Here is a 133,557-nt window from a genome sequence, read left to right as displayed (position 1 = left end):
CTTCCTCAGTGAGTCTGCTGGATCCATACTGGTCGTGTCGTTCTGTCCTGAATCGCTGTGTGGCAGGCAAGCAGGAGTGGTGGACCCAAAATGCAGAACTCAGACACGGAAGTGAAACTTAAGGCGCAGCTTTATTGCTGGGAAAAACCTCGTACAAACTAAACTCACCAAAAGAAAACCAAAAGTCAGAACAGAGGAACCAAGGACTGAAACACTGGAAAGAAACACTAAACTGGAGCAGGAGACCAAACACTAGGAACATAGAAGCAGAACACACAGCTAGTTGAGGGTACGACACAACACTGACACAGAGAAACACAGGGCTTAAATACACAGATGGCAGTAATCAAGGGATGAGAGACAGGAGGGGAACACACCTGGGAGAAATCACAGCTGACGAGACAGGGGAAACGTAAACTGAGCACACTCACATACGACACAGACCTTCACAATAAAACAGGAAACTCAGACACATGGAACCAGACAAGACATTGAACTAAACAGACAGATTCACAAACAGATGGGGTGACACCATAGACAGAGACACAGACTCAAAGGCAGACCAAATATAACACACAGAACTCAAACAATAATAATCATCATCATAAACTAGAAAATGATAACTAAAAGCGCTGGGTCACCGACCCAGGACCATGACAGCTTATCCAATTCAGTGGAAGGAGGAGCTGGAGTCAGCTCTCATGAGTACACCCCTGACAGTTCACCGGTATATCGAAGGGCTAACACAGAGACCTATGGCCAATTTAGTTAACCTAACCCAACTAACTGCTTGTATTTGGACAGTTGGAGGAAACCGGAGTACACAGAGGGAACCCTTGCACACACACAAACTTCATGAAGAAGATCCTCAGTTGGCTGGTGGATTCGAACCCAGGATCTTCTTGGTGTGAGGTGACAATGCAGACCACTGCACAACTCACTAATGTTAGTTTTTATTAAGGCTTAAAGTTACATATTATTAGGGACAAGGTTGCATTGCTTGCCAACCGGGCTAATTAAAATGGATTAACTGTACAAAGAGCCTGTCCAAAAATCTGTGCAAAAGATTTGGTGAGTTCATTATTAGAATTCTGTATTTGTATTTTTGCAATCCCCCCACAAAGTCTATGAAAGCACCTTGCTAATCAAACTTGCTAGCTTTAGTGGATAACTTAGCCTTTTGCCTCATCATCCAAATATAGCACTTACAAGATGACATAATAATTGCGCAAATCTTAAAATGGAGACTTCACAAATGGCTAATGGCATAGAGCCTGCTTAATCTTTAACTGCATTACGATGGTGGTAGATTCACTAGTAGTTCTGATTTGATAAGTGTTGTCCTGCCACAGACTTCACTGAGCCTTTTAGTTTTCAATTGAGAAAATACAGGTCCATCAAATACCGCGATGTACAGATTCAAAGGTCTGAACCAAGGTAAGCCTACACCATCTATTAGGGGTCTAACGATACACAAAATTCACGGTTCGGTTCGACATTTTGGTGTCACGGTTCGATATTTTTTTGATACAAAAAATGTTCATGCCTTTTTAATTTGTCATTTATTAAAATTATAAATATATATTTTAACTCAAAAGTACAGTTTTAAAATTTAATGTTGCTGAAACAACAAAATAATAATAATTAAAAAAAATCTATCTGATCGAGGAATCGCTCATCTTTGGAAAAGAGAGTTTATTACAGAGAAATGGCTCTTTCCAAAATAAAAGCTATACTATACGCTTCTTCTGGGCTATATTCTCAGCAGCACATTAAACATATCAGGTCCCCATAAGGAGAATCATGTGCTAACGGCTGTCTAAATGACTCGGGTAAAGTTTGTAGCATGCATGCTTGTTGTTTTTGTCTGCTTCCACTTGTCTTTGCACTAGGATGATGTTGGTGTAAATGTGTAGTCATATTCGTTGTGTTCCCACAAGTGCTGTCAGCGTTAATCTCGTTAAAATGACATTAACCCCATAACGCGGCAAATCTCCGTTAACGAGTTACCGTAGATCGCCCTGTGCGCGGGGCTGGACGGCATCAACACGTTATCAAGCTAACTGCGCTAACGCACTAGTTCCCACCAATTGAGCATTGCGTGGCACATCCGACATACTGTTTTACTTTTGTCCATGACCATCAGGGTCATGCTTCACAAGAAAACCAAGATAGTTCCAAACGCCAGATCTGAATGAGGGTGGGGGAGGTTCAATTTCGGGTAGCGTTGAGGCAGTTGCCATGTTGCAACGAGCTTAGCTTCTGTCTCGCTAGCTTGCGCTGCGCTCAGTGGATCTGCAGTCAACAGTGCAGCCTAGGCGGAGTAGTCAAACTCAGATTCACTGAGCGCTCAACACAGACAGCATCGTCAGAAGAAAAGTTGATAAAATAAATAAATGTATTGTTCGATACATATGCGTACCGAACCGAAAGCACTGTATCGAACGGTTCAATATCGATACGAGTATTGTTGCACCCCTACCATCTATATCGAAACAGTATTGTGTATCATTGCAGTTTCACTGCCAAGATTCAGTAACACAGATGTTCAAAGCACTTCTAATAGCTTTTCATCTGAGAATGTACTGCAACTTAAAAAGCATGCAAAGACAATGTCCTTCAAATACAACACAAGTAAACAGTCAAAAACTTTGCTAAATACACACATTGAAATCAGTTACTAGGATTTGCTGCTAGTGACAACAGAAATAAGTTTACCTATATTGGTAGCGCATCTTCTAAGTCACCAAACACACCATATCCCAGCTGGGGTTTCTTTCACATGTAAATGTTTCCATTACCGTCTAGTAAAAGTTGTAGTACTAGATGTTGTAGTAGTAGATCCATTTTTAAAAAAATGTGTTACTCTTTCTGCTTGTGTGCTTGTTTCGTTAAATTGATGAAGGTGTTTTCATAATTTCTTAATGTTATATCTATTTGCACGAAGAAATGTCACACAATTCACTATTTTTGGTCAGGTGCTGTCCTGGCTTGTGTAGATGGTTGCTAGTTTTGTAGGAAAAGAGATGTGTAAATCAGGTGGAATGTTCGCATCAAAAATGGGACAGCTTACTCCACTCAGACTTGGCCTGATTCCCAGGAATGCAGTTAGCTAGCACACAGTCACCGCCTATTCATGGTGGCACAGCTGCTGTGGACATATGTTTCCCACCAAAGAGGAGGACATCAACCAAGCACACCTTGAACAGGTGAGCAGATGAATGGCTTTCGATCCTTTGACAGTCTGCCCTCGTCTTGTTGTTTTTTCCCTTGCTCAACAAATAAGTTCCTCCTCGGTGTGGCCTAAACTTTTCTGTTCATCCATCCGTGACAAACCGAGTGCATAAAATGTGACAGTAACAATATTGATTTTTATTTAGTTGGATAACGTAGATCAGTAATTTTAATCATGTTTGACTATTTTCATTTAAACAGGGTTTTTCAGCAGGACAATGAATGTAAAGGAATGGCAATAAGGAATATTATTAGCCAAAGAGCGCACAAAGGCTTTTTTCCAACCTCTCAGCAAATGACCAAATGTGAGAGAAAAGATTACATTTATTCATAGCTGTCTTTCATCAAGAAGCTTAAAACCTAAACTTCAAATGTAACCCCAAATTATATGCATATTGAGCTGACCTCTTTCACCCTTTTTCTTAAAGCCATAGAGGAGGTGTGATATGCAAAAACCCACAGATCCTTCAGCTCATCATTTAGACGATTTCAGCACTTTTGGTTTTTCAGCCGTCCAAGGGTGATCACGTTAGTCACTAATAGATAAAGAAGAAGCTCCTCCATTAGCATGGAGGTCATATGTGTAATGTCAAAACTCCCAAACCTTGCTGTCATTGCAGTCAGAGGAAAAAACAACGTGACTTACACTTAAAGCTCGCTCGATGCAATGTAAAACACTGAATTGTGAAACAGAGAAAAGCGCCAGATAAATGCAATCCATTCTCACATTATCCGTTGTTAACTCTCATGCTTTTGTCACCCATCTCTACAGCTATGACCTATTAGCTTTAGTGAAGTGCTCTGAGGCCACGGAACCATGTGAAGGTTGTTCACCCATCCTACAGAGCCATTTACAGGAGAGAGACCCCAGAGCCGAGCTGCAGCAGCTCTCTAATGACTCTATCAGCTACACTGATGGGAGCAAATGGCACCCAGAGATTTAAACACATTCCCTGAGCATGCATTACATTTTCTCTATGTATTTTCATTATTGTATTGTAATGGTAATGCATAAGTATGCATGTTAGGACAATGTAAAACAGTTAACTCTGCACTACAACAATATCGGTTATATTTTTCCAGAATCCATCACATTTCGACACACAGAGCGAGCAGGTGCAGGTTTCATACAGAAGAAAATGTAGTGTCATTCCACTGCTATCTTAAGTCTCTCGCATGTTTTTAAAGGATCAATTAGCTCTTTAACCTAAGATATGACCTCAGTGTAATTATTGTTATTTCCAAGGGAAGCGGGGTTGATCTAGCACCTCAATCCAACAATTACAGGAAACTTTGTATAAGATAAAAACAGCATACAGTATGTGTGTCCCTTTGTGAAAGACACTGTGAAGTCACAGGAGTATTCATTAAGGCCTTTGTGTCCTGTTTGAAATAGTGCCGTTAAAGGCTTTAGCTGTGGGCATCTCTCTGGAAGAGATATAATGATCCTCCAATTAGAGACAGAATCGTGAGACCTGTTTATTAGTCTTAATTCATCTCTTCTTTGTGCTGAGCATATCAAATACCACAGAGGAAAAAAATAATCAACAATTTACCAACCGTAATTACAAATCTATTAATAGTTTCCCAACAATGACGTGCAACTGTATTCACATCATTTTCGACTGTCATGAACAATACTGCGGCAGCGTCGATGTATCCATTAAAAACTGCATTTCTCTCAGCTCGGTGACATCTTGCATTTCAAAGATGACTCGGAGCCTCTTCAGATAAATTACAGTTTTTCATTAACAAGAATGGTTTGGGTATTATTAAATCTAAATGGAGTTTCAGACACCACTCTACATTTTCAGCTTATCAAACAATAGCAGGCTTTTGTGGCTGTAAAGGTTTTTTCCATTAAGAAGAAGAAGATTGAAGAAAAAAAACAAAAAAACAACCTGCAATGCATATTTCAGCGTTTTATTTAAGGAAGTAGAAACATGACAAATTACGTTTATTTCTCCTCATGCATAGAATCATTAGTAAATGAGCCCATCTGCTAACTGGCCAGCTTGACCCTCTTTTTTACTTTTCATGTTAGCACCACAGTACTACAGCTAAACGTAGCCCAGGGGGACACACTGCAGTGGTGCAGTAGAAGCTTAGCACCAACAACTTATAAAGATGATGATTTTATTGATCAGGGAAAACCCACTGAATACACAATTCTAATAACTAAAATTTTAAATAATTTTAAAAAATCACAAAAAAAAAATCACTAAAATATTAAAACGCTGCAAAGTAATCTATTACAGTAGATGTTACTGAAGTAAAAAAAAACAACTCACTACAGGAGAATGGTCACAGATTATTTAAATTACTATTACTCATTAAATATAACTATATAAAGATTATTTTACTGTTGTAAATGATCTGTTTGGAGCTCAGTTGTTACTTATTAGACTTGATCTAAATATCATTTCCACTGTAGTCACCAGGAGGAAAGCACAAAGAGAACAAGGATCGGGGTGGGCAGCCTTTTTGGTGGTGAGGGGAAGAGAACACAGGAAAAAACCTTGAACCTCGACAGAACAAAACATACATTTTGGGAAAATAAGTCAAGTTAAAGACATGCAGCAGTAGCAACAAACAAATCTGTAGTGAAAAGTGGGGCGACGAGGAGAAGTGCTCAGTACATCATGCAAGCTCCCCCTGGCAGCCTAAACCTTCAGCAGAATACCTGTGGGATGGTTTGGGTTCTCTTCATCCAGCCCTACACTGAAAAAAAGGGACTGGCCATCTCTTGGATTTATGTAAGCATCTTGCATGTATTTAACACAATTGCCTCATGTTTTAAAGATAAATGTAACTATATAGTGTAAAAACTACATGATATGCAGAAAGGGTGTATTAAATTGTTTATATCATGTTCAGGTGAAGTAAGTCAATAAGATAGCAACGTTAAATCTCGTGAAACCACGCGTGATTTCATCTCGCGGGCTTTGGATCGTGGTTTAAAAAATGCATCCATCTCAGTCAAGTCGAGCAGCCAACTCTACGTTTTTTGGTATGTCTTGATTTTTTGAATTAATATTTACCATATTTCAGCCAAATGTAGTTAAACGTCTAAAGTGCCGCCATGTAACATGCTAAAAAAGAGCCGTTAGCTTATTTGCTGTTTTATCTGTTATCAAAGAATTGGCGCTTTTTCATTTGAATTTGTCTTTGGCACAAGAGCCGTAATATCACATTAAACCTAATTACGAGGCACTCATAACATAATTTGGTTTTCTGTGTGAATAGATTTGTCAACTGACTCTTCAGTTACATTGTGTATTTACTGCACCGTGGTGTTAGTGAGATTTTGGACATTGAACAGCTTTAGCTAATATCATCAGCGGCATTATGCTAGCTTACATCCCTACCCCTCCTGCCCTCACCTGCTGTCCTTTTGTTTTTGTTTTTGTTTTTGTTGATGCACATTGAGAGACCACATCTATTCTGCATTTCACCAGGAGTCAGCTGATGGATTGTGGGTTCAAGGTGTTATGGTAAGAAAGTATATTCTATTTTCGCTTAAGGTTTCTGTAACTTAATTATAATAGGTTTTTTATAATTATTAGGTGCATGCATACTCAAATAGACCACCCTATTAATACAACTGAGAAATCCAAAATCTGCCATAGGTTTAACTTATACCTGTATGTATTGTCAGAAAGGTGATTACTGGACTCACATTAATGCACACTTGAACTAAAATGAGGTTGTAACTTGTGGGTTCTTGGGTTGCAAATCAGAAATAAACATTTTTTTAATCCCATAAGATCTGGAAACACAGTTTTTATTCAACAAAACATTACTGATTATTAACCAAGCACAGTGCCTGCTGTTATTTCAAAATAATTTTATGTCATTTCAGATAAAATGCAGCATTCCAGTGCATCCCAACCATGCCTTTACAGTCAAGGTTTCTGACGGAGCTGAGTTTCTCTCTGACAGTCTGCTGAAAGTGTTTGCAAAGTGATCGGGGGAACAGGGCACAAAGCTAAAGGATGTAGCTGCCATGATGACAGTAAGAACTTTAAAATTCTTTAACTACAAAGTGTATATGTATTGCATTAGGTCAGTAAAAGATTTTTATGCTGCATCCATTGAAACAGTCAACTATTACCTGTGAGTACTGATTCCACCGAAAGGATGCCATAATTTTCGTCATGCATTTACTGGCCCACTGAGAAAAATTGATCTTTTTAAAAAAATAAATGTTCTGGAAACTATATATCCATAAAGTTGATGTCAAACAGGAACTTTTGGTCTGGGATCATTTTCTTCTGTGCTACTGAAAAGTTCACAAATCTCTGTTTTCTTTGTTATAATACTTTAGGATGACATTAATGCTCAAAGGGAGTCTCATCAAAGTGCTCCGCATCTGTGTGAAAGACAATTGCAACATCTTGGTGCAGGAGTTCATGGTGAGTGTTTTATGAGTAGATTGTGGCTTTGCAACATTTAAAAATGCATTTAGTTATCCACTTGATCCTCATTGGACCAGTTAGGACCAGTAGTCCTCTTTAATAATTTGAAGTTCACATGAGGCCTGGTAGTGAACTCAGCCGCCGGCCCTTGAGGCCCCACCCCTGTATTAGGGGTCACATCAGTGTGAAAAAACTTTAAATTTGTCATTCTAGTGAACAAAGGAAAATCCCACCAATATTTACATTAGCTTTTGTTTGAAAAAAAAAAAGACCAACAGCTAACCAAATTGTGGGGCTGAAAGTCTAAATTCTAACATCTTCTGAGTGACAAAACCTGGATTTCTGATGGGCCGGTGTCTTTCTAAGAAAAACTAATGTAAAGCATTTGAAATTATGTTTTTCACCCTCTCTTAGAAACTCTGTTAGACCATGAATGGCAGCATGGCAGGCCACTCTTTGGCTATAGCTATTTACTATGTTGCTTGCATTGGTTTAAATTACTCTAACATTAGAACTGGTAGATTCAAAAGAGATGAGTTTAAAAAGGAATCTTAAAGAAATGTTTTGTTTTTAACCAGGACTTGACTGAGGCCACTGCACAGATTGAGAAAACCACAATGAACATCTGTCTCCAGAGGATGCACCAGGCAATGACTTTTCTGACGTTGGCATCATCATCGAGGGTATAGTAGTTCTTCAAGATCTGGATAACGTGACCTTTGCAGTAGCCATGCTGTTTGGACCTTTTTTATTCCTTCAATATGAGTTACCCATCACAACTCTGCTACACTTTTGAGGTGATTCAAAGGGTGGTAATGGAGTTGGAAGCAACTCAGCTCTCAAGAAAAGCTCACAACTAAGACAAAACTGCTCCTGCAACGAAGCTCACTGTTATGCATGTGAGGTGACCAGCTCTAGGTGAGAAGACATTTAAATCTCACACTTGTTCTGCTGCATTTTTGAAACTCAATTCCAGGAACAGATCGCAGGGTTCATTTTTATATACACTGCAACTGCCATGAGGACGAGCCGTTTTTTTGTTGTTGTTGTTGTTTGTTTTTCCTTTTGCTCTGTACAAGTTCTCTGTTTGGCAGCATTTTTTAAATTTCTCTTTGTATTTTTTCTTTCTTTTACTAGTGAAGAGATGTAGCATGAACAGTTATGCAGTCTAAATATCCCATATGGGCCGTGTGAAATGGTATTTTCAGTTTCATTCAGTTGAAGTAAGGAACGTTGAATATTTCTAAGCTTGCTGTTTTGAACCAAGATGTCACAGTATGATCAGTGCCGTAATTTTTGACAGTCACTGTATCAATGTTATTTTTGCATCTCTTGAATAAAGGTTTTGACCTGCAAGTGCTAATTTCTTTAGTTATTGGGGTAAAATGGGTAATGTTAATAGGAAGGTGTTTGCCAATTCAGTAACCTAATTTAATGTTAATGGAAACTAACATTACCTCAAATTGTTTAGTTATAATTGTTGTTTAACTGAATCTTGACGTCAGAGGCCTTAAATAGAATGTTTTGTATTGTTCTTTCCCAACATTTTTCAAAAGAAAGAGTCTAATTTCTTTGCTGTGATTGATTCCAGAGAACACGGAAGAACTGACATTATTTAACTGTTGGTTTATATAGATTCAGTAGTGGAGTAATGTCAGTTTAATTCTTTACCTACTGTCAATGCAGTGAAATTAGACATTTTGTTTTGAAAGGTTACTGGTGGATGCCAGCAACCATCTTGGAAGAGAACAATATAATCTGTTATAAGGCCTCCATTTGAAAATTGTGTATTTGATACTAGAATATAATAGCAAAATGTAATTTGAAGATAACATAGTATTTAAGTGACCAAGTAGTATTGGGTAAAAGTTATTGAATGGTGTTGGGATAAAGTGAGAAAATTGTGAAGGATTAAAATATTTCAAGAGCTCAAATTACTTCATCAAAACATGTTTAAGTCACATTTTATCAACACAAATTGCACAGGTTTATTGAACATGAATAAATTGTGTTAATTTAACTCAATGGTTTAAGTTGCTGCCAAAGCAAAACATCTGTGTGCAACAAATGTCCACCATTGAATTAAGTAAATCCAACAACATATTTTTTTCAGTGTACCCATATGCTTTATCAAAAACCTCAACTTAAAAGTAAAGTAGGAGCATCTATTGGAGGATGAGATGAAGGCGCTGCCTCTCATAGTATATTGTATAAAACTCAGGAAACTGAAAGCAATAATGCAAATACAAATGCAAATATTTAGGTGTTACTTAAACTAGTCTTTTAATCCTTTCTGGTGGCAAATACAGTTTATATGTTCTATATGGTCAAATATGATTTCTTGAATAAATTCTGTTCATTTGGAAAAGTTTAATTAAATGGCATGAGCCTTCGACTGGTAAGGGATTAAACATCCTTGCTAGGTAGCCAGGTTAACTATTAATACGTCAGCACAGGCTAATTCAAATATGAGCACCTGCTGCACCAACAAACAAATGACTTAAGGTTTTTTACCACCACACTTCCAAGTTTCAAAAACATGTTACTTCGCAATAGAAAGGACCAAGTGAGTTCCACGTTCATTCATTTAAGGCATATTTGCACTACAGTTTCAATAACGTTACGGTGCCAGTTGCTCAGTTTTTGGCATCTGATATAGTTGCTGGTACTAATGTGACCAACCAACATAAAGAATTGGAAAATTTGGCGTGGGGTGCTCTTTATTTACTCTGGATTTTACTCAACCATTAAAAGTGATTAGCTGAAATCACTGATGTTGCCTTTAACCCAACCACATATAACGGTTGAGGAGAGCTTTAGAAATACCCAGCCCTGTTTTGCAGTGACCACTCCTTGTTGGAAAACAGTGCAGACAAAAAACGTCCTTTGTCTACCGTGTTGCACGTATACTAGATAAAAGTGAAGCTTATGACCACATTCACTAATCTGAAGATTTGGAACACTGACTGCCAAACTTGATCCTAGCTACTGGATATTATAAATCTAAAATGATTAAAGTTTTAGGCAGGGTCACCCATGATGTAGGTTCTTTCTGTCACTGGGTTTACCAAGCATTGGATTGTTCACTCACTGATAGTTGACTTGAGCTGGGTTTGACCATCATGAGATACGTTCGTTTGACTTTTCTGTCAAAGTGACCTTGATAAGGGCAAAAAGCTGAAACATCATTCTAACAATAAAGTTGTTATATATACTCTAAGAGTTGCTAAAATATATAACACTTTTGTTGAGACTGTGTCAAAGTTCTGTTAATCCATCCTTGTAACTCATCATGCTTTATTGGATGTTTCTTTTTCCACTGCCAGCAGTGACACTATCAGCTCCTTCAGAACATCAGAATTTGGGGCTGAGGGAAGGTTTCTGAACATTAAAGTTATAGACGGTGATAACAGCCAAAATGATTGTTGAGCAGTTAATGGTAGTTTTTTCATTGCACTTGCATGATAAAGGGACAACTACGGTAGATTATTACGGTATTGGTAAATTTACTATAGAATTGTAATTATGACAGAAACCAAATTATCGTGTCACGTTCTTACTACCGTAATGATTTACAACCTAAGGACTTCCAGCTCTTTAATCATAGTGGCTACTGATTTGGTCTGAATGTAAATGTAGATTGGATCATGGACAATCTTTGCATGTGTTAACGGAAAGTCATTCATTTATATGCAGCCATTCCATTTTCCCTGCTGTTTTTCTTCTTTTTGTCTTTACCGTTTCCTAGGATGGACATGCTTGTGATTGTTATCTGAATATGTAAAAAAAAAATCTACATATATTAGTGTAAAAATACAGCGAATGCAAAGCTTACAGCATATACAATTAAATTTATGTGTAAAAGGGAGAGCATGCTTTGATTTTGTAGGGTTTAGGATTTTTTGAGATGTCAAAATACAGCACTTCTATCAGATAAAACAAAATCATACTTTAAGACTTCACCTATAGTAAGCAACACTGTAAGTACCACATTAAACACACTTTACGTGTTCGCAAGTTAAGGTGTTAAAATGTGCATCTTTTCCTGAAGCTTTGAAGAAAGGTTAATATATCTGTTGTCTTCCGGTTAATTTTTATGGCTTATAATACTGTAATACCCAGAATCTTTAATGGAAAAAATGTAGATAATATAAAATATTCAGCTGACAGCCATCCATTTGTAAAGGTGCAGACTGGTTAAGATGCAGTTTTTGTTAAGGGCAGTAAATGTGAATAACTGTCTTCATAGACGATGTATTTAATACAGTAAATACAGAAAAATAAGATTAGCTGTTTTTACTTTTACAATGATTTTTAGTATAGGGAATTAAAAATAAACAAATGCATGTGCTTGCTGGGCATCTAAGTGAGACGCACTGAGGCCCTGCTGTCTTTTGGGACAGGGCAGCTCTACTTTGGACAAATTAATCTCCAGTAAAGATGACTTAGATCAACTTTGAAAAACACTAAGATGAAAACCCATAAAATGATTACGAACGGCGGCCAGAATGACAAGTATTATCAACAAAAATTAATCAGGTGCATCTTTTCATGAACTCAATTAATAATGTGCAACAACGGGGTCTTTTTTCCCTGGAATGAAAATTAATTAGCAGGGGAAGGTCACTCGGAGATGCTGACATCACTCATCAGGCCGCTGTGGCAGTTCTAATTATTTGTCTTCCAGGCTTGGCTGATCAAAAATTATTGCCATACCTGAGCAACATTTAGAAAAAAAGCTTTGTTTAAAGCGCTTTTAATTAGACCTGCTATTTGATTAATGCAGTGTAAGCGCTCAGGATCGGCCCTCTTATCAGCATTTCTGACAAGTTTGCTGGGTATTGTTGTGTGAAAGACGTTTTACTGACGCTAAGCGACTGTTTAGTATCTAATTCGTTCACTTTAGTTGCAATTAAAAAGCTATTTACTGCGAGAACACTTGTTGATGTTAATATAGATGTTGTAAACTTTGACAAAGCACTGTGTATCAATACTTGAAATATGGCATTAAGCGATAATATTAATAAACTACAATAATATGGATTAGATCAAAGAGTAGCTTCTGAAAAACTTGCAGCGTTACACTCAGTCATTTTGTTTTGCTGTGAATTGCGCAATGATTGCCCAGGTCGCTCTCTGCAGATCCTTCGAGAGAGCAAGTGTAGCTGCAAGGTCCTGCAATTTATTGTGTTTCAGTCAGACATAATTAATACGAGAAGACAAAGGTCACACACAGCCAGCACGATTACCTAACCCCCGCCTGATAACATATCTAGTCACCGCTGGCTCCCTCGGTCACGTACGGAGAGGACTAGAGTTGGGAAAAAGGCTTTATCGAGTTCTTGCGTTTTTTTCCGCAGACGAGTTTTCCCCTTACGTTGTTATCGTGTTGACTCGTCGTCTGAACTATCTTCAAGCCTTACTACATCAATTCACATTACCTGCAAATTAGCAAAGTTCTACTTTCAAGCTCTCAGTACATTTGATCCAAATAGACTCTAAATGCCATTTCTGTTCCTATTAACCTACGGATCGGTGTGGCAGATATTTTCATGAGGTTGCTGGGGAAAAAACATGAGGCTAATGGCTTGGTTGTGACAGCGCTATTCATGATGATTTATGATTCTGTGTTTAAGTTGATTACTCCACTGCTGACTCGGAATACTATTTCAATTAGTGCACTGAAGGTCACTCCACGAAATCCCTCCATAATCTATTCCTATTAACACTAATGCGCCGAGTATCCATATCTGTTCACCCTTGTTGATTCAAATCATCCCCACTCCTAACGGCCAGCTTGTTTACCAGTTTACTGGTTTGGACGTATCCTAGATGGTAATTTTCTCTCCTCCGTGTATCATTAATGTCTTCAGTCTTGACACATGGCTAGGAGGGACATCTCAATAGAGCTTGGGTGCATTTTTATGGCTTTTATTATTTCTAATTTGTTTTACAGATCAAGTGATATTTATGCTGAATGAAATTGATCCTGAAAGCCCTATAGGCAAACATGGTAATATTGTGAGGTTAGAAAGCAACAACGTCCTATTACTTGTCATCATGAGAACCAAAATAGCCGCGGTGTGATCAAAATTTTAGAGGTCTAAATTAATTTTACATCACTTTCATTCATACTCCCACTCACCCATGCAGAGGAGGAAATTAGCTACCTGTATTTAATCTAATATGTTCCCACTGTAAGCGCTGGTGGACATGTTAGACTTAATCATTTCGCACTGAATCAAAATGCTCACCAGACAGTGCTTAGCGATGAACAATGTATTAACTTTTAAAGACAAGGTCTCTGAGTTTACCTCCTGAAACAGCGGCCTACTTCATATAACACAGGATACATTACAAATAGAGTGATGTAGCTGGTCTGATTGCTCGTCTTTGTTTTAAAGCTACGTCTTTAATAAACGGATGAAGACCTATGATTAAAACGGTGAAAACTTTAAGGGTTCTTATCAGCCACAGCATGCCCGTAGGCCCGAGGACAGGAAACATCCTTTTTTTTTTTTTGTGCGAGAAAGGTGAAAGTGCTGACATTGTCACCACTTGATGGGACTCTATCTAAGGGATAGGTGAAAACACTTGGGCACAGTGACATCAATTTTCAAGATGATTTAACTCCATGCTCCTGTGTTGGAGGAAAGAAACTTCAGAACCCTGATTTACCTCCGATGACAGCCACGCGGTCCCCGAAACAATGTTTCCAAGGCTACTAGCGAATGACGAGTGGTCACGTCTGTACAGCCGTCCCCATTGGTTTGATTTATGTGACCAGGATCCAATAAAAATGGCAATCAAATCAACCCAGCCACTTTACAGGTAGAGGGCTGTCTGATTGAGTTGTCGAAGGCATGGCTGAGGCTCAGAATGATTATGCTAGGAAACGGAGAGGGGTCCATCTCTTCGCGCCCAACAAGGACACCATACATCTCCCCATGCAGCTTTCCTACTCCACTGTGAAATGTATCCAAAATAACTGCACACCTACTGCTTGCCTGCCTCCTCTCTCTGAAGGTTATTTGTCGTCTGAAGGACTCTCCCTGTCAGAGTATGATGAATACCATGTACACAGACAAGAGCAGCGTCAGGTCCAGGATTAGCCGGAAAACTCACTGATCTGTGAATAACCTAAAAAAGAGGAGCTGAAGATTAGCAATGATGCTTTTAGGAATGATCCATCAAACTCAACTACCTCAGTCACTCAAATGAATCATCGCACTTGATTCTTTAACCCAGGCGAAGTACGAGTGACTGCCGCACTCCCTGCAGGTCACAGAGATCATTTTGAGGATGTTTATTAAATCAGTGCTATCAATTTTCTTACTGATCATCTTTTATCTGTCCTGTCCTTGGGGATGATTCAAGCACACAATGATGTTAAAGGTTGCGGTATTCAGCTTATGGCTTTCCCATTCAACCTCCAGAGTTCCGCCGGCAGTATTGAATTAGAGGCAATGCTGCAAGATAAAAACCGATACCTGAAATATCCCCCATATTTAGAGGGCTCACGTTAGCTCACTTCTGTTAACAGAGTTACTGTACAAAGGAGAGCAAAAAAGAGCAAACAATAATCATGTGAACTATTTACCTTGGCTTTGAACTAATGACAACTTAGGCAGGCCTGTTTACTGTGCATGAGGAAGCACACATTCAGGAAGTAAATTGGATCAAAGTACAAGCAGCTGCTTAAGTACTTACTCGCTTCGATAAGCAGAGTGAAATCACCATCATTGTTGCATTAGAGTGACTTGCCTCAGTCACCGGCAGGAAAGCAGGCAGGAAGAGGAGAGGGGAGCTGATAGTACCAGCTCCATGTGTCATGAAGGAGCTGCTGGCTAACAGCCAGCCCCAAAGAGAACAATTGAACATCACTGTAGAGTCTTTTTGTGTTGGAAACACAATCACCTTGTTGGAGAACAGAAAGCATTGTGCAACAGGTACAAACACATCCTCTAGAACAATAGGTAAACATGTGGAATTTAAAAAAAAGAAAAAAGAGCCCACACATTTCAAGATTTTTATTATGTTTTTCCTTTGTGGTCGTGATGGCAACATGAGTGTTATTTAACTCTTTAAAAACCAAAAACTCTGTCTACCTTGAACTTTAAAAGATACGATAAGCTTTCGATATTTTCTCTTTAGGGCGGCTGTAGAGAGGTAAAAACAAAAAACCCTCCAATCCAAGGCCAATTTGAAATGACATCATCTTATGTTTCCACTGAACTCTGAAGACCTTTCCTCTCCCGCGATGAGGACACAAGGAAAGTTCAAGGATTGAGCAAGTCAGTTGGACTAACATGCCACGGAACAGGAAATAGCCATTCATTGATTTTGTGTGTGTCCAGAAAGATCAATTTTATTCTTCCTTTGTTTTCAGACTACAATGCACTAAAGCTCCTGCAGCAGCAGGATGTTTTTCGTACAAGCACGGCCCAAATGAAGCTATAAATCAAGTGTTGGAGCAGAAACACATAATGTCATCCCCCATAGACCCCGCTATAGTACCACACCTCGAACTCCTTCTCCCTGCTTTCAATCCGTCTGTACAAACAGTCAGAGATCGTCCAACAGCTGCATTAATACGACTGCTGGATTAAAGAAAAGGTAGCGCGGTGGAGTTCTATTTCGAGAAGTTCATGTTAAGACCGCGTTGTTACATTCACTCCTTTATGAGGGTTCGACAGGCGGTTAGCTGATTAAGTGTGTGTGAATGTGCGCACAAGTGTGTGTGCCTAAACTGACACTTTAATTGTATTGCACTCCTGCTATCTGGTGCCGGAGTTAACTCGTAAAAGTGAAGTCTCAAGCAGATTCCCAGCATCTGCCTATTTAAGATTCATAGAAAAGACCATCCACCCCAATCAATATCTACTTGAGATTTAAGTTGCATTATGTGTCCCTTTCATAGGCATGATTTAAAACATCAGCACAAAGTATTCTTAATTTTATTGCCTGTCGTAAATTAAAATTAATGACGCTGACATCCACAATTAACAATGAAAAATGCAGATTCTTATAATTACTTTAGCAGTAATATTGTTTTCTAGCTCGGGCTCAAGGTGCTCCTCACACGCTCCTCAACATTCAGTAAAACACAAAAAGACAGCTTCATTACATTTTATTTGCTATAGGAAACCAAAAAAAGGGTCTAACAAAAATCCACAGCTCATTTGGGAATATCTCGCCATGCATAATTAAGCAAATTTGATTGGAATTAAGCATGACTTCTTTTGGTTGGGTTTTAATGAATGCAAATCAGGCATCTACATCCCTAAGATTAATTTCAGCCAATTAAAAAACAAAGCTTGTTGGAAAGTGTAAAAGTGTTCAAAGCAGGGCAGCAAAGCAGTTTCTCTCTCCCTCTCCCTTTCCCCCTCTCTCTCCTCATCTCATCTTCATAACTTGCACTCAGGAGAATCCCACCCCCCCACCCCCAACTTTGATCATTAGCATGAAGTTACAGGCAAACATTATGAATTCAAATGTGGCAGAAACGCACTGCCAAGATCTTCGTGCCTTTTTTAATCTCAAAGTTGCACCCCTTAATAGTTTTTTTCCCCTCCACAGTGATTGTTTGAGGACCGAGGCTTTAACGGTGACAGGACATTTAGGATTAGCATTTTTGAGAAAGTATACAAACACATGAACCTGAGCATACTCAAATCTGAATTCATTTCTCGCCTGTGACGCGAAGGCACACTTTAGAGCATTAAATATGTCGTCGTCCTGGCTTTTGACAGCAAAAAATATGATAATTATTCTGCATTAGTGTGCCCACAATAATGTTGGCAGAACCTAAAATCAACCTTTATCAGCGCTCAAGAGCATTCAATCCATCTGACTTAAGCACTCAGGAGATCTCATTGTGGCATTTTCCATGTGAAAGCACCATTGCACACCAGACCAGTGACAAATAACACAGCTCACACCAATAATAAATGCCAGTGTCAAGCAGAGTCTGTGGCTTAGGTAGGTGTCATTATGACAGCCTCACACTACCCTTCATCTCAAATGTCTTCAAATGTTTTCTTCTCTTTCTATTTTTGCACCTACAACGTCACTGAGTACATCCTGATTATTTAGAGAGTTGCACGTAAACGCTAATGATTGAGTGTAAGCAAGCACCTTCGGGCTAATGCTAATCTGCCTGCACATTGCTCGGAGACAGGCGTGTACATTGATTTGATCTCTCACATCAAAAGACAAACAGCGGTGCAAGTCAGCACTTCCCCAGTCAATGTCATTCCTTGAAGTGATTCCCCCACACGTGCATCTTTATGGGCCTGGGGAGGAAGGGAGGGAATAGTGAATTAGGCAATCAGATCTATTGGCATTTCTTTAAAGGAGATTCATGGTGAGAGGAAAGGGGGAAAGTGAGGAAAAGTGTTTCCTCGTTCACCTGCTAGCCAGAGCCAGTTCTGAGAGGCTTGCTGTGTTTAGATTGCATTAATCCCTCTGTCTCTACCTGTTACAGAGCTTTCATTAATGTTGTCTTTTAACATCAAGTCTCCTGCAGAGTGGGGAATAAGTTGCGAGTGCTCAGAACTCTGCAGAAAGTTCAAAGCGCCACAAGAAACCCTTTATGTGTTCCCTTAATCATTCAAAAGCCCATCCTAGTATGCTACTTGTGTAGCTCCTCCATATGACGAGAAGAATTAATATTTGGCCTCTGATGCATTCTTTTTGAAAGAATAAAGGAATGTGAAGGAAAGCATTATCTATTCAAGGAGCGCAGGGAATACTCTGGCTGCGTCTCAGTTCTGTTGTAGCTGCTGCGTCTCATTTTGTCTGTGGCAGATCACAGGGCTGCAGACTGCTACATTTCTGAGGGAGAGTGGAGAGTGGGAAATTGTACTGTTTTATTAGAACCCTGTGGGAGAGTTTTGTAGAGGCAAGCATGTCATTGAGCCTATTTGCATCATGCCAGCAGTGAATAGATATCACAATATTGTGATACTTAGAATGTGATAGAAACACTCCCACTAAAGTGTGATGATTTTATTCTCGGAGTAAAAGCCCCTGGCGCAACTGCTCGTGATATTCTTCCACGCCGAGGCTCCAGATTCACCAACTTATATTTGGATCATCGCTTGAGTGCGGAAAATATAGGCCATAATAAGCATTATTTCACTTCCACGCTAATCAGTCGTCCTTTCACTTCTTTGTATTTCTTGTCTGTTCGTCGTCCCCTTCGTTAATGTATTAACTCTGACGCCTCTGGCTTCCCCCCCCCTCTTTTTTTTCATTCAGTAAAGCCTCATTGCTATAGAGCTGGCCTTATGCTTACTTTATGCACCAAGGACCACACATTCAAGTTCACTAGAGCAGACCTACGTGCCTTTTGAAACATTTGGACCGCGTTATTATGAAAGTTTAGTGTTCATACATTTGTAACTGCAATTGCAACTCAGCCATCAGTGTAAAATTTGCCATTCTAAGTTTCCTGAATGCAGCGAGACACAGAGAGAGGGAAAATGTGTGTACCCTTTGTTTTCACACATGATAACACAACCGAGATTATTATTCAGGGGTTAAACCCAGTGAAAGGCTGATTCAGAGCTCTTGTTTCTGACTGTCCTACTAATAAAGAAAGAAGGAAAAAAACTAGAATAATTTGTATTAAGTATTTAAAAATGCCTTTTTTTTAAAGGCATTTTGATTAATTTTCCTTAAATTGCATTGAACTATTTAAAAAGAGGGTACTGTGAAAAAAAGTCTGTCTGATAGATGTAGGGATAAATTGTAAGGAGTGAAGAGATGTTACTAAGAGATGGGAAGCCCAAGGGACAAACAGGAGGACAATGCTGTCTCTTGGGAGAATTTTATGCTGCTGAAGTGAATTTGAATACATAAAGGAGAACTCGGGTAAGAAGAAAAGGGGGGTACAACATAGCCTGTGTTCTCCCGGTCCCTTGTGTGGGAAAAGAGGCAGATTAGCCTATGTGTTTCTTTTTTCCATTCTCTGCCTGGTCTCAACTACTAATTTAGCATTTTTTAGGTCTCCAATTGTGCCATGAGTACTTTAGCTCAAGAGCTGCATATTTAACCCCCACGGACCGTTTTTTTTTTTCTCAGATGTGTTGTTCCTTAGTGATAGTTCATTTCTTTCTAATCAGAGTATGCGCTTCTGCTAAGCAACTCTGCAAAAGGAATTATTGCACTAAAAGAGCTTCTACTAAATAAGTTACATATTTCTGCTAAGTTAGAGTTAGAGGGTTGCACTTTTGTCATATAATGACGCCTTATTATACCGTTTACACCCTGGTGATACATGCTAAATTGGAATATTTCCAGTCATTACTGCAGTAAACCCCCCCAAAAAACACTAGATTATACAATACACCAAGAATCAAAAAAGGAATGCCATGTATTCATATCAACACATTTCCCTGCACAGGCAGGCAACGCCCCGCACATTCTCCCGTCTTAGTTTTCCTGTTTGGTCTGCCCTCTTTACTTTGCCCCTTATCTGAGCATCATTCATTCCTCCTCTGTGATCCTGCACTTGGCTGAGGTCTGTGTGGCTTGGCACCCACCCGTTCTTCCTCTACGCTACCAAAGACACTGATCGGCACCGTTCTTTGTTTTGGGCTAAAAGAAGAGGGATTGGAATTCGGGAGGCCATTAATTGTTAATATGCAGTAAACTCACCTGTTTGCGTTACACCTTTACTCTTACTTGCCTTGGTCCTGGCTCATCCACAGGGATCCAGTGGCCAATAAGCAACAATAATCTAACTTCTTAGTTGTGCCATAAATGCAAATTTCTAGAAACTACTATTGCTCTTAGTTGTTGGTATTTGTAATAAAACAAATATAATTCTGTACTCTATTAGAAACAAAGATTGTGCTTTTGTAGAACACAATCAGGTGAGTGCAATGTTTAATGTGATCATTTTGGGGCTAATGTTACAGTAGTACAAGTAAGCATGAACTGGAATTCACTTGATTTCTTCTATTCCTGTAGAGGTCACTGTTGTGTGGTGTCTTTGTGTCAGACTGGGATACTACCAGCAGTAGTAGCACCTTCCTTCATGAAGCCTCCACTAAGTACTGTGACATTGAAAGAGATCAAGAGAGCATAAGTAAGAGAAGGATTACAAAGTCAATTCTGTTTTCCAAGCCATAATGTCTACTACAAACAACATGATTTTAAAAGGGAAAAACTTATTCGATGCTTAATCTGTGCAGCGTTGAACAGTAATTATTTTTGGTGCCAGTATTAATCACGCTGTACCCGCAGTAAGTTAATTTGGACCAAATAAAGAATCTTATGTACATATGTCTGAAGGCATCTTAGAGTTGTAGGATTATTTCCTCTATGGAAGAAACACATTATGCTAATCACAAAATCCCAATATTTGTGTATCTGGGAGATGATTGTACCAAGCAATTATGTGCAGGATTTATTAGAGAGAACACAAATTAGATACTATGAATGAGTTCATCCCGAGCATTTGTATGTGCCATTTAACTCCCAAATCCATGTTTATTAAACTCCAATTGCACATATGAATCAACTCTTTGGCATTAATCATGAAGTACAAGGGCCCAGATGGTACAGTCTTAGCCAAGCTTGAATTAATACGAAAGGTTGAATCGCTGCTGCATCAAGCTTCTCTCAAGGACCTTTGAAGAATGACATGAATAATCATTGTTGTTGGATGCATAGTTTAAGTCGGCAGAACACGGTGACCTAATGCAAACTGAGAGATATTAAAGAACGTGGCGGTGCCATGCCAAGAGTTTCTGATGTATTGCATTTTGGATACTAAAAAGAGAAACGACTTCTCGTATTTACTCACAAAATACATTCTAATTATTATATCGCACACTGTAGAAGCACTGACCTACTGTGAAGCAAACACGTGGACAAAGAAGCACACTTACTGCTACAAATTGCCGATTATTTCCATGACTGATGGCTGTTGATGCTGCTGGACTGGCAAGCAGCTTCTATTTGGCTTGGCCTGCTCAGTGTAAGATGTATTGGTGTTCATGTTAATGACACAATGATTCAGTGTGAATACCGCCCTTAACTTATTGGGCATTAGCCAAACATGATTCCATTAAAAATGGTTTCTTCTCTATTACTACAAATGTTCAGCTGTGTAGTTTTAGCTTTATGAAGCTGTGGGAAATTAGGTAATTTTACACAAACCTAACCAAACCTCATCTTGCATTACACACAAAATAAGTGTAAGTTATATAATGTTTCCTCTCAAACTGCCTGCAGTTGTCTGTTACTTAAAAGACAATTGTATAATTTAACGTTTCTGTCCTATTGTTCATACTTTAAACATTGCACTGATAAGCTGGTTAGTATTTAATATACACTGCTTCATACTAGGACGTTACGCTGTAAGTTTGGAAAAATTACATATTAAATATAATATGTTTAATAAATCTTGGCCTGTATAAGAAGACTCTTCTGCACACTGAGGAGCACACTTCAAAGTTTGACAGTTTCTTAATGTAAGATACAACTTAAAGTGCTGTAATTTAATAAATAATGAGTGTTTGCTTTGATGCAACTGCACACAACAGCTTCAACATGACATTAGTAATAGTTTTAATCTCAGTTAATGCACAGCATTCATACATTTATAGTCCGTCTCTTATATAAGTTTCTGCTCAACTGCTCATTACAGCAAATATCTGTTCTTATAAACATGGTTAATAGGATTTGCTGAAGTTCAGTCAATGTATCTGAATGGGGAAGAAAGGTAATGTAAGTGACTCTGAGTGTGGCGCGGTTGTTGGTGTGCAAGAAGCAGGTTGAATATTTCCAAAAACTGATGATCGCCTGGAATTTTCGTGTATGATCATCTCAGTGCGTGGTCCGAAAGAGAAGAAGGAAAAACACGCAGTCAGTGCTGGTTCTTTGGATAGAAACTCTTTGATGACAGCAGAGGTCAAAGAAGAATGGGTAGACGGCTTAGAGCTGATAGAAAGGCAAGAATAAAAAGGTATGCAGAGAGGCTTCTCTGAATGCACAACACGTCAAAGCTTGAAGCAGATGGGCCACAGCAGCACAAGACCACACTGTGTGCCACTAATGTCAGCTAAGAAAAGGTAAATGAGGCTATGGTGGGCATGGTTTCAGCAAAATTGAATTAGACCGGACTGTAAAAGTGTTGCTGGTCTGATGAGCTGCACTTTCTCTGTGGAGCCATTCCACCTTGTACCATCAATTCAGGTTGGTGGTGATGTAGTAGTTTGTTTGTTTTTTGGCACACTTTGAGCCTGTTAGTACCAACCGAGCATCAATTATTTGCCACAGCCTGTCTGAGAACTGTTCCTGACCATGTCGAGCCCTTTGTGACCACAATGTGCCCATCGTCTGATGGTTATTTTCAGCAGCTGAGTCACGAGGGTCATTCATGTCATACTGTGTTCTTCAACATGACAATGAGTTCACTGTACTTAAATGGCCTCATTAGATCTCAATCTAGCAGAGCACCTTTGGGATTTGGTGGAACAGGAGAATCACATCACGAAGGTGCCGCCCACAAATCTGCAGCAGGAATGTTTCTGGGACTGTTTTTGAATCTATGCCACAAAGAATTAAGGAAGTTCTGGAGGTAGAAGTGGGATCCAAACCTGCAATAGTAAGCTATAAGGATTAGCCAATGAGGGTAAGCTTCTCCATGTATATCAAGTAAAGAAGAAGTAGCAGGAAAGTGGGGAGAATCAGTACAAAACAGAGCAACAAAGGGTCACGTGAAACAGGTGTTTAAATGCTTAAATGGCATATCTGTATAATGATAATATATGTAATGTCATTCTCTTTTTTTTCCACTATATGAACATTCCTCCTCCGGTTTGCTTTGGTGTCTCCCTTAATGTATTCCCGCTTAGCTGATTCCCTGATTCCTGATTCCAAAGGACATTGCATCTCATTTCTTGTCACTTGTCTCCTAAATTCCTAAAGGTACAATTAGCATTTTGTTTGACGAAATGTTGAAAGGTTCATAGATTGATATTTGCAAAAATGTAGCGGGGTGTTTTTTTCCAAATGCAAATTATGACATTTATTAACGTTTATTACGGATGCTCTGTTTATGGATTGTAAAACTCTGCATAGATTTAATGGGAATAAAGTAAAATTACAACGTTTAAATACAATCAGTGTGGCAAACCAGCAAGTGTGTAATTTAGTGTTGTGTGGCAATGAAATGTTTTACGGGCCTTGATTTATGTCCTGTGCATGGCATTTCTAATGAGAGAGACTAACATTGCAGTACGCCTGTGTTCCAGGAAACTACATTTACAGCAGATCTTTTTTCTCAAGAGTGTTTTTCCCCTGTGAAATAATGTCAGCACTTTCCCACCTTCAAAGTCCTTTTGTTTCCAGATCTATTAACAATTCTAATTGTACAGGAACACTTGTTAAGTAAGGCTGGTAAATAAAGCAGGAAACGCATTATTTCCTTTTAGTGCAGATTAAAGGTACAGCTATGCTGGGTTGAAGCACATTAATGAGGTTTTAAATAAAAATGCTGGCAGGGAATTTACACCGCTGACTGGTTTAACTGCAGTAAGCAGTTGATTTTCCTTGATGTTAAAGGGGAACATTATTTTACCCACTAATGAAAAATACATCTTTCCACTTTCCTATCTGTTAATTAACATGTTTGCGTTAAGGGAATTTCAAAAAGGGATACAATTGCTTTCGATCTGATTAAAGTAAGTGATACATAATAGAGAGGTTGTTTTCCTTGGGTCCTTCTGTTAATTGAATAGCTTTGTATGACTTGGAATGTTTTTCCTAGTCACAACAATTTGCTGGGACCTAGCTGCTCGGGATGCCCCTATCTTAATTACGGATCGCTTTCCAAATGTGGTTCAATTTCCTCAGCAGGACAGTTTCTGTTAACTGCTATTTTTAAGGCCAATAACAACGTCAAAGCTAGGGATGATTAAAGCAATTAAAGTTTCCCTTTGTTTTCCAAGCGCAGCGAGATAGGCCTGCCTGTTTGTACAACATTTATTAAACATTTACTAAATGGAATTGAATCTGTCATCGATGAAGTTTTCCGGGACAATTACCTTTTAGCATGGCAAACACTGTTTCACTCAGCTAACGTCTCTCAGCTTATGGCTGTGATTAGCCATTTGATTTCATCAAGCCAAACTAAAAATCCTCCAGCAGGAAGAGAGCGAGAGAGCGCGGGGTTTAAATATAATTTTACCATCGGAATTTCTCAATTAGCATACCACATTTTCTCCATTAGATAAACTGCCTTTAGAGAGCTGGCTGGTTTAATCTGTTTAATGTCCGTGTAAACTATAATCTCCTGATTCTAAAACGAAATCCCTTAAGGACATAATTCGCATACACTCTTCATAAGGCAGTTTTTGAAAGACATGATCGAGTGCGGCTTTTAAAGGGGGATTGAACGGCATGGGTTGTTATGCCTATCATGCTTTTCTTTTTCTCAGGCACACAGATTGTTCAAGTTGTAGTTTCATTTGCACGAATTTGGCTAATCGTTAGTTATTGTGCTTATACAAGCTTGTCCTTGCTCGATTCTCACTTACACACTGTATAGCTTCATGTGAGATTGTTCCAAGAGCGTAACGGTTTAGGTTATTCCTCAGCCGTCAGCTGAGTAACTCTTCTAGTATTGTGTAGTCTGGAGTCAGATGTTGCATTAAGTCACTTCTTGGCATTTCCTGCTCTGTGAAAGACAATTTGGAAGGGATACCTCAGTATGACTGCGGTGCAAACTGTAACCTCAGATTGAATTAAAGTGCAGGCATGTACACCACTGCCAACCACAGTGATGTAGAGCATGTAGATATAGAAATCAGAATTTGTTGTTATCCCGCTGAATGATGAGCAGAGAGAAATCTGAGTGTTTACATGCATATCATTGCTTTCCATCATACACTGCAGGCTGTATGAATTAGGGCCCGCAAACACAGCCTCATTCTCCTTGCATCACGCCAAGAGTCACTCCATTGATTACCCTTCTCCGCTCCCAGGAAATGGCTCATGCATCTCGTGTACATTATAACAAATGTTCTCTTTGCATTACAATTGAATTGTGATTGTTATGTTCAATCAATGGGGAAAGGTCACGGGATCGCTCCTGCCAGCGCTTTAATGGAGAAGTCGATGAGGATTCATTTTAATCACTGCGACTGTGGCAGAATGAGCACAACACTGAGAGACTGTCAATGGGCCGGTAATTACCGCTGTTTATACAGGTTTCTGCTTTAGCAATTTAGATATCCACAAATCTCTCTGTTTCTTGCACCCCAGTTATATTGGAAGCTGCGTGGCATCAAATGAAGCACTAGAGGATGTGGGCCGTGACTACTCTAATTGTGGTACTATTGGTGGGGCTGGTGCTTTGAAAATGAATTGAGCTCCATTTGCTCCTTTGAGCAGTTACATTACCAGAAAGCTGTTATTGCGCGAAGGAGCATTTCTATTAGCTCGGCTGAGTCCAAACAATTGGGTGAAGAGGTCGAAGACCGCGCATCTACAATACCCAAACTCTCAGCGCACGTCTGTCAAGGTTAAGTGTACACACAGCTTCTTGCACCGAATTACTTTGTTTCATATTGGCAGTGTTGTTGAAGAAAATTGCTGCAGGATAAAGAGACGAATTCAGTTCACCAAATCCTGGCCGATTGTGACGTTTTATCTTTCTTTTATGACTTTCAGAACTTTTCCGTTTATTTCTTTTATATTTCACCACTTTGGTTAACAATACTGACTTTACCTTCGCTTTATAATTCAATTCAATTCAATTTTATTTATATAGCGCCAAATCACAACAAAAGTCGCCTCAAGGCGCTTCATAGATACAGAGAAAAACCCAACAATCATATGACCCCCTATGAGCAAGCACTTTGGCGACAGTGGGAAGGAAAAACTCCCTTTTAACAGGAAGAAACCTCCGGCAGAACCAGGCTCAGGGAGGGGCGGCCATCTGCTGCGACCGGTTGGGGTGAGAGAAGGAAGACGGGATAAAGGACATGCTGTGGAAGAGAGACAGAGGTTAATAACAGATATGATTCAATGCAGAGAGGTCTATTAACACATAGTGATTGAGAAAGGTGACTGGAAAGGAAAAACTCAATGCATCATGGCTTTATACATAAAAGAGAGGTCAAAATAAAATTCTTTAAGGAAATCGTGAAAAAAAGTTTAAAGAGTTTCTATGTCTGATATCTGAACGAGAGCAAAAAAGTTTCAATTTGCTCTCATATAAAACAGACAAAAAGTAACAAATGCACAGATGAGAGGAGCTGAGAAAGAGTTGTGCGTGAAAAATGTAGTAAGTAATACCTCATTTGCACTCCACTGACTGGTTAATGAATGAGCCATTGTAGGTCAAAGGATCATATTTTGCTCTGTAAATGAAAAGTAAGGGCTTCTGAACAAACACTCTCTGATAACTCAACAACTCGACAGCAGGTGTGAAAGTCCACTCTTTCTACATGGAAAGACACTGATGCAGACTGTGCCGAAAATTATCACTCATCCTCCACCATCAGAAAGTGCTCTCTGACATCCCCCTGTTCACCCCAAGTGGCATGTTTGTGTTGGCCGATGTCTATGGATAGATGGGGTCAAGGCAGTATAACCTTGGAGAAAACAAATATTCATGATCAATAAGAGCTTTATTCCAAGCATCTAAATGATTCTTATGTCTGAAGCTGCTTTTCCTCTTCTTATTTGCCCATGCGGAAAAGCACTTTGAAGATTTATGCAGACTGGGTAAAAGGACAGTTTAAAAGACTACACAGTATCACTGCTTTCAAATGTCATGTAATCATAGGTTAGGGGAGAGTGCTGGGCACAGAGAGCTAAGTGATGTTACAGATAATGAATTGCCTCTGAAATATAATACATCGTAAGTATGATTCTTTGTTCCCAGCTCTGTACACCAACTCTGTACAATTAAAGTTATTTATCTTTCTCGTTTTTTTTAAGTTCATCAATTATATTGTGATACACTTAATGTCCATAAGAGGATGATGTATGATTGGTCTAATTATTTCTTATTCACCATGCTTTCTAAAGCATATCAATTTTGTTAATACCATGTAATTAAAACACGTCAGCGCGCTACAAGTTGCTGGCTGTATTAATGACTATGAAAATTATTTTAATTAAATAGCCAATTATAGAAAAATCCTAACCATGAGAATTGACATTTAAATGAATTCAATTTAAATTGCTTTTCAACATTGTTTTATCAAAGCTTTATGGGGTGAATAAATTATTACATCAAACAATATACTGTGTCATTGATCATACACAAGTCCTGTCCCATATCCATACATTTTCAAACACTTTCCTGATGCCATTCATCATACGGGGGGGTGATTACATTTTGACATAGTCATTTGTTTACCGCAATCTCATCCACATGTACTCTACTTCTGTGTACTTTTAGGAAAACTGTGTTAACTGTTTATGTTACTTAGTTAACCAAATATTAGGCCACAGAGAACTCCTTTCATGGGGCTAATTTGAAAGTGTTTCTCCAAGCTGCCAATACTTAGGTCACCAACACCTGAGGAAAAAGTCGAGACACTTCTTTTTTTTTTTTTCGAGACACAAGTAAACTTTCTAAAAACCATTTCTCAGCTTCTGAGAAATGGTTTCCTTTGAGATTGTGTTAAAATACATGATTTCACATCAGGTAAGGATTTCACTTTTCACCACTTCACGGATATGTTTTTGTGCTATGTGGCTGTTTTCGTAACTGGATACAGACACATCCAGTCTGTTTAAAGGGCCTTTGTATCTAAAACATCATACACATCCGGTGGTGCCTTTTAATACCTATTAGACCACTCAAGCTCATATAGTTTCCCTATTTTTTTCTGCATACTCTTAATGAAAGTCATTTTTCAGACATTACAAGCGCCATGATTTGCAGTTAACCCATGCAAACAAGAGAAATAGTGGGCAAACTGTTGTGACATTCATTGTATATAATGAAATCTTAATATGGTGCATATTTAAGTGAAAGGTTAGCAACATAAAGGGCAAATGGATTGCCTGGCAATGAATTTTAAGCAGCTATTGATTTTACACTACAAGCTACCTCTTCCCTGAATGATAATTTTGAAATGGCACACTGCTTATCTTAAAGCTGATCTAACAGGACACAAGAAATACACAAAATATTAAGGCAAATGCAGACAGATAAGCAACAATCTTTAAGATGTGCAATACATAATAAGTGCTGATGTGCTCACCAGAATGAAACTAACTGAAATCCAACTAATGGGAAATACATTTGTCTCAAAAAGTTTGCGCAAACAAAATAATAAAGCCGTGACATATATGTATAGTATACTTTATATAATTTATCTTACAACCAGTTTGATATTTAGAAATCTCGGGTAGTTGGGAAATGGATTACAAAGAATTTTATAGTGATGTACGCAGTATCCAAATGTCCCAGGAAATCAATAATGGCCTGCCATCTTTTAAATAAAATAACGTCTGATTTAAAATAATCCGTACATGATTTAGTGCCCTGCATAAACTGATTGATTTGTTAGGAAAGGCAGGAAGTCAGGTTTTCCACCTCATGATGTACCTTAGTGGTTGGAAATAAATGTGCAGTTAAGTGTATATGAGCTGCAGCAAGACACTTGCACATGGACTTGACCCTGCACATTTCTGCAGTGCTGTTATTTTCCTCCTCTCTCTTATCTTTCTTTCCTGCACTTCCTGGAGTTTATGGCTTTGTGTTCTTACCGGGTTAACTTCAATAGTTCAGTTCTAAAATATTATAATATTGTTTAATATTTTAAATCTTTCATTTCTGAGGTTTTACCTTTAAGTGCACTTTTTAACCCCTAACCTACATGACATTTTTTTTAATATTCACCTGACTCCTGTGAAAATTATCATGGGCTTTGAGATGGACAGTACATAAAACTGAGTGGATGCACTTAAAGTGAAAGATGATATAAAGCTGTTGGAAATCAATCTTTACTGTCTGACTTCAATTTGCAAAATTACCAGAAAATATGCTACCTTTATGTAATCTATACATTAACTTTTTAACCCCTAACTCACATGACAGGGTTTATATATATATATATGAAAGCTTTATATGCAATTAACTGCACATATTTCTTACAAAAAAATATTTCACAAGACAAAAAGTTACAGCCACTTTGGATGTGCACATAAAAAGACCAAACATCCTTCCTCACAGATGGAGTCGGCTGAACAGTGATTCATATTGGCGTGCATTCTTGGTAAATATGACAAAAATTACCAAAAATAACGTGCGAATTAAAAGGGTTTTTTAAGCATTTGAGGGTGTTTTTTTTAATAAAAAAAATTTGTTTTAGTATTTGCACGAAAATGAAAGCAAAAGTTAAAAAAAAAACATTACCCCAATCTTGATCGCCATAGGTGAAGTGAGCTTTGCATTAATGTTGGCAAAAAGTGATTTAAAAACTATTTGTTTTAAACATACGCTTTTCTTTACAACTTATGATCCAGCATAAACGTATTTACTTTGGGCAATGAAATCATTTAACAGACGTGAAACGTGCGAGCAGTGGCCGGAGCCCAGTTATCTGCTCTTCAAAGGCTCCCACTGTCCCCTAGCTCCTCCCTCTCTGTACCGTGTGACAACAACAACTCATCCACAGAGCGGAGCTGCACTTTTCAGCTCATTTTCCTCCTGTCATTCCTCCTCCTATCTTTGATCATTGTCCCGCCGCTCGCCCCCCTCCCCAAAAGAAAAAACCCTCACTCAGCACGCCTTTTTTTCGGTAGCTCTTTTTACTTTCCAACTTATCTGAGGAGCTAAACTCTCGTGGATTCTTTCATTTAGGGGTATCTCGGCAGGCTGGGTTTTCTACTTTGAACTTCGGCTACTCTCTTCCCCTCTTGTAGGTGACCATGGCCGTACCGGCTGCTCTGATCCCACCAAACCCTCTGGTCCCACCGCCTCCAATCTCGACTCCTTCCGCGACGACGTCCCCGCCGTCGACAACTTCATCACCATCTCCATCCCTGGCCCCCCCATCGGGACCCGGACAGAACCTGTTCAGATCAGAGCTCCTCGCAACCAGCAGCCCGGGCATCCCGACCCCAACCGCGGCTCTCCCCCCGAGCAAACCCGTGTACTCGACCCCGTCGCCTGTTGAAAACATACCGCAAAACAACGAGTGCAAGATGGTCGAGTTGCGCGGTGCCAAAGTCGCCTCTTTCACCGTGGACGGCTGCGAGCTCATCTGCCTTCCTCAGGCTTTCGACCTGTTCCTGAAGCACCTGGTCGGCGGACTGCATACGGTCTACACCAAGCTGAAGCGGCTCGAGATCACGCCGGTGGTGTGCAATGTTGAGCAGGTCCGCATCCTCAGAGGGCTCGGCGCCATCCAGCCCGGCGTGAACCGCTGTAAACTCATCTCCAGAAAAGATTTCGAGACCCTGTACAACGACTGCACCAATGCGAGGTTAGTGGCGAGCTCTGTTGTGGATTTTCCTTTTTCTTTTTGGGGGGTTTAAATGTCCGCACACACGGCCGTGCGTAAAGGCGCAGGAGGTAGTAAGGGGGAGACATTTTGCCTTTGCAAAACAAGCGGTCAGAGTCGTACGATTGTCTTAGCCGAATTTAATAATTGATTCCTACACGGAGTGTGTGAAAATGCGCGCGTGTGTGTGTCAAACTCCATCCCAAACACCGAGGCTGGTGTGTTTGGGCAGGAAGAGACCGGCGCACTTCACCAGTGGTAAAGAGAGAGGGGAAAAGTTAAGTGAAAGTTTTTTAACACGTGCAAGGCAAAGCTGTGCCGTGATGGATAGCCTGTCTCCCTCTGAACAAATGAATCGATAATGTAGGCTACACCCTGGTTGAGTTTCACAGTGCTGTTGAATAAACTTTCGCTATACAGCTGCCACTACAAAGATACAACTACAAATAAGAGCCTTTTCTTTTTTTTTAAAACTCCAATTTCTGTTTAATTTTAGACAGCTTTTAGCTCAATTTTATTTTTTTAATGACTGAAATAAAACTAGGCTATGCCTCATTATTTGTCCTTGCCACAGGGGGTAGCATGATTTCAATTAGAACTTGAGTTTTCAGACAGTAAACAAGAAGGAACCAGAGTATTAAAAAAAAATAAAAGGGCCAGCTTTTTTCTTGTATGATTTTTTTTCACCCCCCTTTAGTATTGATGACATTTCTCAGGGAGGTTACAGTGCACTAATGGAGGAGCTTTCTTTTCTTTTTGCACACTGTAAGTGCTAAGGATAATTCATGAGAGCACTCAGTTATCTGTCTTAATTAAACATACTTGATTTCACTAAATCAAATGAGGCAAAGGACTACGAGTGTTTAAATAAATACATTAAACCATTTTGACCCATTCAGTTATTTTTGGAGTTTTTTAAAAAAATATCTTAAAATCAGTGTGATTTAAAGCGAAGATCAATATTTGATTAAAAGCCTTTAAAAAAATATTATTGTCCTGTTGCTCCTAGCTTTGATGTATCGCTCAGTCTCACAGGATGGTTCAGCCTGGTCAAATTTACCATCTTACCTGTCAGTATGATTGATTCCATATTGATCTCCTGGCTCTAGAAATGAGCTGGAAATGCAAATATGATGGAAAGGCTCACATCAGTTGGGGAGGGGAGGAGGGGTAGCAATAAACACTTTTGAGTCTCAGTTTTTAAAGCATGCATCCTCTTTTTTTCCCCTATTTTTTGTCCCCTCCAGAAAAAACCCCAACCGTGTGAGGTCGAACTTAATTCAGAGTTTCGGATGCAGCGTGCAAATATTCACACAGACGCGTACACACAAGTTGCTGCGCAAGCATGTTTTTTCTTCTTCTTCTTCTTTATTGCCAGTTTGTGTCATTAAGAAATCCACGAGTGTTAACATTTAGTATATTTGAAGCCTCAAAGTGTTGCTGTAACTAAAAAGGTACATGTGGGCAAAAAAACAGCAGAAAAACAAACAAACGAAAGAAAAAAAAAAAAAATCAAATAGCACGCACCGCACAGGGAGGAAGTCTGAGAGTGATGTTATTACAGTGACGAGGCTGCTTGTCGTGCACTTCAGATGTTTAAATTTATGTTACAGCATTGTGTTGCAGTCTATGCTATCAGTAAACACCCCCCTTTTATTCTCCCGTATAAATATGCTGCAGTCTTATGTTTCCATCCCACTTGCAGTCGTCTCAAAAATCTCACCTGTGCACTTTGGCGCTTAAGCTTCATTTACATAAAGCGTCAAGAGAGCAGAGCCCCCCCCCCAAAACACACACACACACACACACACTCCAGACACGCACACACACTCCGCAGAGAGAAGCATACAGTGCGGTGATCCTCCTCTCAAGCCTGGCGTGGGGCTTCAGGTGACAAAGTACGTGGTTGAACTCTCCGGGTTGTCAATGGGGGGATGGCCAGCGATGGGGTTAAAGGATAATGCAGTGCCTCGCGTCGCTTTAATGACGCTAAAGTGCTGGGCTATTACAGGCACATGGACAGGACTGTAATTGTCTCTGAAAGCAGCCAGGTTCTCCCTGTGCTGGGCTGAAATCAATCACTCAGACCCGGCCTGCCTGCCTGCCTGCCCCATTTGGAGAATTACATCATGGAAGAGCGAGGCATCCGCTGGATAAAAGGCTTCTGTTACTTAGAAAGAGTTTGATTTTATTTGCGGGGATGTGTGCTTTGCTCTCCTTGTCGTTGAATAGCTAGTGACAAAATGATCGGCCCGAGTCACGGGGACGCGGGTTGCCCCGTAGGTGAGAACAGGTCCCCTCTCCGAAGTATTTGCTCTCGTTTTATTTCTTTATTTGCTGTTTGTGCTCTCTCCAGATAAAAAGACGAGTTCACCGGTTAACCCGCTCAGGTTACACAACAACAGCCCGCTGCCCGAGATAGTTTAGCTTTTCATCTCTCCCCATTACCACGATGTCACTACTCTTTTTATACAGTGGCAGAGTGATAACAATGAAGTGAATAATACTCCTATACAATGGGCCCTACTTTTTCACATGCTGTTTTTCCCCCCTCCCACAGTCTATTGTGCTAAAACAACACTCGTCTCATTTTGTACACAGTGTGAATGTGAATAGCATCACAGAGCACCACTGCATCCCGCTGTTTTAGTTTTGATGTGGACACAAACAAGCTCCAACCAAATTGTTCCCCACCATGCTTACTTTAGCACAACTCAAAAAAAAAATAAAAATAAAAGCAGAGCTGTTCACAAAGGCCGTGTTGGATTCCCCCCCCCCCCTTTTCCTGTGTTTTATAAAAAGATTTAAATAATTAGAATTCATTTTCATTTAAAGTTCTTAGTTTTACAGTGAGTGTTTAAACTGTGTCTGCTTACCCTGTAGTGATTATTGCTCATCTTTAAAGACACTCGGCATATAGCGATTCTCGGCCCCTTCATTTTCTTAAGGACTCTCGTGCCAGATTAGCCATGTTCGCTCTTGCGCTCTTGCTCCCATACTGATGCAGGTTCTGCCATCTCATTCCCCCCCCCACACACACCCCCACCTCCTAACCCACCCCAACATTATGACTCTGGCCTCTCCAGGAGCCCTCTGTTTCAGCTACTTGTTTTCCTTTTCATTTTCCCCGCGGTGGGATGAAAAAGGTTCTTATTGCTGTGTGACACTTGAACTCTCTGAAAGGTTATTATAACACGGAGGGTGGGGCGGGAGCGGGACTTTGGGGGGGGGGGGGGGGGGGGGGTGTTGATATCTCATATCTCTCATTGGTGTGCTTTGTGGAGGCAAGGCTATCCGATGCTGGGGCGCAAGAAATACAGCAGTTAATTGACAATCATTGTCTACCTCTGAAGGTTAACCACACGCCCCAGACGATGTCCCACCGCTGGGAATGCGATGGCTTTTTCACTTACATGCTCCCCTTAAATAGATTTTTACCTGTCTTGTTTCAGTCGAGCAGATCCTCCTCCGAAGTGTCGCGAGTGACAGGTCACGGCGAAAGCCCCTTTTTCCTTTAACAAATGCGTCTAATTGATACTGATATGACAGCGAGTGCTACGAGAGCTATCACCTCTCTTGTTCCTATTTCAAGAGTGTTTATGCCTAAACACACATATTTGCAAATGACGGTAATTGTTTTGTTTAGCGCTCAGTGTGAGCTGCCACTGAGGGTGCCAGCTTGTCTCTCTCCCGCCTCTCTTCTGCTGAGCTCTCTTATAATATATTTGTTTTCTACAAGGCACGGATGTGTTTACAGGTACTCAGGGGAGATTTCTGGATTCCATTCAAATCATTCCCAGTCAGAGTGGGTGCCGAGATACCCGTCACCCAGCAACCACATCCAAGAGGGAGCCTGGGCGATAATAACTTCAAAAACAGAGTGACAGATGCCTGATTAGAGAGAGAGAGTGAGAGAAAGAGAGGGAGAGGAAGAGAAAGAGAGAGAGATAGAGAGAGATAATGGTATACAAAGCTGTTTAAAATACAAATCTATTGAACTGCTTTCTTGAAAGCCAAATTGGCCCTCATATTGTGCTTTGCTACTTTATTGAAGTAAAAAAAAAAGAAAAGAAGAAGAAGCATTTAAGGTTCTTTCTCGTTCTTTCTCTGCTTTTTTTTTTTGCATTTTAATCCTTCAGTGGGGCTCTGCTAAATTTGATTAGGTACAGTACATGTGCTCAAGTCAACTGTGCAGTTGGCAGATGGTGGCAAGGTGTTTTGTTTTTTTTCTTTTCCCGCAAAACAAATAATCTCCTTGAAAATCAGAATTGCTTTATTGACTTGACATTCACTCAGTTGGAACAAGAGCAAATTAAAACATTTTTTTTTTGTTTTTTTGGGGAGAAGGGGGTCCACGGAGAAGCTCAGTTAACAAAAAAGTTACATTACATCAAGTCTTCACTGCTTTCCGGGATCGTATTTCTATAGCTTTAAATGAAGTGGGAGGCAAGATTGTTGAAACCACAGATTTCACTTGTTAGAGAGGCTTTGTTTGACACTGTCTAATGTCATTTGTGGATTTAGAGGCTATTTGCATGGCAAAGAGGCCTGTATTGTTAATTTGCCTGTTGGACGCATTAGTTGTCCATGCTCCTGCCTTATTTGCATGCCTTTACTGGAACAGCAACAGCAGTTTGAATTACCAATTAATTCCTTTGCGAAATGAAGTGGCTTAAAATCTCAACGCCGACGTCCGTCAGGTCTTTCTGCATTGATCAGCGCGTGAAAATGATTTATTTGCTACGTTCCTCAACCATAGACATGCATTAGCTTAGATTTTTTTTCCCCCTAGACTTAAGCTGTTTAAAATCTCTCCATCTATCCACGAGTAATCTTGCACATTAAGCTCGGTTTGATTTTTTCCTGATGATTTCTTTCACCTGTGAGTGATTGTCTAACACGCCAGCAATAGATTTTGGGTCATGCTCATTTCCATTCTCCTCCGTCCTCGGTCACAGCTCCCCAGCTCGTCTTTACTTACGAGCTCTTTCGCATTACAGCGCATTTAGGGAGCACAGCGGAAGTCACAGACGCTCGTACCAGGATGTTAAATGCTACTGACAGAAGTTAGAGGGAGCAGATGAGATTTCCTGATTGGAGGAGGAATGCAGGGCCGTGCCTGGCTCTGTCTAATATGGTCACATAGAGAAATTGATTTTCCTCAGAAATTAATTAATTTTTCATATAGCCCAAAGCTGGAGTTTAAAAAAGAGTGCACACTTGCTGGTTTCCCATTTTCCCTCTTTTTTAAAGAATTATTGCCTAATCATATTAATACTTTTGCCCCAAGGATGAAAAGATAATTGTACAAATGCATTTGGAAATATGTATCACTGAGTATTTATGATTAAATTATGCAAATAACTCCGCTCTCATCCTTCGTGGGCCCAGATTGTCTAATTAGGATTGATATGGCGAATAGATGTTGGGGAATCTGAATACAAGCATGTCCAAAGAGCAGAAAATTGAAAATGACAAGGCTGGAATCCTTAAAAAGTCTGTTGGTTTTTTTTTCTTCTTCCCCCCTCCTCTCTGTCTAATTCAGCGTAGCTGTATCAGGAGTTAATTTTCCCCGGCTTCATTTCTCGTCTGAGCTGACAGGAAAAGGAATCCATCAGGGAAGCAATCTCAGATGGGATTCCACAAATTTCCTCTCCTTGTTTTTTTCTCCCCCTCTTCATTTTCGTGGAGGCTATCGGGGATGAATCTTCTCCTGAGTAAACATGCAGATGTTATTCCTCCAGTGTCAATGTTTTTAGAGCTCTTTTGCTCAATGCAGTACTCCTCCTTAATAATTGGAGGATATTAAGAGAAGAAAGTCCTCCAACAAAAAGCCCTTTGTACTTTTTTTTTTTTTTTGGAATTTCAAGTAATGCTCATCATATTATACAGCAGTTTTTTTCATTACAGTGGGAGTAAGGGCTAAGAATCTGCACAAGCCGTCTTTTGTCCGGCATAGAGCAATTTAAATTAAATTTTCTTTTTTTCGTCTCTTTTGTTTTTTCACGTTTGATCTAGAATTGTGAGGAGCTGGTCAACTAATCATAAATGAATTTCATAACAAAGTTAAATTTCTCAAATTCATGTCTAAATATGTTCAACATCTCTTTAAAAAAATAGGCACACAAAAGAATTGTGCCTCTAAAAAAAAAATCCTAGCAGGAATGCTTAACCGCAGACAGACAGCCACTCTGCAATGACTCTGCTATGAGCCAACAGTTACATGTAATTTAACAACAGCCGTGTTCCTTGCTGGGCTCAGCGGTACATCACAGAGAAGAAACCGGGGAGGAAATGACATCGCTTTCCACTCTTTTTCTTCATCTGAAGCTAACAACAGAAGAACAGCAAAGCACAGGAACGGCTCCAGTGCCTCCAACAGTATCTATTAAAGGGCTGATTGTTATCTAATCTTTACCTGGCGCTAGCTGGAAAAGCCCTGAAGCTAATGACACTTGAGACTAGCAGCACATTCTACGGTGGTTCAAAGCATCTGCTCAGTCAATACCTTGCGATTAAAAAAAAAAAAAAAAAAAAAAAAACATCCCCACAGCTATTTGTGTGAATTTGAATTCACTTAGACACCAGAAACACTTTATGCAGTCAATTTGTTGCATTGAATTATAGCGAACAGTGTGCATAAAATAAGCTCCCTGTTGAGCCAGCAGGCTAGATGCTAAGCTTCTCTCATGGCTCTGGTTTTTGGAGTTTCAGAAACTCTTGGGGATCAGAGTCTGCAAAGAGGGAATGAAGAGTTGTGTTATTTTTACATTTTTAAAAACACTTTTGTCTCACTTGCTGCGATTATTTGCGAGACTACCTTAATATATTAATAGGTCATATCTAGACGAGACATCTAACAACAGAGATTGATGTGAGGCGCTGCTCGACAGATTGCTCCAGATCTGTCTTTCAAAAGATGAGAGAGAAAGAAGAAAAAAATCACCATAAGCTCGCTAATAAATCTGCCCAATCAAAAAGTGGTTGTTTTTTTTCTATTTACTTAGGGTACCTCTATTCTCAGTTTCAGTTCTCGCCAGTTCAAAGTGAACCGTGCACAGCTCAGTGTGCTGTGAAACAATGAGGTCTGCAACTCTGGCTTTTATCCACAGAGAGAGCCACACCCAGAGCTGCTTCCTGACGCACACCTGTAGAGGTTATGAACGGGGGTATCAATATCTCCAGGTCAACACATTTTCATCTAACACTGACATCTCTCTCTGCCTCGCGCCCCCTCACTCTCTGCCTCTGTGTCTCTCCCCTGTAAGCCTAGTGAGAATATCGGTGGGAGTCTTTATTGGTTGCGGCGCTTGGGTTTCTCTCCTCGCAGACTCAAATGTCACCGTCTCCCTGATGTTTCTTTAAAATCGCCTGTGCCACCACTTGCTGTGGCGCCTGGCTATTATTACCCGCCTCTTAAAGAGTGACAGTCGGGTCCTAAGAGACGTGACACAAACCTCTGTGGATGGAGCTGTAGTGCTGCGTCAAGCCAATGCTCCCGGCCAATCAGATAGCAGGAAACAGAACCACTGTACACCTGGTAATGCTTGTGAGTTTAGTTTAATACTTCATAATAAAAGATTTTTTAAAAAAAGCAAGTTGTTCATCGTTATTGGAAACAAATACAGCTTGCACGTGATTGTGATAACTTCGACCTTCTGAAGCTGTCAAACTGCCCGTACGTGTGCTAATCCCTTGAAAGTGATGCGCTGCAACAGTCGCTTGTGTACGTTGCGAGTAATTCCACAGTAGTGCAGAAAATACAGTGAGACACGTTCTCTATGGAAACAAACATGGTTATGATAATAAAGCGGCCCTTGGCTGAAATGGTCTGTCCACATATATTAACCCTGTGTGTCTTTCACATTAGGAGCGTGTGAGCGTGTTCGCCTGCGCGCGAGTGCGTGCTGGGCGCTCCGTTAGAGAGTGTATGTGTATGCGTGTGTGTGTGTGAGAGAGAAGGAGAGTTAGAGTGTGAACGTGAGAGACAGAGGGAGAGAGAGAGAGAGAGAGACACCCTCGCACAACTTCACATATGAATGGTCTTGTGTGAAAAGGAGGATGAATTGAGTCAAGCTGACATAGCATGCCAATAAGCTTTGTCTCATTTCCAATGCTGTATTCATTTGTGCCACAGAGAGATTTATTGCATGATTGACAATTATGAGAGGGTGACCTAGTTCTTTGTGACGGAACAAAAATGGTTTTCATCAGTTGCCTTTGCTGTCTTTTGCATTGTGTGTGTGTGTGTGTGTGTGCATGCGATGCTTCTTGGTAAAGAATAGGGATAGCCTCCGTGCACTCAGATACTTTCTCCACCCCCCACCCCCCCCCAACTATTGAAACTCATGCATTTTTCTAGTAATGGCTTCATATATTTTGCATAGAATCACATCATCCACTATGTCTGTCCCACAGCAGAAAAAAAATGAATTTCCTACCCCATTAAGCAATGTGAGCTGTCCAAATGGATCACGTTAAAGTGACATTTTTACGAATGCTCTTCAATCTCTAACTTTTTTGGGGTGAAAATGAAAAAAGAAAAGGAAGTAAAATTGTTGTAGCTGTGCTTCAACCTCCCTGGGCTGTGTTGTTTTTTTGTTACTTGATCACCCAAATCACAAATATACTCGTCCTCTTTTTTTCTTTTTTACTGTTGTGACTGTCAGTAAAAGGCCTTTATTTGTGCCACACGTTTACCGATTCCTTCCCTCCTTTATGGTTGATTCTACCTGTCTATTAGTTGTGTGTTTGTCTGTGTGTGTAGCTGCGTGCGAGTGTGTGTGTGCCCAGTCAAGCTTAGATTACTACGACTGTGAGGAGGAAGTCTCTGCTCCTCCTGGGACTCCTGCTTGACTGGCCCCACAAATGATACAAGCCAGGGTTTAGTTGGGAGTTAATATCCTGCAAAATTGTCCTGCACAGCCTCGGCAGAATGTGGATGATTAAATGACACAAGCATATCAAAAACATTTTTCTCAGACTAGTGGCTGTTAAGTGTCGCGCCGGTGCGGCCCGTCTCCCAAGGTTACCATTAAAAAGAAAGGAATATTCAGAGGGAAGTGGATGTCATTGAGCTTGTGCGTGTGTGTTTGCGCGTGTGCACCGAGTGGTTGCGTGCATCCTTTAGATGTTTCGTGTAATGCCCTATTTGAGTGGTAATAATATCTCAATAGGATTTCAGGGTCTCATTGAGAGGTTTGGTAGAAGGTTGAGAGGACATATGCTAATTGTGCCTGAGAAGACTCGTCGCTCTCAGAAACATATCCCACTAGAGTTTTCCTTGTACACTGCACGCCAGACTTCCCCTAGTGACAAAAAAAAAAGAGGCTTGAGGCTCCAAAGCGATCCATTTTATCCTTTCTTTTTCAAGGGATGCAATGCTTTGTTTTAACCTCCGCAGGAAAGGAGATGAAAGGCAGCGTAATAAATCCGAAAGGTCTTTCTGTAGTTATCAAATGGCCTTTCACTCCTGACCTTTAAGATGCCACAGTAGGAACTGGAGACAATGCTAGAAATACAGATCGGATTTCAAAGATCAAACACCTCTTTGTATAGTTTTACTTGCGCGGAGAAGAAAGAACAACCTTTCGCAGCACATCATTTGAACTTGGGGAGGGGGGCGAAAAAAATAAAAACAAGAAAATATTTGGGGAAAAGAATGAACAGCCTTGTCAGCACCTGCACAGATCAAACACTTAAGAAGTTTAAGTAGCGCAGCGCTGAATTGAGTTTTGAGGCATTTCTTTACTTTTTTCTTTCTTTATCAGATGCATTTTGTCACAGAAATGGGCTTTGGATGACGAGATTTAGAATCACTCGAGGCTAATCTCTTGAGTGGGTCCGGATCTGTGAGTGTATAAACACGTATTTACAATACTCTTTGACGTGTAATGCTTTTTCCACAGCATAGCCATTTATTTTTCCTAGCAATAAACATTAATGACTAATATTATCTGAACCGATGCCTTCCTACAACAATTGTAGAGGCCAAATCAAAAGGCAAGCTTTTAATGCATATTTTTTCCAGAGTTGTACTTACTGAACTCGAAACTTTAAGCGCATACGCAATAATATAATCATCTGCCATTATCACGGACGCGCTACGGCGTTGTGGACATGTGATGCTGGAGGTTTGGGATCAGGTTATTTGAAATGACAAGCTGCTGCACTGCAGTGACAAGCCAACAATATCCACCAGCCCATTTTTTTTAAAATAACAACTATAGATGGGCTGACTACAGAGACTGCTAATCATGCTCTTAGATGTACGGCGTTATCAGGATTCGTGATGGCACCCAGCATTCCTGTCATTCTCGACATTCTGCGTAGGGGCACTCACAGTCTGAGCGCAGAGTGTCAGTGCCTGCGGACCCCAGAGGGCTCTGTGTGAGCGTCCCAGCCGAGACCCCGCTGGGCCGGGCCTGTTGACAGTTCTTTGGCACTGTTGTCTCAGCAGGAAGACATCAGTTGGAGCAACAGAGAGGCTGTGGATGAAGGCTGTCTGGTCAGCAGAGAGAATGGAGTTGGAGAAGATTAGGCTTCACCCACGGGTCATTGTGTTCCCATAGCAGGCCCGAGCCCGACGGCCCCGGTATTGTTAAAGGGAAAGGTCAGGTCCAACGACCAGGCTAAGCCTATTAAGCAACCCGCTCGCCTTCTTCCTGGAAACCTGACTGTGCTTTCTCTTAACTACTGAGCAGGGGGAAAAAATCAGCTTTGAACAGCTGAGGTCGGCCATATCCTGATGTGAACTGGAGACCGCTGCTAATTGAAAAGAATATTACGGTACACTGTTATGGAGACATTGCAATCAGGCTTCTAACACCAGGCAGCAATTTCATACTGGATGTTTCATTTTCTTTTTTTCAAAGTGCCACTAATTGTCTCACAGAGTCCTCCAGTTGGTATGCTGCGAGGCACACGTGTTAGTCGGCTGGAGGTTTGCTGACAGATCCTACCAGTGTCGAACAAATCCTCACATTTATATCCTCTCAGTACTAAATGCTTATGTACCGCATTCATAAGGTCGTCTGAGCCCTAACACACTCCCATAAGTCTCCTTTAGCTGTAGTGATGGCTGGTGTCAGGGATGTCTGCTGAATGAAAGGAAACACGGGCAGATAGCGTTTGATCCGTGATGGAGATGAGTCCACATAGGAGAAGAGCTGGTGATTAATAATGGTGCATCTGGGTAAAAAGGATGTCATCCCCTGGACGTCTAATGAAAGCTCTTGAACATATCTGGGAGAGGCGATATGTTGACAGTGGATGATGCAAATGAGGCTAAATGTGAGAGGAAACCTGAAATGAATCACCCCGCCATCTCGGTGTCGTTTGTGTGTGCGTGCACGCGCCCCGACTAGCAGCCAGCCGTTTACGTCGTACAAAGCTCGGTTTGACACTCTCCCTCCTTTGTCTCAAACTGCTAACTGTATTTAATTTCACATCTTATCGGGCCGGGCTTTGTCTGTCTGTGAGTCTCTGCACAGTGGAGGCGACCCCCAGAGATAAACTCTGTCAGGCTCTGGGGTGATTTATTAAATTCTGATTTCTGTGAAGGACTTTAATGTCGAGGGGGTGGGAAGAGCGAGGAGGGTGGTGGATGGGGGTGGGTGGGTGGGTGAGTGGGAGTGGGGGAGAAAATATGTCGCAGGTGTCTCTGCCAGCTCCGGGCACTGTTCTCTCTCCATTACCAGCATTGTTAGGTATAGAGGGGCCGGAGAAAAGAGAGAAGTAGGAATCTATGCTGAATTTCCTGTCTTTGTTGTGGCACTGGGCTTGTTTTTCCCCTCTGTTCCAGGCCTGAACAGCAGTATCAAATCTTACATGTTTGGACTGGAGATGGCAAACACCGTGTGGAACGTGGGTCAGATTCTCCGAGGGCTCGACCCAGCTCCGTTTAACAGTTAGAGTTACACACTGATCTTCCCTTGGACACTTCAAATGGGGCTCTCACCAGCTATACAAATCTATTAGGGTAAATCCTCTGCCCCCGTCGGTCTCCTTATCTCCTCATATATTCGAATAAAGCCCGATGTCAAGACTTGTGCCACATTTTTTTGACGAGTTCAGCAGATTTTATGGACAGCTCTCACGGCCTATCTGGACCCAGAGCTTGGAAATTATAATATTTTCTTCTTAAGCACACTTCACAGGTCAAATGTGACTGTGCTCATGCTCAATGTGTTAATTTTAATATCATTTTATTCATCTCGAATGCATCAGCTCCTCCCTCTTGAAGCCTATTTTACATTTCTCTTTCATATCACCTTAATCTAAATTGATGCGTTATCATACATGGATCTCAGAGGAGGGGATCAAATAATGGCTGTCAGTGGGGCATGGTGAACTGTTTTTGAACATAATTTGGTCCTCTACATTATGGAACATGCTTTCAAGCGAAGTCACAAAGGTGCTTTTCACATGACCCTTCCTTTGTGAGAATTGTTTTTAAACAGAGCTCTAAAAGTGATGTGTTTCTTCCTCTGATATCTCTGAAGCAGTCTGATCAAAAGGTAATATCGGTGAGGGTGCTGCTGGTTCTCGTCGTCGTCTTCTTTCTTTTTTTTGTCTGCGTGACACCTCGGTTCTCAAAAGTGATGGCTGCATGGTAAAGAGTTGTGGATTCTATATATTTATTTATTGCTCGTATTGAAGAAGTTAATAGAAGAATGTGGGCTGTGATGCGTGAAGGGCTGCATGGGACAGGACTTCTCGTCTTAGATGCAGAACTATAGAAAGCCCGGCTGAACACATATATCAAGCCGCACAGACGTGCGGCTGCACAACTACCCACACATACCAGCGCTTTATATCAAATAGTTTACCCCCTCTCTTTCTTTCTCTTCCCATTTTTCTTTTCAAACCGGGACATCTCCCATTCTCAGGGTAGCTATTAAATCAAAACTAGAAGATGAGTTTGCAAAAGCCAGAAACTCAATTCTCAGTTCTACTTGTGCTTCTGCAAAACTAAACCATCAGACCACAGCAGCCCCTTCCTTCTTGAAAAAAACCCCATCTTTGTAAGATGAGTTTAAATACACTTTTTCCTCTCACAGAAGCAGAGTTTGTTTGACCTAGTGTGCAAACCCTGGTTAGCAGGTTTGATTGAGCGGTGCCGGGGATCTTAGGGCCGACTCCTCTGATACCTACATCTCCCTGTCTCCATTGTTCTCTGCGAGTCAGCATCTTTTGTCTTTGCCACTGATTTGTCTTTTGATCTGTGCGAGTGATTTATCTGCATGGAATCGTTTTTCTCTCTGTTCCCCCTCAGGAAATTTGGAATGAGGCTGGCCTAACCTTGCCAGGGCCAAACAAAGCCCGAGAGCTGATCTCATGTATTTTGATGCTGTTTGTGAAAACGACACACACACACACACACACACACACACACACACACACACACACACACACACACACACACACACACATGCAGACACAGTGCTCAGACTTTGAGAGGGGTGGAAAAAAAAGAGGGAAGAGTGAAAAAAAACCCGCCCCAATGGTGTCCGTTGTTTTGTGTTATTCTCCAACAGATGTAAGTACCTTCAGCACAATTTCCATTTGGAAGTGACATGTTTTTCAAACTCGAAATGATTAAATGGTAGTAAGTGGATTTAAGTGGACACTTCTCATGCAGGCTACTAGACAGCTTTTATACAGAGACCCTCTGGGAGCGCAAACTCCTGCTCGCTGAGGCTGAGATCACCAGGTAGGGCTAAAAAAACGAGCCCCCACTTCAGCCACCCGATGTCTTCCAACTGCAACAGTTTTCCCCTCTGTTTGCCTGGTTAAGAAACGCCAGAGGTTGAGGTGGGGTTTGGGGGTGTGTGTTTGTGGGGGGGGGGATTGGAGTTGACAACCCTGAGGGGGTTTGAGCTGTTTTCCTTGTGTGCTTCTTTTTTCTTTTTTTTTCCACCCGCCCTCATGTGCAGCTGTTATAGCCTTCTCCCTCCTCCTACCAGCTGCCAGTGAGAGAGAAAGAGAGAGAGAGCGAAAGAGAGACCAGGAGAAAGACAGGGAGAGAGAGTGAGAGGGTATGGTGGTGGTGGTGGTGGGAGTAAACATAACCACTCAACACCTGCTGCCCGGTGAAGAGAAAAGGTGTGTGCAGAAGAGAAGGGGGGGGGGGGGGGGGGATAGAGATAGGTGGTTAGGGAGAGGCGACATGAGTACAAAAGCAGAGAATGTGTTAATGTGGGAGTGAGGATTGTGAAAAAACAAAGATTAGAGGAGAGGCAGGTGGTGTTGGTGGTGGTGGGGGGTGTATATGCAGGTAGGCTACAGTATCACAGTCTAAACATTTTCTAAGTGCTCCCTTATGCGTGAAATACGGTTATCTTTAGCGGTTATCTTGGAAAGAACGAAAAAGAAAGAGAGAGAAATATATAAATAGATATCTTTGTTCCAGAGGCATTGCTCCAGATGTTTACGTGCTTTGATCAGCACTGTTTGTGTGAGGCCGGCGGTCCGAGCCCCGTTTTCTCCGAGATCTCACAGAGAGGGGAAACTTTTTTTCCTCCGCAGCCCTTAATTGCTTTTCCATCGCCGCCCCGTCACCGGCGTGAACGCTTCCACGTCCGGGACGGCGGTCGGAGAGCACGTAACGGCGTGGAGAGCGCGGGGTTTGTTGCGAGCGTGTTTACACAGTTAATGTTTCGGAGATAGCTTTCTTCTCTGCGACGGTTTACCTGTAAATTTAACAAATACTATCGGGGAGAGGGGGGAGAGGGCATATCGCTCGGGCGCCGGAGATAACGATCAGCGGCAAAAGTTTGTGCATGCAAAGGTATTTGATTTCTGTCCAGAAAATGCAAATACAGTTAAAACAAATGAAATAAGCAATCTGTTTAATCAGCCATTTTCTTTCTCAGTATCAGACAAGTGCACAGTCCCCCCCCCCAACCTTCCCATCCCTCACACCCCCCTTGCCCCGTTTCTTTTGGGACCGAATTGTCAATTGGCTGACATTATCTAAACAAGAAATATTAAAACTAATTAAAGAAATGTCTCTGGAAAATCTTGATAAGGCTGAGGTTATTTTTTTCCCCCTCTCTCTCTCTCAGTCTGTGACTGCTGCTCTGTGCTCTGTTAGGAGACTTGCCACAGGCTTGTCTGCGCAGAGGAAGTTATGAAACTCCTACTGCCATATCATTTGCACAAGGAAGTTTCAGCCTGTTCCTCTGGCTCTGTTGACTGGAGTCCATAAAACAGCTTTATTAAAAATGACACCATTCCACTCTGTATTTGCTCAGTGGCTGCTCATCTAGATTAGGTCACATGTTGCTGTGTAGTGTGGACAACAATAGGCAGAGTTTATGACAGATAGCAGCTGTCTGGGCCGACTACGCTGCGATAACATATTGCATACTGTACATCTCTAAATCTGCTGGCCTCTCGTCGAGATAATCTGCTTCTGTTTTCAACAGAAAACTGTCTCGACCACAATTCAAAAGCAAGTCAGCACTGTTCCAATTTCCTGTAACCAACTGCACAGTGATAGTAAATCATGAAGCCGAAGTGACACGGCAAATGCTGTACCAACTCGGCAGCGTTTGAGGCTACTTCTGAAGAATTGATGTAACACCCTTACTTTGGATTGCACAAGTTGAATGCTCGAGTTTGAGAGTGAGGAAACACATCGAGGTTTCTCAACCAAAGCATAGTTTCATCTTGATAAAAAGCCCCAAAAATCTGCACGGTCGAGAAAGCCTTAAGTGCCTGCGACATACGTGCCTGCTCGCAGCACACAGTGACGCTTGCGTGCCCGTGGATGTATATCACAACAGCACAGAGGGAACGCAGAAAGGGAGGGGCGGGCATTCGGAATTATGTTATATCTGCCTCCTGTTTAGCTTTTTCCCAGAGCCCCAGGCAACTGGAAGGCATCAAGGACACCTGGGTGCAACTTTATTAAAGTATGAAATGAGAGGTCAGTGACGCGACGGTCCCACACATGACATCCTGCTGCTGGCCCTTTCTTCCCTGCCTCCTCCCCTCAGCCCAGGGCTCTGATGACTCCGCTATGAAAGTCTGTTTCATTAATCCCCCTGAGGGACCCCTCAACTGCTCTTTCTGCCGCTGATACAAATTTAATTCCTGATAGGTCTGTTAGATGGAAGCCACGTCTATCAAGGCTTTTAATTAATGTGGCACTACTCTCTGTGTATCGCAGTGTTTATCTGAAATTCATGACCAGGGCGAGGACGGACGGGATTGTTCAAAGATGGCTTGTTTTCCCTTTTTGGTTGAAATGTGAATTTTAATTAGACACGGTTGTTACTCTAAGGGGTTGTAAAAGGAGGCTCTGTGCTTGTTACAAGGAGGCATGTGTGCGCATTGTGTGCGTGCGTGCGGCTATGTGTGAGTGAGTGTGGTGTAGCTGCGTGCTTTATGTATTCACTTACTGTCGCACCTTTCCAGCATGTTTATTTTTCTTTATTAATGCTCAAGTATTTTGAAGGAAAACAATGTTTTGAATAGGTTCTCAGGAAACTACCTACGAAAGTGCAGTCGACTAAATTCTTTGGGCTTCACTGTAAATCCACAGCCTGACAATGGGCTGGCCTGACAACTGTTTGTATTGGCAGGCTATTTCCAGCCTAATAGCCGTACAGTATCATTGTCAGCCTCTTATCATGGCAGCCGCAGCCCTTTCTGACACGCCGACACCTCAATGGTATGTGCGCGCGTGCACGTGTGCGTTAGTATGTACTTGTTTGTTTACGGACAGTGCATATCTGTTCTCCCCCCCCCCCCGTCCAAAATGGGTTTGTCTAAGAAAAAGCAGCGAGGCCCGATAAGTTTTTTTAACCCCCCACACCTCCTGCCTCATGCTTAGCAGGCTTGCCCCTCTCTGTGGAAAAACAAAAACAAACAAAAAAAGAGTCCAGCTCTGTCCTCGTTCTCTAAAAGCATGGGCAGAGATGAGGATTTTGATGGGAGATTATCATTTCTGCTCGTCTTATTACCATTTTCTGTTCCTCCCGAGCCTCTTTCGTGTTAAGGCTAATTTGTATGGTGTCCTTAATGGTTGTGTTTGGGTTAGATCCGACTACCACAAAGCCTTTAATTGTGAGGTTTAACATTTTGCAATTAAAATCTCCCCCGTTATTGCTCTGAGGAACGAATGAGCCCTCTTTGATGTGCTTTAATCAGCCGAGATGTATTGTAGTTTAAGAAGCATAAAGATGGCAGATACATTTCTGATTTTAAATTGACACACTCTTCCACCTTTGAAGATGATAGTTGTGTCTTTTTTTCTTCTTCTTCCTTCTTTTTCTTCTTGCTGGCATAAAGCAGAGAAAGCTCAGTCCCTTGAACCCCACTCTCAGATTCTGGGGCACAGATCTTTATCTGCCGTTCTAAAGTGGCCAAACAGGATTAGGAAGAGGAGCGCCTCTGTTTCACCAGGACCAAGGAAGCGTACACGATTCACAATTCACCAGAGCCTGACTAAAGATCTTAGATGCACACTGTGACTGTATCAGCTGTTGTTTTCTCACCTGTTAGAGGAGCTTTCAGGCATTCCCTGCAAGACATGCAGATGCGATCAAAAGAGCACACTCCAGGAGAAAATTTTCCTCTAGATGTTTTCACTTTCTTTCTATTTTTTCTTTTTTTACTGCTAATTTTCTGTTGCACGTTACAGCAAAAGCTGGAGAATGTAGATTATGGTAGCTCTCTCCTGAGGTATCCTTGTTTTGCTGTATTGTTGTTGAACAAAAAAGCTCATTAGGATGGGGGGGCACACAAAAAAAAAAATTCTTATTCGGGAGGGGCGGGTGGTGGTGGGGAAGAGGTGACAGTTGGATGAAGGCTGATTGGGAGCATCTGGAGGCTGTTTTTCAGAGGATGTAGCCCTGAGTGAGCAACCCTGGCATTTAAGTACGACTCGCTCCTAGAAACTAAAAATCTCCCAGCAAGCAAATTAACGGGAGCAGGGATTTGGTAATAATGGAGGTTCTCGGCTTTTGTTTCACCGTGACAGATGGACAGTGTGTGCTCAAATTGAATTCGGCTTTAATTGCATTGTGGCGTTTATAATTTATCTGCTCCACAGATTTTGTTTACAGGTTTATGGGGTCTTGAAATGCATGTTTGCTCTCTTTTTCTCCTCTCTTCCACTTTCCCCCCTCGTCCCGTGTGCGTGTGCGAGCCCGTGCGCGTGTCCCCGCCTGTGTGTACGTGTCGGCCAGATCCTTTTTCATCCTCCACTACAGCGGGATAAAGGACACTGTAATTCTCTGAGAGTGTGGTGTTCATTACCGTAGCAGTTTGCCCTCCAGGGTGAATGTGTTCAATAAGCGAGATTGTCTTTTTTCCAATATACACTTAAACGGTATAAGATTGCAAATGTAAGCTCTGTAGTGGCCGTCTGCTCCAGTGCTCAGTGTTCAGATTATTTGGATCACTTGGATAGGTGAGCATATTATAATTGTTCACACGGACACCGGAACATACATGTTAGCGGGAAAGAGGGTCACACAGGTGCATATATGTGTATATATCTATATATATATATGTTGAAGTGCATCCGTGTCCAGGTGGGATAAGTGGCTGTTTCTGTCCCTTCTATGCAAATACAGAGACACATTTGTAATTTCTCAGAGACACACCAGCGCTGCAGCTACACATAATATATCAAGTCCGACACGCTAACCTAGACGAGCCCTGGACGTGAATATAAAGCCGCTGCTTTGTCTCATTAATTTGTGCAATCTTTTAGCTTTCTTTCTTTCTGTAGACGACCTGCAGCGTCCTGCAGTGGCGATAAAGATTATATGCTTGTCTCCTGCTCCATCTAGCTCTTCTCTCCTCTCCTTATCCTAGCCTCTGCCACCCTCTAATTGATGCACCCCTGCCAATTTACACTTCAGCCCTGGCTCTGACCCCTATTAACTACCTGGCCTCACTCTCCCAGGAAAAGCACAGTGTTCAGGGAGAATCCTCCTCCCCCAATCAACTCCTCTTAAAGACTGGCGCTAAACACATTTTCATAACCAGCCGGAGAGAGCGCGAGTGAGGGCTCGGTGCTCTCTCGACAACTTTTATCTGGATGAGTGAAAAGGATAAGCCCGAGCTGTGCCGTTTGAAACGGGCTCTCGTCCCCGCGACACAGCATTTTATCACCGCCAAGCCTCACGGCCATTTGACAGAGGTTATTTATTTATTTATTTTTTCCCTCCTGTCCCACTGTCCTAGTAACACCGCACCAGCAACTTGTCACTGTCTTTTTTTCCAGTTGTCCTAGATCGGGAGTATTTTGAGGAATGTCCGCTCTGCTCCCTGTACCTGTCCCAGAAGTCGGCCCATCTGGCTTGTGGGAAAGACAGAGGAAGTGCTCTGTGCGCTTCAGCAGCAATCCAGCTGCATCTCTCTCCCTCTCTCTCTATCAGCTCAAGCTTATTTATGGCGGACTTTGCCTGGCTTTCCTGTTCCAGGTTTCACTCGACCTGGTGTTATGTCATCGTGAATATCTATCTATCAAGAGTCCAGACTCTGTGCTGATTAAAGGGCCACAGATGATTGTGTGTGTGTGTGCTTGTGTGGGTGGGAACGTCTGATTTTTCCATGCTTATATTTAGATAATATGGCCATTTCAAGCAGAGGTATATTTGGAGAGGTGTACGCTGTGATGTGGACACCTATGAGGGGTTAGTCACGTAGTTATGGTTGGGGTTTTTTTTTGCTGCAGACATGGTATGTGTACAGGGTAATGAAGTAGGGAATCATTCTGTGTTCTCGATTAACAGTAATCACAAAGCAACTGAAGCGTGAAAAATGAATTTGTTTTTTCCAATGCAAAACAGTTTCAGAACATACAGAGCAAACTTATTAATTATACACTGCTGTGGAGCTAGCGCGGTATTAGCACACAGCCTCGTTGTAGGGTATAGCACATTTCTTCCCACGAAAGTTGAAGCGTTTTCTCTCCCCCCCACCCTGCACAAGCTTCACTGAGTAGGATTGTGGCTGTTTAGCCACTTTTCTCTGGGCAAATTGTTTTTGTGACCCATGGAATGTTAGAGGAAATGCTTCTTTCTCATTGGCGGTCCCCCGGGTGGGGAGGCCATGGCCCCTGTCATCGGCCCTGCTGCACGCACTCACACACAGACGCACACACGCAAACACAGGATCACTCTTTGCTGGAGGAAAGCAATCTGCCACAAAGCAGGGACCTCCAGGCCTTTTTATAGCACCAGTACTTCCACGCCAGACTCCCAGACGTGACATCACAACAAGCAGAGATAATTTCCAGTGGCATCATCATAATCGCACGAAACACTTGGAAAGACGGCGGCATTCTTTCGCTTGATTTCCCGCCGTATATTTACTCGCCGTCTCCCTTTCTTTTGTGTTTTCATTTCATTTTATGTACAGACTTATCATTAATTAAACCTCTCTTGGTGGAAATAAACAGACTCCAGACAGTGTTATTTTTTTTTTCCGAGATCCCTGAAAGAGAAGTTAAAAAGTAATCATGAACAGTCCCAATTCAAAAAGGATTTCCCTAGAACGCGCAGTGAAATATGCTCCTCAGATCAATTAAGTGTTTACAGCCTGTAAGAATCAGCAGCACAATAGAGAAGCTGTCTCTTCTGGACCCTGGAGGCTACCGTAGCAATGTTTCATTAAGTGCACTCACTCCTGTGGCCCCCTATAAACACACATTAATTAAGGCACACAGAAACACAGTCTCTGAGCTTGCACTATGGTAATGATGATATGACCCCAAAAGGAGAGGTGCACCAGGGGTCAGGGAATAAAAGCAGGGAGCGTTTAATGCCAGAGCTTGGCTGATGTGCAGAAACACGGTCTTAACTGGTCCAATTCAAATTAGGCCAAGATTTGCTTAACTGGCTAATTTAGATGTGCATGAATGTAGATTCATTTCCAGCCGTGAGTATGGCTAGGGTGTGTTTTCTCCTCCCATAAAATTAATGATGAGGGTCAAGATGACAATTTTCTTTATGTCAGCAGTCAACTCCCAATATAATAATTTATACACACAGACAAAATGACTTAATAATAACCATGTGATACTCTGTGTTGTATTCTCATATAAAGGTCCAAAAGTTTATTAAATAGCACTGCCAGTCATAGAATGAATAATCATATAACCATCAAACGGGGCTCTCATAAATTTAATAAAGAGAGAAGCCGAATAAATGTTTTACAAATGTTCCTGCTTTGTGAAATTGATTTATTAAAGCAGGACCTGTATTTAAACCCCAATTCCAACTCGCCCCGTAGTCATGCTGCAGCCAGCCTAAGATCAGTTCTTCCTCGTTCCTTAAATCATTTTAGCCGCAATAGCAGCGCCTCCCACAGACAATTCACGTAGATCTGACAGTGGCAAATGGGTGTCATCAATACGAACCCAAACACTGATATTTTCTATGTTGGGCTAAGTGGTGAGTCCCATCCCATCCTCTCAAGATCTGCAGCTAGAGGCCAGGGGGCTGGTATCCATCTTCGTAACAGCGACTGTGTTGGAGGAGTAGGTGAAGGAAGAGGAGGCGAAGAGATGGAGGGGAGGGAGGCAGCATGTCAATGAGCCTGCCCAGTGTCACTGAGCACCACACAGAACAGCCATCTGGAGAATCAAAGACTCCTACCATCTGGCTGCCTCACCCACTCTCTACCCCCACAGAATAAGAATCAACCAGATACTACATTGCCATAACGCTCATTGGCCTATTGGTTAAAAAAAAAAAAAAGAAGAAGAAGAAAAAAAAAAGAAAAAGTCGGGTAAAAGTGCATTTAAGTAAAAAAAAGAAAAAGAAGAAGAAAAAGCTAGACCTAACCTTCCTTCTTCAAGCCTTCGTGTCTTAATATCTGACCTGAAAATGAACACAAGCTCATCCTCCTGCCAAACCTGATGTTCACTAATTCCAGCTTTGTCTCACGTGTCCTCTCAGGCTCATTTTCTGGAATGTGCATAGAAAAGTTTTAGAGCTGTTTAAGATCACCATAGTGCTTTTGCAACGAAGAACCAAAGCAGGATAAAACTCGAACCATGCGTCAGTCTTGATACAACCTAGCATCTCAGTTAGCATCTTATGCTAAGCCTGCCTCAGCAATCCCTTAATGTTGCACGAGGAGACGGAAATGTCTGCCCGAGTCTTCGGTGACTCCTCTCAAGTTCTGCTTAAGAAATTCTCGAAACTGTGACGCGGCGAACACTCAAAGCGAGGTCTTGCTGAGTGGGCCTTCAAAGTCGCGATTTAAATTATGTATGCTCTGTAAGTATGTATTTGGCAGCAATGAGTGAGAGGAGAGGAGGAGGAGGAGGAGGGATGAACACTGAAAAGTCGTCAGCCATATTCCAAAATGCCATTTCCGTGTTGCTGAGGTACCATTGTTTACAGGGCTTTGATGGAGAGGTGCCCTGATCGCCACTAGCTGTTTCTCTACCTCTCTCTTTTTTTTTCCTTCCCCCCTCTTAGTTTGAGAGAAATCTCCTGACGCTGAAAAAATGGGCAATGATGACATATGTGGATGCAGGCCTGTTCATATCTTTGTGGGGCCTTTAGGGAAATAAATATCTGAGAACATTCAGTGAAATGAAGCTCACTCAATAAATCACCATGACACAATAAACACTTCTGGCACATGAGCACCCCCCCTACCCACCATCCCCTGGTGCCTAGCCCCCTCGCACACGCACACACAAGGCGCGCGCACACTCACACACTCGTACGCTCTCCTCTCAGACACCACCTACCTCTCCCCGCCTCTTCTTGTGCTACCAAATGGTGCCTCCCCACAGGCCACTAAATCAAATCCCAGCACAAATACAGTGGGAATTTATTTGGAATGGGCTTTTGTTCTCTTTAACGCCTGATTGTTAGGCCGACTAGGTCGCATGATAAATTTTGAGCAGGTTGTTTCTGTGCAATAGCTGTGTGTTTGCTGCCCCCTGTACCTAACGCCGATCATGCTGCCTGTTAAATGCAACTCTTTTGATCATTTACACGCACTGAACATAATTATTTCACTGAAAAGCTGTAAAGGAAATTACTTCACAAAACCCACTTCTTTAAAATCAATACTGAGACACTGTCCATCTCTGGAAACGATGATGGTGCTTGCTGTCGATCAGCCAAGTATGTATCTGCTTCATAAAAGAATGCCTGGAAATGGTGAAAAATGGATACAAGTGTTTAAAAGAAAGAGACCCGTGACAAAGAGCAATGAGACGAGCCTTCAGTTTTTAGCTAATCATAACACAGAAGAACCGTGTGACTTAATCATACACTGACACTTCCACTACACAGAAGAGACAGAAAATTGTGGATTGTGGACCGATAAGAAGACTCAAACGCTTCCCAAGTTATTACAGTGCAAGCTGACACGTTCCATGTTGTTTTCCACAGTTTGTGTTTCATTCGAGGTTTGATTGAGACTCTGAACCACTTCAGTATGTGTTGCCATCTTCTTCTGCATGAGTAAAACCACTTGACTGGAGAATTAGCACCCACAGGTGTTTAGTTGATACAAGGCTGCTAGATTAATTTCAAAACTTTGGGGACCCAAAAATGCAACCCCCTCCCTACCAAAAAAAGATTTGGAGAGGCCAGGCCCACTATATGAACTGTATCTTCAAACATATGCTGTACTACATATGGTAAAGCACAGGTTTTCCGGCCAGTGTTGGTATGTTAATGGGACTATTTTAGGGGGAAAAATGTAAGAAAAAAGACAAGCAAACAAAATTCAATTCAACAGTAGGATTTAGATACTTGTAAATATTGTATATTTTAAGGTAGAGACCCTACAGCAATCAGATGACCCTCTATGAGGATGCACTCTCATCCGCATGGTGAAAAAAAAAATCCTATTTAAAGTCATTTTTGGAAAAAATAAAGCAAGCAGAATTAAAATGTAAATATTGTCCCATTTTAATGTTAATGTGCCTGCTTTATTTAATCGAATTGCCACTTCCGGTGCTGCTGATTCAGTGCATCCATCCAACAGAAAGCTGCATGAACCAGAATTTTCCCTGGTTGATTCTCATGAAGTGTGCACACTATATTTGGATGGATCTTTGGCTGCAGGCGCAAGAAAACTTTGGGTTAAAGAGGACAGCGCAGTACATTTAACGCGATTAGCTTTTTTTTCACCCCTCCTTCAAATCAAATGATTTATTAAATGGAAATAGAAACCATGGTTCAGGTCTTGGCAGTGCTAACTGCGTGTCTGAACACTTTGTGAGTGACACTGTTAGGAAGACGGAGGGCTCAGCTTTTCCTTTGACTCACACACATCCAGTCGGTCTCCTGTGGCAGCTGCCGTTTATGCAGAGGTAAAATAAGCAGTAACACAACAGACCCTAATTGGTTTATCAGTGTTTGCTATGGCAACCCCCATGGAAACAGGCCCTTAAACAATTATATTTTTAAACTGCTGGCCAGGATATATTTTGCTTTTATCTATGGGTACGGTGGATATGATTGCTCACTGTTATAAATGGCACATAGTTAGTGCGCGGAGAGAAAGACATTGTTTACGCTAGGCCTCATGTGGTGAATCTGTCCAGTGTAAGGTAATCTGCAGTAATAAGCTCCATTTGTTTTGTTTAGCTTTTAAGCTGAGGGAGAGAGGAAGGGAGAGGGGAGAGTAAAGAAAAATCTAATTTCAAATCCTACCCACCTTCTTATCTCTATTTGTTCAGTTGTTTTTAATGCCACATACTGAAAGAATTTCAATGGCTGTTTTGCCATGAAGTCATTTGTTATCCTTCAGCGGGCTTTCGTCTCCCTATTGTGTGACAGCCCCCGAGTGCTCGAATCCTCCAGATGGAGCAGGTCAGACACACACAGACTCGCTTACATACACAAGGATGTACACACATACGCGCAGGCGCGTGCTCGCGGGCAGGTTCACACACTTTCCTTTTTTTTTTCTTCGGTGGTTGACATAGATCTCCTTGGCTTGTGACATATACGGAGATGATGATGCCATTTCTTTTCTGTCTTTCCTGTACTTTTCTGTTAGTTGGTAACGTGGTGGTTAAGAGCTGTCTGGCAGTCACGCGGCTCGTGGCGTGTTTGCAAACATTCCAAAATGAAAATATTTCGCAACAGTATTCTGAATTTTTCCGCATATTGTCCGTTTGGCTCGGAGTTCGTGGAACGCGTCGCAGAACAGATGCGTCAGACTCATCTTATTTTGCTATTGCACTGATCTGGTGAGGACTGGGCCAACAAAAGCAGAACACAATGTGAAAGTCTTTATGGCGGAGATAAAACACGTTGGGGTTCCTTTCATTGATTTGCTAAATAGAGTTATTAAGTTACAGCCCTGACAGAAAAATCTGTTTCTGACTTTGTTTCCCTCCCTTTTCTCTCTTTTCACATGTGGTGACCTTGCTCGCTTCCTGTTTGGATCTTCTCATGTACAGGTTGGTAATTTTTATATTACCAAAAATGCAAAAAGCGAATCTAACCCAAACTATCTCCTATTGTAATACCATTTGGTCTTTGTATATTTTAAAAGAACTTAAAAATTATTTTGTCTTTTTTATTTTATTTTTTTAAAGCTACCTTTCCCATACGTTCTACTTTATCTCAAGCTACTCCCTTAATGATTGTTGTAATTTAAAAAAAACAAGATCACTTTGTAATGCAATACTTGTATTCTCTGAAATGTCTCGTTTATACAGATGGGTGACAAATTAAAGGAAAAACCTGAGAGCATTGGGTGGCCTGGTTATCCTTTGTCTGGGAAAAGGGGGCGGGGGCTGTATTTTGCTTCCATGCTTAAGGTCCACTTGTCCACTTCACTGTAAATCACTTAATAAAGTTATGATCACCTTCATGCTTTGATGAAATGTTTCTGTCCCGATTGGTCTCTTCCTGGATGACCATGTAGAGCAATTGGGAAAATGATTCTGCCCTTCACAGTCACCAGATCTCAACCTAATTAAACACCTATGGGGGAGATATTGGACTGACTTGTCAGAGCTCTCCATTGCAATCCTCAAAACACAAAATGGAGGAATATTTTTTGAAGAATTACGTCCCATCCATTCAACAGATGCCCAAGAAAGTGTAGAGTCGAAACCGAGACGCACTATAGCTGTCCCGGTTTTCCAACATCCAATCAAGACACTTTTAGTCTTCTTTTTTTTTTTGGATTTTCCTTTAATTTATCACCTGTCTGTAGCTTGATAGTATGCACTTTTAGTTTCTGCATGATGGTCACCGTAAAGCAGGATGCCAGGAAAATTTACTGTAACATGTAATGTGAAAACAACAGGTGCATTTCAGCGATCGTTCACTTTCTCCTCCGCCAGCGATGGTAATAAAGGTAAGAGCAGGTTCCATAACAAGGAGAACGTAATAACTGTAACAGCCATCCTTAAATGATTTGATTGACTCACGCTAGACCTCATCGCTCTATTTTAAACCTAATGGAGTCTGGGTATAATTTGACCAAGCCTTGATTGACAGCCCCTTTCTCTATCTCAACAGTAACCCCTGATGATGTACATTAGAGTCGGATTAAAGCAAGGTGCTAACGCATATTAAAAAATTAAGCCAAGCCAGTGGACTGGCAAAGCTCCCCCCTTTTTTTTCTTCATTGTCCCTCCTTTTGGTTGGCCTGGCATTAAAATTCAATGGCATCAAGTAGTGATAGGGACTTGTTAATACAGCTGCAACTTGCCCTTGTGCAGGAAATCAAATGACACAGTGCAGCAGGCCACGGAGGAAAGACTGAGAGGACATTATACAGCTTTTACACACAGCCGCAGAGCCTTGCAGTCGAGAAGCAAGGCTACAACATCAAATATAGCAATGCAGCCTTCATAACTAGGTGCTTAATTTGTCAAAATGCCTCACTTTTTTTGTGCGGGGCGTATTTTAGTGCGCCTCGAGCCCTTGGCATATTTAAGAGGACCCTGGTAGTTTTTCCTGCGGCAGGATACCAGCCTTATTGTACTGCTTCAGCTGCTGTAAATAGTAGTAAATCCTCAGTGTTGCAGTTATTCTAGCATGACACCAAAGCCTCCCACTCAAAATGATTGAATGTAACTTATTTGATTCTGCTTCCCCTTCATTTGGGGATTTTGTGAAGAGTCTGGTTTGAAGACAATGAACTAACAAAAGATTGTTTTAACAGCTGCATGTCTTTGATTACACGCTTCTTTGAAGTATCACTTTAACTTAGCCTTTGAACTTGGATAGAGATCAGAAATGAATCGAGATTCTTTTTGATGTAAGAGGAGGGGATTTTATTGTTGAAATGTTCATAAACTGCTTCCAACCGTTTAGCGAACAAGTTCAGTGTTGATTTTTAAATTGCGGCAGGAGGGGAGGGGAGGGGAGGCACGGGGGGTTTTTTTTGGAGAGAGGAAAGGGAGGGAGGGTGCCGGTTTCGTGTTTACGTGCACCCGATGGCAAGGATAGAAAAACAACTGCTTTTATTCCCCTTTAACGCAATGTGGAGTTCTTAGAGGCGGTCTTCGAGCAGCTCCAAATTCTCAAGCTCTGCCTTTGCTTGTGTGGCTCATTAGGACAATATGCCATCCATATGTTTCTCTAAATGATCATTATATCAGTTCTCCCACTTGTGAAAGAGTTGCACGTGCGCTGAATTTGAAGTCTTAAACCTTCCTGTAGCAGTTATACTTAATCTTCTTGTCGCTTTTGACAGCAATAATAATGCGCATTTGAGGTACTTTGTTGTTTTGGACAAAACTCAAATTCTATTAAAGGATTAAGTAATTGAACACTAATCTAAAGGACTCGAGGTTTCTGTTCTTTGGTAATGCCTTTAATCTTGGCACAGTTTAGGGAAGGCAGTGAAGTAGTGAGTCACTTAGGGAAAAGCAGATTAGTTCAATTTCATGTGTTTTAGGGGAGAACGACACTAGCTTAGATGGATTATTGTTAAATCAGTGAAATGAAATGTAATGACGCAAGAACGCACCTATTTGCATAGATGCGTTTGCACAACAGAAATTAGCAGCGTAAAAAAAAACAAGTCGTGCGGGTCCGCTTCCAAAAAAATGAAGCTTTGTGAAGCTTTGTGAAGCTTGACCCCACCCCCCAAAAGAAATACACATTTTTAAAAAACAAACTATCACCTGTTCAGCCATTCTTCGTCATTTACAAATTAACCATGCTCCAGATCCTCTACTATTGTTCGATTTTACTGTTACCAGTAACAATAAAAAAACAAAAGTTGAAGAAAATTCCTTGCCCTACATCTGTCATTGTCACTGAGAGACTGGCCATAATGCTTTATTTATACTCTGCTCCAGAGATACTGTTGTAAATGTTCATTGATTCAAGGGCAGACAAATATAACCCCAATCCCCTACATGACCCACATAGAGCAATATGTGGAATTATTTGAATAACACTACAGGCACAAATAAACCGTATTACACATTTTCTTACCCTTGCAGCTAACTCAAATTACATTTTGAATGTCGTCCACTCAATCTCCCCTCGTCTTTTGTGCTTTCTTTGATATAAATAGGCAGACATTCAGGGGTCTAAAGAGTGGAAGTTAGAAGAATTAAAAAAAAAAAAAGAGAAGAGGAAATTTAGATATTTTTAAATGATGTCCTACATTTTGTCAGCTAAAATCAGGATATTGCCTGAGCGGGGGAGAAGCCATGTTCTTCAGTTGTCAAAAGGCAGTAAGTAATGATTAAAATAGCAGTGTGAAACGCGGGGAGATTAAAGTGATGCTAATGATAAGTGAGAGAAGAAAAGGGCAAGCTATATTTTAATTCCTGGGAGAATGGTTAATGACTTCTATTGCCTGAGATTAAACTAAACCTGTCTCATCAGCTTTTTCTGCTCGCTGAGGAAAAAAAAAAAGAAAAAAGAAAAAAAAAGCCCCCTGCACTTTAATTTATTAAACTCTTTTAAGGAAGCACATTGATCTACATAGGTTAAACTTTCAAAATTTGGGTAAAAAGACGCCCCATAAAGCTGTCACACAGGGCAAAGCTGTTGAGTTGCTCAAGGCACACTATAAAGAATTCATTATCTCCAAACTGCCACATTTAATCAGAAAATATCAATTATTTAAAAGGGGAGGTTTGCTCCTGTTTAGAGCATCAGGTTTTACTGACACACTGAATTACACTGACACGGTGAATATATTTTTCTGCTGTCACTCTGATGGTGCTGTGAACTTTTCCATTTACAAAACCCCTTGTTAATATATATATATATATATGTATATATATATATATATATATATATACTATAATCCAACAAGTAAAATATTTATCTCTTGTTTTCAGCTTGCTGAAAGGGCTGAGACTTGTGCAGTGTACATTTTTCGCATGGCATTAACACCGGCGCACTGGTGACCTCTGTAATGAAATGTATGGTACTGTTGATATGGCATTACAGCGATTCAACGCTGTTCATTAATCTTTGTTTTGCTAGAGTCCGTCTGGCATGTCCTTCGCCAAGGTGCGGAGCAGTGCCAGAAATTGTAAGGCTCGCCACATATTTCTGATGGCAATTAGCATGCATTCCGATCCACTGAGCCCCTCGCATAACAGCCCAATCCTTACAGCGGCCAGAGTCTTTATCAGCAGCCGGGTGATAGGAGTCATTGAACATTCTGCTGACAGCAGATTATTTTTTGTTTTTATACAGATGTCAGGCTTGAGTAGGTGATGTTTTCCACTCTTACTGTTGGTCTATGGGCCCCGCTTAGACTCTCATTTTATTCATAGATGACAGAGCAGTCCGGAGTTTTTACCTTTTCTCACTCTTTCCCTCACTCCGCCTTGTTTGGCCCGCCTTGTATGTTTACTTATCTCAACCTCTGTCATTCCAGGTCTGGAAATAGGCCTGATATTTAAAGCACTGACACTGACTGTCATCCCTTGGAGGACAAATAGCAACACTCCAACAGCACTAAATCCCGTGTCCCCTTGAATTCTCACTGGATCTTTCAGCAGGAAGCAGGCCTGCAATTAATAAGCCGTTTAGGTCTAAAATCACTGATCTTCCCAAAAAAAGAGGGGGGGGGGGGGGGGGGGGGGCTATTCATACAGATAAAGAGAATTTTCTACAAAAGCCAGGAAGGAGAGGAAGTCCATTTTTTAAAAGTGCCAGCTGATGGCTCATGTATAATCGTAGTAGCCACGATTCTGATCGATATCATCAATGGCTACTGCTGCAGTGCAGAATTTGATCCAGGAGTCTAATGCTAATGTTCACGCCTGTGTCAGACACAATGTAATCTCTTCTTTTGGGATCAATGGCATTTTTTTTTTATGGTGTCATCGCTTTCCTTGTGTAGGTAGTAACACTATTCTTGAACCACATTATCTGTGGCGCGCAAAAGGCTCTGAATACGCTGACAGTTTTTTATCAGCATTTCAACTGTGAGGACTCAATAGAGGCCAGCTTCTTTTTTTTTTTTTCCTGGAGTCTTCAGAGTTCATTACACTTACAGAAGTTATCCTTTTTTTTCCCTTTTGAATGTTAACAATTTAAATCTGATTTGCCTGGAGTCAGATTAAAGCATCCCTGTATTATTTTGTTGACATATTCAGGATGAGCTGAGCCCCCCCCCCCCAACTCTTAAACCCGTGTTGCGTAAAGTAATATCTACATTTCTGGGGACGCATTACAATAATGCATTAAGAAGTCACATTAATAATGCACATATTTTGTCACATATTTATAACTATCCCCCAGACATCAACATGTCACAGTTGTTGTTAGATCCCCTTTGGTTTCAATTAAAATCTCGCTGAGGCAATAAAAATAGCCAATTAAATTGGAGCAGCCTCTTCAGAGGTACAATTGGTCTGATTAGATTAACCTTGAACATCAATTAGGGTTAAAAATAAGCTTAAATGCATATTAATAACTGTCCACCATATCCAGTGATAAACTATACTGCACTTGCATCACTCATCTCCCCTGTATTGATTCAGTAAGTGGCGTTGTTTTCACTTGATTAGCTATCATTCTCATTCATTTCCTCTCGTGCTTATTTGTAGCTTAATTATTTAGACCGGAATCTTTATTTATTTATTTTAATTTTTTTATAGTGCTCTTGTTGCGAAACATTGTGACTTCATTATCTAATTACAGGAGTGTGTTTCCAAGTTACAACAGACAATGGAGATGTAATGATGTATAACAGGCATCATCCTACGAATCAATCAGCGCTCCAAGTCTCCAAAGCGGGGCCACAATCACGACTTCTATCGCTCACTCTCCTCTCTTTTCACACGCATATTCTCACATATACAAGCACTTCTCTGCAATAGCTGGAGTGTGTCAAGCTTTTCTCACCACCTCCACCACCACCGCTGCCTGGCTGCCTTCAGTCATCCCACCTGGTAAACCGAGAGCGGAGCATCCGCACGCTAAAAATACGCCTGACGCTAATGTCACACCCTCTTGCCACTTCCAGCACCCAGTTCCCAAAGCCCACACTGGTGTGAGGGGAGGGAGCCGAGCAGACGTCTTTGTAATTCTTTTAATAACATGTGTAAATGGGAAAGGGGGCCTATCGGTCTCTATCAGGCCCGGTGAGTGGAGCAGAGCAGCTGATACCTCCTAGGGGCTGGGAAATGCCTGATTCATCTAACGGTTGGCGAAGCTGATTAATTTCACTCTTCCTTAAGAATGCATCTCGTCTGGACTCGACACGGCAGAATCTCGCGGTCATATTTTTGATTCTTCTCCAACCCTTTCTCCCCCCCCACCCCCCCACCGTCTATCCCTTTGCTCTCCTCTCTTCAGCCTCTTTCCTGGGCAGCGTTAGCAGCCGCGGCCACCCTCCTCCTCCTCTCTTAGCGCCCTTGGCAAATGAAAGGTCAAAGACGCTGCAGTGATTAATGAGCAGTAGACTCTGGGATCTCTCTGTCAACCCCCCGCCAGTCCCCCCCCCCCCCCCCACTCCCGCCCTGCCCTCCCCGTTCCTTGCATTATTTCATCTGCTAATCTCACACAACACTACTTAGTACATTGCAGAGAAAACAACATTGTGTGTCTCTGCTGAGCCGCGTAGACACCGGCCGATGAACAGAGAACGAGGAAAGGGGGAGGCAAGGGCAGCGCTCCCAGGATGATTTTTCGGGCCGAAGAAAAGGTGCTGTAGTGTAAATGCTGGGGCTCTCCACTCAGCTTTTCATCTCAAGATGTTGCCACCGAGTCTTAATGATTTTGGTAGTGTGCTCTCAGCACAAAAAGTCTACTTCAGAAGCTTTGGCAGCTTTTTATGGTGTAATTGAATGTGAACGTCACAGCTCCTTTCACAGAATAGATGACACTCCATGAGCTCAGACCAACTGTTTATTTGAAAAAGTAATGAAATATTTACTCTCCATTGCAGTACAGATTAGCAGCAGTAATTGACTGTGACAGAGGTCTATGCACAAGTATGTGCACATTTTATAGCGACAGGGAGAGGGAGCGGGAGAAAGAGAGGGAGAAAGAGTTGGAGGGCCCCTCGTGTTTGAATGCAGATCTTGAGGGCACAATAGGCCTGTTAGTGAGGCTGAATTTCTGCCTGTCACTTTCTCTCCACATGTTGCTTTTTCTTTCAGAGATAAGTGGGCCTAATGCTGAACAAATAGTGGAAATCAGAAGCCACTGAGAATCATTTGCCTCTCCTTTTCCCATGGCTCCCAAACAGACACCCAGACGCACAGACGGAGGGAGTGACGATGGGAGAAGGGAGAGAAAGATGGAAAGGCGGGGGTGGGACAGAAAAAGAAAAGAAGAAGAAGAGGAGAAAAAAACCTCAATGAGCAAAAACAATTTTGTCACCGCGAGCAGATCCAATTGAAAAGTCTCCTGGATGGGGAAGAGCTGGAGTTGTCAGATCAGGCCACGGCATTGAATAGATCCGAGCAGGCTAAATTGGCATCAGGTGTGGGCTTCCCCTGGCCGGTGATAGGCTCCCACATTGTGTTGGCTAGACATTTAGCCATTTTCAAATATAATGGGAGAAATGAATGCAAATGAGTGAGTGGACTGAAATGTATTTAAATGCAGATTGAATGGGGGGCTCTGTGTAGCGCCTGATAACAAGTTGCTTTAGGAGAAGGGCCACATTGTGTTGGATGATCCCTCCAACCCCCACCGCTCAGATCCCCCACACCAGCAGTCCTGTTCTCTCTCCCTCTGTCGCACTTGTGTCTCATAAGGGGCCATTGTTCACTGGGTAAACTCTCTCAAAACTATTTACATTACTCATTTATTTGCATTTCAAATATTTTGGGTTCTTTCTCTTTCTCATATATAGCCGACGCACATGCCGCCCGCCGCCTTGGGCTGCCCAGTGAAACAGTAATAAAAGGACAGGGGGGCTGTGGCAAGAAAAGAAGCAAAAGAAGAAGAAAAAAACACACATGAAGAAAAAGCCGGAAAAAGGAGGGGTTCATTCATTAATGATAATGTTCCTTATGTCCATAGCCTCATTAGAAGAAGCAGAGCAGCTAGTAGTATGCGTTTCACAAACAAGTTCCCCCTGCCCACTGCCGGCCGACCACTAGCCCACGGCGATCCATCTTCTCAAACGTCTCCTTCCCATATTTAAGGAGCTCTCGTTACAGCCTTTCCCAGACCTGTAAATTTATGGTGCACTCCGAGCGGTTAGCATAATTGCCGGGAATGCAGTCATTTCAGCGGGAATGTGGGAATTAGGGCAGGAGAGAAAAGGAAAGCTGTTGGTGTGTTAATTGAATTTCATAAGAATCCTTTCACAGCAGCAGCTTTGCCTTGTTCGTGGGGCAGCGTGGACACACAGGACTCAAATTGAATTTTCACGCTAAACATTTTTACCCCCAATACAAAAAAACCCCCAAAACAAAACAAAAAAATCAAGTGTTTGTCTAAATAAACCTTAACACTAGGAATTAGAGACGTAGCTTTGCTTTAGCAAACAGTTCATTTTTCATCTCTCTGATCTCACAAATAGAATAAGTGAAGAATAACAGGGGGGGGGGGGGTGTTCTCTGACGGAAAAAATAAAAACAGCTTTTCTTCCTCATCTGCATTTAAAGTACAATTTACATGCAATTAAATTTGATTAATTAGACACACTAACCTCTGCCTGTCCTGTGTGCTCATAATGTATCATGCATTTCAATGTCAACCACCTCATGTTTGCTTCAAAACTTCTTCTTTTTTTTTTTTTTTAATCGAGAGCCGTAGTTATGTTTCCTTTTACACAAGGGCATTAAAATATTATCCCGGTATTTAACATATTTAACTCTTTGAAGTAATGCAGTCTTGGCTTAAGGGTGCCTACTTGAAGAAACAAGTGCAAGCGTACGCTCTGCACTCTGTTTTTTATTTTGGTTTTTTTATATCCAGAATGGCATTTATGTAAAGTTTGCCCTGTTAGCGTAGAGGGGCAGCTGGGGCAGCGACTGCAGAGATGCTTCAGTGTCCAGAAGTTTCCATGCAGTGATTAATAGGAGAGGTAATGTAGTGGGGAAATGAGTAAACACTCCCTTGCTCCTGGCTTTGTGCTTCAACGGCTTGATGACAAGGGCAGAGCAAGGTGAGAATTAAACAGACCTGCAGAAGAAGAGAAAAAGAAGAAAAAAAAATGGGAAAGAGCAACGGGCTGGAGGGGAGGAGTGAAGCATGACAGACCTGGGCAGTGAGTAGGAGTGTGGAAAAAAAAAAAGGGGGGGGGGGAGAAGAAGGCCGCCTTGACAAAAAGTAGAAGTGGAAGTTTCTCCTGAAGAAGAATAATTAAAAGCGCTCAAGGGAGGGCAGTTTTAATTTCACATGTAAGGGGCTAAAGATTTCATTTAAAGGCGCGGCGAGCGGAGAGGAGGTTAATAAGATGAACAAAGCAGGGAATGTGAGAACATACAGTGTGAGGAAGCGCGTTGGACTTTCACCTGACACGTTTTTAATTATTGAACCTCTGATATTTCTCTGTTGAAGAGAGAGGGTGTAAAAAAAAAAAAAGAAAAGGAGAAGATTAACTGATTAATAGTCATAGTGACCAATTACTCACTCGCGAGGAAATAGATTTAACTTCACCGGAGCAACACTTGTCTTCGGTGGCAAACGTCAGAGTGAAGCGCTGCTTCCAACACCAAAGCTAAAAGCGTACTCTGGGTTGCTCTGGAAGTTTCAGTGGCTGCCCACTGGGAACACAACCGGAGCGTTGCATAATGCCTCCTTCTAAAAAAGTGAACTTGCTTCTACAGTCGAATACGCACTCTTGATCACTGAAATCTCACTCCATTAGTGCTATCTGAAGTTGATGTATCCCAATTATCATAATAAGATCGGCTTGGTCCCGTACTCCACGGGACTCCAAACTCTCTTACTGCCACAAAATGATCAAAAGGACTTTGTGAACTAGACCCAGAGTCCCAGCTGTGGGCTGCTTTGTTTCAGTAGTGGTGAAAAAAAGAACTTTAATTGAATACGATGTATTTCTTTTGCTTGTACTTTTGGGCCTAAGCAGTAAGAAGAGATGTGCCAGCTCATCTTCACCAGTTACGCACGTGCAAAAAGGCGCTCCTCTTTTCTCAGATAACCATTGAAGAATATAATACAGTTCGGTGTTTGCCGAAGCGGCACCGCCGGCTGTGGACTTCCTCTCCGTAAAGCCAAACAGTTTGCTCAACAGGTCCCGGGGTGTGTCCACTGCGCTCCTCCCTCTTTATGAAATCCCAAATATTGTCAGTGCAGAGCATGGGAATGACTGTAACACTCCAATCCCAAAATCCCTTTCGCCTCCCGCCACCACGTCACACTGCGCGCACACTGTGTTTGACACTTATGTATTATATGTTTATCAGTCTCTAATGAAACACTGACAAGTTCCCTACACAAGGGATACTGTGTTCCATTAATAGCCCTTAACGAACCTTGGGCACTCACGAAAAGACTGGTCCTATTGCAGCTGACAGCAGTGGGGCCCTCAGCCCCGGCCCCCTGGAGAGAGAAGATATTAAGCGTTAGCAGCGTCTGCGCTCCCTCCTTCAGTCTCCTTCTCATTTCTCTCCCTCTCTCTCCCTCTCTCCTATATGCATCTGTCTCCCTTGGAAGTAAAAGGTGTCTCATTCCATTTCTTCAGGCACACGTTACTTGACCACGGTGTTTAGCGGCGAGCTTGACAAAGAGAACAGTGTCAGTTAATTTGTCAGAGAGCATTTGTGATTGATTTATTCATCTAGGGCTCAACAAATGTTTGTACTGTGATGAATTCCCCGAACCATAATTTACTCTTAGCGCAAATTAAAGTCAGACCTGTGATCGCACACATGCCTACAAACACGTATGCGCCATTTAATTAGAAAGGAATAGTTTATTCGGACTTATTGATTTCAGTTGAAAAAAACAAAACAAAAAAAAAACGTGTTGAAGAGATTTTTTTTTTAATAATTTCAGCTTATTGGCAAACAAACTTTAGAGTTTTGTCGCCTAATTGCGAGGTTCTCGTGCTTCTTTTCAAACGTGACAAAGCCTCTTTCTTTTGCCTCGGCTTTGCTCTAAAAAGCTGCGCACATGATGCCTGTGATCTCTCTATTAGAATGTGACAAAACATTTGTTCTCGCTAGAAATAATGGCCTGTAACATCCTCTAATGTGATTCACAGTTTATTTGCAAGTCCATCGCCGTGTTGAACAAGGGGGTTAGAGGCGCGTCACACATATGGATAATTTTAAGCAGATGCATCTGGTGTGGCTACCACGCTATGATTAGTTTCCAGAGCGTCTGTGAGTGTGTAAACCATTGCCGACGTGGATGAAATATAGCCCAGGTTCACTGGGAGTGCAGAGAGAAGAAATGTACCCCATCTGTAATACACTGTGTAGACTAATATCAGCTCCTTTTCTGTGATATTGCAGTGAGATATCGATCTGGTAAAATTGTCCCATATTGGAGCTGTCTGTTGTGATATTCATCATGCTGTCACCTCTCCCCAGCACCTACGCGTTATTAGAAACCCGGGTTTGAAGAGGTTGAAGGGTTTTAGTCTCCGAGATGTAGCAAACAATTCATCATGAGAGAGGGAGAGAAGGAGAGCGGGAAAAGAATTCAGGTGAGGTGGTTCTCGGGTAAGATTTATGTCTCGTCAAGCTGTACATTAAGAATTATATTATCAAGCGAGAGCACACCGGCAGCAGCAGCAGCAGCAGCAGCAGCTTCACTGCTATTTGCTGAGTAGGCCTATTTGCTGTCCTGCCAGGCTTAAATGGAGTTTTAGCTTTCAAGAGAAACCCCCAAAGTCTCGAGGAATGTAGCGTCTCGCCCAAACAGAGTTATTTGTGAGGTGCGCGGCACCTTGTCGAAAGCAGTTGTCATGTGTGTGTGGGAATTTCAGCGAGCCTGACGTTTTATTTTGTGCTCCGTGCCAATCACTCGTCAGAAACGACGCCTGTAACTTGGAACGTGCCACCTTCAGCTTGGCCCACACGTCAGGTTGGGACTCCGGGTTTGAGTTCTTGTTATTTCCTCTCTCTTCGCTCGCAGTCAGTGATTCTTCCGGAAGGATCACAGAGATGTATACAGACGGAATCCAATTCTTCCGTGTCTTGCAGAGGAGTCAGGCTTTGATTCGTCTTTAACTCAGTACAAATGCTCGTCTGGGGATGTGCAGGCTGGGGGTTCGCTCTGAAGTTGCTTCTCTCTCTCTCTCTCCCTCTGTCTGTCTGTCTCTCACTGGTAAGAATGTGTGTGCGTGTGTGTGTGCGTGCAGGCTAGGCTGTGCTCTGTTAGCCACAATGTTATTGCTGTAAACAGCATTTAAAGCACAGCTGGCCAAATTGATCAGGACCTGCGTTGGAGTGAACTTGAGCAGCCAAGAGTGGGGCTGCATAAACAGGGCTGCTTGTATCTAAATATGCAAACACTCTCCCAGCAGTCGGCACTCAGGGGAACAGACACTGTTACTTCTAATGGAGAAACACTGAGGAACAGTGAGAACCAGGCCTGAGCCCTAACCTTTCCATGTGTGCACACACACACACGCACACAGAGGAAAAAGAGTACAGGAACATTTTTCCTGATTATGTAAACATTTCTTTTCCTCGCCAGATCATTTTTGGACTCCTCCAAAGTATTTACTTTTCATTAATTATTGAAAAAAAGAATGAGGGGAAAAAAACAGAATAAACAGTAGATAATTTTTGTTTAATGTTTCACACAGGATTCCAATCCTCAGTGCAATTAATGCTAATCACCACGGTCTTCCTGTTTAGCTTGAACGTGGAATGTGTTTGTGAGCCGCCGCTGTCTCTTGTGCTCCGTCTCTCGTTTTCTCTGCGCCTTTTTTCCTCCTCCATCTCTGCCGTTAGCCACCGTGTCTCCTCGTGTTATGATTACATCACCCTTTCTGTCTATTGTGTCCATTTGGACCCGTAATTAATCACATCCGACAATCCGACGGTCCTATTCCCAAAGCTTAAAAGCCCTATATATATATATGTATGTATATGTAGAGATAGAGTGAGAGAGTTAGATGGAGTGCATCAAGTATGTTGGAGGTGCTTACCATTTGTAGAGTACAGTATATTAATTGCTTATCGGTTTTTGATTTCAGAGTCATTTAGAGTCAATCGAACGTATAATTTTCACAGCTATTGTTCTTTGGGGTTTGTTAATTGTCACCCCACTGGCAGAATTAAAAGCAAATTAAAAGCCTTAACTATTGACTCTATCTGAAGTCACTCTCCACAACAATTTCACAAAACAATGGGGAGGATTAATGAAAATGCAGCTTGATTTCTGTTCTCCAAAGCTTTTGCTATGGGGAACCAATTAACTACCCTTCAGGATGACTTTCACTTCTAACTGCTGGTCTGTTCCACTGCCAGAAACTGGGATTAATTCTCAATTAATCCCTCCACCAGAACAACTCTGCCTTTGTCTGCTGGGGAGGACATGAGCATACAACAACGAGGTTACCCCAAGCCTGTTTGGTGGAGGAACTCCACCCCTCCTAAGATTGATACACCCTGTAGACTAGCTCTTCTCAAGCTGAAAATAAGAGCCATTAAAAGGGAATGGTTGACAATGATTTTTGTTTTAGGATTTTGAGCTTTATTAGCCATGCATATTAATGAGTCAATTAATTCCATTCGTCCTCGTGAGTGGCCTGTTTGTGTTTGCCTGACCTTTTATCTTAGATGCGTTCACGCTCCGCTTGGTTTAAGCACTTACTCCATACTGCGTTTCCCATAGCCTCATGTCCAAAAAGGGAGTTTTTATGTGTTTAGCACTAAGATCCCCCCCCCCCCCTTTTGTTTTCTCACTGCAACTCTCTTTCTCATTGGTCCACCCTCCCCCTCTATCTTTTTTTGTTTTTTCTTGAGCTTTCTCCCTCTGTCAGAATGCCTGCTGGATGTATTCTTCTCTAAATGTGACAGGAAATATGCTATTATAGCATGCAGAATATTTGCCTGATGGGATTTGCAATAAAATTACTACATTTCCTTTCCATTAGGATCTTTAAAACCCCTCTCTCTAATTTATGATTACCATGGCAAAAAGACATGTTATATACATAAAGACCAAAGTAGCCTCCAGTCCACATTTAGCCCATCCTGCTTTCAAAGTTAGTTGAGAGGACAGGAGAAATAATTGAAAAGTGCAGCTGGACTGTGTACAATCTTGTAAGGGATGCCTAGAAAATGAGATTAATCAGTGCACAGACATTGTGGGGAAAAGTTTGCAGTGAATGCCTGACAGTCGTGCTCTTTCTCTCATTTCAAATGTTGGCAGGCTAGCAGGCAGCTCCAAGGGAAATGCGCTCCTTTCATACTTGAGTAATTGATGAATTGTATGCAATATGCAAATGAGAATCCATAAATCTTATGAATGACAGCTTAATTTATGTGAGCCTTAATGAATGCAGGATTAGATTTTAATTAAATATCCTCAAAGGCACCCTGACTGGGTAAGTTTTAAAAGCCTTGTTTTGAAGACTTGTTTCATATGCATCGCAGTTCATGAAAAAGAGAGATCAGTGAGAGTGGTTAGATGAAATTTCCTAGCAGTTTGAAGATAAGACCTGTTCTGTTTTGCTAACCAAAGGCACTTGCAATTAATAAATATTGGAGCCAAATCATATCTACCAATCTCATTTAGGCTTTCCTGGAACTGCTCATTCTCATACATTTGATTAACTGCATTTACTTTAAGCGCTATCTGATTTCTAACATTTGGTACAGTATCTTTTTAATTAAGAGAATCATCCATTAGGCATGGAAAAGTCAACCAATTAGGCTTTCCTCATCAGTTCCCGTGATGTAGGAAGTCTGCTTACTCATTATCAGAGTCTGTTCATGTGGTGCTAAGCAATCTTAGACTCTGTAGTTATGGGACGTACAATTATGAAATCAGCTTTTAACATTAATGATGCATGGGAATAATCAGCAGTTTATCGCATTTCAGATCTTTTTTTAGATTCGGTTTCACAACCGAAAGGCTTCAAACGGCTCTAATAGAGAGCGATTACAGGACTAAGCTCTTTATAGCTGCTGTAACATCGGTCTTCTCTCAAAGTCTGCTTGTTTCATTGCACGGGCTCGAGGACAGCGGAAGGAGCAAAACCGGCTCAGAGTTCCCCCGTACCGTCAGACTCTGCGATCGTCTCACCCAGCGTGGTCCTAATCAGGCCTGAGCCCAGACAAAGGCATCAGGAAGGCACCCACTCTCCCAACTACCACTGATCTCAACCCCGCACATTAGTCCACACAGGGATCAGAGCACAGACAGCACTTTAAAAGGGGTTTTAGTGGGATTGATGCTAACTCTCTCCCGCCTTTGATTTCACACCATTTGATCTGTGATATATTGTTCCGTAACAAAGGTTCACAGTTTGCAGGCGGATGCAGCTGTTCCTAACCCTAATAAATAAAAGTCTGTTTTTCTTTCCTTTTTTTTTCTCTTTCCTCTTCTCTCTGCTCGCACTCAAACTCGCTGTAATCCAGCTATCTAGATCAGATAAGTGCCGTGTGGCTACCTGTGCGAGGCGTTGTTTGACAGGTGCAAGGGGGAAGCTGATTGAGATAATCCAAGAATAGGTTCAATGCAAATACAGATACAAGATGAGGGTAAGGATAGATGGATGCATGAAAAAGATGGATGAGCGAATGCATTCCCATGTATCACACGGTGACTCTGAGATTATGATCATCACAACGAATAGACTGCCAAGGTCAGCAAGAAATATAAATCATCTTTTTTTTTTTCCTTCTTTTTCCCCGTTTTGTTGAAAGCAACATATAGCCCTGTCATTCTCGCTGGTTTTCATTTTGTCAAGTTGCTACGCTTTCTTTGATACACGCACGCTCGATTCTCAGCTAATTTGATTGTAGATTTTGAGAAAATCTCGAGAAATGCTACGCTGCTTATTCACCCAGAGATACTCGGTTTGAGAGAACGGTCGACACTTTTGCTCAAACAGTGATTTCGATGAGCAAATGTAAAATTCTTTATTACTCTTAAAGTTTAATCAACAAACAAATGTAAAATTAAAGAGCACAACTTCCTGTTCCTTCTGCGTTTGCTAGCATTACACTTCTCTTGTCCAGCAGACCAAGTTTTTTTTAACACAACTCATTTCTCAAATTAAAGTTAAGCATCGCACTATTTTTTTCCCAGACAACAATGTTATCTGACCTGTGGGGATTTTAAATTGGCAGTAAGACAGCACAGACATGTTATTCCTATCTTTTTTTAAAAACATAGTTAACCTCTCAGGGGAGTTGTGCGCATATTTTTAAACCATTTGATGAACTGAATTAAAACAAAACAAAACAAACCTCCAAAAAAACCAATGCACTCAGCATATTCAGGCCCCTGATGGGTTCAGGGCGTCTGAATTTCTGCCTGACCTGGCACTTAAAAGGTAAGAAACTGCTTTGTTTTATCAATAAGACCTTGTTTTCATGGCTGGTCACCACCCCAGCAAACCAATCAATGGGGCATGCTCTGCTATCGCTGTGAGAGAAATGAAAAATAAACCCCAGATAATCCTTCAGTTAAAAGGTTACTCAGGGCGATAAAAGCTATTTTGTTAATTTATTTACTCTCTGCACTGGAGAGATAAAGAAAAGGAACAATTAGGGAATTCTAGGTGAGAGATTTTAAAAGGGCAATGACATTGGGTTAATATTTTATAAGACCTGATTGGCAGAGACCTGGAGAGGCCTTTTGTTTACACAAGCCCCAGACGAATGATTCACTCGCTTGTTTTGGCCAACCGGGCGGAAATGGAATAAATATCTTCATCCTTAGCTTTTAGAAACGTCAAACAAAAGACTGCGATAAAAGGTTAATGGCTCAATCATAACCACCAGGAAATAATATTATGCTCTTTCTCTGCAAACTCGAGCCACTATTGACATAATCAGGTTGAATTCCTAAAGATATCCGAAGATGGGAGGAGCGGATGACTTCTGTGTGTAACTGAATCCACTAAGGGAGTGTGCTCACTTGGGCTAAACATTACATTTGTGGTTTCAATTGATTTATAACAGATCGTAATCACTGCATTAACAGCGTTCTGGGTAATAAGATCTCAGTCACTGCTTCCGTTATCAGAAACGAGACTGATGGCGAGATGTCAGAATTTTGCCGTGAGATCAAAAAGCATCCTGATATCTCATTCGATATTATGCCTCTTATTATACCTATCACCCCGTGTTGGCTTCCTGTAAACGGGGTGAGAACGTGAATTTAATTATTGTGCTTTTATTGCATTGTAGTGCTGAAATTGGACTCGTGTGGAGTGTATTGTTGGGCCCCGTGTAATCTGATTGCCTGCGCAGCGTAGTGTGTTGGATAGTATCAGGTTCCAGCCGACTCTGCTGGGTCAACACACGGCCGGGCCATTAAAGGAAGTCTGGTTCAGGGAAAGTTCACCAGTATTTTCTTTTCACCATAGCAGCAAAACAAGAAAAAGGGAGAGAATAGATGTGTAACATATTTGTGGCCCCAGCCCAAAGCTGGTGGGGCCTATTTTGCTTCCTTAATTGAAGCCAGAGAGATATAAGGGGGTCTGAATATCTTAACCATAAATATAAATAAAGCATGAAATAAAATTCTTTCATGATTGACCTCTAGAACAGAAATAAAGTTGTCCAAACAAGCCCCAATTTGGAACTCAGAGGCTCTTATTTCCTGAAACGTTTCGATTTTTTTAAGCAGAGAGAGAGAGAGAAAATTTAAAAATAAAAGATTAGAAAAGACAACAGCGGATAAGAAATGTAGCAAAGGTACACAAATTCCAATCATAAATCCAGTTGTGCTATCTTTTTTTCTGCAATAATGGCCTAGTTTGGAGCTGTTTCTGTGCCAGGCTATTTAGGGAATCAGCATCTGCTGCTTGATAAATAGCCTGGCTCTTTTGTTTGAGGCCAGGTTGAGTTCCTCCCTGGACCCGGCTTATTAGCCTGGATGGTTCTGACCATCACAGATCCGTATGCCTGGGAAAATGTGGCGCAAATCGTTCGGGAACATTATACACGTGCAGTCTTTGGAAACGTTGAGCAGAGGAGCCACTTCACCCCCTCTTTAATAAAGTGTTTGCCATTTCTGCAAATGTAGACGTCTACTAAGCCATAAGGAAAGGAGACAGTAGCATTAATTTTCTGAGAGGCTTTCCTGTTGCTCGGAGGTTCCTCAGTTCAAAGCTCCATTTTCAGCTGGTGTATTGCTTTCATGGCTCGCTGGTGTTATTTGTGTGCAGGCTGTAGATGAAATGCTATCCCTTTAAACACACGGGACAGAATCTCTCGCAGCCTATCCAAACATTACCTTTACTTAACTGGGCCTTTGTACCCGAGTTCACATCCTTTGACATGATCTAAGGTTGATGTGACATTTTTTTTGTCCATTTGAGGGTCCTTTTGCTTTTAGTATTGTTAGTAAAAAGCCTTTTACCCATCACATACCCTCTATTGAGGTCTTTCATAAATAATTCAGCCAGAGTACAAGTGAAAGTGATGACAGCAAAACTGTCTGCGATCTCTCCCTCTCATAAGATCAAAGAGGTTCTTCTATAGAAATAGGAATTACGTTTCCAGACGTTCCTAGGTTGAGCGGGCACTCGTTTCTCTTTCCACCTCCCTCTTTTCTCCCGTTCCCTCCTCTCGCTTTCTGCCGCTCGCTCTCCCTCTTGTTACTTCTTTCTATCACTCTCGTACTTCCCCTCCAAAGGGACACAGTTGGGTGAAGGTCTGCTTTTAGTCCTAAAACCTCCAGCGCCACTATATGAGAGAGTCAGCACATTCAGACAGATAGAGTGAGTGCACTCTATTAGCAGGAGTGAGGTAAATAAACCTCGCAAGATATGGCTGAATAAATTTCGACTGGCGTCTGAACTAAAACACACTGCGTCATTCTACAGATACCGCCTTTGGGAAATACAGTGAAATGTACTGTAACACAAACAGCCTAGTGCTTGATAAAGTCTAGAGAAAGACATTATTGTTACATTGATTGAATCTAGATTGTTCTTGCAAACACCTTTTTTTTTCTTTTTAAAAAAAATGGTGTAATTCAGTCTTCATATTAATTATGACTGTTTAAGTGTGAACTAACTTTACCTGCAGGAGATGAATGAACAAAGAAATGTCTCGTACCTCAAAAGAAAAAAAAAAATGTATATAAAACTGATATATACATATCACTATCCATCCAGCTTTTCTCCTGTAGTTTCAGAACACTCTGGAAACCTTTTGGTGTTTTAAAAACGAGTCAAACTCACTTCTTGATAGAGAGCGCTCGGTATCCCGGTAAAGCTTGAAATGGACTATTGTATGTGAAATAATGTATGAGGCCAATATGTCACCTGTGTCACGTCACCATAATTCATCTTCAGCTGAGACATCCAGCCCCTTGTTCATAAAGAATATACCTCTATAGAATCTCGGCCCATTACATGCTCATTGTGTTGTTGTTTTTTTCAGCCTGTAGGCTTTTCTTTGTAACTATAAGCCAGCAAAGTAGGTATTGATTGAAACTCGAAGCTGTATTAATAAGTGAATGAGTAAGATGTGTGGAAAGTCAGGGGTGTATCTGCTTTGAAGGCCTTTTCTCCTCCACAGTAAGGTGGCACAGTCATTTATCACGGCTGGATCTGTGCCCCTCGTTTGGTGTAATAAAACTCCCCCATCAGAACCGTCCAACAGGTCTGAATCACTCTGTCACACCACCTTCCAGCTAAGGCACGCATTAAATCAAGCAAGCAGAACATTTCCTAAGGCAGCCATTGCCTTTTAATTTCCTGAAGAACCTTAAAATATCATTCATTACCAGAACTACACATATTTGGTTTTTAAAAGTCTCATAAATCAATAGTGGCCTGACTGCAATAATTATAACAAGTTAACATGTAATTTCCAGGCCGAGGGCCGCGCGCTGGATTTTAGCATATGCAAACGAGGCAATTCAAATAGTGTGGGGATATTAATATGGAGGAACAGGTAACGAGGTACGGGTTATGAATTATGCATCAAAAAGTGGTTGATCTTCAATAAAGGAAATGAATTCACCGTGTAATCTAATTAGTTATGGAAGTCTATTATGTTGAGCTGCAGAAAGCAACTGTCCTTGAAAAGAAATTTATTTACAGTACATGTTAGCCCTTTGGAATGGAATTGCATTCTGGAGTGCTCCAAATGTTAACACTCCCCCACCACCGCCACCACCACAAAGCACCAGACCAGCACTACCCACACGGCCCCTCCTCCTCATTTCTCACCCGACTTCTTCCCTCTTTCTGCCCGGTGTTTCAGCTCCAGACCCGGCCGGCCTCCGAAGAGAACCCAGAGTGTGACATCACCGGAGAACCCCCACATCATGCCCCACTCAGTCCCCGGCCTCATGTCCCCCGGCATGATCCCGCCCACAGGTATGGTTTGGTCTGTATCTCTCTGTCACTGTTGCTAAGGCTCTGATTCCCTCTGTCTAGGTCTCTTCCACACACACAAGCGCACGCATGCACATGCACGCTCAGCCTCCCCACGAGTGGCCTCCCCGCAGCTTGTCCTCGAAATGGCAACCAGTCCAAAGTGACACATGCATCCAACCACCAGACACCAGCCGCTCACTCGTTTACCAAAAACAGATCCTCTGCTGTCCACCCCCCCCCCCCCCCTCCCCCCCTCGCCGGAAACAAAGAGGAGGAGAATAGATTGGAGTGGAGATCTTTTCTCTCAGATTATTCCAGTAGATGTTGCATTTTGCCTTGAGTGCATTCTAATTAGTGCGATTAAATCCACTCCACTGGTATATGTACATAGGCAGTGGTGATGCTAAAGCAAGCTTATCGCCACAAGAATCAACAACAACCGTTTGTGCCCTAACTTACCCCCGGGCCAAGTCTTATTGCAACTAATGCTTTTGTTCTATTTGTGGCTGGCTTCATTGTGACTGCTTTGATGTTGGTGGCTGTAAGTGCTCTGCTTTGCATATTCTGCTCTCCTTAGTGATACGTCTTTAATGATATTACGCTGTCGAAAGGAGCTTTGTGCATTCTATTTAACCGACTATTCATTTTTTTTTTGCACTTTTGCAAAGAGATAAAGCACCGCAGCAGATTTTCCATAGTGAACTTGAACACTTTTAATGATCCCACTGAACACATTTTAATTCTGTTTGTTTTCGTATTCGTTTAAGAGCCACCCACTTTGAAATTCACTACTAAACGCGGGTGCCGGTTCAGTGCAGGCCAGTGCCTTGAACTGTGGGAACAGGATGAGGTCACTGGCTATCTGCGCAGCAGTATAGAAGGCAAACTTAAAGGCTGAAGTGAACACAGAGAGGGACAATGATGAGAAAGACCCATGTTATTTAGTGGAACATAAAGCAACAGAAAAGCCTTTTGATATCATCCCCTTTAAGCCCAGAGGGACTCTATGATCTTGACATTTAGTCAGGGTATTCAGGGGGCAGCGATAAAGTAATTGAGGTTTTCTTTTTTTTGGTCTTCTCATAACTGCCTTAAGCTTCCTAACTGTGGCGAGATGGAACTTTTTGCACCAGTTTCTGTGTCGTAATTAAACCATTTATTGTTTTGATGATAGTATTAAGCATTAAACGTCAAGGAAGTTACAGACTTTGACAGATTAGTAATTAAGTATAATTGACCACACATAAGTTAGCATCTAAGTAGGCGACTAATTGATCTCCCTGTCATGTCCAAATGTTCTGATTGATGATAAAAAACGACATTGAGAGACTGTCTTAAATAGTTACACCATCGTGTCATGTCACATTAGTTCATTTTTCAGATGAGTTAGCGCCTGCACAGAAAGACAGAATACGGGCCGACAGCTCTTCCCGAGGCTTCACCAATTCTTCGAGCCGCCCACAAAATAGCTGCGCCCTTTTTCATTTGGGCTGCGGATGAAGAGCGCACAGTGTTTGGTTCACAGTAACATGTCATCCCTCTGCTGATGTTCCAAGGAGATAAGCAGCATTAACAAATATGGTAATAGTGGTTAACTATTGCTCAAACTGGCAAAAAAGTTTCATCTTGAGATCGAAGCAGGAAGTTGTTCAATTATCTCATCTCCCAGCTTTAAAGAGCAGCATGACAGGCACTTACTTAACCGTTTTACAGTTTTCCCTTTTATTTTATTTCTTTTTTTCCTTCTTTTTTTTTTGGCGCAGCTCTTTTGAAGCGTCAGACTTAAGGTCATAGATTTAAGTTCGGTGGCTGTATCGGTCACATGTGAGAAGTGCATGAGAACAAATGTCGTCTTCACTCATCAGGACCAGAGAGTGGATGTGAGACCCATTGTTAACATACACCAGTTCCATTTAGAAATGGACGTTTTAATGTGCTGAGTTAGTGCTTAGTTTTACACTTAAGGACATGTGTGAAGGCACACGTGTGTCTGTGTGAGTGCCTGAACGTGTGCATACTTCATGCCCCGAGGAAGGGGGTGTGGGGCAGGGGTTTACGCTGGAGCCTTTCCAGTTGCTGATGCATTACAGGCAGATTGGCCCCCAAATCGGATTATTTGCTGTGGACTGACACCACACTGAGATGACATCTCCTTTAAAGTGGAGAGGTGGCCTCCACTCACACTCTGGCCACTACTTAAGCAGCAGCTTCAATATAATTCATTTATGTCCTGGATATGGCTTCAATCTTTTGAATAACGCAAGAGTACTGCATTTACCATTAGAGAAATGAATGTCACCTACATCTTACCGAGGTGCATCCTGTACTTTGCTGATAAAAAAAAAAACCCCAACAACAATATTTCCTAATGCCTCCTGGCATTGCCTCGCTTTAAGAGCGACACAGAGAGTTGCTTCTTCTTCTCACGAGTGCTGTAAGTGGAAACATACAGTAATATTTATCCTCTTTCAGTGTACAATTAGCACGTCATCCCCTGCTGCAGAGAGGATCATCTAATCCATCGCCACTTCAAGCTGCTTTAAAATAGATCCAGTATGCGCCAGGTAATTTAGTGTCAGTTCTTTGTGCCTCTGCCCCTCCTCTTTGAGTCCGCCGCTTGTCATAAGGTTAGCACGCTCTGTAATTGATACTAAATTTGTCATGATGTGGATAGCACAGTTCAAGTGGTTTAGTGTACCTAAGAGTCGCGTTGTTCCCATCCCCAGTTTGTCATTGCTGTGCTGCCACCAGTCCATGCATAAAATTAGGCGGCCATGCTCATTGACATGGAGTGTCTCTTCCCTATTTATCCTGCTTGCCCGTTTTCATTGTTGCCCATGGTGCAGTCCCTAACAGAGAGGAGAACAGAAACACAGCAGATGAGCTCTTGTTTTTTGTTTGGGGTTTTTTTTTTTTTTGAGAGGGGGGGAGTTGCAATCACTGCAAGAGAAAGTCGTAAAAGTCGGTCTTTTGTGTACTGATGTGAAGTTAATCTGATTTTAATTTAATTATAAGAGTTAGTTGCGGAGGGCACAGGCATTGGGGTGTTTGTTGTAAGAATGTTCTGACATTGGCGCAGGTATGGGGCAGCTAGCATGTTAATTAATGATGAAGATCCTGACAATATGCAGAGGCATGACAGCGTTAAGCCAGTCGGCTGCTGCTTCCTTTGCATATTAATAGATCCTTCATTATTATTTAATATGACAGCTGCTCCAAGGGCTACCATCAGACCTTGTCTCTGTTATTTGCTGTTTTGTGCTCCCCATGTGACAGTACCATGCTATTCTCTATTTGTTGAAATGTTCCCCCCCTTTCTGTTTCCTTGCTGGTGTGACTCTCAACATGCGACCGTGATGCGCTGTTAGTTTTGTGCTCTGGAGGATTCGGACTCGCCGGCGCGTCTATATGAGAAAAGTGTCTGAATCTAAAGGTGACTTTGAAGGACTATATGAGGCTGGATTGTTTTGTTTGCATAGTAATGAATGCAGATTAGCACCGAGTGGGATTGGTCCTGTTGACGTTTAGACTTCTAGTGGCTTAATAGACTTGTTGTTGGGCGCCAACATCTCCCTGGCTTCCTTATTACACGCGCTGTATTGAGGTGTGCGTTGTGTGGATATGACAATTGATCTGGCGAAATGAAGCAATTATCAGAACAAAGATTTCGATTTATGGAGTGTGTCACTTAGTCAAAGACAGGGGTGGATGTTGCGGGCGAATGATAAATGAAAAATGGAAAAGTGATCATTTCATCCGTTTCACAATGGTACGAATCAATTTCCTAGCCTTTATTTTCTCGCTAAACGTTTGATCAAAACTCATCACCTCCTACTTTCCGTTTCCGTTTTGCTTTAGTGGCTCTACAGTTTAGTCGACTAAAGAAAAAAAATTATATTATATATATGTGTTGAGGACAGATAGGCTGCAGTGCAATAAACCACCGTATTCCTACAAGTTAGAGAGCATCAGAAAGCTCCATTGCTGCACTCATTTTAGCAGCACCTGATTTGTGGGGGGAATTTATCACACAAACAGCCCAGAGGTGATTTCAATATTTACTCGGCAGTCTGTTCTGCATACGTCTCATTTGGAAAACAGTTGACTCTTGCCCATTATACACAAATGAAGGCTGACCTTCAGACTGGGCAGAGGCCACATTCATTATGTGGAGAAGTATCACCTTCTTATGAGGCAATGGCTGTTTTCCCCCTCCTCCTGCCCAGCCTATGCATATGGAACAGCAGCCAGGGCCCACTGCAAACGAGAGGGCCCTCGCTGACATGATGTATACTGTACGTCAATATGGTACTGATGTATTTTAAGATGCAAACAAGGCTTTAAATTATATGCACCTCCATGTCAGAGGCTCAGAGTGACTCTCACCATCTGCCTATCAGCTGGGGATGAGAGGAAAGGGTGTCCAGGCCGGTATGCTCTTGTGTGCGTGTTTGTCAGTGTGTGTGTGTGTCTGTTAGCGCTTGCATGTGCTGGCATGTATCTATTAGAGCCACGTGTTTGATTTCTACCTCTCCTTGTACTTGTGTCTCCCCTCAAATGCATGGCTAATAGCTGCTTTGAGTCCCATCACGGAGACGTGACAGCTTAGCGATGATAAACGGAGACGCCGCTTTGTTCTGCGTCAAACGTAAGGCAAACCTGCATATCAAGTACAAGCAGCACCCAGTGAAAGGGCAGGTGATATACCGTATTGTGGATATGAGTGATTCCAGTAATAGGTACATATCTTTTTCTCGCCATGCATCTTTGATTTTGTTGCTGGGGCTGGCGAGAAGAGTCGTGGGACTCTCCTGAGACACGCCAAGCCTAGAGGAGCTTTAGCACTATCTGTCCCTGCTGTTTGAGACCAGCCTCATGAATAAAGATTTCAGTCACGTTCAATACACCAGAACCCTGGAACTACCACAATGACAGACCAGTGCTTTATGATCTCTGCAGTGTGCTCAGCATATGTATGGCTGTAATATTAGACCTACTATGTCAATCACATCAAGTTCATTTTCATTAAAGTGGATGACCACGTCTAAACTTGCTATTTCGGGATGTATTTTGAGATCACAGAGGGGATTCAGTGGTGTCAGTATTCATGTAGTTTAACGAAGCAGCTAACTTTGGCCTCAAGTAAATCCATGTAAAATTCTCAAATACATTCAAATTCAGTTCAGTTCAATTCAGTCCAGGTTTATTTATTTAGCGCCAAATCACAACAACAGTCACCTCTGAAAGAGCTGTATATTGCAAGGTAAAGACTCTACAATAATACAGAGAAACCCCAACAATCAGATGAGCCTCTATGAGCCAGCACTTGGTGACAGTGGGAAGGAAAAAACAGGAAGGAACCTCAGGCAGAACAAGGCTCACAGAGGGGCAGCCATCTACCACAACTGGTTGACTGGTTCTCTCTTGAGAAGCCTACTAAATAACCCATATCATCTCCGTACAAAAAACCAGTATGAATATTTGAGTATATTTGAGCCAAGCTCATTGCCACTTTTGACCTGTTGCCTCATCAGTTTCGTACTTCTGCAGACCACAGAACATTTTGAAATAAGAGATGATACAAAAGTTCACATATTGCCTCCTTCTTCATTCCTTAGTTAATTTTCACTCATGGCCCTCTAACTATTAAACTTGCTGGTCTGTCTATAGGATTCCATTGTGCCCGATGACTCGCCTTGACAGTGAGAAGAGCCCTCTTATTATGAGGCACGACAATGTATTGCTGTAAGAAACACGAGCAGCACTGTGAGGTATTATTCAGGTCGATTAGCTCTGATGAATGCATTAGACGGTATCACTGAAGTACCCTCCACAATAAGATTCAGAAGACGCAGCTCAGCCCCTATGTCTGTTCACTTTAACCCGCTTTACTTAATGTTTAATGCCTGCCCCCCCCATCCCCCGTCGCTGTGTCACACTGCATCACTATTCCTCATTCACTATTATAAGCTGTACACACAAAGTGCTTGCATCATGCGCTGTTATCTTGACTGCATCTTTTTCCATCAAGGTACAAATACATCAATACAGAGCGGCGAGGAATGCCAGAGTCTCTGAAACATTCATAAAAATCATATGCTGCCACACACACGGGGATCCATCTCATCAGCATGATAACCCGCTGTGAAGATATCCCCTGTCAGAAGATGAAAAACAAAGTCGTGATCTCGCAGGAGCTTATTCCCCATAGTGTATAAAATTATTCATTGTTTTATTATTTCAAAAGTCTGCCCTCTGTTTTCTTTTTCCTTCATTTTTTTATTTGCCAAGGAGGCTTTTTGAAAGGTTTCGCAGGTGCAGTGGCTCAGCCACAGCAGACATGTAGCGGTCTGTAAGCGCACTGTCTCCTCTGCCTCTTCTCTCCAGGCCTGACAGCAGCGGCGGCAGCAGCTGCCAACGCAGCCATCGCAGAGGCCATGAAGGTCAAGAAGATCAAGCTGGAGGCAATGAGCAGCTACCACGGCAACGCCAACCACCACGGGGTCGACGGAGAGAATGGAGACCTCAGCTCCAGTGTCGGTGAGGATACCCTTCATACACGCACACACTGTCACAAATACATCTCGCATTAGTGGGAAAAAAATGCAAGCCGCACACAAACACATGCGAAGACCTGCACACTTGCCACCGTTTCAGCACACGCTCAAAGAACTCATAACTGTTCCAAGACTGCACAATTATCTGTTTAAAAAATTAGACAGAAAATGTCCAGAGAGGCAGGGTATTATACACATCTCAATCCTCGGCCGTATAAAACGAGAATCAACACATTAGGGGGAAAAATGCAGACTGGTTATTAAACAAGTTCCATTTTTGTCAGGGTTGTCAGTAAGTTTGAGCAAATTTGCTTTGATTTGCAAGAGTGAAAGCTTATGCGGTTCCATGCATTGTTCCAAAGGTACCCCAGCAGGCAAAAAAACAATGCTGGCAATCAAACCCTTCATTCTCTCTTTACATGTATCCTGCCTCCTTTCTTTCCAGCCGAGGCTAAAAAGTCCAAAATAACAATAATTCCAGAGCAGGTTTAGACTGAAATATGTCAAAGAAGAAGGTCGTTTCTACACCTCGTCATTAAAGCAGACACACTGTTCTTTGTGTCAATGGAGCTTTGTCAAAAGTAATAAAAAGGTTATACGCACACAGAGGCACACACAGACACACAGCTTGCCTTAAACCGAAGACTCGCACAGTGTTCTTTCATGAGATGCTCTTTCCACTGTGCTGCTGCCTTCTCAAAGTTTATAAAGCAATAAACTATTGATTTTAGTTATTTTGTATGCACTGGGAATGCCCGCTTTAGTAATGTAAGTCATGTTTTTCCGAAAGTGTTTTATGTTGAAAGAAAAAAAAAACAACTCCTAATAGCTAAGTGAAACTGTGAACACAGTTTCCCAAAGCTATCAGCTTTTAACAAGGTCTAATTGAATTGCTGTGAGAGCTCTGGTTTTTCACTATGTGCCATTTCAATTAATTATTAGCCCTAAAATGCAGAAGGATTTTTTGCAATATCACACACGAGCACTTAGTGTATTAAAGAGAATGATAATGTATGTTAGCGCGGATTCATGAGCCCGTTCCGAATTATAAACCAAGTGTAATCCCCGTAGCTTTGCCTGCTAAATTGAGGTTTTGATTCACTTACTGTAATAAATGGCTTGACTCCTGAACACATTTCGACAATAATACTTGACACCATGGAGCTTGTGGCGTGCGAGATGAAAACAGGATGTGTTTCTAAGCAGATTTAACAATGCGAAATGCATAAAGTGTGAGGTCATCACTCCGAGAGAATGGAGTGTGTAAAAAAAAAAAAAAAGAGAGAGAGAGAATACGAGCCTGCGAGGTCACGGAAATAAAGATAAATGTGAGTACTAACAGCAAGGCTGTGGCAATGGAGCTAATAAGAAACTGTTTTATCTTTTTACAATTTAAATTGTAACCTTGAGCCCACAGCCAGCCACACAGGCTCCCAGTAGAATCATAATTCTGGCAAGGGGGAGCAGTTCTAGGTGTGGGTGCATGGGCCACAGCATTAGCTCTCTGAGTGAAATATATGGCAGTGACGCCTCTCGGCCCATCCACAATCAATTGGATTCTTTTCCTTTAATATTTACTCGCAGCGATGAGATGCTCGTCTGCATGGTGATGAACAGTCTGCCACTGGCGTTTGAAGGTGACCTGTCAGTGAGTATGGACAAATCTCTCGCTCGCAGAAATGTAGAAAATAAATCATTAGGGGCAGGCAGTCAGACAGGGGCCCCTCTCTCTCCCTCACTCTCCTCGGATTTAAATCAGCTCAGATTTATGATTTGAATTAATGCTTCGTTTGGTCAAAGGAATGGTCGCAGAGACAAATGATGTTTGGTACTGAAACCATCCTAATATTGATTACTGGGTGTCGCAGCAATCTCTTGTTTATATCAAGCACTCTCCTGTGACAGGGTGGCCAGCAGGAGTCATCCTGATAATACGCTGGAGATATATGGCCCGCTCTGCACTGCAGAGCCATGAAACACAAGCTAGCAGCATGTTGTCTTCTTCATCTAGCCCCAGACTTTGCTTCACATGTTTTATTTTTAATGAAGGCATTTTGGGATTCCACAGTTGCGAGACTTAACAAGGAAGCCTGATTACAGATTTTACTTCAGATTCCATAAAGTGGCTCGCTCGGGTTTGATTTATGAGCTTTTTTTTTTTTTTTTTTTGCTTTCTTTTTTTTTTGAAGTGCGAATTCCTAATATATCCAGCACTTGAGCCTATTATCCAATAGCTATCGAGACGTATAAATCAGTTGACTGATGTAGCAGAGGGGGAAATGCATTTGGCTGGGGCTTTTGTTGGGACTGGACTGACTGTTGTTCAGAGTGCTGACTGGGGAATGACTTCATGCTGTTTTTAAAACAGACTCAGACCACAGCTGCTCTGAGGAAATGGACTGGCGTTTTATAATCAACCGGCTTAAACTAAGACCCACACAAACGGATGTGTTTACTTACACAAATTATGTTACCATCCACGATAGGAATTGATATGATAATGAGCATCCTTCTGATAATACCACTAAGGACATAGATCCATTTAATCAGAAAAGAGCCACTACATCAACCCGTGGAGGGGAAACGAAAAAGAAAAAAAGCCTCCTCGGGCTAAAATACAGAATACAGGTGCCTCATCTCAGTGTTTGTCTGAAGCAGTTCTTGTATTGTGAAGCGCTTAAAGCAAAGCACAGCAGAGCCAGCCAGTGAAGGACACTCTGTACTGTTTGTAGAGTTGGATTGCCCGCCGCTGTCTTTGTGTTGATGTAAATTGAACAGGCTAATGTTTCTCCCTCACATTAAATATTCATCACAATTAGACCTTCCTGTTTGCATCAATGTTATTAATTATAAGGAAAAAAACAGCCAGTTCAACTCTCTGCCAAAATAACCAAACATCCTGAGTGAGAGATGGAGAGAAGGAAATAGATATGTATGAAGAAGGGGAGGCAGGAGAGAAGGGTAAAAAAGATACGGAGATGGAATGACATCAAAATGTAAAGAGAGGCAGGATGGTGTGTGTGTGTGTGTGTGTGTGTGCGTGTGTGGGGTCTTTCTTTGATTTTCCCTCGCACTCTTTAGTTGGGCAGAGGGAGAGCTCTCAAAGCACAATGTGGATTGTTCCTGCGCCTCTCAGGAAATGCCACAATTACAGATCACAGACCAAGCAAAACACGTGTGGCGCTTGGCCTTGAGGGGGATAAACAGCCTGTCATTCCCTCCCAGTGCATTGACCCCAGCCACAACCTTCATTACTGGGAGAAAAAATATTGTCAGCTGCCCACTAACAAACACCTGCCAATTCCAAGAGAAGGAATTGGGTTTGTTTTTTTTCCAGTTACAGAAGGGGGGAAAAAAGTGTTTCTCGGAGCTTCAAAAAGAACCAACAAAAAATCAGGTTGAGACGATAAGGCAGGGGTTTCACCCTTTGTCCTCTTTTCTCTGTCTCACTTACTTCTCTGTCTTTCACCCTCTGTCTCTCTTTGGCCACTGGGTGCTGCCCTGCCACTCATCTGACTCCTCACCACACAACTCTAATGGAGCTGAAATCCTGTTTGTAATTAGATATGGGAATTCCACTGTCATCAGCCAGATGATGCCACGACATGCCGGCTAAACAACAGCGCGGCGGTAGAAGGAGAAGACACAACTGTCACTGCTAACATAATCTACCAAAAAAAAAAAAAAAAAACTCTTCCGAGTCCGCACTGTAACATCGCAGCGAAGCTTTAAAAGGAGCGATGCATGAAAACCTGAAAAGCCTTTGTCTCAACATCTGTGGCTTCGGTCCAGGCTGCCTGCGCCCAACAGGGGCGGGTGGGGGAGTGGAAAGCCTCATGCTAGTCTGAAGTTTGGATGGGTGGTGACAGGTACCTGGAGTCTTGCCTGACTGAGTGAGGAGTTGAGGGAAAGAGGTTCTGGGTGAGATGATGAGGAAGCATCATTCTCTCTTTCCAGGGTCATCAGGCTAATTTCTGCAAGCCCTACCCTCACGCTTGCATGTTTGCATGCGTGCGCGCGCGTGTGCCTGCGTGCGTATGTGTGTGTGTGAGAGAGAGAGCGAGGAAGAGGGGGCCTTGGCCCCTGAGAGCGCTCTGTGAGGAGACCACAGCTGTACACTCCCAGCAGCTAATTGGTCCTTATCTAGCTGTCCCATTCATCTTCATTTTTTACCAATTACTGAGCATTATCTGTGTTCTCAGTTGGGTATGGGACTTAATCCTTTTTGGTTAAGCTGGTGCTACAGCTTGCAAATTTCAAATGGAGGAAGGGTGGGTTGGTGGGTGGTGTATTTGGATGTGGGAGGGGAGGTGGGAGGGGCAAAAGTCGCAGCAAAAAACAAACTCCGAAACTTCCCATCATCCCTCACGGGCGAGAAGCAATCAATAAACAATGACATCACATGAAGGGGAAAGGGGGTGGGGAGAAAAAAATGGAAGGGATCAATTATTGGCGTTATAATTCAAGTCCTTGTTTGCAAACGTTGCAGCCGCATTGATTAGGCTGTTCTTGTTGCACTCGCCATTATTGACTTGTTAAGGCCATATTTTCTCATCATCAGTGGTTTTACCTTTTAGGGTGGGCGGGGTCATTAATTATTTAGCATGTATTTATTTTAAAGCGTGGCGAGTGAGAAAAAAAAAATCACCGTGTTTACGCCACAAACAACACAAAGTATAGTACACTGCTCATCCAGAAGGTACATCAAGACGCCGCAGTCTGGGGCAGTTAGCCTTAATTTTCTGAGATCAATGCATAACTAGACTCCTCTCTATATGGGGTCCGTGCTTGGCCATGTTGCAGAGCTGAGTGGAGTCAGGCTTGAGACCATGCACTAATTACTGGAGTGTTCACTGCTCTGTTGGATAGCATTTGTGCAATTTTGGAACATATAAGAGAGTCAGTGTGCTTTGCGATAAGCCGCTAAATAAGACATTAAGATGACAGCGCGTGTGAGTGGAGAAATGATAGTCGTCGAATGTGAGCCGAACACGGGGCTAAAATGGGTAGAGGTGACGTGCACCCGGGCGTATATTTACTGGACATACAGGCATGCGTGTCAGCACACACAGACAAAGCCACGCACACAAAAGCAGGACCCATATAGAGAGACACTGCTCTTGCACTTTGATAGGGATCTGTTTGGTCACATTCTCTGTGCCAGCTGTCAGCCCAGCTCCACTGCTGCGATTTAATTAGTCTGTTTATGTCCTTTCTAATAATAAAGCTCTCTGGGTGGAAGGACACGTCCAACTAGCTAACTACGCGCTCCAACCTGCTAGCTGCATTAGTGCTGGTGGCCCAGCGCAGCTGAATGTGGGCCATGATGGAGGATGGTGGCAACTTCCTGCACCTCTCCTCTAGAACAGTGGCCCTCAGGCTCAGATCTAGTATCACCCCCTACTCAATCCTAACCTTAACCATTAGGGGATAAAGCACATACTGACCTGATATGAGTGTCTAGGGGCAACTTCATCCATCTTCCTCTCTAGCTCTCTTGTGGGAGCCTTTGTCAGCCAAAGCTCTTTGGAGAGACTAGATTGTAGCCATAGGCTGAATGGAATTCATTTCACGAACATATCATAACACCTCTTTTTACAGCGGCAGGTTATTGTCTTGACTAATTTATGCAATTCAACATTTTATTTGGGTTTTCTCCCCATCTTCTTATATCAAGGGTCCTTCTCCAGACAAAACAGGATTTCTTTGACCTGCCAGCGTTGGGCAAACGGGGGCTAGTGGTGGTAAGTGAGCGAGACAGAGAGTGGCAGAGCAGACAGGCAGCCTTCCAGTCTGAGTGAAGAGCTTGATGGGTCTCCGTCGCTCTCTTGGGCTTTGGCCCTCACCATCTCTCTATTAGGCTGCCAGGCTCATGGGAGCCAGGTGACAGATAAGTGAAGAACGACACACACATTTTAATAGACATTTCAAAAGATAAACCTGATAATCATTTCTCTTTTTAATGAAGTCTAATGTCCTCGTTCTAATTCCGGTTGCGTCGGCTGTTAAGCATCAGCGTAACACTTGAATATGCATGATTGGGAAATTGTGAGGCGCACCGATGTAGCTACAAAACACACAAACGCAGACAACGGCAGAAATAGATTACAATAACAGGGGGAATTGATTAAACATTATTTCCGTAATGATCCATATCAAGTTCTATCATCTTTGAGTGGCAGCGGAGTTGCGGCGCTACGGAGAGGAAGAGGCGGCGGCACTCGACAAACCGTCATGGACATATTTGTTTGATTGTCTCTTGCGGTTAGCTCACAATAGCAGGAGCAGAGCTATAAAAAAACAACTGACCAGTCGAGTTGTCATCCCTCATCAACATTAGGCCTCATTCCTCATTAATTGGATAGATTAATTTGGAGCGCTTTGATGCCGGGGTGATGCATGTGTTCGGCTGTCCCCTCCTCACTATTCTCTGTCAGGTTGAATTTAGCCAGGGAAGGGGCTGACCTTTGAAAGTGAAGAGATCAACACAATTTGAAAAGACAATGTCACTTGCTGTAAATGTGATACGTGTAATAAATGACATTCAACCTTTCGGTGATGATGAGCTTTCGCAGGTCGGCGCAATGTGAAATATACGTGGTGTGTGATTGCGTCGGATGCGGAGCCGTTTTCACATGCACAGTTAAGATGGCGCAGCGTTAGAGGCTGGATATCATGCGCTCTCATTTCCCCGTGATTATGTCTAAGAGGAAACATTAGCATAGAGTAATGATATTACTGTGTGTACACAATAACAGTAATGGCAGCGCGGTGATGACAACAGCGAAATGGCGTTCTCTTTTAACTGTGATTGCACTGTAAAAATGTAGCATTGCCCGGGAAGGATTCAAAAGCGTTTCGTGACAGAAAAGAAAGTTGGTCGTGTTCCGCAAAAGCACTTTTTTCCCCCCTTTTTCTTCTTCTTCTTCTCTCAATTATGATATGGGAACCCTCATCCAAATAGAGCTATCAGCCTTCCTGAGCCCAGACATCTTCACCATCACAAAGCCTCTCCTCTGGGACCAAGATAAAGACGGAGCGCGTGAGCAAGTTCAAACAACGTAAAGGAATTTCACAATCAGCACGCCCTTCAGAGGGTGAACAAACAAAGGAAGGCGTTTCTTGATAAATGATATTTAGAATCTCCAGACAAATAATCAAACAAATATATATCTATGTATATTTTAACATGTTGTCCTCTGCCTCAGTTAAAGTCCACACTGAACTGCATTTCAAGGAAACCTCGCGCTGACAACGGTTGAGCGTTACTGATTTTCTCTCTCGAGAGGTGCTTGTCATGGAGGAAGTGAGAGCGCAGGAGGTAGTGATGCTAATTTTGTAATTAAAACAGATGATCCGATGACCACATGCAAACCGATCCCTCCCTACCACCACCACCATCCACCCCTCAACCCCCATCCCGGCTAAATTGATATGATGGCAGAGTGGGTCGTGATTGATAACACTCGTCAATATATTTCATTTCAGGAGCCTTAGTCAAATGACAACTGGTTGTCATTGACTGAAAGCAATCTTTTTAAAAGGGGGAGCCTTTGCTAAGTATCAGATGAAAATGATTCCTCTGTCTGCTTGGGTGTCACTGTCTGTAGGAGCTTTATTGATTGGGCTTGAATATATTGCAGCCGCAGTAGTAACAGCTGCTAGTAATATCTCTCCTCTCCTTCGCCTCTCCTCTTCTGCTCGCAGCACTTTCCGTGCCACCGCTTATTGTGAGTGATCCAGCGTCGGAGCTCCTGCGCCGATTCCGCGGCGATCCTCGGAGTGACGTGTGGCAAATGTGAAGTGAGCCTGGTTCCGACCCAAATTAGTGAATGCCTCCCGTGTCCTAATGTGTCCTGAAGGCCTGGCTGTCTTGGCCAACTGCACACACACACACATACTCCCGCGCATGACTGCGTAAACTAAAACCCACCATTGTGTCGCCCGCCCCGCACGCTCTGTGTTATCAAGCACAAGGATGTTGGCATTGGTTGGTAAAGGTCATTTACTGTAATGAGATTTGCCACATGCAAGCATATGGCTTGATTATTGCCCTGTTCGTTAACATTTTCAGCAAAGAGACAAATAGACAGCTAAAATGGGAAGGGGGGGTAGCACAGGTGGGGCGGTGGCGAAACGTGTTCAGCACCCCCCACCACCACCACCTAAAAGATAGCGAGAACTTCTTCCACAACAGATCTGTCACGGAGATGATTGATCTTCCAATTTTCATAAGGAATGCGCACTATTAGAGCCGAGGATTTAAATTATCCTATAAAAGTTGCCTGCCTTAGATTTTTATGCGCTTAATGGACAAACACCTCTGTCTGTCTCCTTGATAATTTCTACCACATGTTACACTCCAGCGGTTTGGGTTTGGAAAGCAATTATGTTACCTCATGAAAGCAGAAATGTTTTCTTATCATGTTTTCTTTCTTTTTTTTTTTGTTACATTTCGTGATTTAGTTCATCAAAAAGTCTATGCCCACCTCAGTTGCGCGTCTTTGCCTTGGCACGTCGAGCGTATTTTGTCTGCTGATGCGTTAATAGCTTGTTATTCATCCAATCGTTACAGCTCTTGGAATGTAAAGCATTTTTCTTTCCCGCATGTGTTTATATGTTCGGCTGGCTTTGCGCCGGCGCGTAACTTTACACAATTATCCATACTGCATCATTGTCTGAGCGTGCGGCCGTGTGTTTTCATGTTTACCTCTCTTTGTTGCTGCAAGATGTATTCGTTTTATGTCCCCGTTTGCAGTGTGCGTGCGTGTGTGTAGGCATACGTGAGTGGACAGCAGGTATTTAACAAAGACAAGATGTTTGCTTTATTATCAGCATTAACTACGTAAACACAAAAAGCTTCAAAGTTTCATTCAATGACACTGAAGGGCTGTGGGTGGCTACATCAAAGCTCGAAACCTTCCCCTCTCCCCCCATTTTAATGAGAAACAGGACTCACCAGCCTTGACTGAACCTGCCATCTGTGTGTGTGTGTTTTCTTGTTTGCCTGTGTGTATATGAATGTGGGACTAGCAAGCACATGGAAGCATGCACTTGTGTAGTCTAAAGTGGCACCACAATTCTAGACGACTTATTTATGGAGGCCGTGTCTTATGTTTGATCTGATGCATACACACCCCCCCCCGGTCCACCTCCTCCGTGGCAGGACTTCCTTTTCCCCCCCTTTTTTAAAAAGGGAGATTAACAGTTATAGTAAAGACGACTAGCTGATTAGTGCTATGGAGACCTCTAAATGTCTCGCCGCGTGACAGACACTTTTTCATGAGCCATTCATTTCCTTTTGGGACCAGTGTGCAAATCCTTGATACGACCACAACAAAGACTCTCCTTGTGCGCGCCACCGTCTTTACCTTTGTCGGAGAAATGCATACACAACATGGGGGCATTTTTACAAGCGCAATTAAGAGGGAAAACGGAGATTGTTTTTGCGGCGGCGAGCTGCGTATGGATTGTGCACTGAGTCAGTCCATTTAGCAGCTTTGACTGGAATGGCCCTGTTCAGTTTGACAGATCAGAAGAGGGAAGGAAAAAATATCTCAACACCATGAAAACCAAAGGCTTAGCAGTGAGCAAATCAGCCCTTTGTCTTGTTCAATTCAAATCAAAGGATAACCAGGAATGTTTGTTTGACAACAGCATTTACAATGCATTGTTCTGAAGCCCAGAGCCTCCCAAACAAAGACAGATAGGCTTTAAACAAGTCATTTAATTAGCACCGGATCCCCAGCTTTGGCTGCGCCAACCAATTATACATTCCTGAGGCATGTGCAGGTCCTATTTCACGGGAGTGAGAGGCAGATCCTCTCCAGCCCTGTCTCTTACAGTACATCTCTCCCCTTCCATTTAAGAGAAGGTAAATAGCCCAGACAGACAGCTTCATTAGCCAGCGTCTGAAGAGCGCGGGGCCGATTGTCGCTTAAATAGTGCGCTTTTACTGCAGGCCCAGCCAGCGACCTCCGATCAATTACAGCTGACATTATTGTTTGTCGGGAGCTTTTTTCCTGGACAGAGGGAGTAAAAAACGAGATCAGGCCTGAGCTTTGGCTGGAAATGTAATCTTCCCCCTCTCTTTGGTTCTTTCGCTCCACAAACAATAAATCATTCAGTTGAAGAGATAATAAAGTGCCAAGTAGGAGCTAGTTTAATTTTTGTCAGGGGAAATCTGTCCACAACAGAGTTAAGGGTAAGGGGCCCGGCTGCTTTCTCATCCCATTTTCAATGACAATGGCTTAGCTCCTCTCCTCTTATTTTTCTCCGTAGGGTTAGATGGCCAAAAAGGCTGAAGTTCTGTGTCGATGAGGATTAACTGCGGCACAAATCACCAAAATAAATCACTGCTGGCGTTTTAATCATTTTTTTAAATCGTTCAACAGTCAATCAATCCATTTTTTCCCACTTTTCTTCAAATCTTTTTTTTTAATAAGTAACAAACCTGCCATTAGCCGTGAGGTTTGATTCTGATGTAACAGGTTTTTAATCATGTTGCTACCAAGGGCTGTTTTAATTCATTCAATTCATCCTCCGCGATTCAGATCTTTGCTTATCCATGCGTGAACTCCCAAGCACTGCACGACATAATAGCTGAGCTGTTTATATTGGTATTAAGTGATTTGTAGTTTTAATGATGGTAAATAGGAGTTCACCTTTGCAAGTCCCTCAGGCTTACTTCAGGTAAATTACTCCAAATGCATTGTCTGCCCTTCAGGAAAGAGAGAGGTGGTGGTTGGGAGGGGGGCTTGTGGGAATTCACCTCTCATCAGGTCTGAACTTCTATTTCAGAGATAAACAGAAAACTGACAAATATGTTTCTAACAGTTTGCCCACTGGAATATCTTCACAATATCACAGCGATTAATGAGTCTCTTCATTCTGGTTTTTGAAAAGGACAAAAAAAGAAGCAAAAATCTCTGTTTATTGTTACCTACGTAAAAAAAGTTGTTGCAATTATTCATAGTCCTTTCATTTAAATGAGAATAAAAATCAAGAAAATGAGAAGAAATTGCATATGAATGCGATGAAAACACTCTAACTGTCTTGTGAAAATGCCAGATTCCTTGAATAAATGCATATCCTCCTCACCTGGCTCCTTTCAGCCATAAATAAAAGGATTTGGTGCACCCTTGTTGGCCCGTGGCACATTCCCCTACAGTGGCCTGAATGGGTCTTTATGGGAGAAACATCGCTTTAGGATGGGGTGACAAGAAAGGGGCTGGACGGGCACTGAAAGCGAGACTAATACCCCCTTAGAGCAAACAGAGGTCCTGTGTTTTCGCGCCAGCCTGTCAGTCAGGTGGAGACACATCAATGAAATTCACATGCCATCAAGAGAAAGATATGACAGGGAGATAAGTGGCGGTATGTTACTAACAAAGCGCAGACCTGCGTTGTTTTAAGTGACTTTTCACCTCTTTTTCATACTTTATTGATATGGTGAAAATCTACCTTTATGTGTGTGTAGCTGCGTTTGATTGAATGGGCGTAATAGAGACACCTCAAAGGCAGAATAAGTCTCTTCACTCTGGCCCTTGAGTGGCCTTGAAAGGCTGATAGGTAGCCTAGACCTCTCCATGTTGTCCTACAGTAAGTACCCCCGCAATCAGGCCCTCTGTGGTGTTTTTTAATTGAGCTTAGCCTGCTGAGTGGTAATTGATTCAGTCTGAGCTTCAGCAGAGGCGCTGATACAAGGTGCTGCTTGGCTTCCGCCTTTCTTTAATCTCCCCTGCTTTATATTGTTTGGGAATACTTGCCACTGAGAAACTGCATGCCACCTTTCTTATGGAAATCAATGCTTCTTTTGGAAGGAGGGGAATGACAGAGAGGAGTACTTCTCATGTCCTTTCATTTTCAACCAGTGTCCTTCTCTTTAGAGGCTTCGCCATGCAGATCTCCTTGCCCTTTGGCTACTGATGTTTTGTCAAAAAAAGAAGAGTGGAGTTGTTTTGTGGATAGCTTTCTGTAGTGTGCTATCTTTTTTTCTTCCCTTCCTTTTTCTCTACACAGCTTTCTTTTTTTTCTTTTTTACCTTGAACCGGGCTGCCAAGAAAGACAGAAAAAAAAGGAGTTAAAAAAAATCTACAGAGAGGCTCGATCAGATCCAATAGTGTCTATGAGGTTTTCTTTAAAGCATTTGAGGAAAAGCATCTGAGTGGCGGAGGAATGAGACCAAACTGTTCCCAGTCACTTTTGATCCTGCCAGTTCAAAGTCCCTGTAGAGCACGGGCGGGGGGAAGGAGGGGGGTGCCACGGCTGGGGAGGGGAGGGGGATACAGACACCTAGCTTTGACCCTCTGTCTGTGCTCATGTCCTTTGAAAGTTGGCTTGTTTTCATTAAGCCATTCAGAAGTGCAGTTCAGGGCCACTATTTGACTAGCTACAACCCCCCCTCTACCGCACCCCACCCGCAGTATCTTTATTAGACTTTCTTTACATTTTCTCGCTGCTAATGTCTTCAATTTCCCCAATTAGGCGTCTACTGCCAGACAGCAATTGAATAATTTAGAACATTTGTAAGATATCTCTGATGTTGTAATGGAATAATTTGTGTGTTCGTATAGAGAAAAAAACCCTGAAAATCACATTATTGGGTGAGCTGAATGCGACCTACTCTTTTTTTTTTGTCTCATTCTCTTCTTCTCTTTGTCTCTTGGTCTGCACTGTCGGCGGCTATAATTAGCCTAAAGTCATTGCCGTACTGTAGCCTAGCGCTACTTGTTTGTCATTAGCGCGTTTAACTAGTCATTTGGGTAATGACTTTCAAGATTGCCCTTGTTTTTACCGAGATATTTTTTTATATGTAAATATTGAGAGAATTTCCATAATTTGCCCCTTTTTATTCATCATAGAATAATTGATGCATATTTATTGCAGTGTAAACTTTGGTCTTTGAATGACTGTGTGTATAGTTATCGTCCCCATTTTCTTTATTATTATTGCAGTAGTATCTATTATTAACACGTGCTGTAAAACATTTATGTGTATTGTGTTAACATGGAAAGATACCCGAGACGTGATTAATCTGAATTATTCCTTTCTTTTCCTGGCGCTTGGCTCTGTAAAGCTTTAGTGTTATTGGACACCAATTTTAAAGGGGATCTCAGTGGTGGGAATTACTGATTGCTGAATTAACACCAGCAGGTTCTGAGTTTTCAGCCAAGTTTCCCCTGTGGGTAGCTCACTCATAATATGCATCATTGAGTAACCAACGACCTCTTCCTGTGTCTCAGGCCTGGAACTCCCCTTCATGATGATGCCACACCCTCTGATCCCAGTCAGCCTGCCCCCAGCCTCTGTCACTATGGCGATGAGCCAGATGAACCACCTCAGCACCATTGCAAATATGGCCGCCGCAGCACAGGGCCAAAGTCTGCCCTCCAGAATGGTCACCTCTGTTATAAAGGTAAATTTTTAAAAGAGAAAGCAAGCAATGTCATAATAACAGCTGGCTGCTGTAAACACAGTTCCCTCTTTCTCGTGGCATAACACTCGAGCCTGCGCTGGATATTTATTTTGCATGTGTGGTTTTGTGGCTGTTGGGGTTGCAGGAACGTTTGCCGGACAGTCCCTCCCCTGCTCCTTCCTTAGAAGACCACAGGAGGCCAGGTAGTCACCCATCGTCCCACCGCAGCAGCAGTGTGTCCAGCTCCCCAGCCCACACAGAAAGCTCCTCAGACAGGATACGTACGTATTATATATTGCTTCACAGCACATTTATTAACACAAATAAAGAAAAAATAAAGAAAAAAAAACCCTCTAAAGGGCTTTACAGATTGTACAGATGGAAGGTTTAAGCTCCTGTCTAGCTAATAATGGTTTGGTTTTTTTTGCTGATTTTTTTATGCAGCCGCACACCACAATGGTCTCTCCATGAACCAAGCCTTGCTTGGCCTGTCACCCAACATCGCACCGGGACCTAAAGAGGGAGACCTGGCCCATGACATGAGCCATGAAGCAAAGAGGATGCACGCTGATAAAGGTGAGTCAAGTCTCAGCCCCGTTCTGTTCAGTTCTATGTATGTACTGCCGATTCATAACAACAGTTGCTTCAAGGCACTTTATATTGTACACAATTAAAAGGACAACCCCAGCAATCAGACAATCCCCCTATGAGAGGCACTTAGCAACAGTGGGAAGGAAAACCTCCCTTTTAACAGGAAGAGAGCTCCAGCAGAATTAGGATCAGGGAGGGGAAGCCATCTGCCATGACCATGGGAGACAAGACCAAACACACACTATAGTCGTACAGTAGTGCAGTAGTGACGTATAAACAGGGGAGGAGTGAAAAGAGGTGAGTGCAGAAAACTAGTCCACCAGGAGCTTGAGAGATGGTTCAACAGGAGAGGGGCCTGAGAGCTGAAGGCTCTGCCTCTCATTCTAAGATTTCTTGTTAGAAAGATTTTTTGGGAGAATGTTAGTCTACAACTACATGCTCTATAAGTGTCTGAACAACTGTTTTTCTAATATACTTTAGACTTGAAGGGCTTCAGTCCAGGCATCTGAGCAAGTGTTGTTTAGATGAGGGATATCTTGGCTATCTAGTTTTTCGTTATCAGTGTTTCTTCTAGCCTGACAGAATGTTTTGGAGGTAGGGGAGGGAACTTAGAGCTAGTGAAACATGCCCATATCTGAGGAAACAGATCAGACGAGAGAAGAGAAACTATAGTGTGTCCACAAATGACAGTAAAAGTAGTATAGTTGAAATGAGTCAAGAGCACATAAAGTAAGTAGAAACACAAAATTCTTATGTTATTTGTTGTTTGTTGGGGTTTTTTTTTTTAACATATTTTTCAGTTTCTCAATTATGTAATTTAAATTCTCGAGAAAGCTGAACAGTTACAGTTTGAATGGCCACAATCTCGGGTATTTCAGTGTGTTTTTCAAACTTCCTGACAGACATTTTTTTTAAAATTTACTTCACACAATGCAGATGCATTACTGGGGACTGAAGGAATTGCAGTGATAAGTCTGAAGAAATTTGCATGAACAGCCAGCAAAATTAAGCAATGTTTACTGATAATATTTAAAGGTGCCATCAAGTTAGTGTGGACCTGTAAATCTTCAAGTCTGATATCAGCATACATTAGAAGAACTAGCAAACTACATACATGCACATACTTACATATATGGGACTCACAGTGGGCTAGACAATGTTTATCCAAAGTTTCACCAAGATCAGTCCACTCATCCAGTAGGAGAACATTCAAATCATACATTCATACATACATACAATATATAAGCAATACTTAATTATAATATAATGCCAGCGTCTTCTAGGCAAAATTACCTTCCCTTTAGCTCCATCCATTCCTATTTACTGAGATGCAACTAATTTCTATGAAACAGTGTCAACAAAAAGTGAAGAGATTCTCTGTGGATGGGCTTCATTAACACTCTTACTAAACAGACCATTCACTAGTCTCACTAATAAATGGTGAAATCTCTGTATGTGTGTGTTGTGCGGCTTTTGGTTCTTTGCATTTTTCATCAACTGTTCATCAGATTCTCTTCACACTTGGCAGGTAATTGTGGAGGTCGAGGCAGCGCCATGTGGACTTTTAAGTCGTTGGGATGAGCGCTCCTCACATTTTGAGTAAAAGTTATTTTCTGTTAAAGTTTTACAGCAGTCAGACAGGCAGCTGGAGAACAGGCAAGACAGGCAATGGGCATTGGGCCCAAGGCCATTAGGGAACCCCTGAGGGCTGACAAACTTTACTCCACAGCAATCTCTCAAAATGTGGCAACCGCAGTGACCGCAACCTACTCCCCCTTAAACAAGCAGTTGAGGATTTGCACTGACGTTTCAATAGGAAACCTATCCAGAAGGCCTCCTTCTAGCTATGGCATCTTTAGTGAGCTGCAGGCGGAGCTCATTCTCTCACTGCAGCTCAAAACTCAATCTGTATGAAAGCTTAATTCCACACGATGTTGGGTTGTTTTTGGAATGCTTGGGATGTGCATTTTATCAGCGTAGGTAAAGTATGCAAAATAAAGCCATTAATAAAAATCAAGCTCTTGTTGCACAATCAGGCTAATGTTGGGTATTTTGCATTGAGTGAATGCATCATTAGAGCTGTCCTTTTATAAAATCAGTACTTGCATTGCTCATCTTAGCAGTAATTTAATGCTGTGACATGCATACACAACTGTGAAAAGTAAAGTTAAGTCTTTCAAGGCTATATCATATATCTGCATAGCAGTTTGAGACCAGACTTGCGGAACTGTTGCAGATCAGGTGTGTACAGTATTTTGCTGACCAAACCTTTTCCCCCTGACATGAATGACTGAAGTCACTCTGCTCACTCTGCTGCATATGCCTGTTTTAAATAGGTCATACACTAGTTTGTGTAATTTGTCAAGAGCAGCAAAAAGTTTCATAAACTCAGATTTACTTTTTGTACCAGCAGCAACATTTGCCAGCATTACAACTGTCATCGTTGCACAGATTTCTAAAGAAACTTACAATCCACAAGGGAAAAGTCTGCATGCCATTATCAAAAGAAAAGTGTTATATTTCTAGAGCTTTATGAAAAGGGCCCTAAAAGTCCATTTGAGTCCTTGAATATTGGCAATAAAATTGAGAAATGTTAAACCTTTAATTTAAAGATTGATCCTGCCCTTCATTTGTCATGATGTCAGACTGTGCTGCTGCTTCTATGGCTTCATGTCTCTGTTTAGTGCGCATTGTTGCACAGGCACATAGAAATAAGTTAACTGCACACATGTGTTTTGCTTGTTGGATCTCTTTGAAAGTGTCTTTACCTGGCTTTGGACGTTTTACATTTGCAACATCATATCAGCCCCCTGTAATGCACATGCTGCGATTTAATAACACCCCTGGAGTTCTCTTAATTAACTACAAAAACATTTAATAGTGCAACTAAATGTCAGCTAGGTCTGATTTCCACACAGATTTTGCATCTCAGTTATTTTATTTTATTATTTATTTTTAGATATGATATTTGTTGCCACACATATCAATTGTTTTTAATCTTTCCTACCAAAATAAAATGCAGAATTAGCCGATTAGCCTTTACGCTATTAATTGCTTTTATAAATTCATTACGATGTTGTTGATGAGAATTATGAAGAAGAGGAAAATGAGAAAAGAAGCAGATAGAAATCTACTAAGCATGGCAGATTAAATACAAAATGAAGCAAATAATAGATTTCAGTATTCTCTGTTGGTTTTAGCGGAGCTGTGCTGGGTGATGCAGGGTGGGGTGAGGTTGATAATGATAATAAAACCACTATGGAAATCATTCGGCTGTATGTTCCCTGTTGGCTAGGCTGACGTGAAGATCAGTGTTAGACCTTCACTCACAGAGTGTGAAGCAGTGAATAGTAATAATTAGCAGGATCATGAGCTGAATTTATGGGTCACAGACCGTCTAACTGCACGTGTGCGAGCATATGTGTGTGTGTGTGCGTGCGTGTTCGTATGTGAAACAAGGAGAGATTTGCACTAACGGGGTAACGCAAACAAAGAACGAGGGTTTAACCGAGGATCCGCACACATAAATCAACTGAATGTTTCCTCGGCAGCAGAAATCTTCCTTCTCAGCTGAAGTGCCTCCTCCACACTCAAATAATCAACACAAATGACTCTAATTTCTTCACAATATTAGAGGAGAAAGCAAATGACCGAGCAATCCGCGGCAGTTCTAACTAGTTGACCCGCGCACATCTACTAGCAAACACACGCTGTATTATCTTTGAGATTGTCAATTCCTAATATGTCACTGGACTTGATTAGGATTCTGAGCTCTTCAGTGTGTGCACCAGAGGTCTCGGGCTGTGGAAAACATTTTTATAAAATAACCCATTAATGCAGAGGAGTGCAACTAAATTAGTTACCAATTTGCTGAGCATGAATTAATGAAGAGAGCTTCTCCCGGCTCCCACAGTTGTAATTTTCATAATAACCCCAGACCTTTATTTGGCAGGTTGTTTAGTTTTTTCGTTTGAAGGTTTTCATTAGTCTAATGAGGACTGTGCAAGGGCGAGCAGTCAGCACAATTTACATGAGGAAGCTATCATAATAAATGAGGCAATTTGAATAACATGCACAGGTTTATGCAGCGAGATAAGAGAGATTGTAGCAGCCAAATACAGAGGTAACCAATACATTAGAACCAACTAATAACCAAAGTAATTCCAATAAAAGCTTTAAGTGAAGGGAATAAAATTAATGATAGATATATTGAACTGTAATGATATGATACACGATGCATTGGATTAATAAAATAAATGTGTTCCATTGTTAAAGAGGGGAGAGGCCTCCCCATCCGAAGCTTTGTTTATGGCGAGCTTTTTAATTAGGCCGTTCATCGCATCAGTTTGTTTAGATAAATGAGATAACATTCCAATGGTTTAATGATATCTCTCCACTTGTTTGATCTTTATGATCCTGGCAGAGCATTAAATTAATCTCTTGCAATGCACTCTAAGAAGGGGAGCAGGTTGGCTGCAGAGGACGGATGCAGTGCCCCGGCTCATATGGAGACTATTTAAACAGTCAGACGCCTCAGAGACAGCCCCTATAATGCCTCAGCACTCACATCCTATGAACGTGCCTCATCTTTTTCATGTCATCTCTGGTGATGAAGGACAAAGGCTGTTTGTTGTCGTATAAAACAGACACTTCCCAAAGTTGTGTCACCAAGTGCAGCGCAACCAGATGGTAGGGCTTTTTTTTGCTGTTGTTTGAACGTGATTATTTTTTGTCCAAATTCTGCCAAAGAAGAGAAAAAAAAAAAGAAAGAGATTAGTCGATACGTTGGGGGGAGAAAAAATAAAAAGGCTAGTAGAAAGCTAAGTGTTATCTCACATGTGACTAATTGAATTGCTTCAAACAGAAAGTCTGCGGCGATAGCTTCCGACAAGCCTCTGTCTCGTGAAACAGCAGGTAGCTGACAAACAAGGGGAAATTTGAAAGGTACAGAAGCCTTTTGGCTGTAAACTTACTTTGGACATCAAACACTGGCTATCATTTTATTTCCTTGGGGAAAAGGTGTTTGAAACACAAGCCATATGTACAGTATGTATGTTGAAGAGTTTTCTGTTTAAAAAAAAAAAAAAAAAAGAAAGAAGAAAAAAAACATGTGGCAGTTTAAGCAATTTCCCATCAACAGCTCTAACCCCCACCCCCAAGTGCAGGTAAACATGCCACATCTCTTTTGCACCGAGCTAAAAATGCCTGACAAGACGTGCAGAGGCAAGTACAGTATGTAAGGCGATTCTGTAAACCATATTTTAAAAGCGGCTGAATCATTAGTAATATGATATTGGCACTTCACTGGTGAATGTTATGTATACTTGTTGACACAACAGGAGATGTGCTCCTAATCTCCTCTCAAGCATAAATGGAAGCCTGTGGTGCATTATGTCACCTAGGTGGTGCATCCTCTCCTATACCTGCTATCATCCGAGCAGTCGGCGATGCACCGTGCACTGGTGTGACCACAATGGACAAAGTTGATTTGTCTCGCCTTTTGTTTGTCAGGACGCTGCTTAGGCGCACTGTCCGCAGCCCCAGCTCGCACTCTCAAAGATCAAACCGAGCAGGTAGAGCTGGGCGATATGAGATTTTTTCATATCACGATATGTTTTTTTCATTTCAGGCGATAACGATATCTATCACGATATAAGCCAAATAACTATATTTGTAAGATTTAAATGTGCCGTTGCTCACAAGTAAAATGTGAAATAATCAGCAGCTTGTTTTTATTTAAATATTTATTTCCCATAATAAGTTCAACAGGGTAGATGTACTTAAGGAACATGAGACTTTTTCAGATAAATAAAGGCAAATATTGCAAACTACACAAAAGGCAGCCACTAAAGCGTTTAAGTTTCAAAATAGAACAAACAAAACAGACTAAATTGTCAATTCCACTTAGAAACAAAATATTAATTCTAAAAATAAATCTTAGTTTGTTTTACAGAAGCACAGACAAAACTGACTAACTTTTGTCAATATCAAATAAACTGAGAACTAAAAGGAAATTCTCAATCTCTCCTTTTCAAACAGTTTTAACAGTTACTTTAGTCTGACAAAAGCCGAATGACGAATTAGCGCTTCCAGTCAGAGACTGAGGCTACGTCCACACGTACACGGGTATCTTTGAAAACGGAGATTTTCCGTTTTCGTTTTAAAAAATAATCCCGTCCACACATAAAGGCAGAAATGAAGGAAAACGCTGCTATGAACATGCCAAAGCAGCAGGTGGCGCTAGATTCCTAACCGTGCCGAAATGTTGGCCAATCAGAAGTCTAGAAGCCTCGGTGGGAAAAAGTAAACAAAGCTGGGGCATAGAAGCAGAACCGAGTCGTATGTGTGGAGGGACAGTAACTGTGTGTATATGTAAGCATTTAAACACTGCAGAGAGTAGAATTAACAGTATTGTAGAAATTCATTTCACCGAAACAATAACGTGGCGCACAGTGTGACGCATGCACCAGTTTATTGTATTTCCCGACTTGCTTTCGGCACAATTTACAGTGCACGCTACTCTGTTTTTTGTCAGACTTGAAATAGCCGAAATACCTTCACACTACGGAACTTCTATGGCTCTTCCGTTCGACAATCTCTCCGGCATTGGAACCATCATCTGTTTTCTCTTCGGTCACGCTCGGTTGATTTTTCTAGTCGGCACACTCATTTCCTCCATTACGCGCTGGCTCCATTACCCGCTGGCTGCTTCCCAAACAAACACACGTGCGGCTTGGCACTTGTGCTGTATGTAACAAGTCACGCGACGTGATGCTGCGGCTGTGATTGGTTCGGCTCTGCGCTACTTAATTTGGATTGGCTGACCTTCTTTTTTTTTTTCTTTTTTCTTGAGGACAAGAGCGGCGAGGTCTATCGCGATAGCTTAATTTCTCTATCGAGTCAAAGTTATATCGCGATACATATCGTTATCGTTCTATCGCCCAGCTCTACGAGCAGGTATGAGCATCACAGTCTGTTTCCATACAGCTGCTTTGGCCAAGGACCTGTGGATGCTCATGGGTTCGTGTACAGAGAGCGAGCGAGAGAAAGGGGAACGTAGTTTAGAAAAAAAAAGATGAAAAAAGACAAAAGAGTGATTTCTAGCCTTTGTAGTCTTTGTTCTGCTCCTTCTTTGCATAAGCATTTGCAATGATAAAAAGGCAGGCGGGGGACTCTGGGTCAGGCAAAAGTTTCGGCGTCAGTTTTGTGCTCTTTTCGTAAATATTCCACTGACACCGATGGTATCGCCGTACAGTATCATTAAAAGTTCGAGCTCCTTCCCTCTCATCTCCCTGACTTTTAATGTATAGTGTTTTGCTCAGTACCTCCCGATGTCCTTGGAATCGCGAGCTTCAAACACATGCTGACTACCTGACTTTCCCTAAGTCAGGAGGCAAGATCATTAGCCATCACAGCCCTGAAATGTGACTTGGCAGACAATAATGCTTTATGATCAAACAACTTGTCAGTGCGTCCTGTTGAAATGAAAGAGTGCAAAAAAATAATTCAATAGAGGATCAATCAAATTTCCTCAGCCCGTGTGAGAGAGAGATTGCTGATGGTGCAGAGAGGGGCTATTCCTCGAGGACATGGGAGTTCATTTGGATATTTGTTCTCCCCTCTCATGAATGTTCCATTGCGTGACACCATCTCCTGCTAATCACATTTCACTGAAAAAAAAGGGGGGTGGGGGGGGTGGGGATGCTTTTAGGAACGTTGAAAAGAGAGAGGTTCTTTTTAATCTTTGAAATGCCTCAAAAGTGACAGAATGCTTTCTCCTGCCAAGACGTGAGCCTCGGATGGGGAGATAAATATGCTGTGGTCAGCTAAGTGTATCTAGTGAGCAGAGAGGCAAATTTAATAATGCATTATCATTCACTGGCGAAGGTGAAATCTCCCTGTCCATCAGAAGGCTCAGGCCTGTTTCATGTTACCCTTCACTGCAAATGAACAAGTGCTTTACTCAGCCATACTAGAGATGCACAGTAGGCACCAGTGCTTTACTATATATGCTGCTCAGGACCATCAGGAAAGCAGGGCCCCGTAATCAAAGCAATCATCTATCTGTCTTGACTGGAGACGTTAATGCTCACGCTTCTTTATCCTGATGAAACTGTTGTTGTTGAACAATAACCCCGTCTTTTTTTTTTCTTTCTGAGAACACAAGGTGCGTTTTACATATCTGAGCATCTGCTATTATGCAGATTATGGGAACATATTTACCTGAATGCCCTTGGACAACAGCACTAAACAATTATGAAGATTATGTACAATGCAGAAAATTTGCGATTCAAAACAATGCCTATCGTAGCGGCGGCAACTGTTGCAGACAGATAAGGTTGACCCTGAATGTGTGTTTCTGCGCTTTCCGAGACATTCTGTGGGGTTGTTTGTATAATTTAATATTTACATGTAAACAGTAATTAAGCGATGCTACCAACATGCCAAGGCCAGGCTCTGCCAAGGTAAACACCAGCCCTAGTAGTTTGCCACAGTCCATCATGTTTACAGACTTGCAGAGCTGAGTGCTGTTTGTGTGCTCTTCCTTGGCAAAGCCCATAAAGCACAACCGATTGGATGCCGAGTGTTCAACACAGTCACTCTTATCGTCTGGCAGTCTGCTCGCAGACTTGAGGACATTGTGAGTCAAACCTTTAAATTTTCACTCGGCGATAATTACGCCGCTATACTTGAGCTTTTATATCCTTTCACTGAGAAAGTAAATCATTCCTAATAAAGAGAGGAAGAATGGGGGGCGGAGGGAAAAGTGCTCGAGGACTAATTCTCTTCACTCCCTCCCTCTCTATTCTGCTTTTTGAAAGCCTTTCTCTGAGTATTCCAGTCACCTTGACTTTGCAGCTGCAGCCTTATAGTCTGTTGCTTATCCTGCCTAACCCCAGCCTGTCAATTAGGTCTTTAAAAATTAATCTCTTTAACTGGAAATACCATGCCAGCTTTCTTCCGTCTGTAAATGAAGTGTTATTAATTCACACAGCGCAAAGCCACTGTTATGAATAATGTTATCAAAACAGATTTCCACACGTTTAACACGTCGCTCCTATTAAAACCCCTTAAGTATTTTTATTACTGTGAAAACAGGACCGCTAATGGATTTGCATCAGTTTTTTGCCGCTTCCTCACCAGGCAGCCGCGGAACAAGTGCTCCTAAGCAAGGCCCTCTTTAAAAGTTTACATTTTCCCATTTTCTCTTTTGTTCTTTCATCTTCATTTAAAAAGAGAAGGGGAAAAAAAGAAAAAGAAAAGAAAAGCAGCTCAGTGTATCCAGTCTGGATTAGTGCCAGCTGTCGTCGACAGTCATTCAGCAGTAGCGGCAGAACGGCAGAGCCTCTCCCTGTAGGATTGCAATGCCAGGCAATGACACCAATGTGTCTCCCCCCTCCCACTACCCCTCCTCCGCTTCCCCACCCTACCCCACCCCTTCCTCCCAAACCCAGCAAAGCTCTGATCTAGCAGCAGGCTATCTGGCCAACCACGCCAAGCTAATACTTGTTCTATTAAAACCTGGTGATTATGGGGGATTTCCTCTCTGTTTGTTTGTTTGAATGCTTAATTATCAATATGTAATTGGCATCTGTATTGTGATGTCGGGCGCATATTCGGTGGCATATTTTGCTGGAATGTAAGTTGCTATCGGCTGGAAACAGGACTCCCCAGTCACCGTCTAAGTTAAGCTGCATGAGAAGTTGCTCTAATGAATTAATAAATGCCAAACAAAGGAGAACTAAACAAAGAGTGAGAGAAATAAATGGCTTGATGATTAGTGGGTCAGGCAGCTTAGCGGGGTGTACAGTACAAATGATCCCCCCTCTGAAATGTGAATGATTTGGGCAAAATAGCCAATCGATAGCTGAGGCCAGTTTAATCTCTGGGATTCTTCTGTTAATAAATGGGCCCGGACAATAGAGGTCAATATGCAAAGACAGTTTAAACACCTTCAAAGCTGCTCGCAGTGATGTCCTTCTCCAAGCATTATCTTCTTGACAGTTTGGGCTCAGAGTCGATAGGTGAATTACAGAAATCTATTCAAGTCTCAAGTCAGCCCCCCTCCTGTCATTTCCCTTTCTGAGCCACAAGTTTATTTTGCTCCGCCACCACTGGCCTGACTTAAAACCAAGAGCGAGGATTTTAGCCCCTCAATCTTTCGCCTTAACCAACTCGCTCCTTTCCCCTTTTGTCCATCCGAACTGCGATCGTCTCTCTCTACAAAATGCCATTTTGCCTCCGCTACTGTTCTCTTTAAGAGCTCATTTGAAGCTGTGCGCTGGCAGAAACAAAAGTCCTGTATGCTTTTATGCAGTCATCACAGTCAGCCAAGCCTGTAATCCTCAGAGGTCCGATAATGACATAGCCCCTGCATTTATTACATGGAGGAGAGGAGAGAGGGAAAACGCTGACTTTGAACAAATGAACACTCTGACCTTTATGCAATAAATATGACATGGGCCGCATAAAAAGACAAGATATCTTCCTCCTGAATGGAAGTCAACACAGATCCTGCTCCCTTGCCTCTTGCTCTCGCTGTTTCCATTTCTCTCTCTCCCTGTTTTTTGCCCTCCCCTTCCTTCTCCAAGCTAATAGTTAAACAAAGGACAAAATCTCTCTTAACTGCACCATAACAGTGTAATCTGTGCCATTATGCACAGCGTACCCTCCAAAACATTTTGGGACAAGCACCTGTCAGTATTCTGATCCTTGTGTTGTTTCTTACGTTTGACCACAAGCCGGCATCAGCGACAAGAGCGTCATTGGGTATATTTGTCCCTGCTAGGAGAACACAGTTTTAACAGACAGAATCAACCTTTGACTGTGTCTTTTGTAATCTCGGCGCGATCCCAATCGAGGGTTGCGATCTTCTTCTTTTGTCACCTCAGACCACCTCTGTGACAGTAAAGGATTTATGGTTATTTCCTCCATGCAGCCTGTCCATCTGTGGCTCTATCTTCATATGGCCTTGAGAATACGATTCAATTTATTAAAGCAAAGCAATGGACTCATTACTTTAAAAAGGTGGCACGAGCGAGCGGGAGAGAGAGAGGGGGGAGAGAAAGCGAGAGAGGGAGAAGTGACACACTGAATTGGTTATTAATGGAAAGGCACAGCCATAGGGCAGTTGAAATTTAATGATATCCTACAAGAAAATATGAGGGTGTCACTCTCCAAAAAGTCATGCTAAATGTCAACATTTTAAGGTCCCGGTGCTAATTTTATGCCTGTGCACAGTAATGTTTTGGAGAGCATTTAGGAAACACGGCCCAGTGGCCAGCCTGATTATCCCACTCACCTTCTCTCCTCTCTCCAAATGGGTTTGTGCAGCAAGCGATTTCATCTCTAAGTGAAGGGAACATTAGGGAGGGGAGAGAGAGCGACGGAGGAAAAACACGCGGTTTGATTTTCATGCTGTGATAAGAGAGTGGGAGCCAAATGTTACCTGTTAATCTAGCCCAAACCGACCGGGGCTCTTGACTTTGTCCCCCAGCAGGGATGGGGCAAACACTCATTTTCCTCTCTCCGTGATGAAAAGGAAATTAGCTTAAATGTGATGAGGGCACATTAAGTGTGTGTGCCGTGCGTGCGTGTAATGAATGTGTATGTCCGCTTGAGAGTTTTGCATACATCCGAGCATGTGAGCCTTTCCTCTTTCCTCGCAGCATATACGGCGTGTCACACACACATATGCGCGGCATATGCAAGGGATAGTCTTCCGAAAGAATTTGTCCTGTATGGCTCGTCAAACACTTTGCTTAGGACGAGCATGCTTGCGAGCCATCCAAATCTTCCTGATCGCAAGCTATCGTGTACATATTTTATTCTGCGAGGAAATGAAACCTGCTTTTATCGCATTTGCAGGGGTTACAGTTGTTAGAATCAGCATACGACATGCTACGCTACCTGTTTAAAACTCTCGCAGTTACAGCTGACTTTTCTTCTTTTTTCCTTTCCTCCAGAGTGCAGACATCATGTGCAAGATCAGCTAAGGCTCATGTTTTTTTCAAGTGCTCAAATTGCATGCAACTTCTTTTTTTTTTCTTTTTTTTTTTGCCCAGCTCTGCATCGCCACGTTCGTACGAGAAGACAGATATTTCCCTTGACAAGATTTTTCCGAACCTAGCGCTTTAAGTGCAGCTTGAATAATGCTGTGTTTGCTGCTAATGGCTGTCCGAGAGGTCATAACTACTCCATTTGAAGGAGGCTGGTTTTCTCCGCAGCCCTGGCAGGTCAAATCAAATGTAATTGTGCAGTGAAAAAGCATTGCCTTGCTTTGTGTTTCCTGTGCTGACAACCTCCAGGTTTAGCATTCAGTTCTCCTGCTGGGAGGAACACAGGTTTGCAAGGACAAAGGCTTCACCTGTCAATATATCACACTGACTGGCCAGCCAAATGTACCTCTGCTCTCCCTCTCTCTTTCCCTCTCTCTACTATCTCTCTACGTCTCTGTCACTCTTTCATTCTTCTGTTGCAGCCTCCTCTACCTCAGACCGTGCCTCACCTATCTATCCATCCGTCTTCCGTCTTCAAACATCTATCTCTCTGTTGCCGGCATCCTTCTGTCCTCTTTCTCGCTCACTCTTTTTGTGTGTCTTTTTTTCCCCCCCGTATCTTCCTCTCCTCCTGCTCACGCTTGCCTTCGTGTGAGTACTCAGCTGAAATGTCCTGAGGGACCCAGTTTCAAACACAGAAACCAGAAACATATGGCACATTTTCAACTCCCAAGGTCAATTACAGCTATTTATCCAGAGATTGCAGCTAAATTTCCCAAGGTTTCTTCTAGATTTACCACAGATTGCAATGTGTGTCTGTCACATTTTAAATCAGGCCAGTTTCCTCTGCTTCCCTCCACTCCCTGCGACTTTCCATCAAATGTTTCAAAGGCTTTCAAGTGAGTTTTAGACATGTTTTATCTCTGGTTATCATGTGCCCCATCTTTTTTGCTTCAGTTTTGTGAGGTCCAAGTGCTGCTTGCAACACAAATCTAATAACATGTAAATTGGAGATAAGCCCAGATCCCTCCAAGTGATATTTTTTACATTCATAGTTTGTCAAGTCAATTCCTGGGCCCCTGTTTTAGCAGCACAACACATGAGGAGTGAGAAAATTAACTGGATAGGTGATTCATCATTGCTAGCACACTGTCAAGGACTCCCTCTGCAGCTATTGAGAACAGGGTGGAGGAGGAGGATGGAGAGGGGAGGAGGGTGGCAGCGGCGGTGGTGGGGGGGACACGTTGTTTTAAATTATGGCATTTCATTCAGAATGCATTGTATTTACAGCGTCCCATTTTTATTTGTGGCTCCTATTATCCACCGAAACAGTTGTGCATGAAATGTTATTTGTGACAGGGGTGACCTGCGAGTGTTTTTCCACACAGTATTTCATAGTCGGGGGGCCTTAACTGTACCTTTACCGTACGGTAAGCACAAGAGGCTGTCACAGCTGCTGTTGGCAGCCTTGCTAGTGCAGAAATATCACCTGGAAACAGAGTACTCCATTCCACCGGCCCCCATCACTCCAACGCCTGTCGCTGTAATTAAGTTGAAGTCAATGATTCTGGAGCGATGGTGAGAAATAAACATGCAAACACGTGCCAGCATTTGCAGCCAGGCACAGAGAGAAATGTTGGGTGGGTGGGTGGGTGGGGGAGTTGGGGGCGCTTTAACACTGGAAGCAGAGGAAACCAGCGGATTTACATCGTGTTCATTGGAATTTACATTTGAGTTTCATTAAGCCACTTTTGATTATATTGATGAAATTAGCCACTTATTAGATCCCCCAAATCCCCCACCTTTTTTTTTTTTTTTTTTTTTTGTGTGAAAATGCCACTATTTATGTGCAGCTCCTGGTGGAAATGTTATTTGACAAGAGGTGCTGTACGGTAGTTTGAGTCTGTCGAACAAAACACGCTGTTTGCTTTTCCCAGAGCATGACAGGTTGTTTCCCCTGCAACAAAGCCATCAAATATTCTCTGTGATCCAACATTGTGTTGGAGGGGAGGCCTGCTGAGTGGGAAGCTGGAGTTTGTTAAAGCAATGATTTATGATTAATGCCAACACTAAATAAGGGACAAAGTGCCTACAGTACAAATCAATTACAAAGCTACAACAGCAGACCTTTCCCCGAGGTCTACTAACGTCTCTAGTTGTTATGGAGATTTTATTGGAGGTGGGTGATGCATGCATATAATGCACGCAATACATCTATATCAACCTGAGCTGGAGCCAACTGTAATGCTTTTGATCTTTGATTAGTTACTTTATTGAGATAAAATGGGACTTTCATGTCGTGCCACTGTATAAGGGAGGGTGCATTTTATATCTCAACCCAGACGCCCACCTCGGAATGCAGACAGGATTGCACCAAACAAAATAAATTACCGCAGGAGTGGCTTCTTAAAAGTAGGCAATTCATTATTTTTATGAAGTCAAATTATAAACAAATTTTAATCCATTAGGCAACCATCCATTCTAATTAATCAACAGGAGTGAACTCCATCTGAAAAAGGAGAAAGGTTGTTTACTCTCTCCACGGACCAGCGGTGCATATTTCACCATCTTCCCCACTCAGGAAGAGAAGGGGGGAGAAGGGGAAAAAAAGATCTCCAAATTACAAACCTAAACTGTGAATCCTAACACTCGACTTTTGGCGGTGAGATGCTTCCAGGGCATTTGCAGATGCTTGAAATAATCTCCAATGTTTTTGCTCAATCTGCTCTGAGGATGGGTGAAATAAATACTTTAAACTAATTAATGTAAGACCAGCTGTTCCCAGCACTTGGCTGGCGTTGGTGAATATTGATGGGAGGGAGAGGCAGGGCTGTTCAGCTCCGCTCGCTGTTTGTTCAAGATTCAGCCTGCCACATAAACAGATATGAATACTGGATGAGAGCAGAGAGGTGCTGTGCACAACACAGCCAGGGTTCCACATTACAAATAAAACTTTTCCCCCCTTTCATTAAATTAACAATTAAACAGCTGGCTTCCTGTGGAGACCTTTTTAGACTTGGATGTGTTTAATAAAGTGTCTCTCTGCAAGATGGTAACACTTAGAAATTCCTGGCTTGATAAAAAGCTCACTGGGCAAAAACATGTGTCAGATCTGATGGGGCAGCAAACGGCACTGTCTGACATACTGTTTTAGTTTGACCAGGCTGTACGTGTTTCTGCCGCTCTGCCTCCTGCTTTCTCTCCCCTCCCTCTAAAGCTCCTCCTTCCTCCTCTGAGGCCCGGTGGAGAGGCTGGACAGCAGATGGCAGGGCCCTACCCTTCTGCCGGTGATGAATGGAGGATGATGTCATCTTAAGTTTGACAGTCACCCATGCGTGCATACATAAAGGAAGCCCAAGCCGCTGGGGTCAAACTGCTGGCCTGCTTCTGATTTTTTGGAGTCCACATGACATCTCTTAAATGGGGGAAGCTGGATTTATGTCCTGGTTGATATTGTTCAACTCCACCATTCAGGCTGAGAGAAGAGGCAAAAAAATATGAAGGAATGTCCAAGGGAGCAATCTGTCCACTATATTTCTGAGTGGAAAGGATAGCTGGGATTGGCTCCTAGAGATCAATACAGGCCCAGCCATTGCTGCTGGTCAACTTGATTCAGGATCAATATGTATTAGCTTACCAACAAAAAAGCTGCTTACATATATGGCCACTTACTTTCAAGTGGAGCAACTTTTAGTAATCATCAATCAGTCTTTGTTGTTACTGTTTTTCTTTGCAGAGGACAACCCAATGTGCACTCCAACAGCAAGAGATAGCTACGAGCGGTTGTCACTGGCTGGACAGACCCTGCCTCCGGGATTCCCTTCACCTTTTCTCTTCCCAGACGGCCTGTCATCAATAGAGACTCTCCTTACCAACATACAGGTATTGTTGCTCACTCGTGTTCTTGTAGTAAACTTTGCGTTGAACCTTTGACCTCAGATATGAGGGCCTCTACGTGGTCAGACTTAAAAAAGCCTGGAAAGGTTTCCAGCTGCACCCTACTAGATCAGCTTTGCGGGATTTATAGTTTTTTTTAAGCCTTACTTACTGTATCTCGTCGCGGGCCTTAGTTGAATTCCACAGTTCACCCTCACTGCCTTTAAGAAAGTTTTTCTGATTGGCTGGCCCTTGCAAACTGAACAGTAGGTGGGTGGAGCTTCGATGTTCACAGCTAGAGCTATGTGCCTGGGACAAGCATATTAAGGATGTGAAATTCTTATAGATTTTTAAAGGTACAGTGCGTAAAATGTCACCACTAGATGTCAGCAGATTGCAGTCAACTGAATATTGTTTTATCCCTCCCAATTCAAGTTCATAATCCTAGCTACAGTGACCGCCGTACCACAGTGTTAGCTTATAACCTGCTGTTGTTGTTTAGCCGGCTTGTTGTCAGGTGTCCGGAGACAGGAGGGTCTCAGGACAGTGATAAGTGCAACAATATTAGGAATAAATAAGCACATTTCACAGTTCAGGAGATGAGGTGAAGAATGATTATGAAGTGAAGATGTGAAGAAGTGAGAACAAATTAAAAAAGAAATGATGCAAATACAAATGTAAAAATGTTAAGTGGTCATATAAAGTTTGAAAGAGCAATTTGTCATCTTTAAATTAAAAGTAACTTATAAAGTGTACTATGTACGTGGCAGGTCTAGCTACAGGCAGAAAGGCGATGTACATAAATAACCTCAAAACATTTCTTATTGTACCTTTAAAGCTCTTCACAAAATCTCTGTCAGTATGTTCTACTGTTTAAGTTTCTCTGCAATATTAAGGCTTCTGATGCTATAAGTCAGTGTTACAGAGTAAGAGCTAATTTCTTTGTCCGAGAAAACTTCATGACACGAAGATTTGAATGGACAGTTTGCAGACCTTAAGCACTATCTGCTCAGAACTCCATTTAAGCTGCAACTCAAACACCCTCAGTCAGAAAGATGAATGTATTTGCCTTCTGTCTGAGTGTAATGATGTGTGTACGCTGCTGCCCTTCTCGTTGCACTTGTACCGTTGGCACCAGAGTCCTGCTTCTCTTTTGGCTCTGCGTGGTAATTAGAAAGGCACAAGTAAACCCACTGCGAGCTCCCAACACTCCTCTAAGTCATCTTTGATAATGATCTTCGCATTGAATATTTATATACAAATCAACAAAATGAAACCAAGCAGAAAATTAAGATAAAGCAACTTAGAATAAATTGGGGTTAGAGGAATCAACAATTAGTACGCTATAGCCCAGTGCATTGGATATAATTGCATGTGGATGGGGACTAATTGTGATGAAAGTGCCACTTCTATACGTGCACGGAACTGTGCAACATGTAATTCAGGACAGTCAGGAGTATATGATGAGTTGCTTGTCATTTTTGTTCGTATTATGAACCCCCGCTGTGCTGTGTAAGTCTGTAAAGTTACAGCAGAGAGAGAATAAGCTGGTGTTGTCCATAGTAATCGTTTACCCTCTACTTAACCAAATTCATCTCAAGTGTTTCCTGTTTTTCTTCTTTTTCTGACAAACTTCCCTTTTCTTAACGTTTGCTTCCTTTAGCTCTAACTTGTTAAAGCTGTCAACAGTTGTATTTCACAGTTTTGACCAAAAGGGGTCAGACATATGCAGCACTCACATCAGTATTCTGTATCTAAAAAAAAACAAAACAAAGAAGAAGAAGAAAGAAAATAACTACCCCACACTCTTGTAGATCTGTACCCAGAGCTGTGGAGCAAAAGGTTGCACTAAAAGGCACCGTCATGGGTAAGAGGCTAGTTCAGGTGACAGTCTGACTGAAAGGAAACGTGTAGAAGCAGTCAGTTTTTGGCCCTGTGTTCTGCTTCAGCGCTGTGGGCAGTACAAAGAGCTGCTGTGACATACTTTCAGTGTGGTTTGCTGTCACTTCATCTTGAAACTCTTAAATAGACCACATCATTCTCTCTCTGCCCCCCCACTCATCCCTTTTTTGCTGTATATCTCGCTGTGTATATATTCATTGGTGTGTGTTTCTGTATGCGTGTGCGTGTGTGCAGGGCCTGCTCAAAGTGGCAATTGACAATGCGCGGGCTCAGGAGAAGCAGGTGCAGCTGGAGAAGACAGAGCTGAAAATGGAGCTGTTCAGAGAGAGGGAGCTCAGGGAGACTCTGGAGAAGCAGCTCGCCATGGAGCAGAAGAACAGAGGTACTGCCTGACGACTGCCTGGCACTGTCAGCCGTGTGTGTGTGTGTGTGTGTGTGTGTAAGAGAGAGTGAGAGCAGGTGGGTGGGCTTGTGCACAACTGTGTACAGTGTTCTCATGTTCAGACTTCACAGGCCTGTGCTCATGTAGATATGATCGCTCCTGAATGTATATAAGCAATTCTCCATGTATGTTTAATGCTTCTGATTAAAGCAGACATAAGCTTCTGTGTGCTTCTGTGGCTGCACATAATGTGATAGCATAGCTCTGGTTTTCCCCCTCTTAGTCTGTTAACATAATTGGAAATACACACTCGATACAGATTTACTCTGTCTCATGTAAAATGCATCACAGTCATATGCTAACTGTATCGTTTATGTTTAATGAGAGAAACTCATGAAAAATATCCCAATAAATTTTTCAATTAGCTTTAATTCCCTCTAGCAGTTTACTAAGTCACAGTGAGTATTTACTCAGAATCTCTTCTTTAAGGAAATATCTTTATATATAATAAAATATTTAGGATTAATTGAGTTTCCCTTTTCCATAATAGTGTGCTACACTGACTAAAAAAAAAAGATTACCATCTTTCTGCTAGAGTATGGTGATAATCACATTTCATTTGAAAATAAGGCACCGCTAATTTGCCCCAGAGCTCATTTTATTTTCCCGCTGTGGTCTTTTCCTCGTCTTAGCCATCATTCAGAAGCGTCTGAAGAAGGAGAAGAAGGCCAAGAGGAAACTCCAAGAAGCTCTGGAGTATGAATCCAAAAGGAGAGAGCAGGCCGAGCAGACCCTGAAGCAGCCCTCGCCCTCTGACAGCATGCGCTCACTCAACGGTCAGACACTCCACAGTGAGACAGTGTTGCTGTACATGACTACTTAAGTGTGGAATTTAGAGGGACAAATAAGGAAAAGAAATCAAATGCTGGAATTCTTCCCGAGGAAAAGTGATAAAACAAAACAAAAATGATCTATTATTTATCCACATCAAATATTTTTTAGTTGCTATCTCATTTCAACTGCAACTTTCCCACAGTCAACTTATACATTTGCTTTCTGTTCTCATTATGTCCTTCTACTACTATTACAGCACCCAGTCATTTCAATTATCATTTAATCTACCTCTTGATTAATTGATTAGTCATTTAACATGTCTAAAATATCCATGGTGACATATCTTTACATGATTACCTTTGTTCTGTCAGAGGCAAAATACATTACGCTGACTATGACACGCGTTTAGAAGGCTGGAACAGACAACATCAGCATTAATTGATGAACAAAATAGTTCCAAATGATTTATTTTGCTCTCTATCTGCAAGCCGATTGGCTGACGTTTTCAGCTCTAACGAGTACTCTACACAGGGATGTATCCCGGTGTAATCACACAGACAAGCACACCTTTCCAGCACCTTTGAGGTACAAGTACATTTCCTCAATTATTGATCACTGTGTTTATCTGACAGCTCTAAGCTGGCAGAAGCCCAGTTCCATTTGTAAAAGAAACGTTCACTTCAATGCGTCAGTCATTAATGCACAAGCTCAGCCGTATCAAAGTGGCATTCTTTTATCATTAGTTCACTGGTCTGCCACTAGCGGTGCGCAGTATGGAGTTATTAAGGCAATTAGAAAAAAAAATCAAAACACGACTGTTCATATTAGGTGCAGGTGTAACGTTGCTTTGCTAGCTTTATTTCATCAAGCCACGCTGGGGTTTTTAGTTTAAAAGATTGTTATTTCAAAGTGTTAAATCAAGGATTTCTTTCTTTCTCTCCCACCCTCCCAAACACTGTTGGTAATTAAAGCGAGAAACGGGACGCATGCGGCTTAGATAGAGATTGACATCTTAGTCTCTTGTTTTGAATGAATGATGCTGTGAAAGTGGCATTGTGATAGGTGGATGTCAGGGATGTTTAACGGCGGTGATCCCTCTCTTCTCTCAGAATCTCTGACCCCTGAGATGGAGAGTGACCGCAGCAGTGGGAGAACAGATGCTGAAAGGACAATACAAGGTACAGGGGCTCAGATGAGACAATAAATCTCCCTCTCTTTCTCTGGCTCTCACTTTTGCTCTCTTCCTCTGTTGTCCCCCCACTCCCTTTCTCTCTCACCCTCCTTTGCACACACACACACACACACACACACACACACACACACACACGCTGCTTCAGTTTATGAACATTAGTGTTTCTGTGCCTGCTGTTCAGACATACAGCTCACCATCTGGGCCACAGCACTAGGTCAAGATCATTGGTTTTCTGTAGAAATAATATTGTTCTTTCTCTTGACTTTTAGTGGGTGTGATGCTTTTAGGGAAAGAGGTAAAACTCGCGTGGGATAGAGCTGGAAAATAGCGAAAAAGCTAAGCTGTAAGGTCGTGGAAAAAAAAAAGACTTTAAAAAAAAGTTGTTTATTTACAACTCAGGCGGCATTAATGAGTCATAAAACCACAAAAAGCAGTGGAATCCCTCCTTTGATAGTCATAAACGGGGCAAATCAATCCATTTTATGAATAAGCCTTGTACATTTTTAATGGTTTGTTTGTTTGTTAGCCTTGGGGGTGCAGTATGTGTTTGGGGAAGGGCGCTCCAGCGATAACCTCTGTAGACTGTCTGCTATCTGTGTTTACCCAGATACAAGACACCTCACAGAGGTTGAATATCCTCATTATTACTCGAACGTAATGCTTTAATACGCCTCAGCTGCATCTGCTCAGAACCGCCCTTATCAGTGGGAGAGGTCCCAATTTATCCAGGAAAATGCTGCACGTAATTTGCTGTGAAAAGTGGGGGAATGTTCAGTTTTGTGAATAAGTTAGGTCCCTTTAACTCTTTAATGTATGATTAGTCTACTTGAACTGATATTTTGTGAAAGGGCAAAAATAAGAGGAAATGTAGCAAGAGAAATAATGACTTCTCCTTAATTAAATGTCATTCAGTCACTGCGGGGATCTGAAACAGTTTGATGCCCCCACCCACCCCACCCGAAAAAAAGAAAGGAAAAAAAAAAAGGGAAATCCATATGTCATCATTTAAAAGATAACTTCCAGATACAGCGCAATTATAGCTCTCTATTTCATACCAAATTAGTATATTTAGCCCCCTTTAATTTCTAATATTTCACACTTTCGTCAAGAGCCTGCCTCTTTGTGATGTAATTGTGTCAGATTCAATGTGTTAAAGCTTTTGCACTTAAAGTGACAGCAGCCATTGTCCTGCTGCGATGTAAAGTCGGGGTCGAAATTATAATTTTTCCTCGTCTAATCCCGGTTCGAAACACCATGATGGGAGCGTAGAGCATATAATTTTTGTGGTCTCTCAATCACTCTGATCATTGCCTCGAAGAGTGGAATGAAGGCGGAAACCGAATAACAGGCTGCACTTTGTGTTTTGTTCAATTAGAGAAGCATTTGTCTGCCACCCATGTCTCCTCTTCTCTACTCTGCAAGCCTCGCCGTATAATTAACCTCAAATGGCAAAAAATGATGTTGATAAATTACACAAGCAGAAGGGGGAAAAAAACAAGCCTATCACTCGCATGAAAGCCGAGAGAAATGTGTGGGTATAGTCTCAACTCCAAACTCAGGGAGGCGAACGGGGAGGGAGAGGGAGCGAGAGAGAGAGGGGTGGAAAAAAAAATAATGAGGGCATAATTTTAGAGAACTAATTATTTCTATTTGTCTTTTGTCACACTTCTCTAATTCTGCGATATTAACACAGTCTGTGTTTATTAATTGCTTTTACAGTGTTTTGAATCGGGTCCAAGAGGGAGCGTGGCTCTTTTCACAGGCAGGCGAGCTACTGGGACTGTACCTCGCCAGTACTGCCTGGCAACGGTGCGCACGCGAATATCTTCCTCCAGTATCTTCTCTGGTTCCCTGCCGCTTCCCCACTCGACGTGTTCGGCAAGTTTACACGACCCTGCGCGCGGAGATAAAGTTCTTTGTTGCAAGATTAAACATCAAAACAGTTAAAGTGAAATTAAAATTAAATGAATGAATGTCACTGAAGCAAAAAAGACTGTAATTAATGGATCCCTTAATTGTCTTCATAAAATATTTGCATGGGCATAATTTGCATAATTTACATGTATTAATTAATCTTTCAAAGGAATTTTATGCTGAGAGAAGCCAAAAATTCCCTTTGTTTTATTTAGCATCTAATGAAATATTTATTCTCTTTAATGAACTTTTCATCTTGATTTGAATATAAAAATACGAAAAGTTTTAACATATTATAATGAGACAGCCTTTCATAAAACAACGTGTCAAAACGTCGCCAGTCTTTCGGGGGTTTTTTTCCCCCCCGTCGCGTGTGTAAAGCAGATGTTTCAACATTTGCGCTAATATCAGCGCCGATTTCAGGAAGTATTTGAATCGGGGAGATTTGTTTGTCGAGTTCCCACCTCCCACTCCCCCCCCCCCCGCTTTCGTGATCATTTCATCTGTCAGGAGCAAAACGCCGCGATGTTTAAGCCCCTCTCGACAGTGTATTAAATGTCATCCTCTATCAAATAATCGCATTCTCTTTGTTTTCATTAACACCCCTATAAATTGCTCCAACTGTGAAGCTGGGCAGGCAGGCAGACAGACTGCGAGGTGATGCTTGATCTGCTGTTGTGGGCTTGTGTGCATGTGTGCGTCGAGTTGTGCATACCTAACCCACACCCCCCCACACACACACTCGCACAAATTCAAACACCCCCACCCCCCTCCATCTTTGGCTTTCTGTTCTTGCTACTGCTGCATTCATGCTGTAATGACTTTTACACAGAACTCAGTGGTTGTTGCTTGAATAGAGGCAGCCAGAGTGCAATGCCTTTGAGACCTACAGCAGTGCTGGGTAATTAGCCTGTGTGTTTGTACACCCCTCATCCTCCCCCCCTCCCCAAACACACAGTACATACACACACACACACACACACACACACACTCATACACACAACAAGCTTTTGTTGTCTCCCCCGTCTGTGCACAATTCATAAAACACAGCCTAAAAGGGAGGGCAGGACTAATTGATAAAATATTGATAATGTAATGAGCATATAGATGATAATAAAGCACCCCAAAAATGTGTGTTAAAATAACAGCAATAGGATGTTTTTAATTAGCGGAGGTGAATGCTGTCTCTTCTGTTTCCAAGACATCGTAATCAGGTGCATCCTCTGCGGCTCGGCGGAATAGTAGTCAAGCGCAGTCTCTGATGTCCTGCACGGCTTGTGTCATGTCCGACAACGCGCGCCGCTAAACGCCTTTGTGCGCGTTTCTCTTTAACATTGAATTATTTAGGCGCACTGCCATGGAGAGGTGTGCTTCTTAAAGGCATTACCGTGGCACTCTCCGGCAGAGGAAATGTGAAGGTAATAAACGTCAAACATGCTCCTGAGCTGTGCCTAACAGATGCTTTTACCAGCTCAGTGTCGGAGCAGCGCTGCTCGCTCAGGCGAACACTCAGACAAGAGTGTTTGCCTGAAATGGACAAAGCTCGTTAGGTTGGAGGTGTCTGGAGATAACGTAGCAATGGAATGTCTGCCATTTCTAATAAACACCATTCCCATGCAGGAAATGTCACTTAGCGAGCACCTTACGTCGTAAGTGCAGGATTATGTTCAACAAGGATATCAGTTTAGATGTGTTAAATATGTGTGATGAGTCTCGTGCGTCATTGTTATAACTGCTTTTACACTGTTGGCATTAAAATATGCATGTACGCTCTGTGTTTATATATCTATGCTGATGTAGCGTGCCACACTTTGTATTGGTGTTTTCCCTCTGATATCACCAAGTTTCTTGTAGTGGTTGGAAGTAATAAAGTAAAAAGTCTGCATGATATTTAATCATATTTGTCATGGCTGCTAACTTAATCTTATCCCCAAATCAGTTTATGAATTCATAGCGGTGCCGCTGAAATTGAAAGACTACAGGGCAACATTTCAAAGTTAGGTTTCATCAACAATCGCATCCTGAGTAGTGCTTTTTACGTCAGCGGGATGTTAGCTGTTGGCTAATCTTTGGCTTCTGTGTGTTCTCTGTTGCAGATGGAAGACTTTTCTTGAAAACCACAGTGATGTACTGATAAGGCCACGAGGAGCTGGAGGAATTTAAAAAAAAAAAAAGAGAGAGCGAGAAAAAAGGGGGCGGGGTGGGGAGAAAGAAAGAAAAGAAAACTCACGAAGACTTTCGAGAGCCCTTATCCAGGCAGATTTAGTAGTGGAAGGAAGTCAAGCTGCTTGTAGGAGTTCAATGGACATGCTGTGTTCACCCCAGTGCTGGACAAGGTTGAGTTTGAATGTAGAATAAGGAGTCTTTTTTTCATCGCAGAGGCCAACTATGAAATAGTTTGACGAAGCAGGTTTTGACACAACAGCTTGGCCAACGTGAAGGATAAACATATATATTGAGCACAGTAAAAATGTACCCATGGTACATGGTTGGTAATAACTCATAAATTCACAGCACTGAAGATTTTTATACTGTATCTCAGCCAGCGAGAAAGCTTCAAAAAAAAAAAAGAAGAAGAAGAAGAAATCCGACTGAAGTTCTGTTTTGTATTTCAAATTGAATTTTGAGAAGCTAACGAGATGAACCTTTGTGTGTGGGCGGGGTGGGAAGGGGGAGGGAGGGGAAACGTGAGTTTATCCATGTGTTCATCAAAAGAAGAAGAAGACGACTGATGTTTGATTTTCATGTTTTCTAAATTAGATGATAATACAATCAAGTTTCCTTTTTACATTTGTTGTACATACGAGATCCGATGATGCTGATAGGAAAAACTCACTCCAGTCGAACCCGAGTGGATTGATAAGGTATGTGTATATAATGTTAAGAGGTATTGTGTATGCAGTAGAACTATTAGGCAAACAATACCGCCATTTATATAAACCTTCAGTTTTTGTTTTGTTTTTTTGTTCTTTTTTTTCCGTTTTGTTTCGTTCTATCTCTGAGCCGTCATCCTTTCCTATAGCTGCCATTTTGGTGAGAAAGCATGCAGGCATGTAAATGTTTGTCCTGGAATTATGATATTTAATAAATCCTATATTGTGCTGAACAAATACTAGGGTTGACTCACTCAAGCCCGGATGATTTTAAAAACATAATTAACAAATGTTTCACTTTCAAAAATGAGGGGTTTTTTTCGTTTTGTTTTTTTTGCTGTCAATACTACTGTAATCTTTGTAACAGAGGTAATATTTCTTGGAATTTACTGTACATTTTTGTCATGAGGCACACTCAGAAATCAGCACCTCTCGATGCGTTTTTTAAAAAAAAAGAAGAAGAAAAAAGATGAATTATTGTCGTGTCAGCTTGAAAAACAATCAGTCATGATGCAACCTTTCAAATCTAAACGCTATTTGATTACATTGCTCTAATCCCTGTTTGACCTATACAAATACACTTTTTTTATTTTAGTTTTTTTTATAGTGTTTCAAGATATCCCGATAAGAAAAGATTCATAATTTTACTGTTACTTTCCCTAAAGACTTTTGGAGTTTTGGTGCTGAAACACCTGTGTATATTCTCAAGACATAAACTGATGTCAGTCCTTTAACTGCAAAACAGTTTAGACCTTTTGCGTTATAATCAGGAGAAGAAGAAGGAGGAGGGAGAGTGTCCCATGTTCACAATGTTTGTTCTTTTTTGTTCTCAATGGAGTGTCTGTTGTCACTGATAACTTATATAACTTCTTGAATCATCTCCTCATTGTATTTCAAATTCAAATAAAGTTAACATGTTGATGATAAACCCAATGTTTGTGACACGGTTCTGTGCCATTGACGTGTTTGAAGCGGTTGCCCCACAATACGCTGATGTAACATTTCCAGATTGCACATTGATATTGCTGAAACATAAACACACAGATCTTTACCACTGCGATACCCAAACATGATTTTATGGAAACATGGGGGCATCTGCTTTCTTTGAGGTCGTATAGTTGTGTTCATTTTAGGGACATTTACAATCAGCCTTCAGACTTTTAACTCTTTTCTATGTATTAAGAATGAATGAACATATTGTTCTTTGCTTTTTAAAGCAGTAAAAAAATGTGTATAATCAGATGATGGGAATAACTTCTGTACAATTTCCTTTCTTTTCACTGACTCCAGATGCAAGTGCGAGTGTGCCCTTTGACTTGTGTGTGTGTGTGTGTTTAATGCATAGGCTGATCTTAGATAAAAGACGCAAATGAGGGTGTGACCAAGCTCACTGTAAATAAATTACTTCATGTGTACTTCCGTGTGTATGATGCTAATTCACAATATATTGCCCTAAAATGATAAACAAAAACACTCCCTTTAACCAGCCCTGCACGATGAATGGCCATGCTTCGTAATATCCGCATTAAAAAGCACTTGGGGTCTCGCTGAGCTGTTGAGAAATCATAAAGCTGTTATAGTCGTGCTGCCTTTTTGTTTTGTGAGTGTGATATTGGCAACGTTTCGGCAGCATAATATGTTTTCCTTGTGTGCATGCTTTCTGACGCAGTCGTGTCCACAGTGGAATAATTTCCTTTGCACACTTAAAGTACTAGCTGAGGTAAGCACAAATTCATTAAAAGTTTTTGAAAGCTGTCAAATCGTGAGGCTGCGACGCAGGTTTTAGTCATTAGTCACAATCGGTTACTCATTTGATCATTTTTCACAAGAAAATTAGAGGAAATACAGGTTCCTGTAATTATTTAACAGAAGCACTTCACCTGTATTGCCATTATAGCTCACCTGGTTGAGTAGGTGATCCATATGCTGAAGCATCGCAGATGCCTGCGAGGCTTGAGTCTGCACTGGGCTGTTTTCTGCATGCCATCCTCCGCTTGCTGTTTCCTGTCTGCTCTCCACTGTCCTTAAAAATAAATATAAAAATAAACCTAATGACCATGCACTTGCAAGGAGAAACAAAGTAGCTGCGCATACACAAACACACACACACACACACAGTGTACACTCCTACTGTACTAAAAGGGGACCGTTGTTTTACACAGCTCATGAGTGGACCACTTTTTTTTAAGGAAACAAAAACAAAATTGAAAATATTATTTAAATGCCCTTTTTATATAATATAACAGAAAATACATAGGTCTTAGTCACAACAGATTATTTATTTACGGATAGGGAAATACAGGTTCCTGTAATTCTTTATTTAAAGTGTTTCACCTGAGTTGCTGCCATAGCTCACCTGGTAACCATATATTGAAAGACTGCAGGGGTGTAGGTTTGAATCTGTCCTGTCCTGTCATCTGTTCCATTTTGAAACACACACACATACACACAAGTACATGCCTACAATACCAAAAGGGAACCGTGGTCATAAGTGGACCACTCTTTTTTGATGTTTTGTTGTTGTTGTTTTTTTTTTTTTGGGGGGGGGGGGGGGGGGGGATTTTGAAGGAACAAATATAAAATGGAAAGCATTAAATAAGGGACTTGTTTAATTAAAAATACCAAGAGGAAGGCAGCAACCCTGGATAATATTTCTTTTTTTTATGTGGAGCTGGATGTCCTGACACATTCTGCACTACATTTAGTTTTTAGTTGTACGAACAAAAATTCCATGGGACTTTTGTTCGGAATAAAAACAATTAATAGTTAGATGCTTGTACAAGCTTTTCTTGATTTATTGCTTTTGTTTTTGATTCACAACACCTATCCACAGGGATTATTTTCAAGTAACTGTAACAGGTACAGCTCTTAAAGCACATAAAAAATATAAAATCGACATTGAAAGACAAATTTCTCTAGTAAGCAATTCTGAGTGAAATGTGTTGACACAGCATGCTTGGCCCATTCCCATTTTGCATGCTTTTTAAAGCATGGCCATAACACAGCCACAGAGATGAATAATTGACTGATTGCTGCATAATTCAGTGCTGCATTGTAAAAATTCAAGGCCTAAAATATTTCAAGCTTTTCTTCTTTTTATTAAAAATGAGGTTAAAGTTTCAATCAACCTTGAAAGAACAATATGACACACAGTGGGCAATCAATCATGAAACCATGCTTCTCGTGGAGTTCAGACTCACACTGGCTGTCAACGCTCCACTCAGTAAAAACTTAAGTTCACTATCGTTTGAAAGAAACTTGCATAACGTCCACTTGATCCATCAAATGACTCCAAGGTTCCTTCTTTGCGCTGCAGTGAAAGATTCACTCTGCTCACCTCCAGTGAGCTTCTGAGATGTGGGCTGTTCTCAGCTATTACTCAGATATTCTGTTTATTTCTCTATCTGATGCATTTTCCTGCACTTGCATGTGAGAGAAAAGGCCCCGCAGCTACATGTTTCATATCACTGCACATTTTGTAATAAATTCAATTCAGTACAAATATGACCATGAGGCACAAAGACTTTAAATACCAAATGTGCATTATAGATGTGCTGTTGCCTTTTTTTCTTTTTTTTGCTTCAACGTAGTGCGGAAAGCACACTGCTGATTGCATATTCAAAGCACAGAAAGCCTTGTGAGCTGTGTGTTTTACTTACTTGGCTCAATGTGTCGATGCGCTCATGAAGACATCATGAACACATGATTATTCTTGCATGATCCTTTTGGTTCATCCAATGTCACAATGCGACTTGGTTGATGTTTTGTGCTTGCATGGTTAGCTTAAGATCGGCAACAGATTTTTTTGCACTTAAAGGATGAAAAGTTTCACAAGTGAGAAATGAAGCTTTATTTATGCTTCAACGTCGTGTCAACTACATAGTTAACCCCAACTAATTCCTCGCTCATCATCCCAGCCAGGCGATGACCATTTAGTGAAGGCAGTAATATTGCATGTCTCTTGATAACTCAGTGGTGACCTGGAGTCTGTGGAGAGGCATTAGGAAGGTGCAGGCTGATCATCTGAAAGATGGGACTAATGTCACCTAATCAGATAGACCATTATGCATTAGTGAAACTACAAAACAGTTTTATCTGACAAGGGCCAGGCCACATTACCTAAATTAACATTTTGCAAGCATGAACATGGAAGACGACAGAAGCGAGAGGAGGGCTGTAGGACGGCGGCCTGTGCTTAGACATTCGGCAGTAATTATTAATTTATGATTGTCTCTGGTCTTAATGAAAATGAAAGCCAGGAAAGAGAACAGGGAGGGATAATGTGGCGTGAAATTGAGTTTCATTTGTACAGGGGCCACCTTTTAACTCTGCGCTTCTTAGGCGGAAATGAAGCCGAGCTCTTCCCCCCCTCTCTCTAGTGAATGCATTTCAGATTTTTTTTTTTTAACTATGTTTCTATCATGCCTTCCTTTGAGTCTTCAGTCAAAGCGTGCTCATATCCTCTCATCCTTTTGTGATATTTGGGGCCAACGCGGCCTTTAACATCTCCATTACTCTCATAAGGCCTTTTCAAAATGACACAAGGCTCTTTGATGTCTGATAACTATGTCAACAAGTTTGTTGAATGGAAATGTCTCTACACAGCACCACCTTAATGTCAGTGAGGTGATGGAGAAAGGTCTCAGACCAGGTTGGTAAAAAAGGGTGATGTGCGCAACATTGTATGGAGTATTTTTCTTTATTTTATTTTTTACTAAAGGATTGTGGAGGGCCAGACTTATGTTGTACTGGTGAGGTAATGGGTTAACACCAGGAAAAATAAATAAGGGTTTTTGCTTAAATATGTGTATGCATGATGAAAAAACCCTCTGATGTTGTAAACACAGGAACAGATATTCAAGTCCAACATTTAATGACTGCAGTTACTTTTTTTTTTTTCTTTTAAAGGAAGTCATAATACATCACTAGCTTAAAATTCTTTTGATATTCAACTTAACTGGATACAGGCAGTTACAGACAATGTGCACCATATTAAAACTCCTGGGCTGAAAAATTAAGTCAGTGCAAAACGCCATAAACTACATTTTCTGGAATGGCCACTTGAGGCTGGTTCAGTCAGTTTCCACAGACACTAATGTTAACATGACTGACTTTAGAGCTTGTGTTTACAACCAGATATAGGAACGGTTTCAAAATTATATCACGATATTTCCAAAAAATCTGTGATGATGATGATGATATTTATGATGATGTAGTGTTCTGATGTTTGCAGCTTGCAAGCAGCACCAAATTATAAGTATAAGTAAATGAAGGGCCTTATCCATCCTTCTTTTTAAATGAGCTACTGTCACTGATGACACACTACCTAATTCAAAGTGTGAATCCATTGACACAAGCACAGCATTATAATGCAATAGCTGTGAGACAGCATAGCCTAGTTAGTGTTCTTGAAATTTTAATATAGGTACACTCCTTAAAAAAATGAAAGGAACATTTTGAAAACACACCAGATCACAACAATCGTGTTGAATAGCTATCTTCAAATTGACTGGCTAATGTGTTAGGAACAAAAGGATGCCGCATTGATTCGTGCAAATGAAAATTATTAACCTACAGAGGGCGGAATTCAAAGAGACTCCAGAAAACAAAGTGAAAAAATAATCCTTCTCTCACTAATTTTATTGCAGCAACTCAAAATGGTACTTAGCAGTTTCGATGGGCTCCACGTGCTTGTATGCATGGAGACAATGCCCTCTTGATGCTATTTTGTAATTAAGAAGTATTCCTTTAATTTTTCTTTGAGTAGTACATAAAACAACTGCGTAATACTTTAGTTTAACAATAACTAAAGCAACTTAACCTACTAACAAATCAGTATTGTCACATAGTGAATCTTAAAGATACAGAGCTTTTAAACCACCTGCTAAAGCCATGTTTTCCACCATATGACCACATCAGTAATTCCCATCTAACATCAGCTCATCCTGTTTACTTGTATATTCTGCAAAACTCTGCTTTGTTGGAGTTTGTTGAAGTGGCTCCCTGTTTAGGTAGTAAATCCTTACTCACTGTCAGACATGCCTGGCTCATAGTTGTCTTGTTGTGTAGACATGTTAATGTTGCTATAGCAACGATATCATGATATGACATTTTTATATCATTTTAATGTTTATATCACTGTTATCTTGGATAGTATGATCTAACACAGGCCTAGCCTCGGTTTCTATAACTGATTTACTTGTAACGCGTTACTGTAATCCGATTACTTTTTTCAAGTAACGAGTAAAGTAAGGGATTACTATTGCAAAAACGGTAATTAGATTACCGTTACTTTCCTGTAGGAACGCTGCATTACTGCCTTACTAAAACCGTGAATTTTCTTGCAAGAATCTCTCATGACAGTGACGTAAGCAAGTGCGACGTTTGTGACAACAGCTGTGTGCAGATCAACAATGGATCACATATCGATTGTGGGAGAGAGTATGAGCATGCAGCGTTGAAAACGTGAAAGTACTGACCTTACTTTGAGTTTGATTCCATAAAAAGTGACAAAAACATTAGCGTCCGTTGTGCATGGGAAGGAAACTTCTTTTTACAGCGGAAAAAAAACCCTAAACTTCCAAGCAAGCACGATGTAATGGGAAATTCACAGAGAAACTCGCGGATTTTTCAACTGACCGCGGCACACCTGCACCAGGGTAAACCTCCGCCTACCCGACTCTTGCTTTACATGTGAAAATAGAGCAACAGGACCGCTGAGTCTTTGACTTTATTTATTTTCTGCTGTGTTTTACTTGCATCTATTTGAAAGAGTGAGTGTAAACACACACACAAAAAAAAATATTTTGTGTGCTGGAATGTGCAGAAAATAGGTTTAAATATTAAGTCAGAGAATGTTGCATATAATTAAATTTTTGCTTGATGCATAAAGTTAAAAGATTAAAACTAATAAAACAAGTTTTAAAAAGGGACCTTTCCATTTGATTACATTTTGTATGATGGATTATGTAGAAAAAGTAGAATTGGCCTCAAAGATCTATCGCTTTATCACCTAAGGTTGTAAATTGTGTTTTTAAAAAGTAACTAAGTAATTACTTACTTTTGAAAATAAGTAATCAGTAAGGTAACGGGATTACTTTTTGGGGAAGTAATCAGTAATTAGTTACTGATTACTTTTTTCAAGTAACTTGACCAACACTGATGATAGCTATGGGTTTTTATTTTCCTATTTCAATTTGATTAATTTGTGGAAGCACTACGCCACAGGTAGATGCTGACTGGGTTTCACTTTGGCTAATTCAAATCATGAATTAAACTTCCTGACTGTGTTTGTGGTGTCGGTGCCTTTCATAATATAATTTTCTGCCAAATAAGATGTATTATTATAAAAAAAAAGTACAAACAGTCTGTCCAAGAATTTATTTTTTGGTAAGTAAAATTATACTTATGTTATGTAGCACTAATTAGCACCAACATCAGCATCATTAGCACTCTTTTAAGTTTATATCATGGGCCACAATGATGCAAAGTCCAGTATTACCTCTGTTTTGGGGATGGTACAGTGATGTGGTGCTTAATGCTGTTGCTTCTGGGTTTAATACAGGATTCTGCCTTTCTTTGTGGACTCTGCATGTTCTCCCCATGTCTTTGTGAGCTGTTAGCAAGTACTCAGGCTGTCCAAAGACATGCATGTTAGGTTAACTGGTGATTATACATTTGGATGTAGGTGTGAATGTGAATGAGTTACACTGGATGGAAGAATGGATGGAAGAAGAAAGAAAATTCTGAAATGCAAAGAAGCTAGATCATTAGAACTGTGGGGATCCTGAAAGAGATGGACAGAGGTGGGTTCTTTAGTTAAAGCCAGTAGGAGTACTAGCTGTCACATGATCCATAGTCAATAGGAAATTTGATTTCTGCCACAAGGAGCATTATTGTTATTCATACAGAGAAATGTGAAGATTTAAATCTATTCAGTATATAAACCTAATATTCATTAAATCTTATATTACCTCGGTAAACATGAATAAATTATTGAATATGTGGCACACATTAAATGATTTGATAGTTTTATGCATTTATTTAACCTTTGTACGCCGTGTCAAAAAAAATATTTTGGTATTGAAGGAAATTGCCAAAGTAATTAATTACACCTGCGGTGACAACAGAAGGTTATTTTTTTCTAATATAAATGGAGAGTGGACCCAACCAAGTGAAATGAGTACTCTGAGGTGTTGCTCCTAGGCTTCCTAAGGTGAGGGACCCTGTCCTGCCCTCAGAGGAAATATAAGAATTGACGTAAGTGGTTCATGTCTTCTGTTGTCTGACTTTTTCACTGTATTTCAGATTAGTACACCGTGGAACTACACAAAAGTCGGCCTCTGCAAGCCTTTTAGCACCACCACCACAGTAGCGTATGATGGACACAGTCATTCCTTTTACTTTAGTTTGTTCCTGTGGCATCATAAAGAAAAAAGTCGGGAACTGTGTCACAAACTCAATATTTAGTTTCAATACTGGGGCCCTGAAAACTTGAAATATGTATCATATGTTGGTGTTTCTGTTGCTAAAATGGTAATATATATGTTTAAAAAGGTTTAATTCTGTAAATACACTGAGGGTTAAAACGTAATTCTAAATTGGTATTCTAAATTCATCAACATTCCCTTTGTGATGTGGTTAATATTCTCAGATGAGAAAAGTAGTAGGTTACCAAAGTAGCTCCAGTTGGTGATTTATGTCTTTAAGTGAGGGAAACAATTCCTAACTCATTGAATTGTTTGGTGTGGCTGAAGCCTTAATACCTATTAGTTTTCATGCTCCTGCATTCATATCATTAATGATTTGGTTTATTTATCTAAAACTTAACATGAGTATCATCTGTCACTGACATAGAGCAAGTAAAGCAAACAATGGGCTTAGAAATAAGAAGATATATTTGCACAAGGGAATTTTTGTAGATCCATTTCAAGTTTATGAATAAATTAGAAATTCGGAAAGTGATGTAAATGATTCACATCTTATCTTGTCTGACTTTTTCACCTGTGTTTTCAGGACATTGAACCAGTATCATTTGTTACTGTGGAATAACGAGTTTTTGGCCCTGGAACAGATACATTTTTTAAGCGGCCACTGTTTTTCCTGAAATATCAATACAATAGTGATTTATATCTGAAGTGCATCTGCAGGCTCTTGCAAAATTACTCACAGACACAGTATCCGAATCACCAGGGTTGGTTATATTAAGTCAATTACATTTTTACAATTGTGAGCGAGGGATGGTTAATTTAGTTTGACCCAAGAGCCACCGACACTCCCCCAGATAACAGACAGATGAGACGAGTGACCACAGGCATAAGGGAGTGTGTGTCTGAGTGTGTGTGAGCCCACTGGATTAGTCTTCATTTGATGCCTCTGTCATAAGGGAGGGGAAGACTGAACGTTGGCTGGCAGAGCAAAGAAAACACACAGGGTCAGTAGAACACACACAAACACAAGCACACACTATTAACCTCCCCCCAGCTCATCAACTTTATTTTGCAATCTTCCCACAGAACCATTAGAATACCCCGAAGAAATGACTTTCCAATTAAAGGGGATCTAGAAGACATTTTTTTTCTTTCTTTTTTTTTTTATATCCTCAGCTCCTGGAGTCCTTTATTCCAATAATTTAAATTGGAATTGATTTTTCAATTTACCCACTGACTGTTATGGACACAGAGCATAGGGCCAAATAGAGCTACGTTGTTAGAATTTGTCATGACAGAGCCAAACATGCAAATTTGCACATTTGTTTCATTCCAAGAAAACAATCAGGGAAGACAACAAATTTAGGCCTTGTGTGATTATAGAATTTACGCATTTATGTGGAAAGGTTACTGTAAAAACGACTCACATTTTTGTTGCGAATTAGCGCGCACGATCGCATTAAGAAGTTCAGATGTATAATTTATTGTAATGTTTAACAGGTATTCTATTAGTGCTCAAAAAGCTTTAGCTCAGGCCAAAATGTGCCCAGTACACCACATTTCCCACAAGCTTCTAGAGTGGAGTAAAACAGTAGTCTGTTCCAGACAGGGAGCTAGAGCCGTACACGTTTAAGTTTGACAAACTATGCCAATGAACTCTGCAACAACAGCAGTTCCAGCTGCGTTCTAATGAGCATTTATTGTGCCTCTACAGCAGCGCTCGCTTTGCAGAGCCTGCTTCAAAGCGAACCAGATTCTACTTGAGCTGTTTTACAGATGCGTCTCGAAATCCGAGGCCGTTCTTCTGTGGACGAATGGTTCTGTCTTTTGCTCCTGACAGCTGTGCGGGCTTGTTGTTCGCTCTCTCCTGAGTTGTTTTAATAAAGTTGTGCTGCAGGACTAGTGAGAGAAGATTAATGGACGCACAGGAAGTGTGGCAGTTGTGAGAGGATGCAGGACAGAGCGGGCCAGCAGCCATCTGTTCCCTCTCCTTTACAGCTCTCTTAATGGAGAAGCAAACCAAACAACATGGATCTGAGCCCTGCAGACATACACACACACACACACACACACAGAGGCAAGCACACACACAGACACGCACACACCTCTATTGCACACAGCTAAACACAAAACATCACTTTATATGACAGAGATGAGAGCTAGGCTTTTGTCATTGTATTCCCCCTTGTTGGATGTGTGCGTGTGCCTGCTGGTACATTTGTGTATATGTGTGTGTGTGTGTGTGTGTGTGTATGTATGTGCTTTTTTTCCCCCTACCTTTCAGCGAAATAAAGTTGGGTGTGAGCCACGGCTGTGAGATTTAGATGAAAGACACAGCCTGGATGGAACGTGATTAAGAGATATGTTCTTGAGGCAAAACAGGACTTGGCATTTGCTGAGACAAAACCTAATCAAATTAAAGCAAAACATGGCCATTGTTGTGGAGTGTGTTCTCTGCTTGTGTCACGTTTGAAATGAAACAGTGTAAAATAGATATGGGCTTGTGTCTGCGCTGCATCACCAGCCCAGTGACTTTATTCAGATTTACACACAGGCACTGACTAATGATGGTTGTGCCCAATGATGCCTAAAGCACTT

General features: G+C 41.7%; 1 protein-coding gene and 1 long non-coding RNA gene across 4 annotated transcripts; both read left to right on the top strand.

Moving 5' to 3' along the window:
• The first annotated feature begins 5,956 nt into the window (after positions 1–5,956).
• LOC146690543 (uncharacterized) lies at positions 5,957–8,745 on the top strand. 3 transcript variants are annotated; one of them, XR_014915832.1, is made up of 5 exons: positions 5,957–6,244; positions 6,665–6,728; positions 7,097–7,249; positions 7,562–7,649; positions 8,231–8,745. It is a non-coding gene; the product is annotated as an uncharacterized LOC146690543 (long non-coding RNA). The 3 variants fall into 3 exon arrangements; XR_014915831.1 differs by having other exon boundaries at positions 5,959–5,990; positions 6,112–6,728; XR_014915830.1 differs by having other exon boundaries at positions 5,957–6,728.
• A 21,575-nt stretch (positions 8,746–30,320) lies between these two features.
• dachd (dachshund d) lies at positions 30,321–123,458 on the top strand. The gene is made up of 11 exons (XM_085435670.1): positions 30,321–31,123; positions 76,878–76,993; positions 83,381–83,533; positions 96,795–96,967; positions 97,113–97,248; positions 97,412–97,543; positions 113,294–113,439; positions 115,570–115,717; positions 116,410–116,553; positions 117,661–117,729; positions 121,754–123,458. Exons 1-11 carry the CDS (start codon positions 30,567–30,569, stop codon positions 121,789–121,791), a joined length of 1,812 nt encoding a protein of 603 aa, XP_085291796.1. The 5' UTR covers positions 30,321–30,566; the 3' UTR covers positions 121,792–123,458.
• Positions 123,459–133,557: the final 10,099 nt, after the last annotated feature.

Source organism: Copadichromis virginalis, linkage group LG16 (assembly GCF_057382275.1).
Source record: "Copadichromis virginalis isolate Kocher_CV1m ecotype Utaka linkage group LG16, C_Virginalis_male_GT1.1, whole genome shotgun sequence".
In the NCBI taxonomy this organism is placed as follows: domain Eukaryota; kingdom Metazoa; phylum Chordata; class Actinopteri; order Cichliformes; family Cichlidae; genus Copadichromis; species Copadichromis virginalis.
The sequence above is the reverse complement of the archived record's forward strand: the minus strand, read 5'-3'. Positions and strand labels throughout refer to the sequence as shown.

What these genes read in the sequence shown, in the direction of transcription:
- dachd (XM_085435670.1), top strand. Translation starts at nt 30,567, where the DNA reads ATGGCCGTACCGGCTGCTCTGATCCCACCAAACCCTCTGGTCCCACCG. An exon ending in AGACCTCAGCTCCAGTGTCG is followed by an intron (nt 83,534 to 96,794) that starts GTGAGGATACCC and finishes CCTGTGTCTCAG; the next exon opens with GCCTGGAACTCCCCTTCATG. An exon ending in CTCTCCTTACCAACATACAG is followed by an intron (nt 113,440 to 115,569) that starts GTATTGTTGCTC and finishes GCGTGTGTGCAG; the next exon opens with GGCCTGCTCAAAGTGGCAAT.